This window comes from Saimiri boliviensis, chromosome 18 (assembly GCF_048565385.1).
Source record: "Saimiri boliviensis isolate mSaiBol1 chromosome 18, mSaiBol1.pri, whole genome shotgun sequence".
Classification (NCBI taxonomy): Eukaryota; Metazoa; Chordata; class Mammalia; order Primates; family Cebidae; genus Saimiri; species Saimiri boliviensis.
Genome location: NC_133466.1, coordinates 11445803 through 11565000, shown reverse-complemented (window position 1 = coordinate 11565000; position 119198 = coordinate 11445803). Strand labels below are relative to the sequence as shown.

The following is a 119198-nucleotide window of genomic DNA, read 5'->3' as shown; positions in this document are numbered from 1 at the left end:
ATACCTGAGACTGAGTCCTTTATAAAGAAAAAGAGGTTTAACGGACTTACAGTTGCACGTGGCTGGGGAGGCCTCATAATCATGGTGGAAGGCGAAAGGCATTTCTTACGTGGTAGCTGGCAAGAGGAAAACGAGAGCCAAGCAAAAGGGAAAACCTTTATAAAATCATCAGATCTCATGTGACTCATTATCATGAGAACAGTATGGGGGAACCACCCCATGAATCAATTATCTTCCACCAGGTCCCTCCCACAACATGTGGGAATTATGGGAGCCGCAATTCAAGATGAGATGGGTGGGGACACAGACAAACCATATCAAGAACCATTGATCCAAAGGATGCAGGACTTTCCACAACTTTGCACTGGAATCCTAAAGACCCTTGAAACTCTAAGCACTTTGAGGTAGAGACTGACTTTCTCTTGCATATGCCATTAAGTAGATGTGCAGTAAGTAATTGTTGAATGGAGGCGGAGGCAGACAAATCACTTGAGGTCAGGAGTTCGAGACCAGCCTGGCCAACATAGTGAAACCCCGACTCTACTAAAGACACAAAAATTAGCCAGGCTTGGTGGCACATGTCTGTAGTCCCAGCTACTCAGGAGGCTGAGGCAAAAGAATCGCCTGAACCCCGTAGGCAGAGGTTACAGTGAGTTGAGATCATGCCACTGCACTCCAGCCTGTGCAACAGAGTGAGACTCTGTTTCCAAAAAAAAAAGAAAGTGTACCGAAGTGGCTAAAATCCAAAACCGTGATAACACCGAATGCTTGTGACAACGTAGAGTAACTGGACCTCTCATTGACTGCTGGCGGGAATGCAACAGGGCAGCATCACTTTGGAAGACAGTTTAGCAGTTTCTTACAAAACCTAAACATACTTTTGCCATGTGGTCCAGCAATGACACTCGTTGGTACCCAAAGGAGTTGATCATTTGTGTTCATGTTCATAGCAGCTTTATTTGTAATTGCCAAAATTTAGAAGCAACTAAGAGGTCCTTCAACAGATGAATGAATAAATCAACTGTGGCATATCCAGACAGTGGAACATTATTCAGCAATAAAAAGGAGCTATTGAGCCCTGAAAAGACACAGAGAAACTGTACATGCACATTGTTAAGTGAAAGACGCCCATCTGAAAGGCTACATACTATATAACTCCAAATATAAGATATTCTGGAAAAGGCAAAATGATGGAGACAGGAAAAAGATCAGTGGTTGCCAGTGTTTCAGAGGGAGGGAGGGATGAATAAATGTGTATTAGTCTGTTCTCACACTGCTAGAAGGAAATACCTGAGACTGGGTAATTTAGAAAGAAAAGAGGTTTACTTGGCTCATGGTTCAGCAGGCTGTACAGGCATCATAACACAGGCATCTACTTCTGGGGAGACCTCAGGAAGCTTCCAAACATGGGGGAAGATGAAGGGAGAACAGGTGTCTCACATGGCAGGAGCAGAAGCAAGAGAGAGACAGGGAGGTGCCACACACTTTTAAATGACCAGTTCTTGTGAGAAGTCATTCATTACTTCAAGGACAGTACCAAGAGAATGCTGCTAAACCATTCATAAGAAATCCAACCCCATGAGAAATCACCTCCTGCCAGGCCCCGCCTCTAACATTTTGGATTACATTTTGATATGAGAATTGGGTGCGGACACAAATCCAACTACATCGAGGAGGAACACAGAGGATTTTTAGAGGCAGTGAAACTATTCTGTGGGATACTGTGATGGTGGATACATGTCATTAGATATTCTCAAACCTCACAGAATGTACGACACAAAGACGGAATCCTAGGGTAGATTACGGACTTTAGTTCATAATAATGCATCAATATTGTCTCATCAATGGAAACAGATGTACCACATAAATACAAGGTATTACTAACAGGGGAAAACGGTGAGGGCATGTGGGGATACACAGGCACTCTGTACTTTCTGATCAATTTTTCTGCAAACCCAAAATTATTCTAAAAATGTCTATTAAAAAGTGGTACTAGGGAAGGTCACAATGCCCTCTGATGAACAATTACTGTTCATGCATTTGAATTAATATCCTAACAAGAAAGCAATTAGAGCCGTTCCCAGGTAAACTGTCAGATCTAGGTGTCCTTGACTTTCTCATGGTGTGTTCTTGCCATTAAGCCTTTCTACCAACACACTCGGGTTAGCTCCCTGGACACAGGAGCATGCAGATTGAAGAGCATCTTGTTTTATTAGAAGCATAAGGCCTTTCATTTGTTTTCCATGGTAAAGGGGGGTCTTTTTAACTCCCAAGTGTAGCAATGAATTCTGGATAGAATTGTGTCTGATCTTCTTTCTGAAATTCCAGATACTTAGGGGATTGTCTTGGGACACTGGAAGAAATTTCTTTTCTTTTCTTTTTTTTCTTTTTTCTTTTTTTTTTTTTTGAGATGGCATCTCACTCTGTCTCCCAGGATGGAGTGCAGTGGCACAATCTCAGCTCACTGCAGCCTCTGCCTCCTGGTTCAAGTGATTCTCCTACCTCAGCCTCCCAAGCAGCTAGGATTACAGGCACGTGCCACCACACCAAGCTAATTTGTATTTTTAGTAGAGATGGGGTCTTGCCATGTTGACCAGGGTGGTCTTGAACTCTTGACCACAGGTGATCTGCCTGCCTCGGCCTCCCAAAGTGCTGGGATTACACGCATGAGCCACTGTGGCTGGCCTTCTTGTTTTCTTTTTGAGACAGAGTTTCGCTCTTGTCACCCAGGATGGAGTGCGGTGCAACTCATTGCAACCTCTGCCTCCCAGGTTCAAGCTATTCTTCTGCTTCAGCTGGGACTACAGGTGTGTGTCACCGCATCCAGCTTATTTTTGTATTTTTAGTAGAGACAGGGTTTCACCATGTTGGCCAGGATGGTCTCAATCTCCTGACCCCGTGATCTGCCTGCCTTTGCCTCCCAAAGTGTTAGGATTACAGGCGTGAGCCACTGTATGAGGCCTGATACATTTTAATAACTGGACTGTTCTGGTGGATATTGGATATCCTTGGATATTGCTCCTTGTAGGGGGAATCAGTTGTTCTGAAGAGTTTGGTGTTTACCTTAAGATGATGAGTAGAAGCTTCTCTGTGACAACTGCATTTCATACTTATGAACACATTCCAGTAATATTAACCACGTGGCTCTTGTAATCTTAAAAAGTCCACATTGCAGCCAGATGTGGTGGCTCACACCTGTAATCCCAGCCCTTTGGGGGGCTGAGGCAGGTAGATCATGAGGTCAGGAGTTCAAGACCAGCCTGACCAACATGGTGAAATGCCATCTCTACCAAAAATACAAAAATTAAAAATTAGCCAGGCATGGTGCGGTGCACCCATAATCCCAGCTACTCAGGAGGCTGAGGCAGAAGAATTGCTTGAACCCGGGAGACGTGGGTTGCAGTGAGCCAAGAGTGCGCTATTACACTCTAGCCTGGGCAACAGAGTGAGACTCTGTCTCAAAAAAAAAAAAAGAAAAATAAATAAAGTTCATATGGCTTCAGCAATGTTGTCAAGGGGGTTGCTAGAAAAAAAAAGGAGGTGTGGCAGAACGTCAGTTTTCTTTAGGGTGGCAATAAACTCAGCTAGGATTGTATATTTCTCAGCTCCCTTGTAGCCAGGGGAGACCTCTGGCAATTCTGGCGAATGAGAATTAAGCAGATGTTACAGGGTGGGGCTTCCAGGAAAACTCTTTAAAAGAAGACAGAAAAAAAATGTTGGGGTCAGGGGAATAAATTGGCCTGCACCTTTTATCATCTATTATTCCATTTCTTCTCCCTGGAATGCTGCTGCAATGCTGCAGGTAGGGTCGCCATTTTGTAATCATGTGGTGACTGTGAGCACGAAGGCACAATCTAAACATGGAAGCAGATAGCTAAAAGAAACATCAGTTCTAGACAGTGTTGTGCAGCTGCCATACCAGTTCTGAATGGCTTACCACGGCAGCCCTTTACACGAGAAAAGCAAAGCCTTCAATTTGTGTAAGTCAATATTTTGGGAGTTTCTGTTACTTTCAGTCAAACCCAATCTAACTGAATCAGAGGCATTTTCAGTCTATACTAGCATTTGAAAGCATGGACTTTGAGGTCTAACAGACCTACTGCTGTGTGGTGCTACATGACCTTGGACATACTGCTTCACATTTCTCAACTTCAGATACCTCATTTGTAAAGTGGAATCGACAACAGTACCGACCACCAGATATTTCACTGGATGCGCCTATAATCCAGTGAGGCAGGCACTGTTGTCTCCATTTTGCAGATGAGGAAATGAAAGCACAGGCAAGTTAAATGTTTTGCTGAAGGTCACAGAGCTACGCTGTATCCGAAAAGGGATAGCTGACGCCAGTACCAGGAATAGACCCTGGGCCAGGGAGCAGCAGTGAAAACCACAAGCACACACAGGGATGTGACGGCGTGCAAATGCTTTCCCAGTCCGCCCGTCCGTCTTGGGAAACCATGGCCTGGGAAGATGGACTGACTTGCTCAAGGCCACATGGCCGTGGTAAAGGGCACAGCAGGATTTGATCTTACAATCTAGCTTTAGACTCAGTTCCTCGATACTCTCAGTAATGTGTAACAGGTCCTTGATGAAGAGCTGTCAAGCAAATAAATGAATCTGAAGTCAGATCTGCTGAATCCCAGCCAGTGTCTCTGCCTCTACCCTGCAGAGGCCACCCTTCTAAGGTTCAGAGGGCTCAGCAGCATCTGCTTAGAGTAGAGCTGGCAAGAAGGGAGAGTCTTTGTCACAGAAATTACTAGAACATTCCAGGATTTATTCATTCTCTGTCTACATTTTTGTCTCTCTTGGGGCAGTGCCCATTTCCCTGGGGAAACTATCATTTCAATAACTGGTGATAACATCTCTCCTTAAACTTGTGAACCACTTGTAGAAATGTATTTCAGAAGGGAACTAAGCCTTCCGGTGTTAGGGCAGTTTTTTCCAAAATCATTCAAGCTGCTTTCTTACTCAATCCTGGCTACAGGTTTGAATTGTGCAACAAAATGTATTCCCCAACGGACTACTAGACAAATTATGCTCTCCATTGGGTGGTGAATTTTTTTTCCCCTGTGAAAACTACTTAACTTAAAAAAATTGGGATTTGATGTATTTCTCTTTCAAAATCAGATAAAGTCATTGTCAATTTTATGTACATTTGGCCACCTCCCAAGAGTAAGACAAGGGTACTCAAGAGAGGAAGCATTCTTCACTAATGAAGGCATGTTTTTGATTTTCTGGTTGTGGGGTAAAATTAGTGCTATCTTTCTTTCTGTATCAATGACTCAGATTGCCATAACAAGATACTGTAGATTGTGTGGCTAAACCAACAGACATACATTTTTCATAGTTTTGGAGGCAGGAAGGTGAAGGTGCCAGCTGATTGGCTTCCAAGTAAGGGCTCTCTTCCTGGCTTGCAGATGGCGGCCTTCCTGCTGCGTCCTCACACGGTTTCTCCTTAGTTTGTGCATGTAGCGGGGTGGGGTGGGAGTCAGGAGTGAGGAAGAGAGGAACTTTTCTTCCTCCTCTTATAAGGCAACCAATTCTATTGGATTAGGGCCCCACCCTTCCAACCTCATTTAACCTTAATTATCTCCGAAATGCCCTATCTCTAAATACAATCTCACTGTGGGGTTGAGGCTTCAACATATAAATTCTGAGGAGAACACAATTCAGTCCCTATTCCAGGACCCTGAGAACCATCCCGTGTGACCTGATACTGTGAAAGTTCACAAGCAGACTTTGCAAATATTGTTCAATCTGGTTTTGAGACCATGATTAACATGCTTCCATGTGGGAAGATCCCAAATTCTATTCTTTTTTTTTTTTTTTTTTTTTTTTTTGAGATGGAATCTCGAACTATTGCCTAGGCTGGAATGCAATGACATGATCTCAGCTCACTGCAACCTCCACCTCCTGGGTTCAAGCAATTCTCTTGCCTCAGCCTCCTGAATAGCTGGGATTACAGGCACCTGCCACCATGCCCAGCTGATTTTTTGTATTTTTAGTAGAGATGGGGTTTTGCTATGCTGGCCAGGCTGGTCTCGAACTCCTGACCTTGTGATCCGCTCGCCCTGCCTCCCAAAGTGCTGGGATCACAGGTGTAAGCCACCGCGCCCCGCCCCAAACTCTATTCTTTAGTTTCAAGTCCTTGCACACATGAGGAAAAGATGGTGTGCATTGTGTAGCAGTTAGGAGTTTTTCTGAATATTCCATATGGTAATAATAGCACTGCTTAAAAGGTACCAGATACCCTACTATACCTTTTGTACCTCTGAGCATTTTGTGTTACCTTTTAATCCTTTTTACAACCTTGTGATGGATGAAACAGTTATTATTATTTGCAGCTTATGGATGAAGAAACTCAGGTTTAGAGAAGCTAGCTAACTTGCTCAAGAGAACACAACTAGGAAATGACTCCGTTCAGGTTTGAACCCAGCACTGTGTAACTCCAAGGCATTCTCCTAACCACACTCCATGTTTTTCAGTTGTTGACGAAACATGTATACTTCCATATACTTCAGTCCACAGTCATCAGGAATGATGGTTCAGCTTAACACTTTAAATTAACCTCTGGCTGAGAAGAAGTTAATTCAATTTGGTTTAGTTCTTGCTTTCATTCAGATTTATCTTGTTCATTTATTTTAGTTAGTAACCACTGAGGCACAGGAATATCGCTCTGAAAAGCCACTCCTAACTTAAAACATTTTGCTTTTATTAGACGTCAAAAAGGTTCTTGGTAAGAGACATTTCTAAAAAAAAAAAATCAGCGGAGAATGGTAATGGTGCCATTTCCCATTGTGCAATTTATTTTAATGGCTGTCTTCTCTCAGCTGTGTCGAGCGTGTCCTAAGACAATTTTATGCATTTTTTAAATTAAAAATTTTGCTCACTTTTCAGAAACCAAAAGGGAAAACTATCACAGAAAATGTTTTTCTCTTCTGTCTGTTCTGTATTGCAAGTAATATGTTTTTGTCATGATTAAAGTCATTTTTTTCCCCAAAGACGTCCAGCTGTTTGAACCATCTGAATTGGAAGCGTGGAAAGGAATGGAAGTGTTGCTTCCTCCTTCTAGAAAGTTCAGGGGAAAAGAATTGGAACACCGGAAGCCTCACAGAGAAGTGACAGAGGTGAGGACAGATGACCTAATTGGTTATTCCTAGGTATGAGAATTAGGGGGCTTATCTCTTTTTTTCCCTAAATGTTTATACCTATAGGAGAATTTTCCAGTTCACGAGAACACAATTTTCTTTTTTCTTCCTAAGAGAGAGAAGTGTGTTTACTCTTTTTTGCAGCTTACTCTTTTTTGCAGGGCAGAAGCAAGCCCTTCAACACAAAGCAGTTCATTTCAAAGCATCTAGGCTTATTTTTGTGGCCTGTGCCTGTTCATCCTGTAAACTGCTCTTTATCAAAACAGTTAACTCTCCCCGGATCTTCCCCTACCCTCTTGAGACTGAGGGGACCGCAGGCAACCATCAATAGAAAATCCATGCGGCAACAGCAACCACTTGGCCTGTGGAGGGGGCTTATGCAGAAAGAAACACAAGAAAACAAAGAGGAAGAGTGTGTGAACTTCTGACCCTCTTTGCCGCATGCCATCTGGTGGGTGGGTGGCATGAGCCAGCGTCCTGCAGTGGGCGTTTTTATGCGACCAAGTGACAAAGAGCCAAAGAGGGTGAGAACTCATGAGTAGCAAGTGGAAAACTACCCAGAGCTGGCCCATCACTCCTGCAACAAACCTCACCTCGCTCAAGGGAGGGTAGCTGAGGCTCACTTCTCCCGACCCTGCAGGACCCAGGCGCTCTGATGGCGCCAGCTCTTCACAGCCCAGGAGAGCTTTCCTTCAACAGCAGGTTTTCCTGCCCTGCTCCCTTTTTGATCTCTTTTGCCCAAATGGAGTGACACTTAATCAGTTGGGAGGCAGGCAATGAATAGAGGATATTAGTAATTTCTAACTGACTCCCATCTGCTATTCTGCCTGCAGCTTTTAGGAAACCCACATTTTAAAATTAACACATGGAAAAGACTACCTTAGTTCAAAAGGGTCAGATAGGAAAGGAATTCAATTGATCCTCACTCTGTAGTTGTCTGAGCCGGTCTGCTAAATATTGACTTGCAGAAGGGCAAGAAATGTCCTGAAAACTAGTGTGAGAACACAGGCCAGCTGTGCAGTGTCTACATCAAGGAATTCCAGAAGGTTTTACCTTTGGATTTACATGTTGCCTTTAGTATTTGGTGGAAGTTTTCTGGGAGATGAGAATATGAGATCTCAGGGAGGAACAGTAAAAATAGCTATGTATTGGCTGAGGATGGCTAATGCCCTGGGGTTAGTGGTTTGTGTTTTCTCAGAACTTGCAGGAAGGCAGGGGGCTCTTCTAGAAAATATTCTGGGTCTGAAGATGTAAGAGCTGGGATTGAGCTGGGGTTAGCCCTTATTGTGACATCCTGGGTAAGAAACTTAACTTTTCTGAGTGTCTGTTAAAAGGTGACAATAAGACCTGCCTCTCTCAAACGAGACAGTGGGTGAGAAAGTGATTTGTAACATACAACATTACCATAAATGCTACATAAATTTTTTATATAACTTGCAAATAATGTAAGTTGTCAGTGCATTCATTTGTTCAAGAAACATATAACTACAAGGAGCTGTCGATATACAATAAATAACAGACTCAGTCTCTGCCCTCACAAAGTTTAAAGTTGATACTCCCACATAAACAGAAAAGTCCTTTGAAGTGTGGTAAGTGCTATGATGGGTAAATGCAGGCTTCATAGAAGTTTACAAAGATGACACTTGCCCTGGTCTTGGAAAATTTCCAGGAGGCTTCCAGGAGGAATGATGTTCAAGCCAAGCTTGAATGCCATCTCCTCAGTGAGGACTCTCACGTCCTGCTTAGTTAAAAACGTAACCCCTTCCCTCTGGTTTTATTTTTCTTTAAAGAACTGTCACTCTCTGATGCACTCCCTGTGTTAACTTGCTGATATTTCATGTCTGTCTCTCTCAACCAAAATGTAAGCTCATGAGGTGAGTTATTTTTCTGTTTTGTTTCCGACTGCATTCTCCATGCCTAAGATGGTTCGTGACACATCGCAGGCACACATAACTTGAGATACGTTTGTTGAATAAATGAATATAAAATGTAAGTGTGATTTGGGCAGCCAGGAGGGCTGGAAAGAATATTCCAGGAGTGGAAAACCATAAGCAAAGACCAGGAGGCCAAGTGTAGGTGGTTGGGTTTGGCTGGAGCATTAACATGTGAGGATGGAATATGGAGAGATCAGACTGGGGAAGTAGATAGGGCCAGATCATGAAGGGTGAGTTCAAGGGCTTGGACTTTATTCTGAGGGTTGTAAGGACAGTCGAGTATTTAATATGGAAGTGATGATAAGATCTGAGTTTCCACACAGCTTGGGACAGGGAGACCATGAGGAAGCTTTCTTTCTAGTCTGAGAGCAAGACGATGATGACCTGACACCGTGATTTTCGACTTCTGGCCTCCAAACTGTGAGATAATATGTTTCTGCTGCTTTAAGCTACCTGGTTTGTGGTAATCTGTTAAAGCAGTCCTACAAACCTAATACAGGAAGGGAAAGCATCCACAGATGTAGCAACAAGGAAGTCATAAGAAACTGTGGTGAAACTAGCTTCAGTCTAGCAGTGAGGGAGGCTCAGACTGGAGCTAATGACAGGGGAGAAATGGAAACCAGGTCTAGGCAACGCTTTCCCCAAACCTGGCCCCTCAGGGAGAGAGAGGAGACTACCTATCATTATACAGTAGCTAGAAGGTGTCAATGAGATCTATTGAACAATCTATCAAATGATCTATCCATCTATCCATCTATCTTGAGCTTCCTTTTTTTTTTTTTTTTTTCTGAGACAGAATCTCACTCTGTTGCCCAGGCTGGAGTGCAGTGGCATGATGTCAGCTCACTGCAACCTCCTCCACCTGGGTTCAAGCAATTCTCGCACCTCAGCTTATTGAGCAGCTGAGGATTACAGGTGCCCACCACCTTGCCCAGCTAATTTTTTTGTATTTTAGTAAAGACAAAGTTTCATTGTGTTGCCCAGGCTGGTTTCAAACTCCTGAGCTCAGGCAGTCTGCCCACCTTGGCTTCCCAAAGTGCTAGGATTCAGGTGTGAGCAACCATGCCTGGCCAGCTATCTATCTATCTATCTATCTATCTATCTATCTATCTATCTATCTATCTATCTATCTATCTAATCTATTATCTATCTATCTATCTATCTATTCTATTATCTATCTATCTATATCAATCATCTTCTATCTATCTGTATCTATTCATCCATCCATCCATCCACCTATCTATTTTAAGTAACTAATTAAGATATCCATCACCTTACATAGTTACAATTTGTGTGTCTCTGTGTGTGTGGTGAGAACACTTAACGATCAACTCTTTTAGCAAATTTAGCATATTCAATACAGCATTATTAAGTATAGTTACTACGCTGCATATTAGCTCCCCAGAACGCATTGCTCCTATACAACTGGAACTTTGTACCCTTTGACCAATATTTCCCCATTTCTCCCACTGCCCCCTCAGACCCTGGCAACCACTATGCTACTCCCTGCTTTTGTGAGTTACACTTTTATTTTTTTGAGACAAAGTCTCCCTCTGTCACCCAGGCTGGAGTGCAGTGGTATGATCTTGGCTCACTGCAACCTCCACCTTCCAGGTTCAAGCAATTCTTCTGTCTCAGCTTCCCAAGTAGCTGGGACTACAGGTGCACACCACCAAGCCCAGCTAATTTTTGTATTTTTAGTAGAGACAGAGTTTCATGTTGGCCAGGCTGGTCTTGAACTCCTGGCTTCAGGTGATCCACTTGCCTTGGCCTCCCAAAGTGCTGGGATTACAGGTGTGAGCCACCACACCCGGCCATGAGTTCCACTTTTTTTAAAGACATGAGATCATGTCATCTTTATCCTTTTGTGCCTGGCTTATTTCACTTAGCGTAATATCTTCCAGACTCATCTATGTTGTTCAAAATGTCAGGATTTCCTTCTCTTTAAGGCTAAATAATATTCCACTGTATGTGTACGTGAGGTGTATATATCATATTTTCTTTATCCACTCATCTGTTGATGGACATTTAGGTTAATTTCATATCTTGGCTATTGTGAATAATACTGCAATAAACATGGGGGTGCATATGTGTATTCAAGATATTGATTTCATTTCTTTTGGATATATACCTAGAAGTGGGATTGCTGGATCATATGGGAGGTCTGTTTTTAGTTTTTTGAGGAATTTCTCTGTAGAGGCTGTACTAATTCCATCAAGTGTACAAGAGTTCTTTTTTCTCTGAAAGAGACCAGTACCAGTCCATGGCCTGTTAGGAAGTGGGCTCATAGCAGGAGGTAAGCAGCAAGCAAGTGAGTTCAAGCTTTATCTGTGTTTACAGCCACTCCCTATTGCTCTCACTACTGCCTTAGCTATGCCTCCCGTGAGATCAGCAGAGGCATTCGATTCTCCTAGGAGGGCAACCCCTACTGTAAACTGCACACTCGAGGGACCAAGGTGGTGCACTCCTGATGAGAATCTAATGCCCGATGATCCGTGACAGTCTTCCATTGCCAGATGAGACCATCTAGCAAGAAAACAAGCTCAGGGCTCTCATTGATTCTACATTATAATGAGTTGTATAATTATTTCATTACATATTACAATGCAGTAATAATAGAAATAAAGTGCACCATATATGTAATGTGCTTGAATCATTCCCAAACCAACCCCCACCTTGGTCTGTGGAAAGACTGTCTTCCACTGGTCCCCGGTGTCAAAAAGGCTGAGGACCGCCATTTTTGACAACAGCCATCTTCACCACATGAGTTGAATATCTTATTGTGGTTTTGATTTACATTTCCCTGCTGAGATTTTACTTTTCATATGAAGATTTGATCAGATTTAAATGCTGAGGGAAGCCATTGGAGAGGAAAACATTTTCTTAAAATACAGTCAGGTGTCACTTAACAAGACAGATTCCTCCTCCTCTTCCTCCTCCTCCTTCTCCTCCTCCTCCTCCTTCTTCTTCATCTCTTCTTCTTTCTCTTCCTCTTCTTCGACAGAGTATCACTCTGCAGCCCAGGCTGGAGTGCAGTGGTGTGATCTCAGCTCATTGAAACCTCCACCTCCCAGGTTCAAGCAATTCTCATGCCTCAGCCTCCTGAGTAGCTGGGCCCACAGGCATGTGACACCATTTTGTATTTTTGTAGAGATGGGGTTGCACCATGGGCCAGGCTGGTCTCAAACTCCTGGTCTCAAGTGATTCACCTGCCTTGGCCTCCAAAGTGCTGGAATTATAGGCATGAGCCACCATGCCCAGCCAACAATGAAGACGTGTCCTGAGAAATACATTTTTAGGTGATTTTGTCATTGTGTGATCAGCATAGAGTGTACTTACTCAAATCTAGATGGTATAAGCCACTACACACCTAGGCTGTATGGTGTATCCTACAAACTTGGACAGCATGGTACTGTACTGAGCACTGTAGGCAACTGGAACTTAATGGCAAGTATTTGTGTATCTAAACACATGGAAACATAGAAAAGGTACAGTAAAAATGGGCATAAAAGATAAAAAATGGTGCACCTGTAGAGGGCAGTTGCCATAAATGGCACTCACAGGACTGAAGTTTGCTGTAGGTGACTCTGAGTGAGTGGTGAGTGAATGCGAAGGGCATGACTGCCCACTCCTGCAGACCTTGTTAACACTGTATGGTTAGGACTGCACGAAAGCTATAAACATATGAAATAATTGTGCTACGACATTACAATGGCTACCATGTCACGGGCAATAGGAATTTTTTGGCTCCGTTATGATCTCATGGGAGGCTGAGGCAGGTGGATGACCTGAGATCAGGAGTTCAAGACCAGCCTGATCAACATGGTGAAACCGTCTCTGATAATAATACAAAACCTAGCCGGGTGTGGTAGTAGGTGCCTGTAATCCCAGTTACTTGGGAGGCTGAGGCGGGAGAATTGCTTGAATCTGGAGGCAGAGGTTGCAATGAGCCAAGATCACACCATTTTGCACTCCAGCCTGGGTGACAGAGTGAGACTCTGTCTCAAAAAAAAAAAAAAAAAAAAATTGTTGAATAAGGTTTGACCTGATCTTCCTGGTGGAATTAAAAATGAGTGGGGTTTAGACAGTGTTGGAATGGAATTTTGACTTTATGACTCTCACTGGGTGATCTTGGGGAAGTTCCCTAATCTATCTGAGCCTCAGATTCCTACTTATTGAGGATAACAATCCACAAGAGAGCATATGTAAAGTGTCTAGCTTATGGCCTGGCACAAAACAGGCACATTGTAAGTAGCAGTCCTTCTCCTTTCAGTATGTTGTATAGATCAAGCCGTTTCAATAGATGAATACTCTAAAGACTCAAATTTGATGGTAAACGTAATTAAGAAGGTGTATCTGCTGCCAGAAAATTATGTAAAGCACATTGCAAATTATATTTGGATTAGTTTCTACTTTGGATGATCTATGACAGGGTTTCCTGCTATTCATGAAGAAAGCTGAGAGTCAACAATCTTCCATTTTCACTCACGTGTACTCAGAGCATCTCCCAAACATGCAAATGCAAAGAATGGAATTTTCTCTCCAATTTCCTGATAAGGTATTTATCTTTGCGACTGAGCTGAAGGATAGCTTAAAATTGAATCTCATGCTAACACTACTGGCTCAACCAACTGTTCTCTTCAGTTAAGTGATTTCTCTCACAATTGAGCTGGGAGACGCAGTTTTATGACAAGGTTAGACAGCAGCAATTCGTTCCTGTTGGCGTTTGCTGTGCAGGTGAGGCAGACAGCCTGGCTTGTGCTTATTTTGCTTGGATTAGAGAGCGCTGCACTCACTCAGAAGTCCTCAGCTGAGTTGCAGGTCTGTGACTTAGCTGCCTGTGGCCTTGGGTATGTGAGTTCAAACACGCCCTGGCCTCAGTTTCCTCTTCTGTGTCATTAGGGCTTTAGACCAGTGATTCTGGAGGTGCCTTGAACTCTAAATTCTATGATAGGGGTTTCTTTGCTACGTCCTTTTCTCCCTTATTTATTTCTTATTTCAGTATTTATGTATTAAATAATTCAAAAAAAAGGAACAGAAGCCTGTATATGAACATAATAATTACTCTATTATTTTTCCATGGGGGAAATAAAAGGAAATGGCCTAAGTGTCCAATATGACAAAAAAGGCTAAGTAAATGATAACAAATCAATCAACTCGGTGAAATACTATCCCATGATCAAAAGGGTTGTTTACGAAGCCTCCCTAGCAAAATCGGAAAATGTGTCTGCATGACGTTAAATGAAAAAGGCAGAAGATAAGTGATGCCTCTGCCATGATAACAACACTCTAAAAAATAAATAGGAATATGTGTGGCTTCTGGAAGGGAGTGTGAAAAGTGGAAACAGTTGATATATTAAAAACATGATCATTTTCTCGCTTCTAGTGGGAGGAAGGAATTGTTCAATGTATTTCAGGTTTCCCATTGGGTGTCTTGTTTTGTAAATTTATCTAAGGTGGGCTAATGGGTTCAGGTGCCTTAAGTGCTAGAAGGGGCTGGGGAATAGCGGACCTCGAGCAGGTTAGAGTTCAGTGCTTCCCTCTTCTGTGTCAAAGCTCCTTCCATAAGAGAGGAAAACGTAAAATGTGTTCCTCACATAGATAGAGCCTTGCTTTCCTTTTCCTCCCTGCCACCTTCTCTTCCTTTTCCTCCCTCCCCTACTCTCTCTCTCTGTTTTGTTTGTTGTTATTTACCTTTCCTCCAACACTTTTTTCCCACTGGAGAAAAATTTACATATAACAGAATGCACAGCTCTAATGCGTACAGCTCCCTGAGTTTTGATAAATGTACACACCCGGTGATCAACCCTCCCATCAAGATAATCCAGATAGAGGGCACTCCCGTCACCCCAGAAAGTTCTCTGTATCCCTTTTCAGTAAATCACCTGTCCCCAGACAACCAGTGTTCTGATCGCCATCAACATAGATTATAGTTTCACCTGTTCTAGAACTTCATCTCAATGGAATCATTTGGCTGGCCTCTTTTTTTTTTGGTCTGGCTTCTTTGGCTCCACATTCTGTTTTTGAGAGTCATCTATGTTGCGTATCACAGCTCATTCCTTTTTATTCCTAATTAGTATATTCCTAAATGATGGCTCCAAAGATATCCAGGTCTTAATCCTGGAACCTGTGAATGTTAAGCTGCAAAAGGGATTTTGCAGGTGTCGACTGAATTAAAGATCTCAAGAGGAAGGATTAGCTCAGATTATCCAGGTGGGCCCTAGATGTCATCACAAGTGAGAGGCTGAGGGAGATTGACTACAGAAGAGCAGACAATGTGACCACAGAGGCAGAGATTGGAGGAGTGCAGGGGCCACCAGAAGACGGAAAGCCAGGAAATAGATTATTTCCTAGAGCCTCTAGAGGGAACCAGCCAACACCTTGACTTTAGTCCAGTGAAATTTAATTTATACTTCTGACCTCTAGAACTGAAAAAGAATAAATTTGTACGTTTTTTGTTGTTGTTGTTTGAGATGGAGTCTTCCAGGCTGGATGGAGTACAGTGGTGCGATACTGGCTCACTGCAACCTCTGCCTCTCGGTTCAAGGGATTCTCCTGCCTCGGCCTCCCGAGTATCTGGGATTACAGGTGCCCACCACCACATCCAGCTAATTTTTGTATTTTTAGTAGAGACAGGGTTTCACCATGCTGACCAGGCTGGTCTCGAACTCCTGACCTCAGGTAATCCACCTGCCTCAATTTCCTAAAGTGCTGGAATTACAGGCATGAACCACCATGCCTGGACTGTTTTAAGCCACTAATTTTGTGGTAATTTGTTATAGTGACAATAGGAAACTAATATAATATTTTACGCAATTTGTTTATCCATTCACCTCTTGATGAATGGGGGTTATTTGCCGTTTGGAGCTATTCTGAATAAAGCTGCTAGGAACATTCGTATGCAAGTCCTTGTGTGGATATATGTTTTCATTTCTCTTGGGTAAATATAGCTAGGAATGGAATTGCAGAGGCACATAATAGGTATGTGTTTAATTGTATAAGAAACTTTCCATTTCCCAACTGGTTTTACCATTTTACACTTACAGTATGAGACCTGACCATCTTGAAACACACACACACACACACACACACACACACACCAGGAAGGTTGGGGTCATTCACCCCAAAGGGTAAGGGACTGGTGGGAGTCAATCCGTGGGTGTGTTCTGGATGATTCTAGACCCAAACTGTACTTGCAGAGTCTTAGCATGAGCTCTAGTACAGATTTATGCCTAGATTTGTTTTTCTTTATTTTCTTCTTGAACAAGAAGTGGTTCACCGGATACACCGCTCTCATCTGCTTTCTCCCTCCTGTGTCCCTGTGGTCTACCTCAGCATGCACTGTCCTTTCCCTGTGGGTGGTAGTCACGCCTCCAAAGACCTGGACGAACAGGAGCCAGCGAGTCTAGACCTCAGAGTCCTGAGAGTGACAGAGAAAACAAGTCTGCAGCGTGCTGCGTGCCTCGGCCGTGTGGGGCAGTCAACCATATTATTCTTCAGTTAATGGAATTTTCTTTCTCCTCTAAGTAGAAAAACACCAGTAGCTCAGATGCCACCCACTGCAGTAGTTGACAAAACACTCAAAGAAAAGGAAGCAGGGAGAAAGAGGAAAATCCCCCCTGGATCTGTTTTGTTTTTTCTTATTCTTTTTTTTTTTTTTTTTGGTGGGCGGTGGGGTGGGGGTTCCGGGGTGGGGGTGTAGCAGAAAGCTGTGCTGTTATTTTTGCTTTGTTTTTTTTTCATCTAAAGAAAAATTGCCAAGTCCCCTTTCAATTCTGATCCCATTAGATTCCAGAAGTCTTCTGAGGTTAAGCTCAAGAACAAAGAGATGGTTGTTTTCCAGATGCAATTTTGGTGAGCCAAGCTTTGACTGCGGAAAGAGGGTCTGGAATTTGGAAATCAGCTGATTTGCCCCCATGCCCCACAAACTTCTCAAACTTGTTCAGGTCATAGAGCTCTCAAAACAAAATGGTTCATCAGCTCCTCTCATCTCCTTCCATTTATAATACCTCTGTAGTAATACCTTGCGTAACTCACCAAGCACCTCCTTCCATATGAATTCTTATATTGTGGTACATCATTTAGAACTGCTGCGTCTCTATCTACGGAAATCCTGATGTACTCTCGTGGTTCACTAGCCACACTGAGAATGTTGGAAACTAAAGACCCCAGTGGTCGTTTGGAGCCAAGGACAATTGTCTTGTATAAGATCAGTGGGGCTGGACCCATCCATTTGTTAGTCCTGAAGTTGAGCTCAGGACGATAGTGTCTTTCGTAGTCACTGAACAGGCTCCCCTGCCAGGCCTGGCCGGATGTTGGCCTGGGAGCTCTCTTTGCGCAAGGTGGTACAAGTCCCCTCCCTGCTGTGCAGACATAAGAGGCCTGGAATGTGGGCACAGCATGTGGTATAGGCACATGCCTGCTCCTCTGCAGGTTTAGAACGAGTTTGCACAGACATGGAGACCTCATGGGAGGCACAGTGCATTGCTTTGCAATGGAAATTATTTGGACAAACCCTCAGGTTTCATGCCAGGCATGAACTACTCAGTTAACCCACCTTGGCCTGCATGTGCTGCCCTGGGTGTAAAGGAGCCTTTTCTCCCACATATCCTTCTATATTGGGCTCATTCCGACCCCAGCCATTTGTTGGGCCAGGCATGACAATACATGCTTGACCTGTGTCATTGCTTTATCTTCTCACCATACTTGGAAGGTAGGTACAGAAACAGCAGGGCAACTTCTTCCAAGTGCCTACATTTCTCCATCACCTTCCAAGCTAGGCACCCAGAGAAACTGCACCCTGTGGTTCCGGGATATGAGAGCAGCAGGAGGTATGGGCATGGGCTTGTCCTCTCAGGTTGAGCCAGTTTGCACAGATGTCCACACCCCATGGGTACCACGGTGCAGCATAGCATCATGAAGAGAACAGCTGCATGCAGTGGCTCACGCCTGTAATCCCAGCACTTTGGAAGGCCGAGGCAGGTGGATCACCTGAGGTCAGGAGTTTGAGACCAGCCTGGCCAACATGGCGAAACCCCATCTCTACTAAAATATAAAAGTTAGCCAGGCATGGTGGCACATGCCTATAATCCTAGTTACTCGGGAGGTTGAGGCGGGAGAATTGTTTAAACCTGGGAGGTGGAGACTGCAGTGAGCCAAGATCACGCCACTGCACTTCAGCCTGGGTGACAGAGCAAGACTCCATCTCAAAAAAAGAAAGAAAAGAAAAGAAAAGGAAAGAAGGAAGGAAGGAAGGAAGGAAAGAAAGAAAGAAGAGAAAAGAACAGGGTATTTGGGTTAAAAGTTAAGAATATGAATCAAATCAATATCCCTTCTGAGTCCCCACTTCCTCATCCGTAAAATGGAGGGTGCCACTCTCACTTCCTCCTGGGCAGTGGTGAGGATCAAAGGGGACCTTGAGAATGAAGGTGCTTTGTCAATTGTCCAGGGCCATATAGATATGGGTGATTCTTGCTCTTGGTTGGGAGGGTAACACACATTCAGGCAACATGAGAGTAGTTATCTTTAGCAGAAAATGGTACCCAGTGAGATTAGCACCCAGCAAGGTAAGTACTATACAGAGAGGTGGTTGTACTAATGGGGAGGCTGGTTCCCAGTGAGGAGGTGGGGACTCAGTGAGGAGGCTGTTAGGAAGGAGGATGGTACCCAGTGGGGAGGTTGTGCCCAAGGGGGAGGGTATGCTCAGCAGGAAGGTTGATGCCCAGGGAGGATGATGTTACCCAGTGGGAAAATAAGTACTCCCTGGGGAGATTGGCACCCAGTGGGGAGATTGTGCCCATTGGAGAGACTGGTACCAGGGTGAAGGTTTAAACCTAGGGAAGAGGTTGTACCCATTAGAAAGACTGGTACCAGGAGGAAGTTTTCCCCAAGGGAGAGGCTGTACCCCCTGGGGAGATTGGTACCAGTGGGGAGGTTGGTACCCAGTAGGGAGTGTGCTGCACACTGGGAGACTGGCAGCCAGTGGGAAGGTTATACCCAGTGGGGCAGTTGGACCTAGAAGGGAGATTAGACCTTGGAGAGGCTCATCACCTGATTTGGGCTGTGAGGGGGACTAAAGGCAGAGGTCAAATGAGATAGAAGGAGGTGGCTTGTGCAATTCTTCACATATAAATAAAAAAGCAGAGGCATGGCCAAATATTCAGTACCCTACCCACGGTTAGGTGTTTTAGAGCATCTATTTGCCCACGTTGGTTTTAGATTTCTGCCCAAGGAACCCTAATTAAAGTCAACATTACTGTGATCAAATGGAGCTCATATTTCTCCCGCCTGGAAATACCTATAATTCCTTAAAACAATGTTTCAATTTACCACAAGTCTGGTGGCATTTCAAAGTGTAATAAAAAACCCACCATCCTTTTCCTGCCTCCCACTCTTGGAGTTCTGGAGAAGACTGCGGAACACACACGGACTTTCAATCAAGGGGAGACGGCTCTTCTCTGTTTTGTGTACCTTTGTCTTTCCTGAAGTGGGGTGCTGTGATAAACCTACAGATGCTGGTGACTCAGGCTGGGTCACAGGAAGAAGTGGGCGAGTCGAAGCCGAATGAATTCGTGGCGTGCTTTCCTATCCAGCTGACACGTTCCAGAGGTTAAGTATGGTGGATTGTTAGTCTAATTTGGAGCCATTCATTCACCCAATGAGCTTCATCAAATCGTCCCTCACCCACCGTGTGCCTGCATTTGCACTGGTGTTTGGCAGGTACACCTCGACCTGTTAAAATATTGAACTACTTTCACGCTGATTGCCAAATAGCCACTGCCCGACACCTTCCAACCGCTCCAAGGGCTCATGTTCATTCTGATTGGTTGGTTTCTGTTATTATCCTGATTGCTGAATAGCTGACACCCCAGATTATGGAACAATTAAAACAAATCCTCTCCCAACAAGGGGGTAGCAGATTCTGTGCCTTCCTTTCCCTGGAAAATTCCTTTCAGGATGAAAGGAGGCCCTAACCACTATTTTTGTTTAAGTGGTTGAGAAAACCAAGCACGGAGAAGAAACTCCATTGACATGATAAAAAGAGCAGAATTAATATTTGATTTCTCTTTTTTCGGTGCCAAGAAACTTACTGGAATAATTCAACCAGATAAAACAAGTAGATAAGTAACTTTAAAAAGATGACGTTTGTACAATGAGGCAGATGCCATCTGGTCCAGGAGGAATTTAGTGATGGCGGCATCATTCTCGTTAATGTCAGAACTGCCCGGGGTTGTTGTCTATTTGCAGAATCTAGGGAGATATTGCAGGCAAAATTCAGAAAGCAATTCTAATTCTGAGGTTTTCAGTCCTGAACCCACAGTTGAAAACCATACAGCACGCCTATACTGGAAACCTCCCATTAGTTTTTTTACTTTTTTTTTCCCCGGTAATATGTGGTCAATGTAAAATACCTGAATACCTGGTGTTACATATTTTCCCCCATCTCAGCCCCCACTAACACTTCTCCCCATCCTTCCCAGGAGAGCCTTCGTTAATGATTTCATGTGCTCCTTTTCTGGCCTTTCTAATGTATATATCAACATATATCTTAATGCTTAACATATATAGTGTCTATAATCTGCTTCTTTTTCACTTACTCTATGGCAGACCACTTCGGTAGCAGATGATGTGGTATGCGCCCAGACCCTGCTTCCGAGACAACACACTCATTCCCTGGCTGTCAGGAAGCTGATTGGTGGTGGGTCACAGCCAAGTCCTTTCCCAGGAGTTACCCTTGGCCAAGGTTACACCTTCTCTCTAGAGGACAATTCACATCCAAGCTTTGGTCAATGTGGTATAGAGGCTCAGTCTTCCCTCTGAAAAGCTTTCCAGCTCCAGAGTTTCCTGTGGGATCAGCTGGGAACCCCGTTCCACCTGTATCTCAGTTTGACTTCTCTTTCTGTCCCTTCCTGCTGCCCTCATTCCCTCAAGTATTCGTTGTACCCAAGGGTCTTTCGCAGTAAGATGCCAGGCAACAAACCACCATCTCAGATGTTCCCCAGGAATCAGTCTAACACAATGCTCATCACGTTGACATCTTCAAGCATTCTACTGTATGGAATCCAATAAACAATATGTTTAGTCTCATTCTTATAATCATGTTTGATATTTTCTGTTTATCATTTTTCCTTGTTTTCTGTCTCATTTTAATTTTGTTTCATTTTAACAGATTACTAGTTTCCATTGTACTTTTTACCTCCTAGATCAATCCTGTCCAATAGAAATATAACAAGAGCTACATACATGATTTAAACTTTTCTAGCAACCATGAAGGCAGGGCTCATCAGGAGTCATCTTAGAATCCTACTTACCACACACACTGAAAAATGTTTAAAGGAGCAAAATTAATTTCTAAAAATGTGTTGCTATTATAGAGACAGGGTCTCACTATGTTTCCTAGGCTGGCCTCGAACTCCTGGGCTCAAGCAATCCTCCTGCCTCAGCTTCCCAAAGTGCTGGGATGTAGTGTGAGCTACTGCATCAGGCCCCAAATTAATTTTAATAAGACATGTTACTGAATCTCATGTAACCAGAATATTATCATTTCAAAATATATTTGGAGTAAAAATTATTCTGGAGATACTAAATTTGTGTGTGTGTTTTGAAAGCCAGTGTGTGTTTTACACTTAGAGCACGTCTCAGTTTGCAGTGGCACATTGCAAGGGTTTGACAGCCACACGTACTAGTAGTGGCTGCTGCACTGTGCGGTGCACTCCTAGAGGCTTGAAAGTTTCCATTAAAATTGTATTCTAGGACATCAGCCAAAATGGCAAATAAGGATCTCCGAAAATTCCCTCCTCCGTAAAAGCAACAAGAATATTATCAAAAAATGTCAGAATCAACGTTTTCAGAACTTTGGAAATTAACCAAAGGCTTGCAGCAATCTGAAAAACATTTATTTAGGAAAAACAGCAGAATCTTGGTAAAAACAGGGCGCTTTGTGGCACTTTAACTTACTGTATTCCCATCCCCACCCTCCCCAGCACATTAGCTCTAAAATCCAACAACCTGCAACACAACCTGTGACCACAGGGGAAGGCCCAGGAGTCACTGGAAGGACTTAGAGCTCTTGGAAGCCCATTCTCAGAGAATTGTCATTATTGGACCTCTCTGGTCACACTACTTGCAAGGCTGTTTTTATTTGTGCTAACTTAGAGCTCATCCAGCACAAATAAAAGCAGCCTTGAGAGTAGGGTCAATTATTGAACCTCACAGCTGACTGAGGTGCTGGATAACAAGTGGGACAGACAATGGGCTAAAGAAAAAATGTGAAAAAAAAAAAGCAGAGGAATGGGATCTCCTTGGAGGGAGCAGGGGCTTTTAAAAGTTCTAATAATATTCCTGGGAATATTGAAAGCCATATAAATGTGTAGGGCTGTGAGGATACCCAGCACTGTGTGTGTGCTCAGGAAATATCCAAGAAGACCCTAGCTCTCACCTCTGGCCAACTTTGAGCCTCTGCTCAGGCAGGAAGTGGAGGCTAAGCTGAAGCTGTAAGGTGCTTGGCTGAATGCTGAAGGAAGCACACACAGAACTTCTTGGCAAAGACTGAGAGACTTATTGGTTCCGGTCATCTAAGGAAATCTTCGTTGAATCATTAAGCGACCACTAAGCTAACTGGTCAGAAACATCACTGACGCCAAAAAACTAAGAATATATCCTTTATAAAATTAGTTCAGGAAAGTCACCAACCATCCAACCAAACAGAACAATTAAACAGTAAGAACAAACTCAGGGTAAAATCAGATTTCCAGAGTTGCTATGTTATATTGTTTTAAATGTCCAGTTTTAACTAAAAATTATGAAACATGCCAAGAAACAAGAGAGTCTGTCTTGTATGCAGGAAAAAAGATACTCAACAGAAACTGTCCCCAAGAGGGCACAGACATTGGATTTTCTATACAAAGACTTAAATCCGTTATGTTAAATATGTTTTTAAGAACCCCAAAAACTAAAGGAAACCATGGCTATATGGGGAAAAATGTCTCATATACAGAAAATCCTATGTACTTCACAAAACACAAGATCAATATACAAAAATCAATTTTATTTCTGTAAGCTAGCAGTGAACAATACAAAAATGAAATTAAGAAAACAATTCCACTTAGCATCCAAAAATGCTTAGGAATAAATTTAATGAAAGAAGTAACTTTTGGACGGGTGCAGTGGCTCACACCTGTAATCTCAGCACTTTGGGAGGCTGAAGTGGGTGGATCACAAGGTCAAGAGATCGAGACCATCCTGGCCAACATGGTGAAACCCCATCTCTACTAAAAATACAAAATTAGCTGGGCATGGTGATGCATGCCTGCAGTCCTGGCTACTTGGGAGGCTGAAGCAGGAGAATCGTCAGAACCCACGAGGTGGAGGTTGCAGTGAGCCAAGATTGAGCCACTACGCTTCAGCCTGGTGACACAGCGAGACTCTGTCTCAAAAAAAAGAAAGAAAGAAGCGTAAGACTTTTAATTGAAAACTATCAAATATTGGTGGAAGAAATTAAAGAAGACCTACATAAATGGAAAGACATTCCTGTGTTCATGGACTGGAAGGTGTCAATATTCTCCAAATTGCAATTGCTATCAAAATTCCAGATGCTGGGTTTTTTGTTTTGTTTTGTTTTAGAAATTGACAAGCTGATTCTAGAATTCATATATAAATGCAAGTGAGCCATAATAGCAATTGTTTTAAGTGATCCATAAAACAATCCTGAAAAAGAATAAACACGTTGGAGGACTCACATTTCCCAATTTCAAAACATAAGCCACAGTAATCAAGACGGTGTGGTCTGACCTAAGGTTAGACATAGACAATGGAATAGAATTAAGAGTCCAGAAATAAACCCATACGTTTATAGTCCATTGATTTTCAACAATAGTGCCATGACCATCGTTTGGGGAGAAAAATTGTCTTTTCAACAAATGATGCAGAGATAACTGGATATGCACATGCACAAAAGAAGAAATTGGACCCTTTACCTTATGCCATATACAAAATTTAACTCAAAATGGATCAAAGACTTTCTATCATAAGACTCTTAGGAGAGAACATAGATGTAAATTATCATTACCTTTAATTAAGCAAGTTTCTTGGATATGACACTAAAAGCATATGCAATCAAAGAAAAAATAAATCGAACTTCTAAATTTTAAAAATTTGTGCTTCAAAATACATGGTCAAGAAAGGAAAAAGACAAATCAAAGAGTGGGAGAAAATATTGTTAAATCACATAATCATATATCTGATAAGGGTCTAGAATCTAGAATATATTGTTGGGCCTCAGAAAACATTACCCCCAAACAGAGCACTTTGACATGAAGCAGCCTCAAGATCTCTCTGACGTCCCTGATCCCTGCATCCCACCCATCCTCTGTCTCTCTCAAAGCACCAGATGCGATTGTTCACTGAAGTTCCCTTATCTACCTAGAAACTGAACCTACCAAAGAGAAACACAATTGCCTTCCCTGAAATTTAACTAGAGAAGATTAAAACTCATAACACAGAAAAGACTGAAAATTGAAACCACTGTCTGCTCTCTGTCCCATTCAATTTCCAAAAAAAACTATTTACTAACCATTGTCTGAGTATTAGGTCCATTCATTCCCCTAAAAATCATTTACTATCCCTCAAATCATCCAAATTTCTCCATGTTCTTTTTTCCCTATGAAGAAGGATATATAAGCATTTGTGTCCCTTTGGGTTATTGGGTAATTATTCTCCTGTAATTTCACTGTGATATGTTAAAATAAATTTGTATACTTTTTTCTTCTATTATTCTGTTTTTATCAGTTTATTTTCAGCAAATCTTCAAAGGGTGATGGGTAAAGTGTTCTCTCCTTCCCTCTATAATATAATGGACTATTCCAACTTAACAGTGAAAAGACAACCCAGTTTAAAAATGGGCACCATAGTTGAATACATATTTTTCCAGTAAAGCAAAAATATCTTCTTTTACTTTACATTTTTCATGTGCTAATGAGCACATGAATAGATGCTCAATATCATTAGTCATAGGGAAATGCAAGTTAAAACCACAGTGAGATATCACATCGCATTCCCTAGAATGGTCACAATTAAGGCAGTCAACAACAAGTGTTGCCAAGTACTTGGAGAAGCTGAATCCTCCATACATTACTGGTGGAAATAGAAAACTGCAGTTGCTTTGGAAAAGAGTTTGACAGTTCCTCAAAAAGTTTAACATAGAGTTTTCACATGACTCAGCTGTTCCACTCCTAGGTACATACTCAAAAGAAATGACATTTGCCCACAAAAACCTTGTACACGAATATTTGTAGCAGCATTATTCACGATAGCCAGAAAATAAAAACAAACCAAATGTTCATCAACTAATGAACAGATAAACAAAACATGGTATACTTACCTAATGGGTTATTTTTCCACCATAAAAAGGAATGAAATACTTATTCATGATACAACATGAATGCACCTTAAAAACATTGTGCTACATCAAAAAGCTTATCCACCACAATCAAGTCGGCTTCATCCCGGGGATGCAAGGCTAGTTCAACATATGCAAATCTATAAATGTAATCCATCACATAAACAGAATCAAAGACAAAAACCACATGATTATCTCAACAGATGCAGAGAAGGCCTTCAACAAAATTCCACAGTCCTTTATGCTAAAAACTCTCAATAAACTAGGTATCGATGAAACATATCTCAAAATAATAAAAGTTATTTATGACAAACCCACAGCCAATATCATACTGAATGGGTAAAAACTGGATGCATTCCCTTTGCAAACTGGCACAAGACAAGGGTGCCCTTTCTCACCACTCCTATTCAACATAGTATTGAAAGTTCTGTCCAGAGCAATCAGATAAGAAAAAGAAATAAAGGGTATTCAATTAGGAAAAGAGGAAGTTCAATTGTCTCTATTTGCAGATGACATGGTTGTATATTTACAAGACCCCATTATCTCAGCCCAAAATCTCCTTAAGATGATAAGTAACTTCAGCAAAGTCTCAGGATACAAAATCAAGGTGCAAAAATCACAAACATTCCTATACACCAATAACAGACCTAAAGAGAGCCAAATCATGATCGAACTCTCACTCACGATTGCTACAAAGAGATTAAAATACCTAGGAATACAACTAACAAGGACATGAGGGACTTCTTCAAGGAGAACTACAAACCACTACTCAGAGAAATAAGAGAGGACATGAACAGATAAGAAAAATTTCCATGATCATGGTTAGGAAGAATTAATATTGTGAAAATGGCCATACCGCCCAAAGTAATTTATAGATTCAATGCTATCCCCATCAAGCTACCATTGACCTTCTTCACAGAACTGTGAAAAACAACCTTAAACTTCATATGGAACCAAAAAAGAGCCTGCATAGCCAACACAATCCTAAGCAAAGACAAACAAACAAACAAACAAAAAAACAAAGCTGGAGACATCATGCTACCTGACTTCAAACTATACTACAAGGCTACAGTAATCAAAACAGCATGGTACTGGTACCAAAACAGAGATATAGACGAATGGAATAGAACAGAGGCCTTGGAAGTAATGCCACTCATCTACAACCATCTGATCTTTGACAAACCTGACAAAAACAAGCAATGGGGAAAGGATTGCCTATTTAATAAATGGTGTTGGGAAAACTGGTTAGTCATGTGCAGAAAGCTGAAACTGGACCCCTTCCTTACACCTTATACAAAAATTAACTCCAGATGGATTAATGATTTAAACATAAGACCTAACACCATGGAAACCCGAGAAGAAAACCTAGGTAATATCATTCAGGACATAGGCATCGGCAAGAACTTCATGACTAAAACACCAAAAGCAATGGCAACAAAAGCCAAAATAGACAAATGGGATCTAATTATACTTAAGAGCTTCTGCACAGTAAAAGAAACTATCATTAGGGTGAACTGGCAACTAACAGAATGGGAAACAATTTTTGCAATGTACCCATCTGACAAGGGGCTAATATCCAGAACCTACAAAGAACTTAAACAAATTTGCAAGAAAAAGACAAACAACCCCATCAAAAAGTGGGCCAAGGATAGGAACAGACACTTTTCAAAAGAAGACATTTATGCAGCCAACAAACATATGAAAAAATGCTCATCATCACTGGTCATTAGAGAAATGCAATTCAAAACCACATTGAGATACCACCTCATGCCAGTTAGAATGGCGATCATTAAAAAATCTGGAGACAACAGATGCTGGAAAGGATGTGGAGAAATAGGAACAGTTTTACACTGTTGGTGGGAGTGTAAATTAATTCAACCATTGTGGAAGACAGTGTGGCAATTCCTCTAGGGTCTAGAAATAGAAATACCATTTGACCCAGCAATCCCATTACTGGGTATACACCCAAGGGATTATAAATCATTCTATTACAAAGACACATGCACACATATGTTCATTGCAGCACTTCATGATAGCAAAGACTTGGAACCAACTCAAATGCCCATCAATGATAGACTGGATAAAGAAAATGTGGCACATATACACCATGGAGTACTATGAAGCTATAAAAAAGGATGAGTTCATGTCCTTTTCAGGGACATGGATGAATCTGGAAACCATCATTCTCAGCAAACTGACACAAGAACAAAAAAAACAAACACCACATGTTCTCACTCATAAGTGGTTGTTGAACAATGAGAACACATGGACACAGGGAGGGAAACATCACAGACCAGGGCCTGTTGTGGGGTGGGAGAGCTAGGGGAGGGATATCAGGGGGTGGAGGGACTGGGGAGGGATAACATTAGGAGAAATACCTAATGTAGACGATGGCGTGATGGATGCAGGAACCGCCATGGCATGTGTATACCTATGTAACAATCCTGCACAATCCACACATGTACCCCAGAACTTAAAGTATAATTAGAAAAAAACAAAACATTGTGCTAAATTAAAGAAGGCAGACAATAGCAACATACTGGATGATTCCATTTATAGTAGCCCCCCCTTTTCTACATTCCAAGACCCCACTGGATGCCTGGAACCATGTATACAATGTTTTTCCATCTGTTAACCAAGTTGGCTACTAAATGATTAATGAGCAGGTCGTATATGCAGCATGGATATGCTGGACCAAGGATGATTCACATCCCAGATGGGATGGCACAAAATTTCATCATGCTACTCAGAATGGTGTGCAATTTAAAGAGTATGAATTCTTTACTTCTAGAATTTTCTACTTCATATTTTCTGATTATGATTGATGATGGGTAACCGAAACTACAGAAAATGAAAAGTGCAGATAACGGGGAAACTATTATATGTAAAATGTCCAGAAGAGGCAAATCCATAGACACAGAAAGATTTGTGGCTGCCAGGACCTGGGTGTGGGGAGAGAGGAAAATGGGAGGACTGCTAATGAGCTTGGAGGTTCTTTCTGTGGTGATTAAAATGAGACAATAAGAATGCTTGCATGACTCTGTGAATATATGAAAATACATTAAATTGTAAACTTTAAAAGGTGAATTTTACAGTATATGACTATATCTCAATTTTTAATATGAAGTATTTTTTAAATAAAAGAAAACATGATATTCTATTAAATATTCTTAAATTTTTAACAAATCTATTTTAATCTCCATTCCTCTATCGACATCAAGGATTAAACAGCACATGTAACACTCCTTCTCTTCTATCATCTCCACAACGCAAGAAACTTAGCATGCTTTCACTCTCCTAGTCACCTCTCTACAACCTAGATTTTCTTGATGATGATGATTAAAAGAATCTGTAATTATTACTTGTTGAATGTTAAGTACCATGTATCGTGTTTGTTTTATATGCATTATCTTATTTTTCCCAAGCTCTTAACTACTACCTCAAACTACCTCTCAGACTGCTTAGGGATTTTTCAAAACATTAGGTCTTCTATTTTAAGCCTCCTTTAAACAATTTGAAATCAAATGGTACAACTACTCTGTCAATGAGTTTTTTTGTGTGGGTTTCTTAAAGCCACTTCTGTAGCTTCTGTGCTACTGCAGAATCTGTGTTCTTTTACCTTTTAGAGATTCCCTCTCACTCTCTTTCGCTTGGTTCTCCTAAATATTCATTCATCACCCCTATATGTTGGGGTGCTCCAACATTAAGTCCTCGGATTGACACCTTGGGTGACCTCATCTGGTTCTATGGCCTTGAATGCTACTTTTTGCAGATAATTCTCAAATTTATATCTCTAGTCTTAACCACTCTCCTAAATTCCACCTGTCAATTTGACGGGTTCACTTGGATGTCCAATACGCATCTCAAGCGTAACATGTCCAAAATCAAACTTGATTCGGTCCCCAGACTTGCTCTTCCGCTAGTGTTTTCTATCTTTGTGAATGGCACCTATTCATCCAGTTACTCAGGTCGAAAACTTTAGAATCAAACTGGAATCCTCTCCTTCTCTCAACACTCTCCAAATTCAATCCTGTTGGCCCCACCTTCAAAGTACGTCTCTAGTTCCTCCACTAATACTGTCCTGGCCTAGAGCACCACCACACTTCTGGAATACCACAGTAGGCTCTTTTTTTTCGAGATGGAGTTTCATTTTTGCTGCCCAGGTTGGAATACAGTGACGCAACTTCGACTCACTGCGAGCTCCGTGGAATATCACAGTAGGCTCCTAACAGTCTTGATTCTTTCCTTTTTTCCTCCCTAGAATCCTGTCTCCCAACTGAAGACAGAGTGATCCTTGCTACAGTTTCTTATCACACGGGGTCTGCAGACCTTAGGTGACCTGGTTCCTATGCCCTGCTTCCACTCCACGTCTCACTGTTTTCTTTGCATTATCTTTACTTCAGCCACGTTGGCCTTCCTATTGTTTTTGTTTGTTTGTTCGTTTGTTTGTTTTGAGACAGAGTCTTGCTCTATGGCCCCGGCTGGAGTGCAGTGGCGTGAGCTCAGCTCACTGCAACCTCCGCCTCTCAGGTTCAAGTGATTCTCCTGTCTCAGCCTCCTAAATAGCTGGGACTACAGGCACACACCACCACCTGGCTAATTTTTGTATGTTTAGTAGAGATGGGGTTTCGCTGCGTTGGCCAGGCTGGTCTTAAACTCCTCACCTCAGGTGATCCGCCCACCTCAGCCTTCCAAATTGCTGGGATTACAGGCGTGGGCCACTGCACCTGGCCAGACAAATTATTCTTGTATCTCAGTTTTCTAACCTGCATAACAGGGATAATAATAGTACTTATTCCATGGTAATATGGGAGTGATTAAATGAGATACTATTGTTCAGAATAGTACTTGAATCAGAGTAAATCCACAATAAATGTTGACTATTATTGTTACAATTACACACTAGACTTTTTTCCTTGATGTCTTTATTCTGTTTCTTCTTTTTAATTTGATTATTCTTAGAAAGGATAAAAAATGATGAATGTTCTACTTTCCTGCATTCCAAAAGTTTTTTCTTTTGATTATCACATGCTTGACCCATAGTAAATGCTCAATAAATGTTAGCTATCAGGTTGATGGAAAAGTGCAGTTTTTGCCATTAAAATAATGGTTTTTGCCATTACTTTTGCATCAACGTAACATTATGTTTAGAATACACAAAACCTTCCCTTTCTGGTTATTCTCATGCTGATGCATTTCTCTTTTCTTTTCTTTTCCTTTCTACTCCCTCCCTCTCTCCCTCCCTTCCTTCCTTTCCTTTCTTTCTTTCTTTGTTCCTTCCTCTCTTTCTTTCTTTCTTTCTTTTTGTACAGAGTCCTGCTCTGTCACCAGAGTGCTGTGGCGCCATCTCGGCTCACTGCGACCTCTGCCTCCCGGGTTTAAGTGATTTTCCTGCCTCAGCCTCCTGAGCACCTGGGAGTACAGGTGCATGCCACTACACCTCGCTATTTTTTGTGTTTTTTAGTAGAGACGGGGTTTCACCATGTTGAGCAGGATAGTCTTGATCTTCTGACTTCAAGATCTGCCCCCTGGTATAAAAGGGTGATACTTTTTTATTATTTAATCCCAAAAAGTGCTGGGATTACAGGCGTGAGCCACCTCGCCTGGCCCACTCTGACACATTTCTATTGGATTACTCTTTAAGTAACTTCTTCAGAAGAAACATGGGTGGTATGTAATCTTCATCTTTACATGCCCAAACCTGTCTCCCTTTTACAATCACACATCAAACATAGTTTGGCTGGGAAGAGATTTCTAGAATTCCCTCAGAATTTGGTCAATGTTGTTCTCGACACATAGTTCTTTGTTTTTGTTTGGAAGCGTATGGAACTTTCTCTTCATCATCAAGATTCAGGAATTTGACCATGACATGTGTTGTTGGCTGTCTTCTTTAGTATTCCCACCTAGTGTTTGGTGGGTCCTTTTGATATCAAGATCTAGGTCTTTCTTTAGCAGAAGGAAATTTTCTTTTATTATTTTTTGCATTATGGCTTCCCTTCCAAGTGAAATTATTGTCTAATGTAACTCACTGAAGTGGCTGACTCTCTTATGTCATACCTCATGTCTCATACCTTGGTCTTAAAATGTCTATTTCTTTGGTTTGCATTTTTGGAGAATTTTTAAAAGTTATTTGTACATTGAGTTTCCGAAGTGTTCATTTTGCTATTCAGTGCGCCCATTGAAGTTGCTTTGATGTACTTCAGAATTTTTTTCCTGAGATATATTCTCCATGTGCATAGCAAATTGCATTTTGAATGTAAAATCTTCACAGAAATAAATAAGGCTGAAAACTACGAATTTTTGAAAGTTTCCTCATGTTTTCTGCAGTATTCCCAATGTCTTTATGTCTTTCTATTTCCAATGGCTCTTCAAATGGGTTTACCTGTCCTATTGCACGAAACTAGTTCACTGTAGAATTATACAGGGGCTCCTGGAGTTGTCTTCAAGTTACTGCACATTGCACTATATCTGGACAATATTCATGAGACTTTCTAACAAAAGGATGGTTTTTCTTAGGTCCTGGTGAAAGTAGTTTTCTTCTCTATTTTAGTTTCATTTTGCTTATTTCCTTCTCTACATTTTTAATAAATACGCCGTAACTTCAGTGTACATACACTTTTACTATGTAGGTATATTAAGTTCACACCTTTTTTTTTTTTTAAAGACTGAATCTCACTCTGTTGCCCAGGCTGGAATGTGGTGGCACAGTCTCGGAAATGAACAAAGCCTCCAAGAAATATGGGATTATGTGAGAAAACTAGTTCAACCATTGTGGAAGACAGTGTAGTGATTCCTCAAGGACCTAGAAATAGAAATTCCATTTGACCCAGCAATCCTATTACTGAGTATATATCCAAAGGATTATAAATCTTTCTATTATAAGGACACATGCACATGTATGTTCATTGCAGCAGTGTTTACAATAGCAAAGCCTTGTAACTAACCCAAATGCCCATTGATGATAGACTGAATGGGGAAAATGTGGCACATATACACCATGGAATACTACGCAGCCATAAAAAAGATGAGTTCGTGTCCTTTGTAGGGAACCTGGAAACCATCATTCTCGGCAAACTGACCCAAGAACAGAAAATCAAACATGGCATGTTCTCACTCATGGGTGTTGAACAATGAGAAGGCATGGACACAGGGAGGGGAGCATCACACACTGGGGTCTGTGGGGGGACTAGAGGAGGGACAGTGGGGGATAGGGAGTTGGGGAGGGATAACATGGGAAGAAATGCCAGATATAGATGATGGGGATGGAGGCAGCAAACCACATTGCCATGTACGTACCTATGCAACAATCCTGCATGCTCTTTACATGTACCCGAGAACCTAAAATGCAATGAGATAAATAAATAAATAAATTTCTATATAAATGTCAGGAAAAAAAGGGAAAAAAAGAAAGAGGGACAAGACACTGGGATGGGTGCTTCGTAAAACAGACTATCCAGATGATTAATAAACCTATAAATCAGAGAACTTATAAGTTCAAGGAGATTCAACTACGTATCTATCATAATGGTTACAATTAAAAAGACTAACTGTTAGTGAGGATATAAAGCAAAGGGAATCTTCATACATGGCTGGTAAGAGAATAAATTGCTATAGCCACTTTGAAAAAACAGTTTAGCATTATCTATTAAAGTAGAAGACAAGCATATATTATGACCCAACAATTTCACTCCTAGATATACGCCCAATAGAAATGCATGTACATGGGCATGCACCAAGAAACATGTACAAGAATGGTCAACAAACAGCTGTTCCCAACAGCCTCAAATTGTCCTTTACACAGCCCAATTGTCCTTAACAGTAGGATGGATAAATAAATTGTGGTGTATTAGCTGACTAAAATACAGTAGCAATGAAAACAAACAAACCTTGGCTGCATGGAGCAACATGGAGAAATCATGAGAAGTCTCCAAAAATAATTTTGAGTGAAAGAAACCAAACGCAAAAGAAGGTGTACTGAAAGCTTCCATTTATATGAAATTCAAAAAGCGGCAAAACTAAACTATAATATTGAAGAATACAAGTTTTGGTGGTAAAACTGTCTTTCCAAAAATCAGGGAGGTGACTTCCATGAAAATCAGGGTAGTGGCTACTTTAATCAGAGAGGAATGGTATGGTGATTGGAATACAGAGGGGGTTTCTGGAATGCCGGTAATACTATATTTCTCTAATAGGTTATATGGATGTTCACTTTGGGATAAACCATTGAGCTATACATTTTTGTTTTTTCCCTGTTCTAGATTTGTTTACACACACACACACACACACACACACACACACCCCATACGCAGGCACACAATTATTTTTTAAAAAGAGAATGATTACATATACTAAGTACAGAAAATTATGAAATGCTGTGTAGCAGTCCTCATACATGAAGTAGATTTGTACATAATGACATGGAGAGTTTTTGAAGCTGTACCATTACCAGTGAGAAAATAAAACAGTTTGCAGAATGGCGCAAACAATGCCGTGCATATATATCAAAACAATGCTATACATGTTTACATATACAGTACAGTCATTCGTGCATAAAAGTACACAGAATTAATTTCAGAGGCATACAGCCAACAGTGGTTACTTCTAGAAAGGGAACTGGGGATTTGTTGAGGGGGCTATATGTATGACTGATATAACTAAAAATAAATAAACAAACAAAAGAAGAAGAAAGGAGGAAGAGAGGAAAGAGGGAAGGGAAGGATGGAGAGATGACCAAACCTAGAGTTCTGAGCCAAACCACCCAAGATCACAATGGAGATGGTATTGAGCAACTTCATCTAGAATGTTCCCTGAACATTTCTTTCCTACTTCCACTTTTGGGGCTGCCATAAGTTTTAAGAATGTGTTTCTTCACTCATTCATTCAACAAATAGGTGTATTTTTGTGTTTGCTAGGGCAGAGCTGTTGGAACTTTTCGTGTTTCAGTCCCGCCACTGAGTGGGCCAACATTTGAAAACCTCACTTGAATAACATTCAAAATCTTCACCATGAACAGGTGCTGGGTAGATCATGTTTATAAGAATTGTGTGCATTTCTGAGTGTTTGGAATTGTATGTGTTTAGGCTGGAAGCACTGGCTCACAAATGTAATCCTAGCACTTTGGGAGGCTGAGGCAGGTGGATTGCTTGAGTTCAGGAGTTCGAGAGCAACCTGGGCAATGTAGCAAAACTCCATCTCTACTAAAAATAAAACAAAAATTAACTGGGCATGGTGGTGCATGCCTGTAGTCTCAGTCACTTGAGGGGGCTGAGGTGGGAGGATCACTTGAGCCGAGGAGGTCAAGGTTGCAGTGGGCCTAGATCGCACCACTGCACTCCAGCCCGAGTGACAAAGTAAGACCCTATCTTAAAAAAAAATTGTATGTGTTTTTATTAAGTTAAAGCTTTAAAAGTCTGAAAAATATAACAATGGTTGAGTAGCTTTAGTACTCTGGGAGACTGCAGGGGAAATACTCATGAAACCTTAAAGAGGAATTTAACAGACTCTTTAAAATGAAACCCTAAGGAGACAGCCAAGGTGCTGTAAAAAGAGAGACACAGAGTTGCAGCCATCATTTTAGAAGCAGATGTGAACGAGGGCCCAGGTGTGATGATCAAGGTCGAACTTGATGCAAGACATACGTGTGGCAGGAAACATAGGCATGTTTTCATACATTCCATCAGGCACAGACGTGCTCTTCATATCCAAGAGACCATCTTCTAAACTTGGCCTTTCCAGTGGCACATGTCAGTAAATCTCTGACACTTGACTAGATCTGCTTCTAGAAACAGTAAGAAGCTTCATTTTTCTTTGCATCACCACAGCCTCCTGTGTAGTCTCCCTCTCCCCCTACCCTTGACATTCATTCATTCTCCACCTGCAGTTGGCATGCTCCTTTAAGAGTATAAATTAGGAGCCAGGTGCAGTGGCTCACGTTTAGCGGATGGATTTCTTGAGCTCAGGAGTTCAAGGTAGGAGTTTGAGACCAGCCTGAGCAACATGGCGAAACCCCGTCTCTACTAAAAACAGAAAAAATTAGCCAGGCGTGGTGTCATGTGCCTGTAATTCTAGCTACTCGGGAAGCTGAGGTGGGAGAATCGGGGAGGTGGAGGTTGTAGTGAGTTAAGATTGCGCCACTGGACTCTAACCTGGGCAACAGAGGGAGAATCTGTCTCAAAAAGAAGAAGACGACGAAAATTAAATCATCTGTCTTTCTTGCTTAAAACCCTGCAATAAGGACAATTTTCATTAAGTATCCAGTGTTGTATTCACATTTTTCTCATGTAATCTTCCCAAGTTTCCAAGCGCCCCAGTACCATCATCATTCCCAACTCACTGATGGGGAAGTTGGGGTAAAGAGGGGCCTTTCCAGGCCAGGTGGCTCATGCCTGTAATCCCAGCACTTTGAGAGGCCAAAGTGGGCAGATCACATGAGGTCAGGAATTCGAGACCGGCCCTGCCAACATGGTGAAACGCCATCTCTACTAAAAATACAAAAATCAGCAGGGCATGGTAGCAGGCACCTGTAATCCCGGCTGTGGAAGGCTGAGGCAGCAGAATTGCTTGAACCCAGGAGGTGGAGGTTGTGGAAAGCCGGGCTCTTGCCACTGCACTCCAGCCTTGGTGACAGAGTGAGACTCGGTCTCAAAAGAAAAAAAAAGGGGAGGGGGCTTCCCAAATCACCCTAGCTAATGTGGAGGCCACTCTCCCACCTCCAAGAAAGCCTCCTCCCATTACGATATTTTCTTGATAGCATTTATCACTCTGAGATTTCCATTTGTTTATGTGTTTACAGCTAGCTTTTTCCCACTAGAAAACAAGACCCATGAGGAGAGGGACTCTAATTTTTCACTGCCATATCCCCTGTGCCAAAATGATGCTTGGCACATAGTAGGCACTTAGTAAAAATCTGTTCAGGAAGCACTAGCCCAATGAACTTCATGCTACTGTCTCAAAAGTTTATTAAATGTATCCAAGGTGACCAAGACATTAACTTGCATTTATAATAAACTATATAAATAAATGTAGTCAACAAATATTTTATTAACTCAACAGTAAGAATGATCTGTGTTATCTTCATGTGGTTTATTTACCAAATGCAGACCCTACAGCAGTCATTTTTAGGCACCAGTAATAAAAAACACCCAGGCCCTTATCTTAAGGTGCTCATAAAGGTGTGGTGTGGGTGTGTGTGTGTGTGTGTGTGTAGGAAGTGGGTGGGAAAGAAAATACAGGCTAGTAAACAATGTCACTATACTGTTTGGTTGATACAATTATAGGGGTAAACACAGGTGCTGGTGACATAGGGGAAGGGCAGGTAGATCTGAAGGGGGCTGGGGAAGGGTGTTGGGAAAGCTTTCTCGAGAAGCTGAGACTACAGCTGAGTTGGGAAGAACAAATAGTGATCATCTAAAGAAAGAATAGGGAAGCATGTACAAGGCCGGAGAAGCAACTTGTTCTGGGCAGGGAAGTGCCATGTTTCAGGAGCTGCAAGGTCATGAGTGTAACAGTGGAGAATGCTGGGATGCGGTGAGGGATGCAACTCGATGTGCATGGGGTAGCCCTTCGTAGATGACCCTGAATATCAGTGGACAGCACTTCTCCACGTCTGCTCTGTTTTCCAGCAGCTTCCCAGTGTTAGTGCAGTGCCTGTCTGATGGAAGGCCCTCAGTAAATATTTCCTGAATGAGTGAATGAATGAATGGATTTGGAATGTTATCTCCAGCATCCCTCATTCCAGGAGGCAGTTAGAGTATTATGTAAACAGAGATGGGACCTGATCAACGTGCTCTTTGAGAAGGACCACTCTGGGGAGCCCCAGAGTAGAAGAGGGAAGACCTGGGTCAGTGAGGCAGGTAAAAAGGTGCACGTGGGAGTGCATTTGAGGGGTGGACTGATGTGGATGGCAAGGAAGGAATGGATTTGATCGCTCCTTGGTGACCTTCTGGATGGAAGTAAGAAGTAAGGTCAACTCTAGGAAGTTTTCCGATTTCTGGCACAAGACTTGGGTGCATGGTTGGGGCCATTCACGGGACATGGGACTGGAGGTGGCACAGTGTAAAGACGAGATACTGGGTTCAGCCAACTCCTGGAACACCAGGAAGAAATGTCTAATGGTCAGTTCAAACCTGGGCCTGGGGCCCAGGAGACAGGTCTGGGCTGGAAGAAGGTCTGGATGTCAGCAGGGTCTGGGAAGTGCCAGAAACCAGACAGTGCGAGGGGAGTACTCAGAGAGGGAGCCCTGTGGGGCGGGCACAGCAGTAGTCTTGGGGGCAGAGAGAAGGAATCAGCAGAGGTGACCCAAAGCTGGCTAGCTGGTGGCAGTGGAACCAGTTATGGTTTGCAAAAGTCAACAGCAGCTGCAAGAGGACCTTGTCATTTTCACCTTCAGTCATGAAAGAATGCCCAGGTTGGAAGCTGGACAAATAAAATCCAAGATAGAATGAGGTGGGAGAACGGGCTGAGGCAGGCAGCCTGGAGCCAAGCAGGGAGTGGATGCCGGAACTCTTTTTTTTTTTTTTTTGAGATGGAGTCTCGCTCTGTTGCCCAGGCTGGGGTGCAGTGGTGCAATCTTGGCTCACTGCAACCTCCGCCTCCTGGATTCAAGTGATTCTCCTCCCTCAGCTTCCCGAATAGCTGGGACTACAGACACCCACCACTACACCTGGCTAAGTTTTGTATTTTTAGTAGAGATGGGGTTTCACTATGGTGGGCAGGCCGGTCTTGAACTCTTGACCTCGTGATCCACCCGCCTTGGCCTCCCAAAGTGCTGGAATTACAGGCATGAGCTATTGTGTCCTGCTGGAATTCCCTTTTTATAGGGTTCCCTGGGTGAAGTGCAGGGTGGAGTGGCTTTCAGGAACCATTGGGATGGGGCAGTTTCTGCCTTTGAGTAACTTTCCATGCCACCTCCCAGGAGATTAGAGCTTCTTTTTAAAATATGCCCTGGGGTCCTGGCCTTTACCTGTACTTTGCCCGTAATTTTCCACCTCTTGGTCTTTATTGTATAGCACTTGAGCAATCAGCTGTTCAGGGTGGTACAGCTGGAGGCACCATATGCACGTGGGCAATTACATGTCTAGACTCATTACTCATTTTCTTTTGGCACTGATTCCACACGATTCAGACATTTCCAGTCATCCATAGTTCCTCTTCCTAGATCTAACCTCCTATCCTAGCACTGGAGAAATCTTATTGCAGTGTTTCAGGTGAGAACATAGGATCCTTGCTTTTCTGGTCTCAGTTTCCCCTACATTTGATTTTTTTTTTTTTTTTTTTTTTTGAGATGGAGTCTCACTCTGTTGCCCAAGCTGGAGTGCAGTGACATGATCTCGGCTCATTGCAACCTCTGCCTCCCAGGTTCAAGCGATTATCCTGCCTCAGCCTCCTGAGTAGCTGGGACTATAGGCATGCGCCACCACGCCCAGCTAATTTTTCTGTATTTTTAGCATAGATGGAGGCTTCACCATGTTGGCCAGGTTGGTCTTGAACTTCTGACCTCAGGTGATCCTCCTGCCTGGGCTTTCCAAAGTGTTGGGATTACAGGCGTGAGCCACTGTACCCAGGCCCCTAGCTCTGATTCTAACCTGAGGCTGCTCAGCATTGCTGATGCCCTATTTGGAAAAAAACATTTGGCAATTGTTGAAAATAGATGCTTGGTGCTGCAAAGAAAAATTAGCACTGAGACAAAGGATCTTTCAGTAATGCAATTTTTACTTCCGGGACTGCAGGAAGGGTACCCTCACTAGCCAATCGTGCCAAGGGTACAATGAATAAAGGAAAACAGACAAATGTATTCCTTATGCATTTGGGCTTGTCCTTACTTCTGTGTCTGATCTCCCTTTGCTGGAGCCAGACCTTACAATCTAAACCAAAACCTAACTGGCTAATAACTTAAAACTTTTCCAAACAGGTAAAAGCAATGGAGAGCTGGGGTATGCCTGTGAGCACGTCCGGCACAGATATCTTGGTTAAAGTACAAGGACAGAGAATGTACTACGTGCCTGTAAGCCTGGCATGGCTAACAGCCACATAGGACAGGGCTTAACAAAGTTATTAGCATACTTATTCTTTAACAAGAAAAGAAACTTTAAAAAGGAACTTTTCTACTTCCCACAGCAATGAACCCAAGGAGCCATCAATGATTCGAGAAATTCCACTTTGGAAGAAAAAGCAAAGGCAGCGTTCCTAAATGCAGAAAAAGCTAGGGAAGAAAGATGTTCATCTAGTGATTTGTGTTATAAATGAAGAGTCAAAAAGTGTCAACTGAAACATTCAAGGGCAGGGAAAGATTAAACGGACACCGACATTTCCTGGAGTCAAGTATAACACAGCAAGTCTAAATAACAGTTATAAATGTTAGTTAAAACATGACTTTGGGAGGCTGAGGTGGGTGGATCACGAGGTCAAGAGATCGAGACCATCCTGGTCAACATGGTGAAACCCCGTCTCTACTAAAAATACAAAAATTAGCTGGGGATGGTGGCATGCGCCTGTAGTCCCAGCTACTTGGGAGGCTGAGGCAGGAGAATTGCTTGAACCCAGGAGGCAGAGGTTGCGGTGAGCCGAGATGGCGCCACTGCACTCCAGCCTGGGTAACAAGAGCGAAACTCCGTCTCAGAAAAACAAAAGAACAAATAAAAAAACCCATGGACAAGCTCATAATCAGATATCAATGAGAAAACGGCATAAAAGATTACATGTACAGTCTGATTAAATAACACATATTCATGAGAGGTCTAGAAAGAAACCTCTAAAGTGACAACAGTGGCTTAGCTTGGGTGTGGGATTATCAGCAACTTCTGGTTTCCCAAATTTTCTGTAGTGAGGTTACAGTAATTTTATAATAGAAAAATACAAATAACAATCTTTTAAAACCCTGAAGCCTACTTTGAGAGGTAACTCTTCTTCTCGGCCATCTCAAGCATGGGCTCCCCCTGTCCTGTCCCCAGCCTGGCCTGCCCACTCTGTCTGACTGGATTCCTCCTCTTGGCTTATCTATTGATCTCGGGAGGTTTACAGAGGCTAGCCAGAAGCTTGCGTGCAGAAACAGACCCCCTCCCTGGGGTGAAGCAGCCAAAGGCTCTGTTTTGTTTTGTTTTGGTTTTTGAAACGGAGTCTCACTCTGTCACCCAGGTTGGAGTGCAGTGGCAGGATCTCAGTTCACTACAACCTCCACCTCCCAGGTTCAAGCAATTCTCCTACCTCAGCCTCCTGAGTAGCTGGGATTACAGACATGTGCCACCACACCTGGCTAATTTTTGTATTTTTAGTAAGACGGGGTTTTGCCATGTTGGCCAGGCTGGTCTCTAACGCCTGTCCTCAAGTGATCTGTCTGCCTTGGCCTCCCAAAGTGCGGGGATTAGAAGTGTGAGTCACCCTGTCCCACCTCAGGGGTGCTGACCTTTAAAATGTGGGAAGATGATAATTAAAATGAGGGCATTAAAGCTTTACATGCAATGAGCAAGGAAGCTTCTGGAAAGCATTTGAGGCCCATTTCCCACAACTTGTCGCTGACACTACCTATAAAAATCCTGGGGTGGGGCTCATGGGAGTGAGGCATGCATCCTCTTGTGGGGTGCTCCCGCTGAGCAGGGCAGGCCAAGAGACTTCCAGGCCATGAGGAAATAACACTGTCAAGGCCAGAGCGATGGCATCACAGGTATCTCCTCAGGGAAACTCAGAGGCTGGCATAGAGGGGCATGTTGGCTGAGGCAGGGTAAGCTTCCCAGTACCTGGGAGGTCTGCCAACAAGAGGACAGAGAGAGGGGACTGGATGGCGTGGGAAGATAAGGACCTGGGCACAGGGACGGGACACCAGTGCGTGTTGTAGCTGCTCTAGGCAGAATAAATATTTTCCACCTAAGGAGGGAGAAAAACAGCAGTGGTGTTGCAGTGTTACTGTTTTGCACAGCTGTGGACCCAGAAAAGAAGGGCACCCTTTCCTGCCCTACTCTAGATTGGAAGGTTCCTGCTGTCTTCTATTCCTCCTAGGCTGTTTGTGTTTCAGGCCCCCTGAGGGGGATCATGCCGAAGGCACCTCCAGGGGAGAAGATGCAGGAGGAGCAGAAATGGCAGAGACCTATGTCCCAAATGGAACCCATGGCTCCAAGATTGAGACTCCTCAAGCCTCCAGCTGGGCCCCCAAAGTAGCCAAAGTTTATAAATAAGGTGAGTTATCAAGGAGGATTTACTATTCAAACTTAAGAGTCAATTCAATGCTAATCAAAGAAAAAATGAAAGTGATCAATTTTATTTTTGTATAGAAATTACTGGATATCAAAAAGGATAAAACTTGAGAGTTAAACATAAAGACATGAAAAACCTAGGTTTTAAAATGCTACAACTTTAATAACTTGAGTATTAATCAAAATCAGTTCCCAGCACTTTGGGAGGCCGAGGCGGGTGGATCACGAGGTGAAGAGATCGAGACCATCCTGGTCAACATGGTGAAACCCCGTCTCTGCTAAAAATACAAAAAATTAGCTGGGCATTGTGGCGCGTGCCTGTAATCCCAGCTACTCAGGAGGCTGAGGCAGGAGAATTGCCTGAACCCAGGAGGCAGAGGTTGCGGTGAGCCGAGATCGCGCCATTGCACTCCAGCCTGGGTAACAAGAGCGAAACTCCATCTCAAAAAAAAAAAAAAAAAAAAAAAATCAGTAACTGTAAGTGGTCCTCTGTATATAAAAGCCTTCCTCAAGTATTTAAAATCTTGGTGACATGCTTAAGAGCCTGTCTTAGTTTCTGTGCTGCTGTAACAGAATATCTGAGACTGGGTATCTTATAAAGAACAGAAATGTATTGTCTCATAGTTCTGGAGGCTGGGAGGTCCAAGATCAAGGTGCTGGAGAGTTCAGTTGTCTGGTGAGGGTTTGGCCTCTGCATTCAAGATGGTGCTTTGAATGCTGCATCCTCTGGAGGGAGGAATGCTGTGTCTTCACATGGTAGAAGGCAGAAGGGCAAGCAAGATGTATGCCCTCCATCAAGCCCTTTTAAAAGGGCACCTAATCCTGTTCAAGATGGAGGAGTCCACATGGGCCTAATCGTCTCTTAAAAGCCCCACCTTTTATCATATTGGCAACACTTGAATTTTTCAAAGGACACATTCAAACCATAGCAGAACCTTTGGATGGGTTTCTATTACGACCAAAAAGGCCTGAGGAAGACACAGTTTCTCCTCCAACCCCCTTATGTTTCTATGTGTCTCTGTGTCACAGAGCTCACAGCTACATTTCTAAAATTATGACAACTCTCAACACATGCATGAGTGGAGGAGACACCATGACACCCGTTGGGTTGCCTGTCTAGCCTCCTCTTTGCTGCAAACTGTTTCTCCTTACCTATAATTTCCCAAATTTGTAGGGTTCAGAGGTAGTTATTAGCAGCCACAGTGATATGATTTGATCTACTATTTAGATCTGGCTGATTGGCCCAAGGGTGGACCAATGAACCAGGTTAGGCTAATTGAGTGCCAATTGAAGGAGAGCCTCGGATTATCCATTGGTGGTTAGAGGAATAATACGTAGACCATGAAGCTGAGAATGGCTAACATCTATTGTTCAGTTTGGAGAGCAGAGAAAAAGGTTGCTTTCAGGGAGAGAAGAAAGCTGATGGGCAGAGAAACAGAAAAAATTTGTGGAGAGCATCCTGGTTCTAGTCAGTTCCAGAGACTGTTAGCTACATATTGCCTTGGGTCCTGGGAGACATCTGGTACACTTATATTAATTCACCTAGAGTCAGTTTCTACTATTTGTAAACAAAAGAATTCTACTTAATATGCCTGAAAATATATAATTAAACTCATTGTGTGAAGCAATCTTGTGAGTTTTGTTTTCAAAAGAGATAGCTACTTGTTTGTCTTAATTAGTGAAAAATTCCAGTGCAGACCTGCACTTTGGGTTAGAGAGTACAGGGACTGGTCCAAGGCATGTGCCCTGGTAAGCCCGTAAAATCAAACTTACCTAAAACTCAACTCTTTCAGTAACTCTAGCCTGATAATCACTGCAAAATACCCTAAAATGACTGAGTGTTAGAAAGTTACGGGCAATTAACCTTTTGTGACTCGTATAACATCGTTTTACGTCACTTTAAGTTTGCATTTTCTAGAATTGTATATAAATAGAATCATTCAGTGTGTACTCTTTTTTGTCTGGCTTCTTTCACGCAGCATAATTATTTTTAGATTCATCCATATTGTTGAATGTGCCAATAGTTCATTCCTCCTTATTGCTGAACAGAATTTCATTGTATAGGTATATCACAATTTGTCTTCCCATTCACCTGTTGATGGTTAGTTGCATTGTTTCAATTATTGACTATTACAAACAAAGCTGCTGTGAACATTTGTGTACAAGTCTTTGTGTGGGGACATGCTTTTATTGTTCTTAGGCAAATACCTAGGAGTACAATGGCTGGTCACATGGTAGGTCTGTGTATAACATAGTAAGAAATTACTGAAATGATCACACCATGTACTTTCCCATCAGCTGTGTGCATTTCAGTTGCTCCATCTTCCCACCAGCACTTTGGAGTCTTTTTAATTTTAGATATTCTAATAGGTATGCAGTGGTATCTCATTCTACTTTTAATTTGCATTTCCTTAGTAACTAATGATGTTGAAGATCTTTTCATGTGCTTATTGGCCATTTTCTTTGATGAAGTGCCTGTTCATTTAAAATTTTTAAAAAATGGGTTGTTTTCCGTTTTCTTTTACTAGGTCTCTGTTCAACCCTGGCTGGCGATCACGAGGGCATTCTCCTACGTGGATCAACAGAACCACGTCCAGTCAGTTCCAGCAACAGGGGGTGGCATGAGCCTCAAAGAGGGCTGGGCTTTGAGATGACACCTGCACGCTGACTGTCTTACCAGGAAGTGTTGCCTGGTGGTGTCATGACATCAGCTATCAATACTCCTCGAGTGACTCCAGTCTGAGAAGAAACGCTAATGAATTGAAGTGTAATAGAAGCCTTACACTAGGAGCTGAGGAAATACCAAAGGTGCATGTGGCTAGAACAAAGGCTAGTTGGTCAAGAATGTTTCTGGAGAAGAAACCCAAGACCTCAGTTGACACTGGTCCCACAAGCTGCCCTTCCCTCATCCCAGCACTCGCCAAGCCCTGTGGATTCTGGTCTCCATTGCTCCTCTCTGTGGCCACCACAAAGCCCTCCTCGGTGTTCCAAAGCACGCACATCTGCCCCCTTTGAAGCCATTTAGGCCTCATCTCCTTCTGTCCTCTCATCTCCAGCCTTAAAACTCCTTTGCGCTGAGGGGGCCTGGCACACCCAGCTCTCCTGCCTGCCCCTGAGGACTGGCCCCACAAGTTGATTTTGTGGGGTCCTCCTGAGGCCCTTTGTTTAGCGCCTGGCCTGGGAGGCCCACCCCCTGGAAACCCCAGCATAGGTGGTCCTCCCCGACCCCAGCCCTCTCCAGACCCTGGTCTTTGTTCTCTTTACTAAATCTAAAACACTTCCACGTGTGTTCTTCTGATTTTGCACTCGTGGAGAAAGAACATGAGAATTGTTTAATACCTCCAACTTTATTGACATTTAACATTAAGAACACTTGTAGGCCTGTTGGGGGACACTTTACAATCTTGTTACCGGAAAAATCTAATTCAGCAAGTAGTGATGCAAGCAGTATTTTTTGTCTTTTTAAAGCCATAGAATTAAAAAAAAAAAAGTTCTGTCTTTCCTAAAAAAGATATTGTAGTAAAAAGAATATCTCCCAAAAACATTCCAAATTTTTTTTTTTTTTTCAGGTAAGATGAGGTGGGACTGGAAATAAGAGAACATAACGTTTAGGTAATCTTTCCTTTACCTTTTTTCTTGTAAGTAGAGCCCAAGTTGAACCACGCCCCCCTTAGTTGATAAAAGTTAGAAAAATAATCATGAAATCGTGGATTAAAAGAAAGAAAATGTTCAAGGAGCTCTCCAAATGTCTGCCCTAAAAAGAGAAGTTCCATACAGTATTCCATCATGCAAGGAACACAACCATTAGCACTTGCAAGCTGGCCGAGTTAGACAGGTAGAAAGTAGCCTATGTAGCACCTGGGGGCTTACAGAGAAGAAAAAGAAGAATCGAAGCAAATGGACATGACCAAGAAGGTCTGAAAGGGTGAGTGAGGCTGTGTGTTGGGGGATCAGGAAATACCAGCTGGTTCACTGATAAAAGTTACAAGCGAAATACAATTAAAATGCTGTGATTTGCATTTGGGCCATTGGCTGAGGAACACAGACAACAAGCAGGGCAGCTAGGCAGAGAAATGGGGTTTTACAGATCCAGGTCCTTGGAGTTAGCTAGGGAACAATCCCAGGACTTAGTGATCCAAAACTGGGGAGATGGAGTATACTTTGCCATGAATAGAGGCTCACTTTTATCTAGGAGAAGATGATAGACTGCTGAGAGTGATGAGTGACAGCTGAACAGATGATTTGGTGCTACTGTGGGATCACTATCTCCATTAACTTGGAAACAATCACATTTCTCCACTTTCTGGGGGCAGTATTTAGAGACACAAGGTTATCTAAGTAGAATGATGATTTCTGTTTATCTTACCTCTTCCCAATGACAGTTAGAACCCACCTTTTAGGGCAAGGTGCAGTCATTCAGGTCTGTAATCCCAGCATTTCGGGAGGCCAAGGCAGGCAGATCATTTGAGGTCAGGGGTTTCAAGACCAGCCTGGCCAACATGACGAAACCCTGTCTCCATTAAAAATACAAAAATCAGCTGGGTATGGTGATGGACACCTATAATCCCAGCTACTAGAGAGACTGTCTCAAAAAAAAAAAAAAAAAGAAAAGAAAAGAAAAAGAACTCACCTTTTAGAATACAGGAGTATCACACTCATAGTGGATTCATCCATTAGCAACAGTGAAACTGTCATCATAGTACGAAGTGCCTGAGTAGGAAGTAGAATATGGTAAGCAAAAGGTTTTTCTTTGAATTGTGCCACCCCAGGGCTCTATGGCTTGGGCTAAATCATGCACCTTGTTTTCTTATCAGATTCTTTATCTACAGACAAGGAGATCACTCATTTATACACTTTCCATTGCCCATCTGTACTGTTACAGTATACCAGGATTTTGGCAGAAAAGATCAGTTTAAAGCTGTTCAGGGCCAAACTCCAATGCACTTGGATCATGGGAACTCATGTTATGGGCAAGTCTTGCCTTAAATCCTTGTTGCTGAGACACCTTCTTGCTTTGCGGAACAGCCACATTTAGGGAAAGGAGGGGAAAAAGTAGCCAGACATGGGGACCAAGGAGGCAAAAGAAAACCCAAGAGTACAGGATCATGGATGGCTGAAAAGAGACCCTCAGGACTGCAGAGAGGTCCCCGACAATGATGCCAGGGAAACTGCTACGTGGTGGGCAAATGGAAGACCTGTGGTGACAGCGTGAGGGAACACAGACTGCAAAGGCTCGGAGATGCAGTGGGTCTGGGGAAATGTGGCTGTGAGAAGAAAAACAGAATGACAACTGGAGAGGGTAACATGGCTATGGAAAAGCTTTTCCCGACCTTGCTAGACCTATATATGCTTCAGGGCAGACAGAAGAAGTCTGTGAAAGGGGAGAATCTGGGGACTCAAGGGAGCGTGTTATATGAGTACAGGGAGTGGGAGACTGCAGTCACCCAGGGGAGAGGGGAGAGTAGGACTACAATAAAATTTGGCTGATTGACAGATAGTTGCTCAGTTTGTACTGGCTCAGAAACACTATGCTGTGTGGTATTAGGGTTAAGCATGCAGGCTCTGAGTTCTGCATGACCTGGGGCAAGTTGCTGAAGACCTTATGAAGTCTCCTTTTCCCTATACGTATAATGGGGGCTGTTAAAATACCTAGTTTTGTGGTGAGAACTGTGAGTTAACATATGAAAATCATTTACAATAAGTTCTGGCTCATAGTGAATGCTCAAAATGTTAGACTTGGTAATAAAAGTAATGACCATCTTTGAGGATTAACGATTTAAAGCTCAAGGTCAAGTCTCATTAGGCAGCAATATAAAATAAGAAGGTAAAGGTAATTAAACTGAGCCAGGGTGTATCTTGAGGTTCCCTTTTTAAAAATAGGGCTGGGTTTCAACTTCTGTTCTTATTCTTCTTTCCTGTTCTCCCTCAAAAAAACTTACTTGAAAATTAATCAAACTTGTGGTCAATCAAATCTGAAACTCAGACCATAATAAATGTTTTGGAGAACCTAAGAGGTAGAGTAATTTTAAAATTAATAGATCAAATGCTACAGTATTGTTATACTTCTACTATGCTGACTATACATAGTGTGAAGTTAAAAACTGTTTTGGTGAATTTAAGTTTGTAGTTATAGTAGGAAGGCACTAAATCTGCAACAGCATTCCTCGTGATTTAAAAAAAATCTTTTTTTTTTTTTAAATGAAGCCCAAGCATTCTCTTTGGTGCTTTTTAATCTATTTTTTTTGAGATGGAGTTTCGCTCTTGTTGCCCAGGCTGGAGTGTCATGATGTGATCTTGGCTCACTGCAACTTCTGCCTCCTAGGTTCAAGGGATTCTCCTGCCTCAGCCTCCCAAGTAGCTGGGATTACAGTCATGTCCCACCGCTCCTGGCTAATTTTGTATTTTTAGTAGAGATGGAGTTTCTCCATGTTTGTCAGGCTGGTCTCAAACTCCCAACCTCAGGTGATCCGCCTGCTTTGGCCTCCCAAATTACTGGGATCACAGGTGTGAGCCACCGCACTCAGCCACTTCTGTGCTTTAAAAAAAAAGTTAAAGAGGAAAATCACGGTAGCTGCCCTCTCTCTTCCTCTAAGAAATGGAATGAGTCTGTGAGTGGCTACCAGATTGGGAGGGCTTGGGGGTGCTGACTCTGTGGTGAGGCATTATGCAATCAGGCTAATTGCCTTACACCACTTGTCAAGTTAGAAAGAGGAGTAGAGAAGATGCCAGGTCTTCACTCATCCCTGCGCATTAGGGGAAAACTAGAGAGCTTCCAAGAGGAAATGCTCAGAGTTGAAGTGAGCTCATTGCGCTGCCTCCATCTTTGACTTGGCATATTACTATGGGGTCTCATTTACTCATTCCTAAACTGGGTCATGTAATTGACAACATGGGGGGACAGTCGAGGTGAGTGAGACCTTTCTAGAAAATATGTAACTGACTTTTTTTTTTTTTTTTTTGAGACGGAGTCTTGCTCTGTCACCCAGGCTAGAGTGGAGTGCAACCTATGCCTCCTGGGTTCAAGTGATTCTTCTGCCTCAGCCTCCCAAGTAGTTGGGATTACAGGCATGCGCCACCGCACCCAGCTGATTTTTGAATTTTTAGTAGAGACGGGGTTTCACGATGTTGCCCAGGCTGGTCTCAAACTCCTGACCTCAAGTAATTCACCTGCCTCGGCCTCCCAAAATGCTGGGATTACAGGTGTGGGCTACTGCGCCCGGCCTGTAACTCACTTCTGAAGGTCCAGAAATTCTTGTTTCCTTCTGTTATTTATTTATAGCATGCTACTTGTTTAAAGCAAACATGAAGTTACTTGACACTTAACCAGGCATTTTGGATTACTTGTGTGGCTTCTCTTTCAAAGAACATGGGTTGCAGGCAAATCTACGAATAGAAAATGTGGAAATCCAGCTATCTCAGAAAAACTTGGGTTCATCTTCTTCTACCTGCTATATGCCACAAAAGATGCATGGGAGACAGATGTGAAATGGCAACATCTCTGGGTAAGGTGACAACGGGACTCTGTTCTTGGTTTACATGTACTGCATGGTTAATCCACTGAGTAACAGCAGCATGTTGATCTGTGTGGTAGGAGAACCAGAGGCCGGAAGGGTAGAGTGGCGGGTAAAAGTACTTTGTTTCTATTACTGTATGACCTTGGACTAGTTACAAAACTTTTTGTGCCCGTATTTCCGAATCCCTAAAATGGGGTTAGTAGTGCTTGGCCTCTGTTACAAAAACAAAACAAAACAAAACAAAAACAAAAACAAAAAACCTCAATTATGCTTTCTAAAGCACGGTAAGGAAGACTTTATTCAGGACCAACGCGATGGGTACAAGGATCGGGGCAGCTTGGTCTTGCAGTGCGGAGAGTGGGCTCAACTCCGAATGCAGCGTGGGCAAGTGGGAATTTATGGCCATGTCAAATCACTAAGCGGAACCATCAGCGGGAAGAGGAATTCTGGCTAAACCGATCTAAAGGATTCTTGCAGAAGACAGGCCAGGGTGAAAAGACATGAGGAACCTCATCTGCTATCAGGGGCTGGGGGTTCCGTGCTAGAATTAGATTTTACAAGAAAGTGCACAGATGGCCCTAGAAGATTCAGGAGCCTGACTGAAGTTTGGCCAGGTAAAGAATTGTTGTCACCTCAGGGCTGTCGAGAGAATTTTAGGAGGCACCTTCATCAATCAGCCTTGGCAGGGGGCCTGAAGCATAGTAAGTGTTCACTAAACTTTACCTAGTAACATTAAAGCACTTTAAGTCGACAAACATTTCACTTACAGAGCTTTTAACGAGACAAGCAAGGGGCAGGGGCCTCAGCTGCACGGGACCTCTAAGGAGAGGTGCCGGGGAAAATTGCATGTGCCGAGCCAGCGGCTGGAGGGCGGAGAACCGTGTGTGTGTAAAAGGGGTGGGGAGTGCAGACTGCGCACCACCGCCCACCGTAGACAGTTGCTAAAGGGTCTCCCATTCAGCCTAGCCGCTGAGCAAACAATTCAAGAAATGGGAGCGAGTTAAGGTGTTCGCCGGCCCTCGGCTACAACACGTGGGGCAGGTCTGGCGCACAGCACAAATGCCCGTGCCGCGCCCGTGTGTGCCAGGCACCATCCTCGGACGTTTACGTGCATCCACTCACTCAAAGCATCGGGTCCCGACTTTCCGCACAGGCGGCCGGCCCAAGGTCACGCGGCGCAGAGGGATGGCACCAGACCCGAGCCCGCGCCTCGCCGAGCGAGGCCTGTGCCAGCGCGCCCCTCGCTGGGTGGAGGGCCGTGTCAGCCGCGCCAGGCCTGAGGGCTGTGGTTGTGGACGCCAGCGACACCCCTCCGCCGACCAAGGGCGGGAACGTTCCAGAACCCCTGTGAGCAGCCGTGGGCCGCAGAGCCCCCAGGCCGGCCGCGACCCCGCCTTCCGCCGGGAAGGTCCCTAGCGCCCGGGAGTCGCGGGCGAGGGGCGCGCGCACGGACGAGACCGCACCGCAGCGCACGCGCACTGGCGGGCACTCACTAGCCCGCCGCCCGGTAGGAGACGGAAGGCATGGAAAGTTCCAGCCGGTTCTACAGCTGTAGGTAGCAGGCTAGGCGGGCGGCGGGACGCGGGGTGGGGGCAGGCAGGGTCGTGAGGGGGCGTGCGGCCGCCGCGAGCCGCTCGGGGCCGAGTCCGCACAACGCTGCCCCTAGCCCCTGCCGGCGGGCTGGGCTGGGGTCGTGGCGGGGGCGGTGCGGCGGGGGCGGGGCTGCGGAGGGGGCGCGGCGGCAGCCCACGGGCGGGGAGGGGGCGGGGCGGCGGCAGGGAGCGCGGGTGGGGCGGGGCACGCCGAGGGGGCGTGGCGCGGCGTCTGCGCAGCTGCCAGCGCCTTTAAGCCCGGGCTCGCGCGGCCGCAGCGTGCTTTCGCCGCCCGGGAGCCTTCCGGCCCAGTAGCTTCTAGGTCCCCGCCGTCCCCGCTGTCCCGCCCCTTCCGCGTCCCGGGAACCGGCTCGCTTCTGAGCGGCACGCATCGAGCTTCCAGGCATGCCTCGCTACGAGCTGGCTTTAATCCTGAAAGCCATGCAGCGGGTAAGTGACCTTCCCTCGGAGCCGGTCTTCCCGCGCGGGCACCCCCGCCGTCGCTAGGCCGCCGTCCCCCCGCGCGCCCTGGCCGCGGGACCCCGGGCCTCCCTGCGCTGCCCGGAGGAGGCTGGGGCGGCGGGCGGGCGGGCGGGCGGGCGGCAGGCGGCAGGCGTCCGCGGGGTGGGGGCGCGCGTGGGCCGGCCGGGCCCGGCCGCGTGCGCGCGGGAGGCGGGGGTGTGCCTGCGCTGGTGCGCGGCCTGGAGGGTGTGCCTTGCTAGCCGCCGGCCGGGCGGGGGGCGGGGCGGCCCGAGCCGGCCCCGACCCCGACCCTGATCCCGGCGCCTGCCCGCGGGAGTCCAGTGGAAGGTCCGCGGGAGCACACGCGCGAGCGTTCAGCCCGGCTCCGGCCAGTCCCCGCCCGTCGTGAAGCTGCCTCGTCTCCGGCCCCGTCTCTGCCGCCTGCTCCGTCCCGCTCCGCCGCCCGCCTGCCGCCCGGAACGTCCGCGTCCAATAAAGCGTTCCTCCAAAGCGTGTTTGTGCCGTTATCTGTATCCCGGTCGCTTGCAATCGCTCTCATGTTAAAAAATCTTTGACTTTTCTTTTTCTGACTCCAGCGAAAATCCCGCTCCGGGAGTCCTTAGCCCAGTTTCATTCATCCAAGTTGTGGCCTTTCTTGCGCCTGCAGAAGACGCTTTCTCCCCCCTGCTTTTGATTGATCTTGAGGTAGGGGATTACAGGTGTGGAGGGATGCTGAAGGAAGCAGCAGCCCATTCCCTTCAGGTGACGGCGTGCCCAAGGACAGGGGTCCGCGGCCCGGAGGCAGCGCTCTTCGTCCTCTGTTCTGGGTCAGGTACTCCTCAAGTCGTCGCCGAAATCCCCATTCTCCCGTGAATTTGGAATTCGGTAACGTAGTGTGGTGTATGCTTTTATTTTTTCTCCACCAGGTGTAATAAAATTCAGTGTACCACGTCTGAAGTTTGGAAGCGCTAGAGGAGTGGACTCATTTTTACGTTTGAATCAGGCTCCGGGTCAGTTGCAGGGAGTATTACCAAGTTTGGTTGAACTTAAGCTCAGTTGATAAACTAACAATCACGGAGTGTCGGGAGATTGGAAGTGTGCTTTGCACAGTGAAGTGGGAAAGGACGCCACTGCCTCTTTATCAGGTCCAGACAGCCTGGCCCGGCTTTCCATTGTGTCCCCGGCTTGTTCTTCATGGATGTGGGAGAAGTTAAGTTGGTATTGTTGAGCCCCTTGAGTATCCCTCTTGCTCCTCCTTCCTTACCAGGATATACAACTCGAAAAGGATAGGAGCAGTGAAAAGAAAACATTATTGAGAGAGAAGATTTTTAATGATGTGGAAGTTGTTTAAGCCCTCCATTTAACCTCTTTTTTTTAGGAAATGTGGAACCTGTGAAATTCGTTACGGAAATTCCTTTTGTTTACTCTCCTTGTGTTGGGGAAGGAGCAGGTGATACTGAAAAAGGCAACCTGTAGGCATAATACTTGCTCATTCCATAAACCTTTGAAATGAAGACTCGAGTTCCTCCCCTTTGTTTTGGCTGTAGTTGCCAAGTATCTTGGTTAACATGGCTGCAATTAGTTAAATGTATTTCTTTTACCATGTGGCTTATTTTTTCTAATGTCATCTGATAACCAGGACTCCTGGCCTTTGGATGTGGAGCACACATTTTTTACTCTAGTTCATATAAACGGAGTGCAGTTTAGTCAAAATAGTAAATAACCTTCCTTAAATGTTAACATGACGGCAAGGGGCAAAAAAAAAAAAAAAAAAAAAAAAAAAAAAGAACACCCTAGAAAGTAGGGTGAATTGCTTCTTGGAGAAAGAGGCCCATGGCAGGAGACAGAAGGTTGTAACAATGGTGAAGTTCTGTTGAGATCCTTGACCTAAATAAAGATTAAAAAAAAAAAAAAACCTTCTCACTTATTTGTTCAAAAACGTTATCTGTAGCTTGTAAATGTGTAACAAACACAAAGACTTCCAGGTTTTATGCCAGTTCTCTTGCTTTCAGTTTAGGTAAATAGGATTCTAAAATAGGAAGAGTATTTGGGGGAAACAAATTTTAAAAGTTGACTCTAGGCTTATGAAATGAAAAATGTGACTGAGCTTGCACACCTGTAGCAGGCCCTGGAGAAACCACAGTTCTAACCTGAGGCATTTTGTGCTTGTGTTGCAAGAAGAGGGTATTATTGAAGCTCCTCAATTCTAAGTTTCACGTTTTTAGATTCTGAAATGTGTATCTCTTTACCCCTTTAATACGATGTATATTTCTTTCCTCCCCCAAATCAGTTTTGCGTTTTGGAATTGAGGAAAATGCTGTCTTAGGCAACTTAAACAGTGGATATGGAAGTTAAGAACTAAAGTTTTTCCAGTCTTTTCTTGGACTCCCAGAGCTGTTCTGTTTCCTCTTTGTGGTTCTCATAGCCTGGAGAGCATCCTTAGTCTCTTTGGAGAACACTCTCCCTGTTCATTACTTTGGTTTGACTCCTTTAGATTGAGCTTAAAAAATTTTTAAATTAAAGTACAGGTCCTATACGGGTTCTCACAGTATCTGCATTGTAGCAGAGTCACTTGTGGAAACTCCCATTGAAAGATTTCAGAATGTATTATGTAGAGTAAGTCCTATTGAACTGTACCATTGTACAGTTAGTCACTCAGAAATTCCAATACTATGTTTTTCTCAGTTTCCAAGTGGGAGTTGATTATAATGAGTATCTACTTTTGTACTTTTGTAGTTGGGGCATTTATGAATGTAGATACTAGCCTTCCTAAGAAGAAATGTGTTTGCAGGTATTATTTAGCTTGATTTTTTTTTTAAAAAAATGTGTGTATATAAAATTATTTCCATTTTCTCCCTACTTTAACATGAGAAGTAGGTAAAAGTCTGGTTAAATTCTGAAATACGACAGTAAAGTAATGGATGTTGTGACACTAGGCTTTTAAGGGTGACAAGCAATTTGAAAAAGTAGTTGCTTAGACCAGTCTTAGACCATGTTTATAGAAGAGTCTCCAGAATAAAAAGATTTTTAAAAGTCCTGTTAAACCCATGTCAGAGAACGTCAAGGGAGTTTTATTCATTTCTGGAAAACACAGTATTCAAAGGCTGTAATGTGAAAGGACCTAGCCACAAAGGAGACCAAGGCTGCAGTCCCAGGTAGTCTCATTTCAGTATGAGGAAGACCTTCTCTGACAATGGAAAAAGAAATGAACTTCCTGTGAGATGGTGAGGTCTCTATCCACCTCCACCCTGCCCTCCTGCAGAGAGAACTTTGAGGTAGAGGAGGAGAAGGGGTCGTGCATTTGGTGAGTGCCCTCTCTTGAGAGTGGGAAAATGGTTGAAGCCCTTTGGTTTCACTTGATAATTAGACTTTAAAGGTTGGTATTTCAGTTAGCTTAGTAAAAGACTGAAGTGCCAATACATGAATGTTAAACCCACATACTGTGTAACATAGAGGAGCTTAGGAAAAAACTTTGTAGACACTTTTTATGCCTTGGATGTACAGGAAGAAGAAATCTGAGGAAAGAAATCTACACAGTACTTATTGCTTGGTTGCTTAGTTTAGGAACACTAATTACATCTCATGCCCATTACCCAGAAGGTGTTCACAGTTGACATATTTAGATTTATGAAAGCCCTGGGATAATACTTTTCCTGAAATCTCACTGCTGTTCAGGAGTTTTTACATGAATTAAAGGTTAATGGCTTAGTAACTAGTTCACTTGCTAAATGATCATATGTACAATAAAATAGCATATATATCCTCTCGTATGTATTTTTCTAATAGGAATAAAGTAAATGGCTATTTTGGAAATCTTAAGTTCTTATTAAACAGATGAGTAATTTTTATGTTCAATACTCAAAGCAGATTGTGTTTTACATTAACTCATTGAAATAGTACTTTGTAGGGTAAGGAATTTTATTATATATTCTGAGTTTAAGTTATGACTTGATTTAATTTAAATGTAGAAAAGTGTAAAGATAAGCAGCTCCTAAAATGTAGAAAGCAATTGGTTTTCTGGTAGAGTGGTGAAGAGTTTTTCTCTAAACTTGAGCCTTTTTTGATTAGAACACCTGGCAAAAGGTTTTTTATTTGTTATAGAGTTCTGTTCAAGTTAGGATGTTCTGAAAGTAATCCTACAAAGTGCCTGTATTTCAGATACCTTTTGAAGACGGAGGGTGCTATTAAACTCATGTATGGGCCAGGTCAACCCTCGGTCCTTGCAGCATGCTTGGCAACCATTTGATAACTAGTAAATAGTGAAGTTTCTGCTGTGTGTTGATGGGGTACCTCAGTTCTGAGTCATAAGTTCAAACGGAAACATCTAGCTGTCTGGTGGTCGTCTGGTTGTCTTTTTTTTTCTTCCCATGGGCCCTCCGTAAACAGCTTAGCATTGTGTCTTTCATAATCTCTCTGTGTTTTATCTGCTTGAAACCAGGCAACTTAAAATAGTTACCCAATAATAGAAGACTTGACCCTGTGGACAATATTATACTTTCATTTGGTATTAAATTTTCTTGGGTTACAGCTTATTGCCGCAGCAAGCTATTGAAGAAGGAAGGAGGTCCTGTTCCTGCCCCTGAGCTACAGCTAAAGTACAAGGAATGGCTTGGGGGTAAGGAGTCCTTCCTCAGCAGATAATGGTTTGTATCTATGGAGACTGCTTGTCAGAAGCTGACATTCTGCACTAATTTTTCTTTCTTAATTTATAACTTAGTATTGATGTTTTTAGATTTTAAAGACCTAGGTTATATCTAGTATTATACGCAGACTGCTATTGAAGCTTCTAACCTTTTAGATTTTAAAACCACCTTAAAGAAAATTTAAGAGTTCAAAAGCAATGATGGGGGAATTCTGAAGTAATATTTTTCATCTCTTGCCTTTGCTGTGTTTGTACTACTACATGTTTAACTCATCTGAAAGAAACCTGGAATACCGGAATGGGGTTTAACATCAAGGTGGAAGGAAGGGTAGAGAGCAGATGATAAAAATATGGTGTGATTACTCATAAAGAGCTGTTATCAGACTTTTCCTAATTCATGTTCTTAGCTTTGTGTTGGAATTTCCAATATTCTCATGAGTTTGTTTTTAGTGGAAGGCAGTATTTTTTTTCTTTTTATTTTTTTTAATTGCATTTTAGGTTTTGGGGTACATGTGAAGAACACGCGAGATTGTTGCATAGGTACACACGTGGCAGTGTGATTTGCTGCAGAAGGCAATATTTTTAAGACAAGTATTGTTAACACATGCAGTTACCTCTTATTTAGGGGAGTCTTTTTTTAAGGAATTAGTCAAATGAATGTCTGGTAAGTTACCAACTTATTTAAAGGAAGAACTGCCCTTGGGCTTGGAAAAGGACGATTAATTCAGCTGCTTACCCTTTTTGTTGTTGTTTGAGCAGGGGTTGGCAGCCTGTGGCTTCCGGACCATATCTGACCTGTCACCTATATTTTTATAGCTTGTGAACTAGGAAAAGATTTTACAGTTCAATGGGTGGGGGAAAAAACAGCAAGTTTTATGACAGTAGAATTTTATAAAACTTCCACATTGCAGAATCCATAAGTGAAGTTACATTGGAACATCACCGTATTCTTTTTACATTTATTATCTGGTCCTTTAAAGAAGAAATTTGCCAGCCCCTGATTTAGAGTATATAGACACAATTTGCTAGGTGCAACATTTTTCTTGGCTTCTTGCGGTGCTGTTTTCTGATGTTAGTCCCTTGATTTCTTCCTTCCTCCTCTTTTTTTTTTTTTTTTTTTTTTTTTTTTAGACAGACTCTTGCTCTGTCACCAGGCTGGAGTGCAGTGGTCCAATCTCGGTTCACTGCAACCTCTGCCTCCTCGGTTCAAGTGATTCTTGTGCCTCAGCCTCCCAAGTAGCTGAGATTATAGGCATGCGCCACTAGACCCAGCTAATTTTTGTATTTTTATTTTTTATTTATTTATTTATTTATTTAGTAGAGATGGGATTTCACTATGTTGGTTAGGATGCTCTCGATCTCCTGACGTTGTGATCTGCCCACCTCGACTTCCCAAAGTGCTGGGATTACAGGCTCTCTTCCCTTTATGTACAATTTATTTGACCTTTGTGTGGATGATTTGCCGTCTTTTTTTTTTAAAACAGGCTGACAATTCTGGCTTTTCCTGCTGTCTTCTGTGCTGGTTATAGCCTCCTGAAGGTCCCCTTGGCACTGCAGACTCAGTGTGGTTAAATACTTAACGTGTTGCCTAGTCCAAAAGTTGCCTCTGTTACTGCATATTTCTGTTCATTGCTTCTTTGTCTTCTGTCATCTGGTGCTGAACAAATCCGGTTCTTTCTATTCCTGCGTTCTCAATCCCATATAGTCGTCTCTGCCCTAGTTGAACTCATCTTGTTTCTTCCTTGGAGTCTTGCAGTTACTTAGCTGGTGTTTTCTGACATGCTACCTAGAAATATGCTTATATTGCAAATATATGTCCTTGAGATACTTTAAAACAACTAAATAGGTGCACTTTTAACAAGGAAATAGTAGAAAGCATTGTTAAGTGATGGCTTTCTGATTCCCATACTAATTGATTATATCAACAACAGTGTTGCCCAATTACTGAATGCTTCTCATTTTCAAATACATGAAGTATGGTCTCATCCAAGGCTGTCTCTGATATAACTCCCAACTTTTTTTTTTTTTTTTTTTAACCTCATCTTTCAGTTTTTTTCCGCTCTATTTTATATACCCATTAAACAGAGTTGTGCAGATCCTTATAAATACCATTACCTTTTATTTTGTTTGGTGCTGGCATCATGCTGCTTTTCTGTTTGGAGTGCCCTCCCTTTCCACATTACCCCACTACCTCCATGGAAAACTAGTCTCATGTTCTTCCAAGTTCATTTTAACCCATTTAGTACATTAAACAAATATCAAGGACCTGCACCATTAGGAGTATAGACTAATCATTCCTTGGTTGCAAGGATCTTATCACATGTCTCCCATCACACGGATCACTTTCTACTTTGTATTACAATTAATTGGTGAATATGTTTTACCTCCTTTGCTAGATGACAAATTCTTGAGAGTTGTCTTTCATTTCTGTCCTGCCATGCTTTGCACATATGGTAGATACTAAGCTGCCTTGAGTTAATACTGTCGTCTCTCTGAAACGGTGCTTGCTGTGATACAGCGTGTTGACCTCATGTGCTCGTACTTTGCTTTCAAGTCAGTGCACTTCACTCACGCTGGGCGAGTTGTATGCTTACCAGAAGTTGTGTTGATTTCCAAGACTATTTTATGACAGGTAATCTTCTATAAAATACTTTAAATATCATGTGAGCCTATGAAATGAATGCAAATCTTTATTTCCTGAAAACCAAGTTGGATTCTTTGGGAAGACTTGATAAACGGTGAGTCATTAAAATAATGGCCGTAGAATTAGATATGGCTGAAGTAACTCAAAGTTTGAGAGGAAAAATAACAATAGGAGAATTCTATATATGGAGTGTTCTCCTAGGATCTCTTAAAACTTTCCACTTTAACGAAGGTGAAACTGGAAATTGTAGATTATGCCATTTGTAGATGTTGTTCAGATCAAGCAAAAGGAACTGAAGTCATCTTTATCCCATTCTGCAAATGCTTTGATGCCCATATTGAGGTTTGCAAATAAATGTATGTTTGTGTGTTAAATAAAAAAGGTATGTATATATGGTTTTACGTCTGGATATGGCTTTGGGTATGAAGGCTTCTGCTTTAAAAAGTGCTCTGATTTTTTTGTTTTCTGTTATAAATGAGTTAAAAAACTTTCAAGATCTGAACGAAGATACTGCATGTGTTACCATAGAATAAAAAAAGACTGGCACTGAGAGACTAGAAGGAGCTTTAGAAGCGATGGAGTGGGTTTTGGAGTCTAGCACCTATATCCTAAGGATGTTAATCTTTTTGGATCCTCAGTTTCTCCTTTGTAAGATGGAAGTAATTAATTTGGGAGGACGTTTGAAGATGAAGTGGTTAAGTATAGTTCTGACATTAAAGTAGCTGTGATCTCAGGCAAGTTGCTGTGACCTTCATTGCCTAGTTTTTCATTCCCAGTTTATTGAGGAAGAAACTCCAAAAGATGAAACATATCTAAGTTTATTTCATCAGAATCCCAAACTAAGTCAAACCTGAAATACAGTTCTTGCTGAGTAAATGTTTGAATTAGTGGTGTTGATGTTACTACTCTGCTCCCATCTAGTATTGCCATGAGGGGTGTGGGCCTGGTTTTGCTAGCTTTTTTTCTGTCATCTTACTAACATCCAGAAATCCAGATTTTACAGGAAAATCTGTTTTTTTTTTTTTTTTTTAAAAGATGTTGCCAACTAATTGAAGAATACTTAGGTACCATGGATCAAATATAATGTGTCTATGGGTTGGGTTGGTGCTCATTTCGTAATCCAGATATTCAGATAATTAGCTGTAGGTGGCCTGTAAACCTCTTAGCATTTATGTTGACAAAGCCCACCTTGTTAATTGGTCACTGGTTTGCAATAGGACTAATTTCAGTGATGGCAGTTCTTAAAAGTAGTATCTATAGTTTTGGATCGTTGGGTTGTATATGTCCATTTACGCTAAACTGTAGATTTAGGCTTCAGAGTTGCACTGTAAACTGTCAGGGAGTGCTATTCATAGTCCACTTTTTCTTTCAGTATCTGAGTGATTGCCTATTTTAAGCATGTATTAGTACTATTTAGTTTGTACCCATTGTATTAACCTCTTAGGTGTTTGATTCAGATTTAAGGTGAATTTCTGTTGCTCAGTTGAAAAGCTAAATTTGAGAGCAGGCTCTTTGTCAGGCATGTTGTAGGAAAGGTACTGAAGAGTGTGAGTTTTTCTGGAGTGCAGTGGTGTGATCTTGGCTCACTGCAATCTCTGCCTCCTAGATTCAAGCAATTCTCCTGTCTCAGCCTCCTGAGTAGATGGGATTACAGGTGCCTGCCACCATGTCCGGCTAATTTTTTGTGTTTTTTGGAGAGACTGGGTTTCACCATGTTGGTCAGGCTAGTCTCAAACTCCTGACCTCAGGTGATCCACCCGCCTTAGCCTCCCAGAGTGCTGGGATTATAGGTGTGAGCCACCATACTCTGTGTGGTTTTGTTTTTTAACGCTGTTAAGTAAGCAAATGACCCAGTCATGGGTTGTTTTGATTGCCATTCTTCTGTTGGTGTACTGCTTGCCTTCTGTTTTGTGTACAGTCATATGAGAAAACAATTGTATGAAGTATAGTATCTTAAAGCTTTAAGACACTAAGTTTCCATTAGGGAGTATAAGTCTGGAAGACTTTGGTAGCACTATTGGTTTCATGGGAATGCCATTCTCATGTGTGGACTAAGTTAAGGGCCAAGAGTTTTTGCAAATTCTGTGTGTGTAAAAAGATTGGAGAAAATATTTTTCCTAATGTCATTTTCTTTTCTTTCTTTGTTTTTTTTTTTTTTTTTTTGATACGGAGTTTCGCTCTTGTTATCCAGGCTGGAGTGCAATGGCGCGATCTCAGCTCACTGCAACCTCCGCCTCCTGGGTTCAAGCAATTCTCCTGCCTCAGCCTCCCAAGTAGCGGGGACTACAGGCGCGCCACCATGCCCAGCTAATTTTTGTATTTTTAGTAGAGATGGGGTTTCACCTTGTTGACCAGGATGGTCTCGATCTCTTGACCTAGTGATCCACCTGCCTCGGCCTCCCAAAGTGCTGGGATTATAGGTGTGAGCCACCACGCCCAGCCTCCTAATAACTTTTTTTTAGGTATTTTATCTGATTAGGATGGACTCATTGGAAACTACTGATAATTTCAAGATTTCCTATCATCTGGCATCCAAAGAAAACGTGATCCTATTTCTCTGAATTTCTGTATACCTCTACTTGTCCTATGTTTGCAATACAAGAGGAAAATCCAGCTGCCTTTATAATCTAGAATACCATGCTTCTGTTTTTATTTCTTAGGTTTAATTCAGGACATAATTTCTACAAGTCCCACCAAATACTGTTAAAGTTAATCCTATTTGTGCTTTTACTTCTTGAGCGTTATATTCTCCAAACCTAGGGGAAAATTAGAAGGTTTCAAAGTTTTCCAACTTAAAGTATCTTTCAGAGGAAACACCCCAATTTCTGAATCTTCTAATTATAACTTGGCCTGGAGAATTAGAATATGGTCTAACAGGAAGATGCTTGTGCCTAGGTTATCTACCTTAGTCACATGGAAAGTTGAGTAGAAACTGTTAGTATCTGTTCTTTCTAGACACAGTTTTTTTCTAGGAACATAAAATTGGAACCAAGTAGGCTGAGAACAACAACAAAAAAAACCCCACAAAGTTGTGACCTGGTTGGATGTTTTACCTCTACAGCAACTTTATAAACTTTATAGTTTATAAACTTTATAGTTGCTAGCCTTTGAGGGAGGATAGATGAGTTGGTTAATAATGCCTAACCTTAGCAATTGATTGAAGTAGGGGTGCAGGGGTAGGTGTGTATATGTATTTAAGATATATATATACACACACATACATATTACACACACATATAGATATATAATTCTCTTGAATCCTCAGCCATCTTAAGTTTAGATAGAGATTTCCATTTTACAAATGAAAACTGAAGAATTAAAACACAGACTTGGGCATTATATAACGGTAAATACAGTAGTTTAATGAAACTTCGTATTGTACCCATCACTCAGCTTCATCTGTTAATCTTAATTTCCAGTCTCCTCACTTCTATTGTCTTAAATTTTTTTTCTTTAATTTCCCTTGGCTATCATGACTAAAAAAAATTCAAGCTGTAAGAGCAGTTCATTTAACACTTGTATGATTTTTGGCTAGATCACTAATTGTTAGAATGTGCCATGTTTTCTTTTTGATAATCTTCATTATTTTGAGAGTTGCAGACATCTTGACATATTTTTCTTAGGAATGAGGAGGGCTTTCTTCCTAACCACAACATAGCCATCACTTTCAAAATTGACATTGATACAATACTACCACCAAATGTTCAATCATATTGAAATTTACACTGTTCTCCAGTAATACTTTTTAGTGTTTTAATTCAGTATTCAGTCAAGGATCATATATTTACTTGTTTAGTCTCCTTGAACAGTTCCAAAGCCTTTGTCGTTAATATCAGTGGCACTTTGAAGAGCTTTGGAGTCCAGGCCCACTGTTATGCATAATCCTTCACTTTGGAGTTGTCTGTAGTTGCATTTTCATGATTAGAGTTAGATATTGTTGACAAATGAATATTCCATAGGGATGTCAGTCCATCACATTGGCAGGCATGCCACTTTGTTAAGCAATCATTTGGTTATGTGGCATTCACCAGAATGCACCATTGTAAATGTACCCTATTTCCATTTTGTATTAAGTGATCTATGGAGTAACAGACCTGAAACTGAATATTTTGTTCTCCAACAATCAATCATTAGTTTTAGCATCTGTTAGTGACTGAATTGTTTATTGCAGGAGTACTTTAAAGCAAACGTAGATATGTCATTTCATCTGTAAGTAATTAGTGTGTAAGAAATAAGGACTTTTAAAAAACAACTGTACTGCCTTTATCACACCTAACTACAATTCCTGAACATCTAATGTTGATGTTCAAATTCCCTGAATTGTCTAAAGTGTCTCTTAGAGTTTTGGTTGACTCTGAATCTAAACAAGGTCCACAAGTTATGTTTACTTAATGATCTTAAGTCTGTTAGTCTGTAACAACTTCCCCCACTCTTTCCCTTTCTGGATTTGGCTGATCTCTTCTGCTGTTTTTATATGTTCTATTCCAGGTAATTTCTGTAGACCCATAGGTAGAAATTTAATTAGATTGAGGTTTTGTTTTGTAAGAGTACTTAAGTGGTCTTGGGAGGGATAGATCACATCAAGAGGGCACATGTCTGCTTTTTAGAGAGAAGATTAATTGTTGCTGTGGGTACAGATGTTGTCAGTGTCATCCGTCCATTTCGAAGCCCTCCAGCAGCCATTCTCCTGAAGGCTTTAGCATACCTGTACTCATAGCCTAGGTGCATTACTTCAGGTCTCACCAATGGTGATTTTTCTTACTGCATTATTCCATCTGCATCAGCTGGATTTTATCTGACATGTGTTTATTTCTTGTGTGTGTGTGTGTGTGTGTGTGTGTGTGTGTGTGTGTGTGTGTGTCTTCCTGAAAAGTGTTGTTAAAGGATGCATTCTTCTTTATTTCAGAGAGGGTGTTCATGAATTCCCTTAGTGATCCTTTCGGTTTTCTTATTTGAAAGTTGGGGATCATTATATCTGCCTCTTGGAGTTTTTGTGAGGATTAGATGAGCTCAAACATACAGTGTGAAAATAGTGCTTGGTGCTTGGTGCTTGGTGCATGGTGTTTGGTAAATGCTAGTTACTAAGTTAACTTAGTTTTGTGGGAACTCTGAACGCAAGTATAACGGAGAGGTGAAAGAGGGAGTTCTTCATGAGTTGACATCAGGGTGCTTGGGCTTGTATTGAGTGAGCTGAAGGGAATTGTCATTTGCAAGCACTGACCTACTCTTTCAGCTGTGTGGAAACAGTTGCCAGACAAACACGTACAGGGATGATTTACACATAACCACTGAACGCTAGGTGGTGGATGTCGACAATTGCAGCGGTAAAACCTGGAACACATTCCACAATGGAGTTAGCACAGTGAACGGAAGTGGGCCACTCTGGTGGTAGGTTGAGAGAGAGATGGTGGCTCCAGATACAGGTTTTTACTATGTCGTGGTCCACTGAGTTTTTTTTTTTTTTGAGTGGAGTCTTGCTCTGTTGCCAGGCCAGAGTGCAGTGGCACAATCTCAGCTCACTGCAACCTCTGCCATCTGCCTTCAAGTGATTCTCCTGCCTCAGCCTCCCGAGTAGCTGTGACTGCAGGCGCTTACCACCACACCCAGCTAGGTTTTGTATTTTTAGTAGAGCTGGGGTTTCGCAATGTTGGCCAGGATGGTCTCTATCTCTTGACCTTGTGATCTACCCGTCTCTGCCTCCCAAAGTGCTGGGATTACAGGCGTGAGCCACCGCGCCCGGCCCCACTGAGATTATCTGAATGCACATAGTTGTCTAGTTCAGTTTGCCTTGTCATTCCACACACCCTCAACTGGAGCTATTCAAGATTGCAGATCACTGGCGGGGGAAGTGGAGGCTCTTTTTCTCTTTAAGCCTCTTTAATCTGCAGTTCTTGTTGCTTTAAAAAACCCACTGTTGATTGTAATAAAGGATATTGGAAGTTTAGCAGTCCTGATGGTGGAGAACTTAGTTGTTACTATTTGACTTGTTTATTTAACAAACATTTGGGCACCTGTAGTGTGTAAGATGATGTTCTGGACGCTAGGACACATCAGAACAACACAGACAAGATTCTATCCTCATGGAGTTTACATACATGGTAGTGAGAAAACAGAAGACACATAAGTTTTATAGCATATTAGGTGTTGAGTACTATGGACAAATAACAAGGCTGGAGAGGAGGCGTTGAGATAGTCAGGGAAGTTACTTTTGTGCAAAGACACAGAGGAGGGCAAGTTTTGTGGAAATCTGGGGGTATAAAGTTGCCTGCATAGGGAATGGCCAGTCCCAGAGGCTGGTTTGGTCCATTGTGATGAAAGGGGTGACTGCTTGCTGTGTTAGTTTCCTGTAGTGGGCCAAGGGCAAAAGCATGGAGACAAGGGGCCAGGACAGTGATCGGGATGAGATGGGATGGTGATTGGAACCAAGGTACTAGTAGTTGTCTTTGATTCTGCATGTATTTTAAATAGAGCCAACAGGCTTTGCTGATGGATTGATTGCATATGGGTTGAGGGGGAAAGTGAGCAGTCAGGATGACTAAAATTTTTGGACTGAGCAATAGTGAGGATGAAGTTACTATTCTGAGATGGGGAGGACTGAGAGTAGAACAGGTTTTATGGGCAAAGGCAAATTATTCGTAACCCTGAACAACAGGATAGGCAACTACAACACTTCATCCATTAAGAGCAGTGGTCTGTAGATTTTACTGTGAGAACCCTTGCATCTGTAGATTGTACAGCTAATTCTTTTAATGTTTTAAAGTTGTGGGAGTTGTTAAAGATTGGCTCAGATAGAATCATACAGCCCGTGGTAACTGGGTCAAGTATAGAATAGACCTTAAGACTTACTATTTTTTCCCCCTTTGGTGGAATGACTAGTTAACACTGATAAGAAGAATGAAGGCAGAAAGCCTTGAACTTGGATGGTAAGAACATCGGTAAGTTTCGGTATTAACAGCTGGCTCATCAGGGCTTTGCTGCTGTATGTGAAGTCTATGCCTGGGACTACTTTTTGCTTTTAATCTCTTCATTTTCTCCATACACATCCATTCACATGATCACACAAAGAATTTCAACTGCTTTTTATGTTATGTGCTGTTTGCAGTCTTATTTTGTTAACAGTTGCTACACAACCATCTTGGGTTTTCTCTTCAAGCACAACTTTTTAAACATGCGTGATCTTGAATGATGAATGATCTTTTATCTGTATCATTAGTGTTTCTGCCTGTCAGTAAAGAAATGTCCTTTTCATCAAAGGTAGTATTGCATAGTGATTAAGGGCAGAAGCTATTCAGGCACATAGATGTGAGTGCACGTCCTTGCTTTAAAACAGACAGCTGTGGCCTGGGGTGAGTTTATACTACCTAACTCCTTGGCTTCAGTTTTCTCATCCGTAAAATAGTAATAATAATTGTACTTATCTCATGGTTATGAGCATTAAGTAATGCATGTAAAACTAGACACAGACCTAGATAGTGTTAGGACTTAGGTTAGTGTCAGATTTTTTTTTTTTTTTAATTTCCATTATTTATAACTCACTTATTTTTGATAAACAATCTTCTACAAGCAGGTTTTGTTAAGCCTCTTGAATTCTCATTGAGTTACACAAATGTTTGGTTGTGATTACATGGTAATAGGCACTGCTGCTCTGTTATTTCATATTTTCTTTTCGAGATAGTCTCACTCTGTCACCCAGGCTGGAGTGCAGTGTCGTGATCTTGGCTCACTGCAGCCTCCGCCTCTCTGGGTTCAAGCAATCCTCTCAACACAGCCTCCTGTGTAGCTGGGATTTCAGGTGCATGCTATCACACCCAGCTGATTGTTGTGGGGTTTTTATTGTTGTTGTTGAGATGGGGTTTTGCCACGTTAGACAGGCTGGTCTGGAACTCCTGGCCTCAAGTGATCCACCCGCTTTGGCCTCCCAAAGTGCAGGGATTACAGGTGTGAGCCACCGCTCCCAGCCTGTTGTTTCACGTTTTCATTTATCTTTAGCAAAATTCCAAATGTGATCTAGTATTCACAGAAATGTTAAAACCAGTAGTAGTTTAATAGTTGTTCTTTCCTCCCCAACTGCCATATCTAGGTCTTATTTCTCTGAAATTTCTTTAAAAAAAAATTCATGATGAGCCAAACTTATTGATAGAATCAGGTTAAAATGAATAAAATGAATATATCTTGGGTGGAGTGTATATGGATGAAGTTAATCCGGTGGTTTATGAGCTTTTCTAGGTGAATAAAATGTTGAGGAAATGGTTTACTTGGGAAATTCCAAATCCATTCTTAACCCCTCCTGCTCCTGCCCCAGGAGAAACTGATAAAAGTAGAGCTGTTCTGGTGGTAGAGGGTTGGGAGGAGAGCCACAATCCCTCTCTATTCTGCCTCCACTTCGCTGTCAGAATACAGCGTGAGCACTATTCGAGGCCAATCAGGGCTTCATATGATAACTTTTAAAAACTCGAAGGGTGCAAGTTTAATAGGAATGTTTTGTCAAAAGATTTAAGGGCAAATTGTTTATATTTTAGGGACAATTAAAACAGTATGGTACAATTCTTTATATTTTAGGGACGATTAAAACAGTAAGGTTGAATATCCCTTATCTGAAATGCTTGGGACCAGAGTGTTTTGGATTTTGGGATGTTGAATAGTACTTAGTGGCTGAGCATCCCAAATCTGAAAATCCCAAATCCAAAATGCTCCCATGAGCATTTCCCTTGAGCATCATATCAGTGCTCAAAAAATTTAGAATTTGGGAGGAGCATTTCAGACTTCAGATTTTTGAATTAGGGATAGTTAATCCATAGTGTTGTCCTTAGCTCCACTTACATTTTAAAACTGGCTGGAGTTCATGTCAGTTATATTAGAGAAACCTGCTTTGCTCTATGTGTCATTGATGAACCACTACTGTATCCTTGCTCCACATTTTTTAGGTCAGCAGGGGTTGAGGACAGTCCTGTGTGAATACACATACACTTTGCTCTAAGTACTGGTAGTCTATCCGCCACTGGAATTTGCTTCCCTAGACCTTGACTCAAGGTGACAAAAGTGAAAGCATGTACGAAAAGTCTTAAGAATTTTATGTAAACTTTTTCTTTTTGTATTTTACTTTAAGTAGGAGGTAATAGTTGATGAGGTAGTTGGGAGTCTAAAATGTTGGAAAGAACTGCATCTTTAATGCATTATTTTATCTAATTCTTCTATATAAATAACTTGTGAAGATTCTAATATGCCTTGCACATAGTTGACAGTTTGAAAGGAACCAGTATCACTTCTAGTATATTCAGGTTGTAGGGAGTAAACTAATGTTTACTGAACCACCTTCATATTGTACTAGGCAATACTGGTTTTCTCTGTGTTACTTATTCCTTATTAAACCAGAAGGAGAGACTTGGTTTCATTTTAAAAGCCAGACAGTTGAGACATGTTGAGGCTCTTCGGAATGAAGTTGTTGCCTGAGATCCTACAGTTAGGAAGTGACAGAGCATGGAAACCAGCCCTTCAAAGCTGTGCTGTTTTCTTCTGTACCGTGATCTTACAGATTATGAAATCTGTCTGCTGGGGTGGGGAGAAAACAAGCTTAGGTATGCCCTTTTTTTTTGGGTAGGTTACACAAACGTGATTGTAATTCAGGTAATTAGGTTTTCAGAGGTGTCTCTGTGTTCTGTAACTCTTAAATTATTAGCTAGTTAAGTGAAGATTATTCATTTGGATCAGAGGATGAGCAGGGCTCTTCAAGCCTACCATTGACAGAGTGCTGGGCTAGGCCTCTCATATTGTACCTTGAGTGGGTGGTTTATAAATAAGACTCCAAAGCTAAAGAGGTGATTGGTCACATTTAAGGTTATTGTATACCACCCTTTGCAGGCCTCCGTGTGTCATTGAACTTACGACTTGACTGAGTTTAGGAGATCATTTTCCTTGTTCCTTGTTTGGTTTTTATGGCATATGACAGGTGATTTTTTTTTTTTTTTGATAGAGTGCCCGTATATCCTGCAGTTTACAGAATTATTGTTCCAGAATAATTTTCTGGTTTGGAAGATAAATTATTTGGTTATCCAGATAGTACAGGAGAAATCCGGTCATTATAACTAATTACATTTTGGTCAACATGGTTATATTACCTTAAGGAGTGCTTATTTAAATTTGGTCTTACCGTTTTTCTCTCATTTGGTCAGATGCAGCAAATATTTATATTTACATTTCTCTATTTGGATTAATTCTTCAATTGCAGTTTAATTTATCCAGATAAATGGAATAGAACCAAAATTGAATTCTAATTCTGTGCAAAACAATAAAGCACTTTCCGAGAAGGATGCCTTTGCTTTTGGGAAGAGGGGGAACCGTTTCTGTCTCAAAGCACCTTTGTGTCCGAGGTTTGGCCAGATACGTCCATCACCAACAGAGGACTGTTTCTTTTGCGTTCTACTAGTATTACTCCCATTACAAAAGTTTTTTAAGGGAAAAAAAAGTAGTACCAAGGAACCCGTCTACATACTTTTCATGACTATGCCTATTTTACTGTCTCAAAATTTTTACTTGAGAGGTTTGCCTGAATGGTGAACTGTGTGTGACAAAAGACATATATAAATATAAAAATCCAAGTTAAAAAACCTCATGTTAGCTGGAGATTCTTCCATGTATATTCTTGTAAAAATAAGGGAACCCTGGAACCCAGTGCTCATTGTATTTTGTTGAAGAAATGTTCACTTCTTTAAAAGGAAGGAAAACATACATAACTTACTGTATATTTTATTTGGAACCATTTTGAAGGCACATATAGTTTATCTCTTGAAAGACTGCAATTCAAGGCTCTATGACTAGAATGTAAAATTTAGCTATATTGCATTATAGTATTTTACATATTTCTGCAAACTAAATTGACCTGTGTTTGGTTTTGTTTTTCCTTTTCCAGTCTTTACCAGGTGCTGGTCTATGGATGTATTTTCTTTAAATTGGAAAAAATCTAAAAACCTACCCACAGACTGGTATGGTATCCAGTGAGAAGGGAACTGTCCCCAGTGGCTTTGAAGGATCTAAGGAAACCTAGGAGGAGAGTTAAGAATTCAGCCTTGAGCTAGTGTTTGGCTACTCTGCTGCCTCTCCTGTGGGCAGAGCGAGTTTACTAGAGAAGTTAGGAGTTAGGGCCAGCATGAGAACTTGATGCAGTTTGAGCATTCACCAGGCAGCAGATAGCTTCTATATCTACCTTGCATACATCAGAATTGACAAAAACAAAAGAATTGTTTTCTTTTTGAGCACTTTGTTCTCTGACCATACAAGCTGCAGCAGCTACTGTGACGTATACCCTACCCTATTCCCCCCTGCCCCCAGATAAAACCAGAAATACCCACTGTGTTTTTCTCTCCCTTCTTTGGAAAGCACATGGTTGCTGCTGCCATTGGGAAGAGTGATACTCGATCAGCCAGCTAGCCTCCTGAAAATTGAAACAAGTGGCCAGAGGATGACTTGGATGTTGGGTAGCAGAGAGAGCCCTGAAGGCAGGGTTTCATAACTGCAAACAGCAGTTTTCATTGTAATTGATGAGCTTCCCTTATGCAGAAACATTTAAAGGTACCCTTTTAAATAATGTTTACTAATCATCTGATTAAATTTTATTAAAAATTTAGATGATTCTTCATAATGTCACAGTGTTCAAAAACTTGACAGTGTTTGGGGGTGGGGAAGGTGGTCATAGAAATATGATCAGCTTCAGGATTTGACATGTATGAAGTGATAATACATTTCAACTTTTGAGTTTTTTTTTGCGCTTTTCTCTGACAATTTTATTTATGCCAGCCTTTGAGACTTAGAAAGGATTTAAATCACTTTTCATAGCACGATTATTGTAGTGCTTAATGCTTTAAAAAGGCATACAGATGGGGTTGAGACATTCCTGTTGAGGCAGTTTTTTCTGCATTAGCCCTAAGAACCTAATTTTGTAGGGCAGTAGTCTCCAGGTGTTATATCTAGCTCCTTTTGACAGTGAGAAGTGTGTTAAAGTTTTTAATACTGTGGTCTGTTTTGAACAGTTTTGAGAAGAGGTGGCTTTAGTATCATTTATAGGACTCAAAAGGAAAATGCCTCGGAGAAAGTATGGAAAAGCATTCTGCTCTGAGGTTGCCTTATTGCAAAAGGAGAAATCATTTAGAAGTTCATATTTGGAGGGCATTAGATTGAATAAAAATGTGTTTTCCTATTGGTCTGTCAGCTACAATTACAATTAACTTCGAATATTCAGAATTTGTCTCTTTTTTCAGGAGAAAAGCCATCAAATTAATAAATTTAATTTTAGATAAATTTAAATGTCTGTTTTGCAGAGTGGTTGTCTTAATCCAGAACTGAAAAATTCCTGATGGTCTTACTGAAGATTTATCTAATGGTCAACAAATATCTGTTTTGTTGAGGTTTGGTGGACATAATAATCATTTTTTAGTCTTCAGAAAACTTTTCTCCTCCTCCCTCTTTTCTCTGCTTTCTATACCCTTCAACAAAAAGCATTAAAAGGAAAACATACTCAATAAAATCAAACCTTTAGTCAGTGCCTTTATCTTCTCAGAGATTCTCTTGGAAATACTGCCTGCCGAAAAGGAAGAGAAGGAAATACCTCTTCTAAAATTTTCTTTTTATCTTCTTGCAGCATCTTCTAACTAGCAGAAATAATACAATTTTCAAGTTGTTTTGTAAGTTGGATGTTTCTGGTTTTGTGTGGAATGTCTTGTTTCCCATTAGGGCAGTGGGTGTCTCACAAGTTCTAGGTTACCGTATGACAGCCATATCCATTTACAGACATTTAAGAAGCTTTATAACAATGTATTTCCAGGGAGTAGGCAGTACTTGATTTTCTGTATTTAAATTTTCTGAGGCAGATGATAACATCTGGTAAACACCACCTGCCTATTCCATCCAGGACCCTAACTAGTCATAAGGTTAGCCCCAAACTCTGTTAGGGTTCATAGTATTTTAAGATTCATTTTTGTGTCCTTTATTATGAATATAATTAGTATTTTCTCCCCTTTCGGGTGCTTTAAGATCTTAATACCTGTTCCAATATGAGACTACCACAGTAAGACAAGAAAGGGCAATGCTGTAGTAGGCAGTTAGTTAAGCGCTTAAGTTAGGCCGCTTTGTTATGAGGTTGATGAGTTTTTGTCCTTAGTTCGAAATGATTAATATTCTCACTGACGGAAGTATCAGCTGTGATCATATAGATTGCTCTTTCCCGTGGAACTGAAGTGTATTTTAAAAGTTTTTTTTCTTTTTATAAAGAATGTCTTGTTGCGCCGTGATTGCTAGACTGAAAGTTTCCTCATCACGTGGTGAGACCCTCCTCTAATTCAATCTTTGTCTTTTGTCTTTGCTGCCTTGCAGGGTTGGTACAGTAGGCTTCACTAGACTTAGCTGCAACTCAGAATTTCTCCTCCAGCACCTGAGTAAATGCTGATGGTCTTGTGGAGAGTGGATTAAGAGTACGAGCTAAGTTCTCAATCCCAATTAAGAAGCGGAAAATTTAAACTGTCTTCTTCAAAGTTTATCACAACCACCACCATCAAGACAGCAAACCAAAGGACAAAGACTTTGACCTGCTGTGTTGCTCTGTATAGTCCAGTTCACGTATGGTTTACAGACTTGGCTGGGGTTACTAAAAATAAAGTTGGACACTTCTGTCATTGGACGCTATTATTCACAAGTTACCAGAATGAGAGCTGTACTGGACACAGCAGACATTGCCATAGTGGCCCTGTATTTTATCCTGGTCATGTGCATTGGTTTTTTTGCCATGTGGAAATCTAATAGAAGCACCGTGAGTGGATACTTCCTGGCGGGGCGCTCTATGACCTGGGTAGCAATCGGTGCCTCTCTGTTTGTGAGCAATATTGGGAGTGAGCACTTCATTGGGCTGGCAGGATCTGGAGCTGCAAGTGGATTTGCAGTGGGCGCATGGGAATTCAATGCCTTACTGCTTTTACAACTTCTGGGATGGGTTTTCATCCCAATTTACATCCGGTCAGGGGTATATACCATGCCTGAATACTTGTCCAAGCGATTTGGTGGTCATAGGATTCAGGTCTATTTTGCAGCCTTGTCTCTGATTCTCTATATTTTCACCAAGCTCTCAGTGGATCTGTATTCAGGTGCCCTCTTTATCCAGGAGTCTTTGGGTTGGAATCTTTATGTGTCTGTCATCCTGCTCATTGGCATGACTGCTTTGCTGACTGTCACCGGAGGCCTTGTTGCAGTGATCTACACAGACACTCTACAGGCTCTGCTCATGATCGTTGGGGCACTTACACTTATGATTATTAGCATAATGGAGATTGGCGGGTTTGAGGAAGTTAAGAGAAGGTACATGTTGGCCTCACCCAACGTCACTTCCATCTTGTTGACATACAACCTTTCCAACACAAATTCTTGTAATGTCCACCCTAAGAAAGAAGCCCTGAAAATGCTGCGAGATCCAACAGATGAAGATGTTCCTTGGCCTGGATTCATTCTGGGGCAGACCCCAGCCTCGGTATGGTACTGGTGTGCTGACCAAGTCATCGTGCAGAGGGTCCTTGCAGCCAAAAACATTGCTCATGCCAAAGGCTCCACTCTTATGGCTGGCTTCTTAAAGCTTCTGCCAATGTTTATCATAGTTGTTCCAGGAATGATTTCCAGGATACTGTTTGCTGATGATATAGCTTGCATCAATCCAGAGCACTGCATGCTAGTGTGTGGAAGCAGAGCTGGTTGCTCCAATATTGCTTACCCACGCCTGGTAATGAAGCTGGTTCCTGTGGGCCTTCGGGGCTTAATGATGGCAGTGATGATTGCAGCTCTGATGAGTGACTTGGACTCTATCTTTAACAGTGCCAGTACCATATTCACCCTCGATGTGTACAAACTTATCCGCAAGAGCGCAAGCTCCCGGGAGTTAATGATTGTGGGGAGGGTATTTGTGGCATTTATGGTGGTGATCAGCATAGCATGGGTGCCAATCATCGTGGAGATGCAAGGAGGCCAGATGTACCTTTATATTCAGGAGGTAGCAGATTACCTGACACCCCCAGTGGCAGCCCTGTTCCTTCTGGCAATTTTCTGGAAGCGCTGCAATGAACAAGGGGCTTTCTATGGTGGAATGGCTGGCTTTGTTCTTGGAGCAATCCGTTTGATACTGGCCTTTGCCTACCGTGCCCCAGAGTGTGACCAACCTGATAACAGGCCAGGTTTCATCAAAGACATCCATTATATGTATGTGGCCACAGTATTGTTTTGGGTCACGGGACTCATTACTGTAATTGTGAGCCTTCTCACGCCACCTCCCACAAAGGAACAGATTCGTACCACCACCTTTTGGTCTAAGAAGAACCTTGTGGTGAAGGAGAGCTGCTCCCCGAAAGAGGAACCATATAAAATGCAAGAAAAGAGCATTCTGAGATGCAGTGAGAATAATGAGGCCATCAACCACATCATTCCTAATGGGAAATCTGAAGACAGCATTAAGGGCCTTCAGCCTGAAGATGTTAATCTTTTGGTAACCTGCAGAGAGGAGGGCAACCCAGTGGCTTCCTTAGGTCATTCAGAGGCAGAAACACCAGTTGACGCTTACTCCAATGGGCAAGCAGCTCTCATGGGTGAGAAAGAGAGAAAGAAGGAAACGGAGGATGGAGGTCGGTACTGGAAGTTCATAGACTGGTTTTGTGGCTTTAAAAGTAAGAACCTCAGCAAGCGGAGTCTCAGAGACCTGATGGAGGAGGAGGCTGTTTGTTTACAGATGCTGGAAGAGACTCGGCAAGTTAAACTAATACTAAATATTGGACTTTTTGCTGTGTGTTCACTTGGAATTTTCATGTTTGTTTATTTCTCCTTATGAACTTATGGATATGGTGAGACACTAACTTAAGACAATACCGACTGGTCTTTGGGGAAAAAAAGTTATGTAACTGTTGCATCTCTCAGGCATTGTTTACGCTGTAGGTTTTAGCCAAATTTTACTTAGCAGAAAATCATCTATTTACAGGACTTTATTTTCCCAGAGATAGATGAAAGTAAATCTTCAACTTAAATGAAGCAAAACCTAACAGACTGAATTGTGCAAATGTGGTTTTAAATTTTACATACCAAAGTAAGGAGAGACCAATTATTCTCACAGAGCACTTAGAGCAGAGTATATGTTAAGTTACCATGAATTAAGGTATACTGTCTGCACTGCCAACTCTTGGCAGACCTTACCCTGAAGTGGAAGATTTGCTCATTTCTAAAAAATTTTTCTGTCTCTATAATCCCTACCATTTAAAAAAACTGATTTCTTAGACATTGTACAATCAGTTATGTACTGAAAATCTAATGTGCTTGTGTGATACTTGTTTCAGGACAAGTTTATTTGCCAGGTTCATTTTGTTAGCATGAGCCTATGGATTCTGGTTGCCAAAAGAAAGAATGTTTTTCTCTGGGTATTTTTGTACCACAAGTATATGGAATATTAAGGAAAAACATTGTTCTGGTTCCTTTTTTTTTTTTTTTTAACTTGAAATTTAAGTGAACCATACTGAAATGAGCAACAAGTCTGCCTGTAAAGTTACATGCCATGATTGTATTGTTAAATAATTATGGGGGAGAAAATGAAGTAAATGTTGCTGATGATCCCCATATTTATTGATCAGATTAAGGTCGTTCATATAGTTTGGAAATGACCAGCCCCCAAGCAGTGTTTGACTAACTTATGCTAAACAGATGATTCCTTATATATTCTGCTAATTTTCTAGCTTTGTTCTTGTTATTTGGAAAAATTATATTAGCCATATGCCTTCCTTGGTGGATCCAGTTGGAAGATATGTCCAGAAACCTGAAGAAAAATTGACGCTGCCTTTGTGTGCTGGATTGTTCTAGTTGATATATCAAGGTTGAATTTTTAGAGGGAACATTTAATTCTGTTATCTTATTTCATCCTTGATAACGTTTTTCCTTGATTTTTTTTTTTTTTCCTCAAAAGACTTGCCATCTGCACACAGCCTCTTCATTTTTGTTACAGTAACTTAGAGCATGAGGATGTTTCAATGCAAGCTGGCCATCAGTAACAGAAAACTCAGTGCATACTTCGCTGTTGATAGGTTGTCAGTATAGTCTTTCCGTAGGATGGATAGCATGTTTGAGAGGTGCTGAACAAGAACTTTTGGGATTAGTAGTGTGTCTTGTGGAGGGCATTATAGGACTATGTAATTATGGAATTCTAACTTGATGTGGCTTGGCACCCAGTTGCAACATCTGTGGGTGGGAATCTTTTTCACAGGCTATTTCTCCGTACTGGGTACAGAGTACAAAAGATGTTAGAGAAAAGCTCTACAGATTATGTACTTCTGTGTCCTTGTGTGCTCAACACTGTCCTTTGTCCTCCATGAAAGATGAAAGAAGCAAATTATGTATGTACTTTCTTTGACTTTCTTTAATCTCTGATACTTTTTAGATTGCATGATTTTACTAGGCTTGTATTTAGGGAAGTTACTTTTATAAATACTTTTGTAGATTTTGAATCACAACTCAGTCTTGATTTGAATTTTTTTGTAGTCTGTAAAGTAGTTTCATTATGATGGACTTGATTAGTCCAAAGTTAATTTTAGAAATTATCAGGTAGTGTAGTGTCTTCCCATCATCAGGAGGCTTTCTGATGGACTGAGTTTATGAATGAAAAAATAATTTATGTATGAATAGCATGTATTTCTGAAGAGCTTAGAGTGCCTTGTAGAATTTTTTTCTCAGTTTTATTCTTGAGGTTTATAATTTGGGGGCCAAATAGAGATCATCCTTCCCTTGTTTGGAGGTTGAGGCTGTGACATGTCCAAAGTTATAAAGTCTTATTTGGGAAGAACAGAAATCAGGTCTCCAAATCTGGACTCATGGTTTGTTCAGATGTGTCTGGACAAATGATTGTCAGTGTTTTGTACTGTTTTCTGAAAGGAACTGATCTTTCCTTGAGACAATCTTTTGGTGTTTGGCTTTTTCAAATTGCCATTAAGTTATAAGAACTAAAATTTTCTTTGAACCACACTGCTGTGTAATTTGGCAGTGATAATTGACATATTGGCCAGGCAGCCTTTCTATCTCTTCCATATCCAGCATAAATGACTAGGAAGTGTTTGTGATTTTTTTTTTCCTCCTTTTATTTAACATTGAGTTCTAGTAGTTTGGAGAATTAGGGTCCCTCTACCTTCTCTCTGCTCTTGTCTTAGTAAGATATATAAGGTACGTCATCTTGTGTCTGTGTGTATATAGCAGTAGGTCAAGTTTAGAGTACTAAAGTCTGTAAATAAGGAATGACTATTAGCATATTCATTAGAATTGTTTATTCTTGCCAGTATAAACATCACTTTATTTAGACGAAAGTCCCTGAAGCTTGTCTTTCTTACTGCTTCCCAGTAATAGATAATGTGCTCGAGTAAGTATGTGAATTGCTGATTGCAGCTTCATTCAGGGACTGGTCTTCAGTCTAGATTTCATTAGAATGATTGTTGCTGGAATGAAACATGGACTGTCTTAAGCTAGCAAAATGTTCATACTTTACACTGACTAAATGGGTCCTAAATGACATTGGTTTTTAGATATTAACATGTGCATATTTTTATATTAGTTCAAGCTAAGGTTCAGAATTGAAGATTGATACTGACTAGAATAGCTAAAAGTCAAAATGAGATGAGGACACTGGTCTTGGAAGGTAGAGAAAAATACGTCTTACCAGGTGTTAATGGTATCCCCAGTTCTTAGATTTTTTTGTCTTCTCCGGCAATTAAAATTAGTCTCATGATCTGATGAGAAGAGCGTATTACATTTGGTATGCTGATTGATTAGTGGGACCTCCAATTTCCCTGGTCATCTTTCAGAATATTCTGTCCTGCTACCCCCAGAAAGTAAACAGTTGAGTCAATTTCTTCCCCAGCTATACTTTCCTGGGGGTAATTATGTTTTGTCTTTAGGTTAGAGAAGCATCAAGCAATAGCAGTGGTGCTGTGTCCTTTGGCCTAAATTCAATAGATCTGATCTCCTAGGGTTTCCTTTTCACTTAGCTCAAAGGATCCATTGTCTTTTGGCACAAAGAGGCTGGCCAGGGTCATGTAACCATAGCTCTTAGGGATAGTACCTCAAGAAATTAGCTGGGACTCACCACTCTTTGAAACTTCACTTTTTAAGAACTGAGTTGAGGCCTGGTGCGGTGGCTCACACCTGTAATCTCAGCACTTTGGGAGGTTGAGGCGAGTGGATCACCTGAGATCAGGAGTTTGAGACCAGCCTGATCAACATGGTGAAACCCCATCTCTAGTAAAAATACAAAAATTAGCCAGGCGTGGTAACGTTTGCCTGTAATCCCAGCTACTCGGGAGGCTGAGGCAGAATTGCTTGAATCTGGGAAGCAGAGGTTGCAGTGAGCTAAGATTGTACACCACTGCGCTTCAGCCTGGGTAACAGAGCAAGACTCCATCTCAAAAACAGAAACAAAAAACAAAACAAACAAAAAATGAGTTGAGAAGATTGTTAAGCACTTCTGTAACCTGAGGCTTACCAAGGGTTTAAGTCTTGTCAGGGCAGTTCCAGTGTGTCTGTATTCGCAGCCCATGGCTTATTTTCTCTATCGTGGGCACGTGATCTTCCCCTCTGACCTTGAATATCAGTTGGTGTAGCCTATGGGTTATTTTAATTCTTTACCACCAAATACTTTGGCTTATTAGCTCCCCAATTATTTGCCACTCAAAGATTGGGTCTTCCCTGTGCCTACTTGACAGTGTTAAAGCTTATGGGGTTGCCTTACGTTGACTCCTCTGGCTCGTTTTCATCAGAAGCATGATGACTGGAAAGGGATCACATGGTTCGCTGATGAGGACACCTCACTATTTCCTCGGTTTGGATAGAGAGAGTATACAAGACCATTCCTGTTCAATGATGTGACTACAGACACTTGCCAGGACAAAATTTTCCTAAGAAATCAGAAAGATGATTAAGTGAGATAAGTACCTGGGTGACACAGACATTAGCACATCGGTAAAAGACAACAAATATTAGCTTAAGATCTGCAGAAGTAGAATCATTTTCGTTGGATTCTAGAACTTTGAAGCACCTTGGTTTTCAGCTACTTTAAACTCCTCCCCACATAAATTAAGGGACTAATAAGTAAGTGTCAGCTTGTTAAACCTGGTTTGATGTTAAGCATTGTAAAGTACAAAATTTATTAACACATTAGGGATAATTTAGTAGAAAAATGTTTTGAAGCTGCAGTATTTGTAAAATTTTGCATTAGCCAGGTGCTAGGTTGCTGAAGCCATTGAAGTGTTTGTAATAGCCCAAGGAGACTTCCAGTAGGATGTATTTCTATATGTGCATATGCCTGCTTACGGTTCAGAGAGACTGGTTTTCCTCTCTGTCTTTCTTCACATTGCTGTGTCAGTTCTACAACTAGTCTTTTCAACACTTAGCAAGTGCAAATTTTGATTTTGTCAGCTTAGTTCACTTTCAGGCATAGTGCCTTTTTGCCCCAGTATTGAGGACTTTTAGATCCAAATAATAATCCATTAAATAGAGTTATATTTTAAGTATACTGAATTTCTGTTAGCTTAAAATATTAATTCTCAAGAATGATGTTCTCACACTTTGTGTTGGCTAATAATAAACACTAATAGTTCATCAGTATTTTATTCTCAAAACTCCTTTTTCAAAAATTAGGGAGAGAGCAGTAGTGAACATTTATGTGAGCTCCTTTGAAATGATGGTGTCAGAGTGTGGAGAAACAGTGGAGTTGTTATGCCAAAAGGCATATTTTTTGCTGTAAAAATTTGGAATTAGTTGGCATATAGAGGAACCATTTTGTACTGGAAGATACGAGGCTGGATTGTGAAAAAGTAATCTTTTGATTGCTAGACTTGGTTAACTTGGGGCTGTGAATCTTTTTCTTCCATTAAGGTCGCTTAACGTGGAATGTTTTTGTCAGACTCTGTCCTCTGTTGGAATACTTTAGCTACTTTGACTCCTAGAAGAGAATTTAGTTAAAGGTTCAAAGTAATTAACAGGCTTTGCCAGTGATGAGTCCCACACCATTATTCACTTAGTAGTCATATAAATGTTATTTAATTTAAACTTCTCTCTCTCCAATGCTGGGAATAAGGTTTTAAATTACTAATTCACCTTTAAAGGAATGTTGTGAGAATTGATGTAATTTGTGTTTGTTTCCATCTAAACTTCTTTGTAAAAAGAGGGATTTGTCTTTTTGTTTTGGGGTAAGCACCTAATTTATCTGGTAACCAACAACCCTAACCATTGGCATATAGTCTTTCACTCAGAAATAAACAAAACAGCCTGGTGTATCTGTATCATTGCTGATCTTGTACATTTCACTTTTTAGGGCACTACCATACATAATCTGAGGCTGTTGACGTAAACCAATAATCTTATTTTATGTAACAACTTTATGTAAAGTAAGCACCTGAAGAGCAAATCAAGACAAAGCACGGTGGTCTCAGATTCTTCATAGTGTAGGAACAGTGGTTTTGCTCTATAACACAGAAAAGCACTGTAACGTAATTGTTGCCCCTGATAATGAAGATCTTCCCCTCACTTCTAGGTGGTTTAGGTTCAGAACTCTATTAATAAGGGAAATACATACATATTACAGTGAATTCAGCAATAGCACAAGTTGGCAGTAGGTATCCCCAGCCTAATTTATCTTGGTAAATTCACCTTGTTCCCTAGTGCTGCTGGATAAGGGAGTGTTTACTTTTTAGTGCTCTTTAATAGAGTAGTCAATTTATCAACGTAGCCTAGACTTCTATAAGTGGAATGTTGGTTAGTAACTCATTTTTTTGTTATAATTGGAAATAGAAATGAGGCTTATTGCTATTGTAGAAATCTCAAACTGGCAAAGGCCAGTATAGATGGTATTCCATAATATAAACCAGCTTTTGAAATTTATGTGTTTGGATGAGTGCCTTCTGGTTACCAGTATTGACTCTGCTAGTTTGCACCTTTCCGTTCTTAACAGAAATATTTCCTACTCCTCTTAAATTTTGTCGTAACTAGTGAAGGAAGTAAAAAACAAACCATACCCATTATATTTGCATACTTTATGTGCAGCCTTTATTTAGGTTCAGTGAAACCAGGTAGTTCTTTATTTGTGTTGCAGCCTGAATGTTATTTATTTGTTTCTTTTATATCCATAATTAAAAATTAAAAGTTACTTATGTTCGGTGATCTTAATTTTGTTGTTTTTCTGTTGTAGGTTTGTTAGGTATATCTGAGAACAGGTATGTGACAGCAGTTTATATTCCATGATAGAGAAAAGGCTAAAGTCCATAGAAAGCACAAAATCGTGTTCACACATCAGTGTATCCACACGTAGAAAGCACAAGACTAATAGTATGCTGAGTATCCCACAAGTGCCAGTCATAAAGTCCACCAGGTATTTGTCTCAGAGTTGCTATGAGGGCTACAGTGTTGATAAGCCCAAGACAATGCGGTATCTAAGTTATTGGTCCTAAGTGGTAAGGGATCCAAGGGAATAATCTCAGTAAGTTTGTGCCACAATGATGGAGGAAGAGAAAATAAATGTAAAGAATGCCAAAATTATATTTGGGGGGTACTAGCTAAAGTGGGATTGGAGGGCTTTTTACTGCAACTTGGAACTAGAGAAGCAGGGACGGATGTCTAGGTTTTTGGTGTGTGGAGCAGGTGACACATTTTTGCTTTAAGCTATAGTGTCATTGGAGTTTTTAAAAAAATCTTAAATCTTTTAAGAAATATTACTGCTCATCAACAGTGCCCCCCGCAAACATGCAGAAAGTCATACTTTAAAAGGGCAAATACTACTTGTCTTTGATTTTTGTGTGTGTAGGTTTGTATGTGAGATAGGAAGTTACCTTTATTTTTTTCATATACTTGACTGTGCTTCATTTTAATAAAGGAGAATTTGATCTGAGTGTTCTGAACATGAGACTAATTCTGAAGCACATCTGCCACAGGAGCTACTTTGCTTTTCACAATGGGATGGAGAAGATTGTTTTACCTGTCCCATGAACCCTCTTCTAGTCTAGATGAGATGAAATCTGTGAATGTGTGCAGAAGAAAATGTGTGTTCTACTCAGTATTGCCCTTTTCCAACTCCTCACTTCATCTCTGAGTAGCTTATCAAGAATGAATGAATGTGTTTGTCTTAAATTTTGCCCATGTGTCAAAAGATGTAATTCTCAGAATGGGAGAGAAGTGACTACCTTTGTTTCTACTCTTTTCTATTTGATATAATTATCTTTTTAGGGAGAGACCTGGTCAACTCTAATGTATCTAGAAGGAAGACTGTATCTAGTGTAGACTAGTATGAGATGTTTTAGAAGAGTTAACCTGAACACTTTGAGGGAGAGATTATTCCTGCCAGCAAAAAGCTAGCCAGGTGTGAGCCTACAACATTATTTGAGAATATCAAACCTCAGGCCTGGGGTGATGAGGGTAAGAAGAGTACCAGAAATGCAGGAAAAAGAAGTTTGAGGAACATCCTTGGCTTAGCAACATGTGATAATGCAAAGCTATATTATAACCTGTTAATCCTGCATATTATGTGTTCTGTACCTTTACATGTTTTTAAATTTAAAATCATTTGTAAGAACTGTACAAAAGAATGCTTTTGGAGATTTCTTTGGCAGAAATGCCTTTCATTTATAATTTCATGGAAAACTGCTTTAATTAGCCTAGGTGAAAAGTAGTCCTAGCAGTGTAAATATGTATAATTAGAGTTTTCTGATTTCACTGTGAGATCTCTAACTTTTGAGTGGCAAACAGATCAAGTCTTTTGCTCATAGACTTTTCTGTGGGGTTATTAAAATGCAAAAGCTTTATTTTTTTTAATAATGCCATACTCCGTTAGTGTCAGATGATGGTATGGAATTTGTTCCCTGCTTTCCCCCACTGTTAACTGTTTCAGTTTATAGATTGCCAGCAGAGTTCAGAAATAGAGCAGGGATTTACCCATTCTTTGCTTGGACATACCATTTTCTTTTGTCCAGACCCATGTTGGCAATCACGTATGAACTGTGTTATACTTCTCAGTGCTTTTTTTTTCTTTTTGATAAGATGGTTATCAAAAATAGTTGCTGTGCAAAAGTTAGTAGTCTTCTTCAAGAAGAAAACCAATTCTTTTTCTAATAGTATCCTGTGAAATTGCTTCATTCATTCATTTATTTTTAAGCCAAATGTCAGCAGAGTGCTGCTGCTTTTATCTAGTAATTTTGATATGTAAGTATTAATGGATTTTTAAAAGATGTCTACATTGAAAAATGTTCTTCCCAGTGTCCTGCTTACGTTGCTTTGTTCAGACTTTTTTGTAACAGACCAGTTAATACACTGGGAGTGTGTATTGTGTACATGTGTCATTTTAGTTAGGCATTGTAGACCAAATGTGATTACAAATGAAGTTGATGAATATTAATTTTATCAGTGAGTTTTTTGAATTGTTAATGGATTTCCAGTTTACCCTCTGTTGTCCACAGCTTTTTTAATTTTAAGGTTTGACGGATTGGATCCATCTCATTGTACAATGTTTTAGTTGCAAGCAGAAAGTAGAATTTGGTATAAAGCAAGTTATTTCTATATCGAAAGGAGTACAGTTGAAATTGTAGATTTAAGAGTGTTAAAATCATTCATGACAATTCTAACTTGTTTATTCTAACCTACTGTGTACAATCTGATTTTTAAAAATTGTAAACATGTATAATCTTGGTTTTATGTGTTTTTGAAAGTGTTATTGTTTAAAAAATGAAAAAAATGAAGCATATCTGCTAAAGAGCTGTCAGTTTTCATTACTGACTCTGTAAAATACACTGTTCTTTGTGTACTGTGTGTTATTTTGCCAGCTGCTGCATTAGCCTTCAAAAGTATTTGGAAACTTAAGATGAACTACATTTCTTGCAAAGTACATTCCTTTCTGTGGTATTTTGTCCTGTAACTGAAGTATAGTAATTATTTTATGGAAATGTTAGCAATTCTGTACCAACTTTGAATAAAATGAAAAATGTATATTTCTGTGACTAAGTATTTTCAGTATGAATACCTCCACAATTTAGTGTTCTGGGCCTCAGAGTTGAAGAATTTGTACTTCAGTTTCCTTTGCTCCTGGCCCATGAATGGTTTCTAGTGAGTTTCCCCTACCAAGTTTTGTCACTTACAATGTTTGTAAACACTGACTCCCAGGTATTGACTGAGAATAGGATTGTATTTAAAACATTGAGTAAATTATAATACTCTTAGTTTTTTCACTTCTAATTTTGAAATTTCAGGTTACAGGAAAGTTGTAAGAATGGAATGAGGAATTTAGGGCCTGACTTCATCCAGGCTCACCAGTGGTTAACATACTGCCTGTCATACTGGCTTTGCCATTCTTCTGAAGCATAAATATTTTTTTCGGAACCATTTGAGATACTATTTGCAGACATCATTCCCCTTTACTCCCTGAGTACTTTCCAGGTATATTTCTTAAGGGCAGTCACTCAAAATTAACAAACTCTGGACAGAAACTGATTTTAAATCGGGAGACTATTCAAACATTGCTGGTTCCAGTAATGTCTTTTTAGCAGCTTCCTCCCCACCCCCCATCAGTAGCCAGTCCGTTGCATTTAGCTTTCTTGTCTTTTGCCTCCTTTAATCTGGATCATTTCTTGGCCTTGTCTTTCATGGTATTGAGTTGTTTTTTTTGGGAGATGCAGCTTGCTCTGTCACCCAGTCTGGAGTGCAGTGGTGTGATCTTGGCTCACGGCAGCCTCCGCCTCCCGAGTTAGTGATTTTTGTGCCTTAGCTCCCCGAGTAGCTGAGATAACAGGTACATGCCAGCACGCCAGCTAATTTTTGTATTCTTAGTAGAGATGGGGTTTTGCCATGTTGGCCAGGCTGGTCTTGAACTCCTGACCTCAGTTGATCCACCCACTTTGCCTCCCAAAGTGCTGGGATTACAGGCATGAGCCACTGCGCCCAGCCAGTATTGACATTTTTAAAGTAATAGAGGCCAGTCACTTTGTGACTGTCCCTTTTCAGTTTGGGTTTATCTCTTCTCTCATTATTAGATTCACACTGTGCATTTTTGGCAGAAATACAAAAGTGTTGCTGTGTCCCTAAAGCTTCACATTTTAAGAGGCATTTGATGTATTGTCCCATTCTTATTGACATTAACTTTGATGGTTAAGGTGGTGTCCACCAGGTTTCTCCACTGCTGCTGTTTTTTCCCTTTGGTAACATGTAATTTGTTGGGGTGATGGAGGGGATACTTAAAGACCATGCAAATAACCTATTTCTCATCAAACTTGAACCCCTGATTTTAGCATTCATTTGTCTGTGAATCTTGCCTAAATTGTTACTGTGATGGTTATTTTGCAACTTTTTTTGGATGGGGAGGATACTGAACTCAAGAGCTTCCCTTTTTCCCATTAATTTGTCAGTATGAACTCTTGGATGATTTTGTTCAGTGAGTTATTACCCATTACTGTCATTATTTTGCTCAGATGTTTCCAGATTTAGCTGGTGAGACCCCTTTCAATAGTTTCTTTGTCCTTTGTGACGTTTCCATCAGTTCTTGAGTGCTTTGCATTTTCTGGCACACTAAGGTGTTATGGGTGCACTGTGTCATTTCCCTGCCTCAGTCTGGGGATCGGGCATGGGAGTACTCATTGCTGCAGGGGTATCATGACTTCTGGGCCCTTTCAGCTTACAGAACTAGGAAATACACATAGAGTCACACGTCTTATAATGGTGTTTCAGTCAACAATGGATGACACCAACAATATGATGGTGGTCCTATAAGGTAATGGAGCTGAAAAATTTCTATAGCCTAGGGACCTTGTACCATACTGTAACACATTACCCCTGTTTGTGGTGGTACTGGTGTAAACCCTGCTGCCAGGCATATAAAAGTGACAGGAATGTCTTAGGCTTTCACATTGACTAACCACTCACTCACCCTAAGCAACTTCAGTCTTGCCAGCTCCATTCGTGGTAAGTGCCCTTTATGGGTATACCATTTTTTATCTTTTATACCATATTTTGACTGGACCGTTTCTAAGTTTAGATGCTCAAGTATCGTTGTGCAGTTGCCTACAGTATTTGCTGCAGTAACTGTGCACATTTGTAGTCTAAGAACAGTAGGCTATACCACATAGCCTAGGTGTGTAGTAGGGCATGCCATCTAGGTGTATGGAGGTAAACTACACTTTATGATTGTACACAACAAAACTGCCTGACGACACATTCTCAGAACATGTCCCTGTTGCTAACTGTGCACATCTGTGGATGCCTCCAGTTCTAAACCAGCACCAGAGGTCTCTTTTTAGTCTTACCTCGGTGTTTATATTTCTCTTCTCCAGCCGTAAGAAACCTGCTGATAATACTGATGAAACTTTTTTTTTTTTTCCCCAGATGATAAAATATGGTATAAACGTAAAGGACATATACCGTAAATGGAGCTGGCACTGTTGCCCAGGGTGAAGTGCAGTGGCACGATCTCAGCTCACTGCAACCTCCGCCTCCTGGTTTCTAGCGATTCTCCTGCCTCAGCCTGCTGCGTAGCTGGTATTACAGGTGCCCGCCACCACGCCCTGGAGCTGGAGTTTCATCAAGTTGGCCAGGCTGGTCTTGAACTCCTGAGTGATGTGCCTGGCCACAACTCATTTTTTTGAATACTATAACTCCTTAAAATTAATTCTTGCATGGATAGAGTCTTTATTCTACCTCGTTTGTTTGCAAGTTTGGCTGAATGTAGAATTCTAGGTTAGAAAGCACTTCCTTCAGAAATTTGAAAGCATAAAACCATAGGAATTTTCTAGTCTCTAGCCCCTGTACTCTGAAATTTTAGTTAGGTGCCTTGACAAAACTTTTTCTTGGACAGTACTGGCCTTTGGTGGGTTCTTTGAATGTGGCAGCTCCTTGGGGACTGTGGTTCTTTCTGCTGTCCTGCTTAGAGCCCCTTTGGACTTCCTGGACTGGTACACTTGGTTTCATGTCCTTGCTCTTAATTTTCATCTCTTTGCTCTTTCTAGGGCAGTTTCTAAACTTGATCTTACAGCCCATCTGTTGAAAAAGAATAAAATTTCTGTCAAGTTTTTCAATTTTAAGAGCTCTTTTGTTCCCCAAATCTTTTTTATAGCCTCTTATTCTTGTCTTATGAATGCTGTATTTTCTCATCTCTGAAGGTACTGTTGTCTTCTACTCCTGCATTATTTACTTCAAGATAGTTTTTTTCTGTGTTAATCTTCCATGTTAAAGGCTCTTCTCCGATATAGGCTGATCTGCTTATTTTTAATAGGGTGGAGCATGTTGGCATCACAGTTGGGCCTGCACGGCCTGGCCGTGTGTTGGGTTAAGTCCTGCAGTATCTTTAGAACAAGTCAGGTTTTCCAAAGAAAGTTCTTTGAGTTTTAAACTGAAGGGTAAAAGGCCTTTTGCCATGATTATGAGAGCCAAGTGGGAAGAGAGCACATTCACAGCCTGCAGTTTTTCCTTACTCTCTTTTGGTACAGTACTACCATTTGCCATTGGGTGTCCCCAATGCAGAGATCTCTCTCTTTTTTATCTGCCAATGCAGAGATGTCTCTCTTTTTTTATTTGAAGTATAAACTTTCAAATATGCGTCTCAGGATCCAACTAGTTCTTAAACTTTTGACCAACCGAATGTATTTTAGTGTCACTTCACCCTCGCTTCAGAGGTGCCCAGTGTTGGTATGGTTGATTCTTGGTTTTTCCCATTGTTGGTTGTCTCTGTCTACTTCCTTTCTTCCAAAATTTTATCGCTGCTGTTTCTTCTCATATTCTTGTAAGGTTGTACTTGTAAAAAAAAAAAAAAAAAATCCTGCACAATATGTGCATCAAAACATCATGTTATATATACCTTGAATAGATATCATTTTTATTTGACAATCATACCTCCATAAAGCTGAAAAAAAAAATCTCTTTATAGTAGTTCTAGTAGGTTTTCAGGTGGGAGCATAATTAGGTGCTTGTGTTGAATCCTCTGGCTTGCCTGGAAACTCTGGTACCCATTCTTAAACCTTCTGAAGGTTGAAATTTTCAGAGCCTATTGCCCATTTCTGTCTTTCCCTCAGATAACAGGTTGACTACCAGAAGCAGAGTTGGAGTTTTAAAATTCTACTTATTTCTAAGAGCAAAACTATGAAGATTGTTCACATTTCTCAAGGAGGCCTTAAAAGCTGTGTAGGTGGCTGGGCATGGTGACTCATGCCTGTGTTCCCAGCACATTTGGGAGGCTGAGGCCAATGGATCACTTGAGCCCGGGAAGGAGTTCGAGACCAGCTTGGGCAAGATAGTGAAAACCCGTATCTACAAAATATACAAAAATGAGCCACCTGTGCTGATGCACACCTGTAGTCACAGCTACTCAGGAGGCCAAGGTAAGAGGATTGCTTGAGCCTGGGAGGTCGAGGCTACAGTGAGCTACTGTGTGCCACTGTACTCCAGCCCAGGCAACGGAGTGAGATCCTGTCTCATTAAAAGAAAAAAATAGGCTGTATAGGTGATTCACTTATACAATGTGTGAATACCATCCATTAAAGCTATCTTATTGTGAGTTTTACCATATTCTGTAAAATGACACAAATGTACAGTATAGTAAGCACAGTTATTTGTGCTAGCTATGTTCTGTAAATTTACCTCAAATGCTGCATGAGTGAATTCTGAATCATTGCCCATTGCGTTCGATTCCTTCCAGTGTATGGTCATGTCATTTTTATCAATACATTTTTGTCAGTCAATACATGACCTCGCTTTATGTGTGTTTCTGTTTAAAGATACCATACTTACTAATTGTTGATAACATTGATAACAATGATAATGTTGCACTCAAGACCAAAAGCACTAGAACTCAGGCCTGCATGAAGCTTATTTAGCACAGATTTTCTCCCTAAGGCACATCACACACATCCTTGGGCTTAGGAGCACTAGATAGCCCTTCAGCACTACACTTGGGAGCCATTTTAAACAACGAATGACCACCAGAAACCACATACACAAAAAACTTGGTACTAAACAGATGGCAAAAGGACACTTGATTATGATATGTGAGCTGAAATGAGGGCAGAACATTACCTTTTTCTACCTCAGCTGGGAATGTGTGCAATAGGCAACTCAGATTTTCTACCACACTCTACATATGTGCATATCTACACATGACTGCAGTATTGCTGGGAGTATTGATTTGGGGGTTATAAATAAATTTTAGCAAGTAGGCAAAGGGGCATGTATGGATTCCGTGAGTAATGGGAATCACTTGTACTTCGCGAATTCCTATGTAACCACCACCCATAAGAAATAGAACATTGCTAGCACCACCACCGTCGTCTTGCCAAGTAGGCTCATTCCACTTTCAGAAAGTTCTTAACTTTAAGGGATTTTCTTATTGACCTTAAATCTGTCTCTGACTTTGACTCCCAAGTTCTGCCTCTGAAGTGTTATTCCCTCCCTCACATTTTTTTGAGACGGAGTGTAGCTCTGTCGCCAGGCTAGAGTGCAGTGGCGCCATCTCGGCTCACTGCAACCTCCACCTCCTGGGTTCAAGCAATTCTTCTGCCTCAGCCTCCTAAATAGCTGGGACTACAGGTGTGTGTCACCACCCCCAGCTAATTTTTGTATTTTTAGCAGGGATGGGGTTTCACCATTTTGGCCAGGATGGTCTCGATCTCTCTGTCTCGTGATCTGCCCACCTTGGCCTCCCAAAGTGCTGGGATTAAAGGCGTGAGCCACTGTGCCTAGCCCCTCGCCACTTTTATTTGAAGAAAAATGTTGAAGATTACTGTACTCCGAAGTCTCAAAATCAGATATAATGTTCTTCACTCCCTGGGTTTATAGCACAGGCCATAGGTTTCAGACCCTTCACCATCTTAGTCTTCTGTTTTTTCTCTGGATAACTTTGAGGCAGTTGCGGTTCCTTTTCATATGTGGCCTCCATGTTTCAGTAATTGAGGATAGACACTGCTAATAATGCAGCAAAATGAGAGCCACTGTTCCCTCAGGCTTGCCTCGCTTCCAAGTCTAATTTGCAGTCTCACTGTCACACCCTAAGGGAGGCCCCTGTAAACTCCTGTTGTCTCTTCATGGGGCTTGCTGACCATTTCTAGAAGTTTTCCATAGCTTTTCAGAGTCAAGGTTTTTTTTGTTGCTGTATTCCCATATGCTTCAGGAGTTGAACATCCATTGGGTTTTGTATTTTATCCCAAGAATTTTTGGAAGTTTGGATGCACTGTTAAGTGTTTCTACCTGTGCCTTTGCCTTTGTTTCTGTCTTTTGTCTTATTTCTAGTTCTTTTACTCTGTATCTCTCCTTTTGACTAGTGGAATGTTCATTAACTTCATTATGCGTCTCTGTCTTTCAAAAAATAATGTGTTTTCCTCTTTGCAGTGAAGATCCTACTCATAAATGTTATGACTCAGTTTAATCCTTTCTTCCTTTATAGTTGGATTAAGTACCGTTAGCAACTTTTATTTCTCAACTCTCCATTTATTCTTTGACTTACATAGTCATCAAACATTTATTGAAAGTGTATTGTGAGTCAGGTTCTTTGGACCTTCAGCATCTAATAACCATGAGTAAGAGGGAACCTAGAAGAGGTTTAAGGAAGGGGACAGACTCCTAAATAATTACACTTGCAAGATGTATGTGGAGTGAGAGAGATCCTGTGTGATTATAGAAGAAAGGCACATTTATAGAAAGTAGCTGGATCGTTTTGAAAAAATAGTTTCATTGAGATAAACGTTGTATTTCATACAGTTCACTGATTTGAAGTGTACAGTCCAGTGGTTTTTAGTTTGTTCAGGGTTACACAACCATCACCACAGTCAATTTTAGAACATTTTTTGTCACCCCAGAAAGAAGCTTCGTAATCGTTAGTCATCACTCCCCAATTCTCCCTCCCCACACCTGTTCTCTCCCCACTACCCCCTAGCCTAGACAGTTATCCACTTTCTATATTTGTCTATTCTGGATGCTTTGAAAAATATTTCTCTGTCTATGATTATGTATCATTTAACTGACAGCTCCCAATTCACCCTCTCCATAACCACCTAAGCCTCTGATAACCGCCATTCTACTCTCTACTTCTATGAGATCAACTTTTTAAAATGTCATGAGTAAGATCATACAGTAGGTGTGTTTCTTTGCCTGGCTTATTTCATTTAACATAATTCACAGAAACACAAAACCACATTGAGGCCAGGCATGGTGGCTCATGCCTGTAATCCCAGCACTTTGGGAGGCCGAGGTGGGTGGATCGCTTGAGGTTAGAAGTTTGAGACCAGCCCGGCCAACATGGTGAAACCCCCATCTCTATCAAAACAAACAAATGAAAAACAAGACACATTGAGGTACCACCTTATAAGTGTCAGGATAGCTATTATGAAAAAGACAAAATATGAATTTTGACGAGGATATGGAGAAAAGGAAACCTTGTACTCCATTGGCGGGAATCAATTAGTACAGCCATTGTGGAAAACAGTGGAGATTTCTCAAAATATTAAAAATAGAACGGCAATACCATATGATCCAGCGGTCTTACTACTGGATAATCAGACCAAAATCAGCATTGAAGAGGCATCTGTATTCCTCTGTGTGTTGCAACACTGTTCACAATAGCTGAGATGTGGATCAACCTAAGTGTTTCTCAGTGGATGAATGGATAAAGAAAGTATGGTATACACAGCAGAATACTCTTCTGCCATAAAAAAGGAAATCCTGTGCAACGGTATGCATGAGCCTGGAGGACATGCTGTGAAGTGAAATAAGCCAGACACAGAAAGATAACACATGATCTCCGTCATATGTGGCATCTGAAAAAGTAGCTCAGTCTGGATGCGTGTTTTTAATCCTGTAATTCCTTTGTATTTGTGCCCTTTCTCTGCTCTGCAGAGCAGAACAATCCATCACGGTGCTTTCCTCCACCACTTGAGTGTAAGCATCACCGCAGTGGCCTACTTGGTGGACGTGCTTTTGGTCTGTTGTTTAGCAAATTATGCAAATCTAACTTTCCTGTCAAAGTCCATGTTTGTCATTCTATTAATGCATGATTTTAAGAGCTGCTCTTAACCCAGTCCACCAGGTAGTATTTTTGCTAAACCTTACATGGGTACGTAGAAGATTCATTTTCTTAAAAACCTTTTGTCTCTACCATCTGAATCTTTGGTTGACTGTTCCTTCCCCTGGTTTTCCTGTCATTCCAGTGTGTCTCCCATCTACCCTGTGAAGAGGTTGAAATATAAGGCGAAGGCAGGAAACTGAATTGTGTATGAAGGTGAGCAGTCAACAAGGCAGGTGGCTCAGTGATGTCTACCTGATTCCTGCTCCCACTATCCATTTCACAAGCTTAGGCATTTCCTTTATTTGCTGTCATAGTAACCAGGACTCCTGCCAATCTTCCCGTTTATCTTTTATCTGTGAGTGCATCTGAAGGGGGATGGGGAGTTTAGAAATGAAAACCTCCCAGCAAGAGGATCATGGACTTCAAAATGTCCTCAGAGTAGCAAACAGGGTACCTTCATTTCGGCATTGTTTCTAGCTTATGCAGTAGTATTTACCCCAGATAGTCACCTACTGGAGTTTTCATTTCCTCATTCGTGTTCAGACAAGACTCCAATATTACTGTGAGAAAGAGTGAAACTTTTATGTTCCTTAAATTAGAGTTGGAGAAGATCATTGCTTAAAATCTTTTACCAACTGCAATTCAGTCAGAGTCATTCATCTTTGGGAGAACGAGAAGCCAGCTAGCTTCCTACTAGAGGGTGGTTCTCACCTTTGTCTGCACCTGGGGAGCTTTAAAAAAAAGTCTTAGTGTCCAGGAGTTTTGAATCACTAAGCCAATTGAATTGAAATATCTGAGGATAAGATGGAGGCATCTTTATTTTTAAACCTCCCGGGTGATTCCAGTGCTCAGGACTTCCTTGGTGATTTCTGCCCTTTTTTATTGTCTAGAATTTTTGAATCTCAAAGTCAATTGAAATATCTGAGGATAAGATGCAGGAATCTTTATTTTAAAAGCTCCCAGATAATTCAGTGCTGAGGAATTCCTTGGTGATTTCTCCCCTTTTCCTTTGACTTACTCAAATCATGAAAGGAATGATTGATTATATGTGAGGCCCCAAATTTGTGTTTAAATGAATGTTATCTGAATGGTATTCTTTGATTTGAAACCTTGGAAATTAGTTGATTAAGGAACAAAGGTACAATATCACTCAACTACAGAGATTAATGTAGTTAATCATGTGGTTAGTTAATATGTGGTTAGGCACATGACTAACATAACTAATATATAGCTGACAACTGGTCAGTTCCCATAGGTTGGATCTCCTATAATTATGTCTTCCCTCTTGCTCAGTGGGGTCCTTTTTTAAATTTATGTGTTCATTTTGATGAGCCTTTTGATTCCAATGCCTGATATTGATGGCTCAGCCTGCACTTGGTGCAGGGGTCCCTTGGATAAGTAAGCCTTGTTTATAACTTAAAGACATTTTGCCTACGTCGCAGCTCAAGTTACTTGGTCAGTCATCCTACTGCTTTTTACATTTGCGGTTTCAGCCATGCACTGAGAAGATAGCAATGCCCCTGCTTTGTTCTTGGTCCTGTGTTTGGCTCCTGTCAGTTACTGGACCAGTCATTGTCCTCTTGATCCTGTTTTTTTTTGTTGTTGTTGTTGTTTTGTTTTTGTTTTGTTTTTTTTTAACCTCCATTCTTCCCTGAGTTATTTTCATTTTCATCACATAGCCCAAAGAATACTTTTTAATGTTGGATTTCCCAGGCCTCAAGAGTCTTTTTCCTGGCTGCATGGCCATAGAATGGGCAAGCTCCTGTTCCCTCATCTCTTGGCTTCATTGGCCACTGTGGTGTCAGGGACAGACTTCGTCTTCTCCTGTCATGTCTTTTTGGTGTGCTCTGATTCTGGGACCAGTATTTCTGGATTCCAGTTTTTCCTCTCATTCCCCAAGAGACAAAATAACCAGTTGTAAAAATTAATGCTGGTGGAAGTACCAGCTTGCAAGGCTCTTTCACTAACCTCTGGAAGCCACCTGTTTGTACCTCTCTGATTATTATATTATTAAAAGCCTGGATGGACATGGAGTCAGTAAATGAGTTTTCTATGTTCAAGTTTAGATCTGGGACTTGAAGACAGAATTTACAAACTATGGCATCCATGGCAAGATAGCAGTTAAGACACTTAGGAGAAGAAATTCTTTTAAGAAAAAATTGAATTTGTCACCAAAGAAGTTTGTCTCTGAAACACCTTTTAATTGCTCATCATAAAAGAAATCAGAGTGTAAAGGAAAAAAGAAAACAGAATACTCCACTTGTTTTACTGCCTAGGGAAGACTAATGTCTTGCATAGTCATCCATACTTTTTTCCATGTTTGTCTACATAGTCCTTTTTTCTTTTTGAAAAAATGTAGATGTACTCTCCATGCTGATTTGATTTTATTATTAAATGTTTTTACGCCAGTATGTAAGGATCATTCTCCCCCTGCCCCTGACAGGGTTTCACTCTGTTACCCGGGATGGAGTGTTGTGCCGCAGTCATGTTTGGTTATATTAATAAGTTCTTGAGTGGTGATTTCTGAGATCTTGGTTATTTAAGTGGTTGTATAGTACTTGGTCAGTGGAGATCATTTATGGAACCAGTCTCCTCTTGGACAATTAATTTCCATTTATTCACTATCCTAATAACTTTATGATGAGCATTTTTCATAGCTAAGTCTGGTACATGGGTATGGTAGTTTGCATAAATTCCTAGAATGCCGGGTCTGTCCCGCAGACTCTGGCCAATGGATGAAATGAGTACTCAGACATGGGAATGCAGTGTAAGAGCAGCTAGGTGACTGTCTGGCTCTAGTGGCCAGAGTGCATCCCCCAGAAGCTGGAGCTGCTTGCTTTTATTCAGTGCAGACACAACGGTGAAAACCTGGAGCAAACACGACCTATAGGTAATTAACATTCATTGCTCCCCTTTCAGGAAACATCACTGCATGATGATCAAAGGTCAGTTCCTGGCCGACAGAAGTAAGCAGGCCTGTTTAAGATAAATTCCCTTACACTCCCTTGTACCTGCTCCTTGTCCTCTGCCTCAGGGGTACAGAACAGATGCCTTCAGCTGTTCTCCCCTGGGGCTCTGCAGAACTTTCCGACCTTTCAGAAGATTTGCGTCCTTTCCCTGTAGTTACTCCCACCGCTCTGAACAATCGCCCACACTAGAAGTGGCTGTGGGGTTGAAGGTATGCACATTTGAAATTAATATACTTTGCCAAATTGCCTTGCAGAAAGTTTACGTTTTTACCAACAGTGTAGGTGAGTGTTTGAAGAAGCCGAAATCTTAATGTTCTAGGCAAAATAGCACCCTGGGTGGAAGAAAGCAGTGGCTTCTACCTATACCAAATACAGTACCCATGTTGATTCTACCCCAAATAGAAATTTTCTCAGAGTTTTCTCCCTGCCTTTCTTTTGTCTGCTGTTAGTTCAGATCCACTCTGAGGGCACCCGAAGTGGCCCGCTTTTCCCCTTCTGACAGGTATTCATTTTTCAGGGTCTGGCTGAAATCTGCCTTCTCTAACCAACCAGTTAGTAGTAGTAATTCCTTTTTCTGAGTGTTTTTGACATAATTGTTTTCCACATCAGTGCTGTCTGTATTTCAATCTGCCTTTCATTAGTAACTTAAGAGGGCCTGTCTTCCTATCTGTATCGCAGACTTTAGGGACGGAGACTTGGTGTTCCCGAGTCAACGTAAGTAAGCAAGCCTGTTATAGATAAAAGCCTGTGACCACCCTTTTGAAGATGGACTTCACAGCGAGCAGCTTGGACATTCTTGTCTTGAGGAAGACACTTTGGGAAGAATGTTTCCAGATAAATGTTAAGTTGAACGAAAATGGCCATTTCTTAACTTTCAAACTACGTTTCTGATGCCTGCACAATTTGGTCTGCCCATAAAAGACCATTCAGTTTGCCCTCTCACTCCACATGCAGGGTCAGAATGTGTGGATCTCCTCTCTACACCTGACTTGTGCCATTTAAGTTATTTTAAAATGGCTTCCCCATGAAGATGCTTAATGTTTTTCCCTGTAACTATTTCTCAGAAAGATGATTATATAAATGCCATATTCATGAGTGCTTTTCAGTTAATAAAATACTTAAGCAATTCTTAAGATTCTGTACTATAGCCTAACAAATGACCACTTGAAAAGCCTGACCTATGAATCTGCAGTATTCTTTTTCAACATTATTTAAAAAAATTTTTAAATTTGGGTATTTTTGTTTTTGCAGAGCACACAGCATTGATTTATTAAAAAGTTTTTCTCCGTATTACACTATTTGTTATTTTCTTATTACACTTTATATACAGGTAGACCCTTGAACAGTGTAGGGGTATGCATAGTCGAAAATCTGGGTAAACTTTGACTCCCCAGAAACTTTTCCAATAGCCTTCTGTTGACCTGGACGCCTTACCAGTGTTATTTTGTATGTTATTTGTATTATATACTATATTACAATAAAATAAGCTAGAGAAAAAGCAAGGTTTTTTTCCCCAGAATGTTGGGACTCTTCAAAAAAATTTTCCGATGTATTTATTGAATAAAATTCACTGTGAGTGGACCTGTACAGTTTCAACCTGTATTGCTCAGGGGTCACTGTATATTGGTTCCTGTCTCTTCTTTCCACTCCCATTTACCTACTTTTTAAAGCCTATTATGTCTTTATTCAGTAGTTACTCCATTTTTTTTTTTTTGAGACAGAATCTGAGCTCACTGCAACCTCCTTCCGGCTCAAACGATTCTTGAGCGTCAGCCACCCAGGTAGCTGCACCACCATGCCTGGGTAATTTTTATATTTTTGGTAGAGATGGGGTTTTGCTTGGCCAGGCTGGTCTCGAACTCCTAGCCTCAAGTGATCTACCTGCCTCGGCATCCCAGAGTGCTGGGATTAGAGGCAAGAGCCACTGTGCTCAGCCTACTCCATATTTCTTAGATGTGGCCTATTAAATAGGATTCATAAGCAAAGTAGTATAGCATTTAAATTTTCATAAGTATTTTCTATCTCTGACCTTTACAACGCCTATAAAGGTTACTTTTGTAGTCACTTCAAGTTACAACTTCAAGTTCAGTCCTGTAGAGGTAAGTAGTTAATCACATTTGAACATGTACTTAGGCGTCTTTACGTTTCTTAGTGTTCTAGACTTGTCCTTACTGCATTTTATTCTAATTTTAAAAATAGTTTTTGTTTGATAATTTTAATTTCTTAATTACTTAGAGGACTGCAACTCCTGATTCAACAAATTGTTGGGCAAAAGGGATTCTCTCCATTGAAGATTGTTTGATCAAACAGTTCCTGTGGAATCAGTTTCATAGTTGGGCTTTGTATATGTCATTAGGCAAGGCTGGCACTTTACGTATTTTTACGTAGATGTTTAAGCCATCTAATTCTTCTAAGGTCTGCTGGAGCTTCAGCCACTTTCCATGAAACCCATTGGACTGTTGAAAAGTTAGGACTTACAGATTTTCAAATTGTGAGAATGTCAGTGCAGAATTCACAGGGACAATCTATTTGAAAATTTAAATTGCAAGGAAATTTTTTAAAGGAGGCAGGATTTGGAGTGAAGATTCAGCAAAGAAAGATTGGAATTAAGATTCAGTAAAGACTTTTACATGCAAAGAAAGATTGGAATTAAGATTCAGCAAAGACTGTTATGTGTACATTTTCACAGGTTTTGACAGTTGTCTGTCTTGGCTCTGCCTTCCCTGAGTCCTGCCTGCTCTTGGGTATTGTATAACTCTTTGTAACATGAAGAGGGCAAACTGTAGGAAGATGCTGCATGGCATTGAATGTTGTGGATTCTGTGCGTGTTTTATTTTCTGGGAAACTAGGGTGTAGTAGTGCTAGCTGGGTACATTGGAGGCCACTGGCTTAAAACTGTCTTTCCTGCGGAGTCTAATTTGCAAGGTAATTTTGTTGAAAAGTTTCTCTTCCAGGATGAAAATACGTTTAATTAGGTTAAACGTTGGTCACTGATCCATGGTGGTGGTTATGATATTTCCATGAATTCTTTGCTTTAACAGCCTTCCTGAGTAGGGATTTTATTTGGGGGACAAGGAGAGATGCCTTTCTTCCTTTTGTTCTTCCCATCTTTTTGCTCTCCTCTTACTACAGCACCTTTTCTCATTGGCATTTCTAGAACTGTGATTTTCAAAATACGGTTTGAGGACTCTCGGGCTTTACGGGGACCCTTTCAGGAGACCGTTGTGAAAACAGTAGTGAGTAGAATAGCTGGGACGTGAGCATGAATCTAGTCAGCCGCATTAACTTTTACTAGTCCTGTGTCCTTCACCGCTCTGCAGTTGCAGCTTTCAGAACTAGCTTCACTGCAGAACATCCTTCAGAATGATAGTGGTAATGAAGTAGTATTTAGTCTTGGTAGGAACTTTAAAAACTTGTTGAGTTCGGCCTCTCACTCATGCAGATATTAATCCAACAGCCATCCTTTATCTATTTGTGTACTTCAAGTGATGAGAAGGTCACTACTTCACAAGGCAGCCCACTTCATTCTCATACAGCTATATTTTTTGGAAATGTGTTCTTTTTTGCAAAATACAGCTTGGTTTCTCTCATTTTTACCCTTTGATTCTAGTCCACCCTTGGGATCTAATCAAAATAAAACAAATCTACCTTTTGCATACTAGCCCTGCAAATATTTGAAATTAACTGTTGAGTTTTCCCCGAGTCTTCTTTTGTAGGCTAAACATTAGTTTTAGTAATTAATAATATCAAAAATTAGCTTTCATTTTTTCCAGGATTAATGGTTTTTCTTTTTTTAAGTATTATACTATTTAGTTAAATTTTTGGATAGTACTTTATGTTACCTTATCAGCAAATAATTATATGAATGTAATTTTAACATTTATATTTATATGTGTATTGGAATTTGATACTTGAAATGTATAAAATATTTAATTTCACTTCTAGATAAATTGTAGATCTTTTTGAAATACAATATTGGTATGAACAGCATTTTGCTCTTATGCGTAAAGCGGGAAACAATAGTATTGTAATTTTGCTTCTGTGTTACAGTCACCACCCTGGCAGTGAGCTTTGTTGTATATGAAATGTGACTTTAACTTATATTAGAGAGAGAAGGAAATTTAGAATTCCTTGAGAAAATATAGGAGTAAGCAAGCAAGAGACCCTTTTAAGGAGGTACAGTTGGCACAGCTGTTTGTAGCACGTGTCCCATGACATGTGGATCATTTTAGACTTTGGGAATACAGTTATGTAAAAGATAGACAAAGGTCCCTGCCTTTCTGTCACTTACATTCTAGTTAGTGAAAGAATATAGATTGCTGCAGTGCTGTTAGAAGTAAACATCAGGACAACTGGGGGATGGGGGTATATTTTGGGGGTTGAAGATATCAGAATGGGGGTCATAAAAAGAAAGGCTTCCATCAAACTTTATATGCCTCCAGCAGATGTTGAGAATTGCAATACGAATGTTGTTTATTCACATGAAGCTTGTAGCAACAGGAAAATTGAGAACCACCAATTTAGCAGATAAGGAAACTGAGGTACAAGTTTAAAATTGACAAGTTTTAGTAATGTGTGCAGGTTTGCATAACTCATTAGTGAATGAGCTAGGACTAGAATCCTCGTTTTCTTAGTTCCCATTCCCATTCTTCTTTTCTGTATTTTTTTTTTCAAATGAATATTTTCAAACCTTCAGTCCATGCCTTGCCCAAAGTGTGTTTCACTGATGCATTTGGTAGGTTGAAGGAAAGTCTTGGGGAGTTGCTTTCAGGTGGGGTAAGAGAAGCCCATCAGAAACCTGCACAACTTCTCTTAGAATAGTTGGAATTAAATGGTTCAGAGATCTTATAAATGAGAATTACGGCAGCAAGATCATTTGCTTCCTGTAAACTACATGCTTTTCTGAGGTTAACATTTGTACTGGATTGAGCAGAACTTTTTCTCCCCTAAGTATAAGAATTTTATTTTAATAGAGACATAGGTTTCATCAATTGAGGAACATCGAAGTTGGCAGCCCAGGTTGATAAAGACATTAGGAGCTTGGTGGATGGAATAGTGGGTTTGTGGAATCATTTCTGAGCCCTGCAATGAGTTGAACGGCCAGGCTGTTCAACTGGTACAGCCTGTTGGTACCCTGTGTGTCTACCTGATGGCACATCCCGTGAGGAATACACCCTCTACACTTCAGTGGCCCAGGCTCATGGTTTTATTAGTGGTGCATTTTAGGGCGACTGGATTAAGGCCCTGCCAGCTTCCCTTCGCCCAGGGGCTGGCCAGATAGTAAATAGTTTAGGCTCTGGGGCCACATGGTCTCTGTTGTAATTACAGATCTACCTTTAGCACAGAAGCAGCCATAGACATTGTGCAAATGTATGAGTTGGCTGTGTTCCAGTGTAACTTTATTTGCAAATATAGGTAGCAAGCCGGATTTGGCCCACAAGCCCTGGTTTGCCAATCCTGCTTTCTTGTGAGGTAAAGTATATGGGGTGTTATTTTTGCTCCTCCTTCTACCTTTCTTTTTAAAACTTCTGGGTGTTTTGAAATTAAAGTGAGATGAATGTGGCCATTCCAGGAGTTTACAGTTTGACCTTGACATACCAAAGTCAAATAAAATGTATTTTTGTATTTTCCTAAGTTACATTCTTGTTAGGTAGCCTTTCCCCTTTTTGAGACAGATGTGAGAAGAAAATGTTTTTTACTTGATGAGCTCTTACTTCAGAAGAGGGTAATGAGTTTTATACTGTAAACACTTCAGTTGGAACTTAAACAGAAGATACTGAGATAAATTCTTTTTTATCAGGCAAAACTGGAATTAAAATTTATTTGGGTAGCTAATCAAAAAACTAATCAATCAAAGGATTTTTCCCTTTTTTTTTAAGTGTAGGTAACAAAGCTGAGAACCCCACTCTTTATTTGGATAGACTATTCCTTTACCTTATCGTAAGTTAATTGATGTAATGCCAGGTCAAGAAACAGTATTTTCAGTGAAATGAAATACTGCGCTGCTGTTAATAATGAGTCCTCTGCAGATGTATGGCGATGTCTTTGTGAACTATAACGAAATGTGGGAAGAATGTAGTCTTCATGTGTTTAGAACTGTCTAGGAATGTGTTTGATGCAGTCATAAGGATCAATTGCCGTGGGCTTTTTACCTAGTGTTAATGGGACTAGATTTTGGCCCCAATTTTTACTGTTTTCAGGAAATTTCTATTTTATCTTAAGGTTGGTTAAATATATAAACAACGATTCAGTAGGAATTTTTTAAATCCCTGATGGGCTTCAATATGAAAAGAAAGTAAAGAATGTTTTTTCGAAGCCTTAGGCCAATACTTAACACATTTCATACCATTTTAGCAGTACTTGTAAGAAAGAAAGTTCAAATATAATAAAATATAGCGGATTTTGTTGGGTTACCAGAAAGCATATTTGTTCTGCAGTTTTCTCTTCATTTGACCCCCAGATGAAACACTGGGAGGTAGCCTTAAGTTCCCTCTTGCACTTTAAAGTCTCCCTGCTGGCGCCGCTTCACGTAGGTCTTTGAGAAGTGCTCCTTGTCTTTGCCACGGTGTGGCTCTGGCCTCCTCCCCCAGCATTCCCACAGCTTTCCTTTTCCTTGCAGCAGGCACTTCCACTTACTAGCTGCCCTGTCGGGATCTCTCAGAGGCCCAGTCCCAAATCTGTAAACCTTCTTGGCTGCTTTTTTGGTGAAGGCAAAATACATAACCAGACACTAGGCCAGTTTCGGCCATGTAGCAGTTACCCAGTAAATCATATCTGTCGTCGTCGTCGTTACTTTAGAACGCCTGCATTTGGTCCTCTTACCTGGTCCACTCCCTTTTGCCTACCAGCTTGCTCGTGTGTTTTCTACAGAAGCACCACCGTTGCTCGAATTGCTTGTCCCCGGAGCCCTGGCGTTTTTTCCTTCACCCTGTGAGTGGAGATACCCTGTAAGGAAGCTATTGCTCAGCAAGTCCCTCACTATTGCTACTCTGTCTATCGGGGCCTCTATCTTAGGTTTCAGAGCAAGCAGGGAGATTTTAAAGTGCAGGAGGAACTAGGATGATGAAGGTTCCTTTGGAACATTTGCAGTCTGCCTTCTGGCCCCATCTTGCTAAATGCCCATGCAGCTACCACACTGCGGCTTTTTCTTTATCTCTCTCCTCTACCCCATCGTCATTCTGGACAAGACAGTCTCCTGATTTTCCTTGTCCTGTTTGACTGTACATTTTCGATTTGCTTCTCTGACTTTGAGTCCTCCCCTTAGCCCCTAAACGTTTGTTCTCCCCAGGGTTCTGCTGGGGCTCTCCCTTCCTCTCCCCCGCCACCCTTTCTAATGATCTCACCTCCTTCTCAGGCTTCAGGTAGCTGGCTGTACAGGTGACTATGAAACGCGTATTTCTGATCCACCTGTTTTGAGCTTAAAGATTTTACATCTGGAGAGGTCAGCCTAGGAGAGCCATGGCGTCTCAGACTGCACGTGTCCTAAACCGGATTCATCTCTGACTGTCCTCACCAGCTTCTCCAGCTTTCCTCTTAGCTGTGATGACAGTTCCACTCTCGCAGCCACCAGATTGTAGTGCCCTTCTTGGCCACATTTTGCCCTCATTCTCCACATTGTATTCGTTGCAGTTTTCAAGCTTATCCTTATAAAGTATCTTTTCTTCTAAAAATTGCTCATGTACACATATGCATGCAGAGCTATCTGGGAAAGAAATTCACCAAAAAGTTCAATTCACCATCCAGTCTATCTCTGGATGATGGGATTCTGTATTGTGCAAGCTTTGTTTTTTATAACAGGACTTAATTACTTACAGATTTGTGGCCAGTCTGTATCCAGTCTGTCTTAGCTTTCCCTTGGCCCTGAACCTCATCACTTGGGGCTCCTTGCTGTTTCCTCAGTGCACTCATGCTTTCTTGCCCTTGCTCCTTTACTCAGCTGATGGTTCATTCATTCTTTGTATCGCTGCTCATCGTTTTCCAGGCTCCTTTCAAGTAAACTTTCTTTAGTGAAACCCTTCTCCGAGCCGAACGTCTCTACCTTCCGTGAGCCCTCTGGTCTCTATGCCACTTCCTGTGTTCTGCCCTCTGCTCTCCAGACATGTGGATTTTGTGTTCTTCTGTCCTTTATTAGATTGTAAGCTCCATGAGGGCAGAGATTGAGTCTTACTCATCCTTTCCCCCTTTTGGTTACAATCTCCCAATTTTTCTTTGGGGGACAGTACCTTTTCCCCCTGGTTACAGTTTGGGTGGGATGGGCAGTTCGGGTGTCCTGACAACGGGATGCGCTTCCCCTGGAATTTGAATTTTGAGTCATGGCATACGAGAACTGACAGTGATTGGCACTGATTCAGCCTGGCTGAGGTGCTCTGAAGAAGCCACTCATTAGTTCCTGCCTCCCAGATCCCTGGAGCTGCCCTGGTCCCTGAACTCTACGAAGCCTGGTTCTTCAGATATTCCCTCGTATCTGTGAGCTAGCTCATATCCTTACAATAAATTCTCTCTCTCTTCTATTTTAAGTTAACAAAACCCAGCTTCTATTGCTTTTACCCAAAGATCCCTACCAGTAGAGTGTTATGATTGGAACTGACCAGACTTAATCATTCTAGTTCTTATATTGATACTGATGCTTTTTTTTCTTCTCTTTAAAAATACAAACAAAAACAGCCAGAGACTGCTGCTGCTTTGAAGCGTACGATAGAGGCCCTGATGGACAGAGGAGCAATAGTGAGGAACTTGGAAAACCTGGGTGAGCGAGCACTTCCTTACAGGATCTCCGCCCACAATCAGCAGTACAACAGTGGCGGGTAAGTTTCTTCATGAAGTGCTTGGAAAACATTTTTGATAGGCTCAGTGAAGAGCCCTGTTGAGTTAACATTAGAAGTTCTTACAGTTTCACAGTCAGACCCCCATTGCGCCTGGGTGTCTTTTGGGTACACACGCTGGCAGTATTGTGTTGCACGTGGGATATGGTATGGACTATAGACTGTGATCTGAGTTCAAAAATAGGCCCTCCTAGGAGCAGTGGACTTGTAAAGTCTAGCTTGTAGGAAACTTTTCTTGTCAACCTTAGTACTGTTTTCCCTGGCATTTGTTTAACTTTTGCCTTTAAAATACCTTAGTGAAGAGTGCTGCCTACATGTATAGTGTATCTGTTTGAAACATATGGGTTGCACATAACGGAATGTGCTGCTTTTGACTAACGTGTATGTAACCCGAGCCTAATCCACAGGAGAAAAATGGTGATACCTACTCCAAGTAGTGATCACAGTTGGGAATTTTGTCTCCTGCTGTGTACAGCAACTTCCTCAACTACACGCCACAGATTTGATTCTGTAGTAATAACTATCTGTGTAGAAGGTCTTTGAGAACAATTTGTAGAGTAGGTTTGAGTCTTCCTATGTTGTGGGGTTTCCTAGGAGTGGGTGTTAGAGAAGATGGGAATCAGGTTTTAGCACAGTGGGGAGAGAGTAGAAGAGTTGTCTCCCTCTGGCATTCAGGAACTCTGTGACCTCGAGGACGTCCCTTCTCTGCTTCCGGCCTCTTTGGGCGCTGAACTCAGGTAATGGGTCTCCCATCTGCATTGCCAAAAGGACCCAGCAAGACAGTCTCTGCAGATGTGCTCTGTGGTGAGAGTGCCGCTTCTAGTCACGTGGATTTAGCCATCTTGTGCAGGTACGCTACGTGCGATAGGGCCTGAGTGGAGTCGCGTCTCACATCGAGGCTTTCTTACTGCATTTAAACCTTCTGCTGCGCTGCAAATTTCATCTTTTGATTGCTTCACCTTGTTTTGTGCTGGTGTTCAGCTTCTTGAGAACACCTCTGAAGAGAGTGCCTGAGGTGTTGCTAGGCAACAGGAAATGCACCGTGGCTAGGCTTCTTCCACAATCATAACAATGAGTGATGGAGACCCTGCACGTGTCTGTCTGTCTGTTTCTTTTAAACTTAATCACCAGTGAGTGTGGTTTCAGCAGCACAGTTAGGAATCCTTTTGCCTTTTTATTTAAAGAGGAACATATGAAATCTGTCTAAGAATTATTAGCACAGTTCTTGGATGAAAGGCAGTGAATGGAAAGAGAAGTCAGTTTCTTCACTCACATAGTACTTCCAGGCGATTCTGCCCTTTTTCCAAGTAGAGGATTTTACTTGGTTTAAGGTTGGCGTGGCCAGCATCCTAGGATCTGCACTAACACATAGCCTGCGTAATGCTGATGTTGTTGTCTGAGGACCACGCTCCAGAACCGCTGTGTTAAGTCAGTTCATTTTCAGACCTCTGTGTGCGGTGCTGGAGGTTGGGGGTGGGGGGCTGTTTTTGTCTTTATGGGTGGAATAAATTCAGGTCCTGGAACAGCCCGTCTGGGACCAAGCCAGAACTGCTGAGAATACTAGCCCTGCTTCTGGGTTCCCCCGACAAAGGTACATGTACCTCACTGAGGAATACATTGCAGTCACTTAGTTCATTGACATTTAAAGATTTTATTTCTGTTCTGTTACTTTCAGACTCCTCAGTAAAGGAGAAGCAGCATTCTGTATTCATATGTTTATTATATATAGACAAAGAAAGGTGGTGCCAGCTGCAGTGGAGGAGGGTCATGCTTTAAGCCTGTTTTCTGGGATAAGTCATTGTTCGGTTTTTATTTGTTTAAGGTAATGTATTTTGAAGTGTGGTCTCTGAAATACTAATTCTATAGAGATGTTCCATCAAAAAAAGAAAAGTAGGGTGGGTGTTTTCAGTGAGATGCGGGAAGCCTCACATGATCTAATTCCTTCTAGAGATTCACAGTGCACATTGGCCCATAAAGGATGAGAAGCCCTTCAGTAAGATCCCTTCATTGATGAACTGTATTTGATTATGTGTTTTATTTCTAGAACACTCTATTCTCCACAGTGACTTTTGGGAAATGAGGATCTGAGAGTGTGGTTTGGAGCTACCTGGGTGAAGATTTGGAATCGGGTGGTATGTTTACGTGTCTGCAGTGTGGAGCTTAAGGTTAGTCTGATAGTCTCTTGGCTTCAGACAGTGCCCCCGTGATCACTAACCCTAACCACATCAGTACCAGGCATTTTGTTCATAATTCTTCATGTGCATTAGTAATGGCCACAGAAAGTGTTAGAAGCATGTAGTAAGGATTATGTGCTGGGAGGCTCGCTTTTCTCAAGTGGTTGAGAAGAAACAGTGGTCTTACTGGTTACATGTTTAGCAGTCAAAGTTTTGGGTCTTTTTGAACAGTCCCGGAGGCCATAACACTTACTGAAATTATGGTGAGGCGCTGATTTGAATCCTGTCAGTGGTGTGCGAGAGCCAGCTTTTGGCTGGCTAATGGAGTGAGCGTAGACGTTTCTGAGAATTCACATTTTCTCATGGTACTGTTGGTGTCGTGTGTTTGTTGCTTTTATGTTTTGTGGGGAGAAATGGTATGTCCTGGTGGCGTCTACAGGTCTCAGGTTGATTCTGACGATTGTCGTGGTTCCTGGTCTCAAGGAGTTTTCAGTCTAATCGGAGAGTTGGCCACATAGTGCTAAACTAGGCAGCAGCTAAGGGAGTGTGTGTGAAAGTGCCCAGCACAGCAGGGAGTAATCTAGGCCTGGGGCTGACAGGTAGGCATCTCTCTTCTAATGACTTCACTACATACTGGGCAGTTGCCTCTACTCTTGTCCCATGCCCATCCCCCAAATCAATCCCCCTGCCCCCAGAATCAACCTCATTATCACATACATGCCCAGTAGGCTGGAAGAAAAGAGTAGGTAAGAGAGAGCCTGTTACTTTAGGGTTATCTGGGAAATCTGCCCAGAGGAGGAGGAGGGTATACTTTGGAAATGGTACCTGATGTTTATTATTATATCAAGACTATTTCTAGCTTATGCCAAAAAGAAAAATATAGTCATTATATTTCAAATATTAGTTTGGTCAGACTCCACTTGAGAAACAGGTTATGTTCCAGAAATTTGTCTGTAAGTCTGTTGTTTATAACTGAGAACTTATTTTCCCAATGGAACAACTTGATGGTTAAGTTCCCAGACTAGTCCACAGAAATTTTCTTAATTCATAATCTCTGAAGGTCCTTAGAACTGGGGGAGTCAGTCAGTCATTTGTGTTCCACTGAGGACCATTTTTAACTTGTTTTTGAAAATGGGATTCAGTGTTCCCCCTGGCAGCAGAGTGGGGCCTGGATTGGGTCACCCTTATCAGGGATTGGGACAATATCTCAGCCATCTAGCATATTAATACTAAATAAATCATTGGCACACGATCTGGAGCTGTGCTGCTCAGAGGCCTGGGAGTCACTCCCAGCTCTGGATTTGCTGGGGTCTCTTTCAGGCCCCTGAGATTACCTCCCTTTTGTGCCTTCACATGCTCACCCTGAGAGCCTAACCTACTCTGTGGGACAGACAGAGTGTTGGTGTGGAAAATTCTTACCGTATGCCTGGGCATCTGAAAGGGGAAGATGTCATTTACGCTCGAGGGAGCAGTGGTTGGAGAGGCTCATTTAGACCCGTGCTAAAAAGGGGCAGGCATCTTACTGAATCATAGTAACAGTCACCCTTTGCCAGAACCACGTCACTCACTCCAGGGCTGCACGGAGTGTACGGTTTTCTTTCCACTAGATGGGGCTGAACTGAGACTGAGAGGAAACTATACATGATAAAGTGTGGTCCGTATTTCAGTGTTGGGCTTGTGCTGCTTTGTAAAAGGTTGCCTCTGCCCTTTTTACCAGGTCTGATTTTATGGCAGTGAGATTGGGCTGGCTTCCAAATGCCTGCACATAAGAACTCTCAAGTAGAAGGTATTTTTCTTGCCCGTTTTGCCCCTTCTTTGCCTATTCTCATCTGCTTTAAAATTTGGATAGGTGCTTATAGCAGAGATCTGCTGGCCTACATATAAGATGCCCTTCTATTTACGGGTAAGCAGAATGATAAAAATAACCAGCTCCATGGTGAATCATTGGAATTTTACTGACTTGCTTCCCAAATGTGTCTGCAGCTTACTCCAGGAGCGCTGGCACCCTCTCTAGAGGAGATTGATTCCCCTCTGTAGTTTTCCCGTTAGCTAACATTTCCATGTTCTCGTGCCTTCCTGCCAGCATCCTGACCCTGTTCTTGTGTGTAGGTACTCCACACCAGGTTTTCAGACAGGGCTGCTATGGCCTTGGAGGTTTCTTTTTAGTGGCACTGCCCCAAGATATGTAAGGATTCTGCAGCAGGTTTAATGTTAGTGGTTTTGAGAATGTATGAGACCCAACAGATATAAAAAGAAATGGGGCTTTTCCATGCACAAGGTACCTCAGTTTGAAGGTGAATAATTCACTGCCTCAGTGAAGCCTGAACCCAACAAGGTTTAACTGAGCCGGTCTAGGAACTGGCATTCAGACAGATCTGTTTCCTATCTTCAGAAAGGCTCAAGGATGCTTCAGGGCTGCAAAGCCCTCCCTTCTCCCTTCCCCTTCCCCCTCCCCCTCCCCCCCACCCACTGTGTGAGCCACTGAGTGCTTCAGTGGAAATTTCCACTTGTCTGCTAGGGAGAAGGGGAGGGTGAGAGAGACAGAGAGACAAAGAATGTTACTCAAATTCAAGCAAGCTCTTTTTATGGAAAACTTGTAAATATAGGGTTAAGACAAAAGTGAATAAAGAATGTATAACCTTTACATTTAAGGGCACTGTAAGAAAGTATGTTATTTCCCCTTGGACAACTAGGGGAGTGGGGGAAGGCCTGGCAGCACCAAACAGTCTGTCTGCATGGGTTACTGAGTGGTGCAGGGGCAGAAAGGACATGAGAGCTGCTGGCTCTCTTGTGACCATGCTGCTGTGAATGGAGTGTTCTTGGTGGCATTGTTTTGTAGTATTGGGCACAGTCTGTCTTGGGGAAGCCATTTCTCTGAGTGGTTTCAGATCTCTAGAGGGTTTGGGCCTTGTAGTAGAGAGTTCTGTGGCATGTGAATGTCTTAAATACAAAGAGGGCACATTATCATCTTGAAGACCACGTGGACAAGTTCTACCTAGGAAGAAGTTCACCGTTGTTCCAGCTTTCGAACGTTGATATCTGCAGTGAGAAACGCATTTGTGTACTAAACCTTTGTTGGTTCCTTGTCGCCTGGAATCACTCATCTCCTCACTTCCACTTCTGCAGTTAGTGTGCATAAGTTACATGCTTTTCTATAGAAAAGAGAGATGCTTTTGTGAAGCTAATACCAACTTTATAGATGAAGTGATTTCGTAATTAGCGCACCACACATGGGAAAACAAACTTTTAAAATGTGAACACTGCTTGGCTTTGTGTTCAAGGCGATGCTGGTGTTTGCATCGACCCTGGCTACCCGGTATGTGGAACTGGGTCATTTGTGCCATGTAGCACATGGTCGAAGGTGCTGGGAACGTGTCATGTAATTAGATTTTAGACTGTTTTCCCAAAATGATCTGTCTACTTATTGATTCAGTCACCAAGAGTAAAAGTGGAAAATGGAAAACTAGCTATTTGGGGAGCTTTTGTTCAATAAGAACATCCGCTTTGGGGCATGTCTGCGCAGTTGTGATGCAGTCAGATCCACACTTTTGTACCTGGAGTGAGGAGTTGATCGTGAGTTCACATGCGTTGGGACTTCTGGCCTTGTGTTTTGATTCTTCCTGTTTGGCTAGGGGAAGAAGCAGGGACTGACAGCTCATTGTGGCTGCAGAGTCCTCTTGATTCTCCCTTTTCCCAGGCTCAGGAGGAAGGTGGGGCAGAGGGCTCTCAGACTCCCCTGGAGACTCTGAGCCCCCTTTCTGGCCACCTTCCCTTGAACAGCAGCTCCTCTGAGTGTTCGAATGGTTTCTCCATGGCAACCTTCATGAGGATATAAGGAGTAGGTATCAAGGGAGTTCCAAGGCCATTTTTTTCAGCTTAACTCCCCATTTTTGTAGGTCTCTTGGGGACCTTTGCTGTCATGAGAAAGGGGTCCTCACAGGCATCAAAAGCTGCCCAGCCCAGCACTCCACACAGGTTGTTTCCAGGCCTTACTTTCTTCATGTGTAAAAATAGAACTGTGGGACTGTACTTGGTGCTGTCATAGTGTAAAAAGTCTCAGTCTTAGTCCTCAGGTTCGGTCTGTGGTTAGCAAAGCCCAGCAGTGAGGCAGGAGTCCGTGACCGCCATGTCATTGCCTGGTCTCCCACAGGACTGCAGGGGAAGGCTGGGTTTCTGCTCACACAGCAGCTCGTACAGCCTCTCTGCCCAGTTGGGCTGCATATTCCAGGATGAGACCACGTTTAGCCTCCTGAGGTTTGCCTATAGTAGGTGCTCATTAACAAGTTAAGCTTGCCCAGATAAATAGTTAAGAACAGGATGTATACTGGAAGCAACCAGGAATTGGTCAAGGTCCTTCCTGTGTGGGAAAGCCACAATGGACCACTTATCTGTGTACTTGGGCCATAGAAGCAGACAGAGATTGACTTTGTCCTGGACTTCTGATCAGTTCTCTCATGGCCTGGGAGGCACAACTTGGTTTCCTGGGAGAAGAGGTCGCGATGGGGGTGGTAAGAGGTTCAACTCTGAATGGAGAGTGGCGAATACAGTACGGTCTGCCCGTCTCGGAGTCACTTCTCACCTTTGCTGTTTTGGTGGCGTTTCCTTTCTGTGGAACCTTCCACGGTATAATAAGGAGCGGTGGGAGGGGAAGCAGTCTTGGGCCGCATCAGCCCCAGGCCCAGATCAGTAGGAAGACAAGCAGGAGATGCCAGTCACCAGCTGTGCATGCTGGCTTGTGTTCTTGTTTGATTGGTTGCTGAAGGAGTGTTGTCATGCCTGGTGGCAGGAAATCAGAGCAGTTAAGAGGGTGAAGGCAAGAGGGCTTTTGGTAGCAACAGAGAGCCTCCTGAAGCTAGGAAAGCCCAATCTTAGGATTTCCAGGTCTTTATCTACTATTTCTTTTTATCCTTGAGAATCCTCCAGTATGCGGGTGCTAGGTAGCAAGAGATACAGTATACAGAGTGGGGAGCTGTGGGGTCTGGAGTCCGGAGCTTGACTCTCACTTTGTGACCGGGGGCCTCTCAGTTCCCTTCTGGGCTTCAGTTTGCTCCTGTGAAAGGTTTGGGCTGGTTTCTCTTTATGGTCCTTTCCAGCACTTTCATTCTGTGATTCTGTAACCCATTTGGTCCTAAAGCTATCTGTGGTTTCTTGTGTCCTGGAGTCAAAAGACCTGCTCTGTTTGAATCCTGGCAGTGACCACTTCATAGCTGAGTGACCTTGGGCTAATGACTTAACCTTTTTGAGCCTCTCTTCTTAACTCCATTAAATTGTAAGACTCAAAGGAGGCAACGTGTAGGAAACCACTTTAAAGCCTCCTAGAGGAGTATTGTTGCTGGGGAGAGGGCTGCTGGACCCCAACCAGTACTTGGCACCTCGGCACCACTTCCTCTTCTTCCATTTCCTCAATTGCTGCACGGAGTGGAGCCGACACTTCTCTTTCATCCTCTTCCTCAAAAGCTGTCTGAAAGCTGTGAAAGCACTTTGAAAATTAGAGAGTCCTAAAGACACTTGCAAGTTCTGAAATAAAAGGTTTCTGATATATCTGGCTTCCAGTTCCCATCCTTGGGTATTCTTTTTACCCTTATCACAAAATAGAATCCAGCAGCTTTGGGTGTATTTCTTAGGATTATTTAGTGAGTGCTAAGTATACGGAGAACACTTTCAGGAGGGCTGGATGAGAATTGATTTGTGGGCAGTTGAGTTGTTGCTGGCATCTGTAAACACACTTTCTCTTAGAACATGTTTAGACTCCTAGGCTAGCCCACAAGCCTTTAACCCTGTGCAGCAGTTGAATGGAAAATGGAAGAAAGCAGTACTTGCTATGAACAATATCATAAGTAAAACCAAGACAGCCCCAGAGGTGCTATTTGAATAAATTGAATACTTGACTGTAAGGAAGGGCAGGCTTAACCTGTGGACTTTCTGGAGGGAGGGGCATGGAGCACTCAGCAGTGCTGGGGTCTGGGTTACTTGATGCCCAGAGCATTCAGGCCCTTCCTAGGCACCTCCCTCCTGATGCACGATATTTCAGCAGCACACTACTCTAAGCCAGGCGTCCCCAAACTTTTTACACAGGGGGCCAGTTAACTGTCCCTGAGACCGTTGGAGGGGCGCCACATACTGTGCTCCTCTCAACTGACCACCAATGAAAGAGGTGCCTCTTCCTGAAGTGCGGCGGGGGGCCGGATAAATGGCCTCAGGGGGCCGCAGTTTGGGGCCGCCTGCTAAGCACAGGGCTTCAAGTGGAATGAATCAAGAGAGGAAGCCTTCTAGGGAAAGTGGACAAGGCCAAGGAAAAGGAGGGGACTCAGAGAAAAACTACCTGCTATAGACTTCGGTATGGTGGGAATGTTGGCAGGCAGGGTGAGGTCATAACTTATCTATGGTAGGTTGGAAAGACATTTTAATGAATACTGAGTGAAAGAGCAAATGGATAAATGGGAAGGAAAAAAATGTTGGGGCTCTGTTGGGTCAGAGTTCTGTGTCCTGGCTACCAGGTGGCCAAATGGAATTATTGTGGGACATGGGGAGTGACTGGGTAAAAGGCTGAGGGTTGCAAGGAGCAGGTGATGTGAGGTTGATCACACTATTTTAAACTCTGTTCTAGCACCCAACTCTAAGTAAGTAATCAATAACTAAATATTGAACAAATGAATTCATATGCTGGGTCATTGCAACCCTATCACCTGCTATGTGGAGTAGAAATAAGCCAGTGGAGTTATACCTTGGAAAATGTGATCAGGAAAATGTGATCAGTTTCAGAGTGAGCCCAAGTGGCAGTCTTATTTGTGAGCAAATGTGCAAGTCACTGCTTCAGGAAGTTGTGAGATAGTGGATTCGTTTGTACCATTTTTATTTCGTTGCTTGAGGAACCCTGGGAGTCTTCATCAGCTCTGATTGCTTCCCTGCTGTCCCCATCCCACATCAGTTCATTCCTCACTCCTGCCCATTCAGCTTCTGAACTGCCATTTTAAAATCAACAGCTTTATAGAGATAATTAGCATACAGTAAACTGCATATATTTAAAATGTATAATTTAATAAGGTTTGACATGTATACAGCCACAAAATCACCACAATCAAGATAATAAATTTGTTACCCCTACATTTTCCTCCAGCCCCTTTGATTCCTTCCTCTACCTGTCTTTCATCCCAGCAACCACTCATCTGCTTTCTTTGACTGTAGATTTTCTTCGACTTTATGCTGGTGTGAAGGTGGTGCGGATGCAGTAGAAGGCGTCCCTGAGTACCCAGGCAGCCATTCTGTTCTCACTTTCAGTGCGGTATTACGGAGCTATTCCACACTTAATGTAAAATAGGCTTTGTGTTAGATGATTTTGCACAACTGTGGGCTAATGTAAGTGTTCTGGTCGTTTGTCTAAGTGATGTTAGGGTAGGTGTATTAAATGTGGTTTCAACATAAAATATTTTCAACCTACAGTCGGTTTATCAAGATGCATGTATTGTAAGTTGAGGAACATTTTATTTTTTAGGCTTACATAGATAGAATTGGATGGTATGGACACCTTTTACTGTAGTTTCTTTCACTCAGCATAATTATTTTGAGCTCAATAGTGTGTATCAATAGACTCCTTTTCATTGCTGAGTAGTATGGCATTGTGTATTTATCATTTTACATGTTGATGAATATTTGTGTTTTTTCTACTTCAGGGTTGTTACAGCTGCTGTGAACATTTGTGTACAGGTTGTTGTGTGAACATACGCTTTAATTTCTTTTGGGTAAATACCTAGCAGTGGAATAGCTACATCATAATGGTAGGTGTATGTTAATTTGGGAAAATGCCAAACTGTTTTTTTCAAAATCACTGTCATTTGCATTCCCACTAGCAATGTATACGAGAGCCTGTTTTTCTTTTTTGTGTGTGGTGAGGTGGGGCTGCCCCAAAGGGCGGCTTGGTTTATTGGCAGCAGCTGGGAAAATCACCGGTTGGACTTGGCCACACACTCCAGCTTGTCCTTCTTCTTGATGCCATAGGAGTTGGAGGAGCTCTTGGTGGCACTGATGAGCTCTTCTGCCAGGCACTCAGCAGTGGTCTTGATGTTCTGGAAGGTGGCCTCAAGGAGCGCCTGTGCGCAGCAGCCGGATGGCCTGATTCACATGGTGCAGTGGGGACACGTGCACAGCCTGTTGTCTCACAGTCCCTGCTCCCCCGATTTGGTGGATCCCTCCCAGGGACCACCATTGATGATGGCGTTCACCCGGACCTGCAGAGAGTTCCCGCCTGTGAGCAGGTGGATGAAATCGAAGGCATGCTTGATGATGCGCACAGTCACGAGCTTCTTGCCGTTGCTGTGACCATGCATCATCATGGAGTTAGTGAGGCGCTACATATGGGGCCCTGAGCTTTGCGGAAGCGTTTGGCAGCGTACCGCACAGCACTGTGAGCCAGGTACTTGGCATACTTCTTCTTCACTGCAGTGTGATCCTGCGGGGAAGTGTCACTGATTTGCACATCATCAGTGTTCCACTTCCCAAAGGGCTTGATGTCAGGGTTCTCTGCCATTGCTGGTGCTGCTGTCTCCCACTCGGTCATCCTGAGGACACAGCCCGAGTGTCTGTCGCTTAGCATGGACCATGTGCTGCCCTGGGGTGCCAGTGTTTCTACATCCCTGCCAACACTTGGTGTGGTCAGTCTTTGTAATTTTACTGCACTCTAGTAGGTATCTCTTTGTGGTTTTAATTTGCACTTCTCTCACAACTAATGAGTTTAGGTATCTTTTCATGTGCTGCTTTGCTATTGTACGTCTTCTGTGAAATGTCTGCTCAAATCTTAATGACCATTGTTTAAAATTTTTTTAAATTAAATTTTGAGAGTTCTTTTTATTCTAGATGCAAATCCTTTATCAGACTTGTAATTCACAAGTCTTAGTGTCTTATCTTTTATTCAAAGGGCAGTTTTTAATTTTGGTGAAGTTTAGTTTATCAAGTTTTTCTATTATGGATTTTGGTTTTGGTGTTGTGTCTAAGGAAACTTTACTTAATCCAAATTTACCTATGCTTGTAAGTTTTACAGCTTTATATTTTACATTTAAATCTGTGTCCCATTTGGAGTTAATTTTTTAAATGGTACAAGTAGGGAGTAAAGTTCCCTTTTTTTGCATGTGGGTACTGGATTATTCCAGCACCTTTTGTTGTAAATCTCTATTTGGGTACTCTCTGTACTAGTCTTTTGATCTCTCTTTTTGTACATGAATATCATACTGTCTTGATTGCCATAGCTTTATAATAAAGTCTTGAAAATCAGGTAGTATTAGTCCTTCAACTTACATTCTCTATCAGAGTTGTTTTGGCTGTTTTAGGACCATTACGAACTTTATAATCAATTTTCTAGGGTTTTGATTGAGGTTCTACTGAATCTGAATAGATTTTATTTCAGTAAAATAAGTAATAGATCTCAATTTATGTTTAACTTGGAGAGAGTTGACATCTAAATTTTGAGTCTTCTTACCCATGAACAAGATATACCTGATAGGTTTTGTTTCTTTCAACAACATGTTCTAGTTTTGCATATCTTTTGTCTGATTTCTCTGTAAGTATTGAATGTTTAATTTCAAGATCTGATAATTTGTTGCTAGAATATAGGAATAACGCTGACTTTTGTATCTTGCAATCCTGCTAAACTCATTAGTTCTACTTTTTAAATAGATTTCTAAATATTTTCTCAACACAATCATGTCATATGCAAATAAGACAGTCTAACTTTTTCCTTATCAGTCTGGATACCTATTCTTTTTCTTGCCTTATTGCACTGGCTAAAACCTCCAGTTTAGTGTTGAATAAAAGTGACAGTGGACTTTCTGGTTTGTTCCCAATCTTAAGGGAAGAGCATTTAGGTGTTCACCAGTTGGTGAAAAGTCAGCTGTAGATTTTTCAAAGATGCCCTTTATAAGTTTGAGGGAGGTCACTTCTATCTCTAGTTTGCTGAGTTTTTTTTTTTTTTTTTAAATCACGAATGGCTGTGGATTTTGTTAAATGCTGTTTTTCTTTTTTATGCTTTAGGAATTTCTCCTCTCTCCCTCTCTTCCATCATCTTCCTGGATTTAATTTGCTCTTTTCCTAGTTTCTTAAAGTAGAAGCTGAGACTCTTGATTTAAGGCCTTTTTTCTTTTCTTACCTAGGCATTTAGCAGATACAAGTTTGCTGACAAGTACTGTTTTACCTGTAAATTTTGATTTGTGGCATTTTCTTTTTCATTCAATTCAAAGTACTTTGTAATTTCCCTTTTGATTTTTCCTTCTGCCTGTTTGTCCAGGTTATTTAGGTATGTGTTTAGTTTCCAAGTATTTAGCAATTTTCCCAAGATCTTTGTGTGTAACTTGAATCCCTTTATGTTATATGGCCCAGAATATGGTTGACCTTGGTAAATTTTCTGTGTACACTTAGGAGGAATGTCTATTATGCTGTTTTTGGGTAAAGGGTTCTATAAATATCAGTTAATTCTAGTTGGTTAATGTTGGTGTTCACTTTTTCTATATCCTTGCTGATTTTCTGTATAGCAGTTCTATTGGTTACTGAAAGAGGAATGTTAAATGGCTTCAGCTGTGATTGTCCTTTTCTCTGTTCAGTTCTGTTGTTCTTATATGTTGAAGCTCTGTTATCTGGTGCATGTATATTTAAGATATATATCTTCTTGGTGAGCCCATCATTATGTATTGTCTTTTGTATCTTGTAATTCTGCTAAACTCGTTATGTGTTTATTGTCTCTTTTTATCCCTGGTAATTTTCTTTGCTCTGAAGTCTGCTTTGCCTTATATTAAGATAGCCACTTGAGCTTTCTTTCGATTAATGTTTTTGGTTGGCATATATTTTTGTCCTTATATTTAATTATATGTTTACTTGAATAATTATTCCACTAGACGCGGCCAAGAGCAAATGGTCCCTTGGTAAGTTTTCTTACACGTTTTGAACCTCTTTGCCCTTTGTCTGGAATTACACAAGATGCTATCCCTTTTCTCGTAAGTTTCTTCCTTGGTGAATTTTTTCCTTTTCAGTTTGGTCTTTCAGCTTCCTTTGAGAGTTCCACATTGCGTGCTAAAACCACCATGGTCAAAGACTTACTCTGGACCTCTTCCGTGTTCATCTCTATTGGTGTTACAGGGTTAGCACCAGAGCCTTTCTTCCTATGGTAATTGTGCTTTAGTGGAGCGAGGCCGACAGTAAGCAAATGCACACTGTGCCCGAGGTGAGAAAGTGCTCTGCTGAACAAAACAAAGCCTTGAATGAGGGCGATGGAGAGTGAGGGACCTTGGTGGGGCTCGGAGGCTGCTGCTTTAGGAGAGTAGGCACAGAAGGCCTCTCTAGGAGGGTGACATTTGGACAAGAGACATAGAAGCAAGGGATGAGCTGTGTGGAATTTGGGATCAGTGAGTGCAAGGCCTGAGAGGACAATGTGCTTGGGAGTTCTGAGAACCGTATGTATGGCTAGAACAAGGCAAGCGATGGCGAAAAGATCATCTTAACCAGCTAGAACATTGCAGGATTTTGAAATACTGTGCTGAAAACTGACCTTTAGTCACATAATGGTCCAAACCAAACAGTACAAGGGAGGCTTAGCCTTTTAGGTCTGAGAGGAGGGGGAGTGGGTAGGGAGGGCTCTTTCCTTGCACTGTCATCCAGCAGGCTGCTGAGGACCTGTTGATCTTTGAAGACCCATGAGCTGCATGGGATGCCTGTGGACTCTAGTCTGGTTTGAGTGATGAGTGGTAAATTATTTTTCTTGCCTAAGGTTCAAGTAATTTTCTCGCTCCTTGTGTGTATTGAAAATATTTGTAGAGCAGTCCCATGCCTTTCTTAATCTTTTCTCATGTTTGTGGGTTCATGGTTCTCTTAGGTGTGTTAGCTCACAGGAAAAATACTTTGAAAAGTTAGAAGAATATCTAATAGATGTTTACACACAGACACACAGACACACACAGACACACACACACACACGCAGAGCATGAATTAATAGTTTGGAAAATTCAGTCTTGTCAATGGGTTAGGAGTTACCCATGCTTTCTAGTACTTGATGCTGTCTGTAATGTTACAGTGTGTTTTTGCTGCCATAAAGTTGGTTTGGATTCATATTTTCACAAGAGTGTAATGGGAAAAGCCATAGAAAAAGGGAGATTGGGCATCATACTGCAGTTCTGTTAGCTGATCAGCTTACCAGCTGTTTCTGTTTTGACAAGGGTATGTGTGTGTATGTGTGTGTTTGTGTGTAGTTGTTGTCTGTCTGGGAAGAGTAAAGTGGAAACATTGACCAAAATAATATAATTGTTACAGTTCCAATGCAGGCACTCACAAGTTTTTATTTTATTGCAGGTATTTCTTGGTGGATTTTTATTCACCCACCACAACTGTTGAAAGCATGTTGAATCACTTGTCTCGAGACACAGATGTCATTAGAGGGAATATCGTCAAACACCCTCTGACCCAGGAACTAAAAGAATGTGAAGGGATTGTCCCAGTCCCACTTGAAGAAAAATTATATTCCACAAAGAAGAGGAGGAAGTGAGAAGATTCGCCACATTTTAACTTTATGTGTAATCCCTTCACATTTGAGCAGCATGGACGAGAAGGAATAGTTTGCGGGCTTGGCCTTTATGTAAGCGTGTGTTTCAGGTGCTGTTTGATTTTTCTAAGGTATTTTTAGCCCTTGATCCCCTTTGCTGTGAGAGGTGGGGAACTGCTCACTGACAGCTTCTCTGTAATCTGAAGTACCAGTGGGTCATTCTTGATTGTGTTTTCATTAATGTCATTTCTTTGTCGGTGAGGACATTAAAACAGTATCATCATTTTGAAGAGCAGAACTTATAATACCTCCTGGGATTGGGAGCTAGTCATTCAGCCTGTATGACCATGCAGAAATAAAAGTGGAAGACCAGTGTCTTCTATGGGCAACTTTTGCTTTGAGTAATAAACTTGATTGTAGAAATGCTGGTGTTTTGTCTCTTCACTTACCCCAGTGCAGTGCTCTTCCCAGGGCCTCGCAGCTCTGGTCTAGCTGGCGGTGCCTGGCAGTGTGGGGGAGGCATCACCCAGTACCCACTGAGGTCTAGAACCTAGGTGGGGCAGGGGAGGAGGGGTGTGTCTGTCTTTTCCTTACTGGCCAGGCTCCCCCCCCCCCCCCCCCCGACACACCTCGCTTGTCACTGTGGTGAATGCTGCTCTTCGTGGAGGGACGTGTGCTCTGGCACAGTTAAGCTCTGATGCTGCTCCCTGTCCTTGCTTTGCCACTGGCACCTGCCTCTTCTGCTGTCCCTCAGCCCAAGGCAAGGCTCTTGCAGGAATTAGACTCCTGACAGTGGCATGGCTTCCAGGATGGGTGAGGATGAGGCTGTTGCCCAAAATAGTCACCCGCATCTCATCCTCGGTCTCCTCGGGACTGGTTGGAAAGATTTGACCCGCCCATCCTCCTTCCCAGGTGGTGGGAAGGAGGCTCCCTGTACAAGGGGTCTGTCACCATCCTAGATGACAGAACTTCTGCGCATGAAGTGTTGGAGAAGTGCCAGTTCTAGGAATCTCTGAAAAGCAGGAGGGAGCTGAGAGTTCTGGCCTCTTGGCTGATTTTTAACCATGGCAAGACCGGATGACGGAGAGATGCGCAGCAGATCCCCAGAGCGCCAGGAGGGCGCAGTCTCCCAGCTCCGGCCCCGC

At 41.8% G+C, this 119198-nt stretch overlaps 2 protein-coding genes and 1 pseudogene across 2 annotated transcripts; 2 read left to right on the top strand and 1 right to left on the bottom strand.

Annotated features, from left to right (window-relative positions):
• Positions 1 to 51128: 51128 nt before the first annotated feature.
• On the top strand, positions 51129 to 83529 carry SLC5A3 (solute carrier family 5 member 3). Its single transcript, XM_074389312.1, has 2 exons — positions 51129 to 51218; positions 71879 to 83529. Exon 2 carries the CDS (start codon positions 72207 to 72209, stop codon positions 74361 to 74363), a length of 2157 nt encoding a protein of 718 aa, XP_074245413.1. The 5' UTR covers positions 51129 to 51218; positions 71879 to 72206; the 3' UTR covers positions 74364 to 83529.
• Positions 51129 to 118476, top strand: MRPS6 (mitochondrial ribosomal protein S6). The gene is made up of 3 exons (XM_039480419.2): positions 51129 to 51218; positions 103208 to 103347; positions 117864 to 118476. Exons 1-3 carry the CDS (start codon positions 51174 to 51176, stop codon positions 118054 to 118056), a joined length of 378 nt encoding a protein of 125 aa, XP_039336353.1. The 5' UTR covers positions 51129 to 51173; the 3' UTR covers positions 118057 to 118476.
• Positions 113480 to 114114, bottom strand: LOC101031053 (small ribosomal subunit protein uS7-like; annotated as a pseudogene).
• Positions 118477 to 119198: the final 722 nt, after the last annotated feature.

Coding starts and splice junctions, on each gene's coding strand:
- MRPS6 (XM_039480419.2), top strand. CDS start 51,174: ATGCCTCGCTACGAGCTGGCTTTAATCCTGAAAGCCATGCAGCGG. Junction 51,219..103,207: donor TCCTGAAAGCCATGCAGCGG/GTAAGTGACCTT, acceptor AAACAAAAACAG/CCAGAGACTGCTGCTGCTTT. Junction 103,348..117,863: donor CAGCAGTACAACAGTGGCGG/GTAAGTTTCTTC, acceptor ATTTTATTGCAG/GTATTTCTTGGTGGATTTTT.
- SLC5A3 (XM_074389312.1), top strand. CDS start 72,207: ATGAGAGCTGTACTGGACACAGCAGACATTGCCATAGTGGCCCTGTAT.